The sequence below is a fragment of the Rhamphochromis longiceps genome, linkage group LG5, assembly GCF_057381845.1.
Source record: "Rhamphochromis longiceps isolate RC_006_pf linkage group LG5, R_longiceps_female_GT1.1, whole genome shotgun sequence".
NCBI lineage: Eukaryota > Metazoa > Chordata > Actinopteri > Cichliformes > Cichlidae > Rhamphochromis > Rhamphochromis longiceps.
The window spans coordinates 721,777-865,955 of record NC_140561.1 but is presented as its reverse complement, the minus strand read 5'-3'; the positions used below and the strand labels follow the sequence as shown (position 1 = coordinate 865,955).

The following is a 144,179-nucleotide window of genomic DNA, read 5'->3' as shown; positions in this document are numbered from 1 at the left end:
GAGCTCAACATGCCGAATCGTCGGAAAAAGCAACAGGTGTTTCATGTCAACATGTTGAGGGAGTGGATTGAGAAGCCAGGGCAATCACTTCAGTTGTGGGCTCGTGTTGTACTGCAGGAAGAAGAGCCTCAAGAGCAATTCTTTCCCACCAGTACTGAAGAAAAGCTATTTCCGGATTTGAGCCATCTATCACCAGAACAGCAGGAGGAGCTCGCGGCCATAATGCCACAGGAGCTTTTCAGCACAAAGCCAGGCTACACCCATCTTATTCAGCATGACATACACCTGCGTTGTTCGAATCAACCACCCATCAGGGATACCACCTCCAGAGTTCCAGCAAAGCTAATGCCAGCATTGAAACAGGAGGTGGAAGAAATGCTTGCAACAGGGATTATAGAGCCATCTAGAGGTGAGTGGTGTAGCCCTGTGGTACTCGTCCCCAAGAAAAATGATGCAAGACAGAGATTTTGTGTTGACTTCTCAAAACTTAATGCTGTCTCTGCTTTTGATGCATATCCTATGCCAAGAGTGGATGAATTGATTGAGCGCTTGGGTAATGCCAAGTACCTCACAACACTCGACCTTTGTAAAGGTTATTGGCAAGTCCCCCTAACAGAGTCCTCAAGGGATTTAACTACATTCAGGGTTCCCAGCGGACTTTATCGTTTCAGAACTATGCCTTTCGGACTACATGGAGCTCCAGCCACGTTCCAGAGGCTGGTGGACTTGGTTCTGAAAGGAGCTGATGGCTATGCAGCAGCGTATATTGACGACATTGTGGTGTTCAGCGAGACATGGGAGGACCATGTGAAACATCTGGCTGATGTCCTGCAACGCATCAGAACAGCTGGACTAGTCATCAACCCTGGGAAATGCCACATTGCACAGACCGAGGTGGAGTACCTGGGATACGTCATTGGGGGTGGGGTCATCCGCCCTCAGGTGAGTAAGGTCGAGAACCTTGCCTCTTGTCCTCCTCCGACTACAAAGAAAAAGTTGAGATCCTTCCTGGGTTTAGCTGGCTGGTATCGTCGTTTCATCCCTAATTTCTCTACCAGATCAGCTATTCTTAGTGATTTAACTCGTAAATCATGCCCCAACAAAATTAAATGGACTCCAGAGTGTGAGGCTGCATTCATGGATTTGAAAAACTGTTTGTGTAATGAGCCTGTGTTGCAGTGTCCAGACTTTACGTGCCCGTTTATTGTACAGACTGATGCTTCAGGAGTTGGGCTGGGAGCTGTGTTGCTGCAAGGTGATGGAGAGGACCAAAGACCTGTGCAGTACATAAGCCGTAAGCTCTTCCCCAGAGAAATGAAGTATTCCACAATTGAAAAAGAAGCTTTGGCAATAAAATGGGCTTTGGACACTCTGAGATACTATCTACTGGGAGGTGAATTTGTGCTTGAAACCGATCATCGAGCTTTACAGTGGATGAGCAGAATGAGAGACACCAACGCAAGGATCACGAGGTGGTATCTTTCATTGCAGCCATATTGTTTTAAGATTCGATATAGGGCAGGGAAAAAGAATGTTGTGGCAGACTTTCTTTCCCATTCCTATGAAGAGTAACGGACTTAAGGGGGGGGGAATGTGACAAAGTGGCTAGGACAGAATTCATTTGCCATTTGTCACTTGCGTATATTGTTATTCTGTGTTCTGTTATTTTACAGTCAGCCATAATGCTTTAATTTAGACAGTGCTGGTGTAACTTCTCTTAACACACAATATCCCGGGTTTTGTTTGTGGTAGCAGTAGTTACATTCTTTACATCCATGCATGTGTTTTAAAGCAAACACTACTAACCATCAGATCATCTGAATTTTCTTCTGTTTACAGGCACATGTCTAGTAAATTATGTTTCTTTATGTTGCTTTGGTTATACTTACCATGGTGTCCATGTTGTGCATTCAGGTCCTGTATGTGAGACGAGTGTATGGGAAGGGCCGCCCACTACTTCCTGTTTATATAGGGTCATGAGGTCAATGATTGGATCACTGGGTGTAACCAAATGGAGGGTTTTCATTTTGTATAGTATTGTTTGTTTTCTTTAAAGTAGCCTTTTGAGTTATATTGTATGCAGTGTTTTACTTTACAAACCATTTAGTTGAGTAAATGAGTTTGTCAGTTTCATGCATGACTTTATTCCTGTTCTTTGTTTAGAATTGTATTATTTGGTTTGACCTATTTTGTTCAATGGTAGGGACTAACGAGGTCAGGTGTGGGCAAAGTCTTGTATAAAGCCAGTGGGATTTTTGCATGCCTGATTGATTGTTTTATGGTAAAAGGGAGATGCTAGCAATAAAGTATGCTTAAAAAGAACTTCAATTGTCTGCTAATGCTATTTACTTATCACCTTCCTTGCTGCTTAAGTTATGCTACATCACAGTGCACTACTCATGATGTCAGATCAGCATCCTGATGTGGCACACCTGTGAGGTGGGATGGATTATCTCAATATGGCAGATGTGCCCACTACCACACATTTGGACTGATTTGTGACCACTGTTTGGGAGGGATGGTTATATTGTGTATCTGGAATGAATTTTAGGTCTCTACGTCCATCCCATGGGGAATGGGAGCAGTAACAAAGGTGTTGCGTTTATATTTTTGTTGAGTGTAGTAAGGTATCCTTGTCAAATAGGTCTGCAACTTTACACAGGCCTCTGTCGGCCCACATTTTAAAGCCCAAATCTTTCCAACCGGGTTTAAAGGCCCTATTGCCCCAGATAGATGAGAATTGGGATAGTGCTGGCATTTCATTTTTAAATTTGAGTGCGTCGAACCACACACGAATGGTATTTTTAACAAAGAGGTTTGATGTATCTTTCATCAGATCTTTATACTTTGCAGAGTACAAGTACATGCTGAGTGGTAAGGGGGTAAATTTACCCAGGGTAGGGTTGTTGTTGAAAACCAGCATGAGGCCGCGGAGAGCTGGGCAGCCCAGTAGTACCATTTGAGGTTTGGAACACAAAGACCTCCCCTATCATACGGAAGATATAGTAACGAAAGACGCAGTCTGGCTCGTCTGTTATTCCAAATGAATTTAATGAATATTGTTTTTGCCTTTGTGAAGAAGTCATCTGGAGGGCTGAGAGGAATGACTTGGAAGAGATATAGAAATTTTGGAAGGACGTTCATTTTGAGAATATTTACTTGTCCAATCAATGAGATTGGCAACATAGACCATCGATTGATTAAGTCAACAACAGAGTTGATAATAGGAGAGTAATTTGCTTGTACCAAATCGTTAATTTTTGGAGTGATTTTTATACCTAGATAGGTAAGACTGTCTCTGGCAATTTGGAACATTGTTTGAATAGGTGGTTTAGTTCTTTCAGAATGATTAAAGAAGAGGATGGCCGATTTGGATTCATTAATTTTATAACCGAAGATCTTGCCAAAGGAGTTAATTGTTTTAAGTAGCTGGGGAATTGAGCTCTTTAGCTTAGATAGCATTAAGATAATATCATCCGCGAATAATCCAATTTTTGACTCAATATTATTTGTTCTAATACCAGAGATATTTTGATTGTTCCTTATCACAATAGCCAATGGTTCTATTGCTAGGACGAAGAACAGAGGCGAAAGGGGACAGCCTTGACGTGTACCTCTACCTAGATAGAATGGTCTAGATATGATGTTGTTAGTTCTAACTGAGGCTATAGGTTTATTATATAATATTTTGACCCAGGTCATGAAGTAACTGCCAAAGCCGAATTGAGACAGTGCCTTATAGAGATAGTTATGTTCGATCCTATCAAAAGCTTTTTCTGCGTCTAAGGAAAGCAAAGCCATGTCTAGTTGTTCTGAGTTTGAGTATAGTACATTCAGTACTCTGCGGATACCATGCTGCGTTTGTCGGCCTTTTACAAAACCATTCTGGTCAGTATCAACGAGAAGATGAAGGTACCGTTCAAGTCTGTTTGCCAGTACTTTGCTTATTATCTTGGCATCAGAGTTTATTAATGAGATTGGTCTATAAGATTCACATTTTGTAGGCGGTTTCCCAGGCTTAGGGAATACCGTTATGAGTGCATTACGCAAGGAAGGGGAAAGCTCTTTTAGATCATAACTTTCCACCAGCATGTCGTACAAAGGGGATATTAATTTGTCTTTAAATATTTTGAAAAGGTCTAGTGGAATTCCATCTGGGCCGGGAGTTTTTCCCATTTTTAATTTATCAATTGCGATCGACAGTTCATTCATAGATAACTGAGAGTCTAATTCACATCGAGCTTCTTCAAGGAGTGAAGGGGTATTTATTGAGTCAAAGAAGGATTCTAGTGATTCTCGAGTCGTATCTCCTGTTGAGGTATATAGTTGTGAGTAATAGAGTTCAAAGAGTTCATTTATTCTATGAGGATCTGTGGTGTTTTCGTCTGCAGTTCTAATTTCATTTATTGTTTGTTCGTTCAGTAGCGTTTTTATGCACCATGCTAAAAGTTTTCCTGCCTTCTCCCCCTGATCATAGTAGGTCTGTCTCAGTCTAAATAGTCCTGCTGAGGCTTTCTCAGTAGTTAATTTATCATATTTTGCTTTTAATCTTAAAAGTTTGTTGGTTTTCTTTAGAGTCATTCAGGTTTATCTCAAGTTCCATTTCTTTTATTTGATCTTCGAGGTCCAACATCTCAGTATAATTTTTATTTGCTTTGCTTTTGGTGTAGCTTATCATCTGCCCACGAATAAACACCTTAAAGGCTTCCCATCTTACTGAGGCTGTGGTTTCGGATTTATTAAAGTAAAAATAGTCATCAATATTTTTACCTACATATTCCAAAAAATTTTGATTGTGCAGCCAGTGTGGTTTTAAACGCCAAATAGGGTTACGTCTAAAAGCTGTTGTAACTGAAAAGTTAAGCCTAGTTAATGAGTGGTCAGATATAAGCACACTTTTATATGAACAGCTGTTAATTCTGGAAATAAGAAAGTTTGAAATCAGAAAATAATCTATGCGACTGCGGCTATTATGACTGGCTGAGTAGCAAGAGTATTCTCTCCCTGTTGGATTTCTTAATCTCCATATATCTTTAAGATTCAATTCAGACATAAAGTATTGTATGGCTTGTCTAGATTTTGGGTGGGAGGAGTCTAAACCTGATGATCTATCAAGCCTAGGCTCTAGGGTACAATTAAAGTCCCCCCCAATAATTATCTCACCGTGGAGGGCTGCAATAGAGAGGAATAGATTATTATAAAAGCTGGGGTCGTCAATATTGGGGCCATATACATTAACTAATATTAAATCTTGGTTGAGTACGGAGCATTGTAGAATAATGAATCTCCCTGCAGGGTCCAAGATGGTTTTTTTAATACACATGGGCACTGATTTATGAATGAGTGTTGCCACTCCTCTAGCATATGTTGAGAAGTGGCTAGAGAAAACCTGACCTGGCCATCTCCTCCATATCCGGTCAGTTTCACTCGCGAGTAAGTGTGTTTCTTGAATAAAAACTATCTTTGGGTGATATTGTTTTATTCTATCCATTACTCTTTTCAGTTTAATATATTTCCTAAGGCCTCTTACATTCCAGGAAATTAGTTCAATATTTGAATAACTACTCATACAGTTTGTGCCCTTAGTGACCTGGGTTTGACTACATCTCGTCTCTCTTGTCGAAGCTCACAAATTCTTATTTCAAGAGCACTATACTTTAAAAACAATCTCTTATAAACAAAAAAACAACAGCAAAAAAAAGAAAAAACAACCCAGAGACCTCCCGTGGGTGTAGGTCTCAAAACGTTCCCCCCCAAAGTCATTGCGGCTTGGGTATGCATCAGATCCATGTAAAGGAGCTGATGAAGCGTCCTCATGATTGAAGCTTCAAACTTAGGTCCGACCTTATTAACTAAAGAAGTGGCCACACAATGTAAATGAATGAAAACATTTAAACATATGTGGCGAGACGAGGATGGGATATAAAGTAAATACTCTTTGCAGTTTTAAAAAGACAACGCCACCCTGGGAATTTCACCCAGACAATACTGAAAGTAACACTAAATCACCAGAAAGGCACTTAGGTTCGCTATACTCAGTCCAGAGACGAGGTTCAATGATCAACAAATTCACAATTTATTAATAATTATTTAAAACACCATATAAAAGCACAATCATAAATATTCAAGTACAAATATGCTTAAAAAGGTATTCAGAGCTGAGGCTTACCAGTGGAGGGGCAGGGATGCCACACACAAACTAAAGAAAGAAAACACACCCAAAACACAAGTGCAACACACTATCACACACACTCACACTAATAAACTAGACAAGGCAGGTGTGTACACTCAAGGGATCCCACCACCAAGGCACCCTAGTCTCCTCCACGTCGGCACTCCGCATCTGAATAAAAAGAAACAAAGAAAATTTTAATATATTACAACAAACTAATGTGTAGCACCGGGGGATAACCCAACTGCAGGACCACACTGGTGATCTACAGCTAGAAAAAGGGCCTCCCACCAGTGGTGTAACAAAAATCCAAACTACAAATCAAAAGCAATAAAACAACATACAATCTGGATAAAACTCTAAAATCTGGAGCAAACGGAATCGCCGTACTGCTCCAACTTGCCGTCACACAACGACAAGTTAACAGTCAATCAATATGCACGCCAGCTGACTCCGATAACCGGCATGCATATGGCCGTTGTCCACGCCGACGTCCACTGTAAAAGCTGACAGCAGCAGGGAAAGAAATCTCAAAACGGGAACAGACGATAAAAGCACAGCAAGGCAAAACAGCAGCACTTCAGTTCGTGTAGCTTGGCGCAAAACTACGGCCCACACTTCCTGCGAAACATAATAAATAATTACTATAAAAGAACAATAGAAGGCAGAGAGCGTGACAAAAGTTGATTACGTACCAAGTAAGCCGTGTCATAGAACGTAAGCAGAATAGCTCAGAGGAGGCTTCTATAGCTACGACCAGCCGCGATGGAGACTTCAGAGGAGTAACCCACAAACGATCTCTACCACACCGAGGAAGTCAGGTGACCAAAAAGGAGATCACAGGCAAGCGATGCAGAGACACTCAAATGGCCACTATTTATACCAGCGCCCCCTAATGGGCCAGGCTGAAAGTGGGTTGGACCGAGGGATAACATTCATCCTGCCACACATAGTATATCTAAGGCCATCTATATCATACCTGTACACCAGCAGCCATTGTATGCCCAATTTGGAATTGTTCATCAGAGTTACACGTGTTTGATATGGTAGCGTTTCTGAGTGGGCGTGAAGTTTATCCGTCGTTTTGTTGCCGGACTTTTCGTATGAAATCTTCCACCTCCGCTGGTGTGTGGAAAAGGAGCCTGTTGTCATGGTGGAAAATCCTCATTTTTGCTGGAAAGATCAGTCCGAAGTTTATGTGCATTTCACGGAGTTGTTGTTTTACCTGGTTGTATTGTTTTCGCTGTTTCTGTACCTCCGTTGACAGATCAGGGAAAAACATAACGTGATATCCGTTGTGCGTTATTTTTCCCTTCAGACGTGCCGCTCTCATCACCCTCATCTTGTCTTGATAATTCAAGAATTTCATGATGATCACACGAGGTGGGCCAGTTGGAGTGTTTCGGCCTTGTAGCCTGTGTGCTCGTTCAATGATAGGTGGGGATGGGAGCGCGTCCCGTCCCAAAACATCCATTAACCATGTTTGCAAGAATATTGTAATTTCTCCTTGTTCAGTATTCTCGGGTAGTCCGACGAGTCTCAGATTGGATCTTCGGCTTCTATTTTCGAGGTCATCCACCTTTAGCTGGAGTTCCTGAAGTTTCTTATGAAGGGAAGCCTCTTTACTTGTGAGAGAAGAGACATCGTCTTCAATTTTACTGATGCGAGTTTCTGCTGAGGTAAGCCTCTCTGAAAACACTCCAATTGCGTCTTTTATTTCTTGGTTTGATGTTATAACTTCTCGCAGTTGGGCAGTGAAGTGAATTTTCAGCGACTGAATTGCGGCCAAAACACTCGCCTCGGTCTGTTGGGAGCTAGCACTAGCTCCTTCCATTTTCTCGGTTTCAGGTTCGTTGCTAGGATCGTCGTCTGATCCATCCTTTCCGGCTGTTTTAGGCTTGGACCTATATTTAGTCGGCATCCTGGCTGTTTAGATCAAAGCAGAAGCTTAGGTCGGTGAGGCAGCCGCTAAGAGGTTGGCTTTTAACCGCTGTTTAGGCGTACTTAAAGGACGATGAGGTCGGAGCTTGAAGTCTCGCTACCGTTCAGGTGGACGCCATAACCCTGCTGACAGAAAGAGGGTTTTTTTCCCGAAAGGTCAAGGCCCGCCGCTCGCGCACTCTGTCTGCGCATGCGCATCCCAATGACTGACCCCCTCCGTCCGCTCCCGGGAGGTTATAGTATGACGTGTTCTGACGTCACTCTCTCTCTCCCTGTCATGTATTTGGCTCGAAACACATATTAACAAATTGCTCAGTTATGAACAACTACTCAGATCATTTACCTAAGCAGTGCGCTTTGTCAAAACGAAGTGTGTGTTCATTACACTGACATTCTGTTCTGCAATTGTTATTTACTTGTATCTTATAATTTGACTTTACATACTGCTGGGTGGTTTGTAAAGTTTACAATAACTAGTATTATCATTATGCTATATTTTCAAAAATACATAATAATCTCTTTTTTTTCTTTTTTTTTTCTTCTTTTTTCCTTGATTACAGCTATGAAGATAATACTAAAGGGACACTCTAATGTACTGTACTGTAATGTGATGTTATATATTGGGAAATACAGAAGGTATACTAATGATATTCAGACACATCTCACTTTCCCTTTCTCTAAAAACACATTATCTTTTGAAAGTTCTGTTTCTATTACCAGATAGGAAATTGTCACCAAATCTTCTTAAATGGAATGTGCCCCTGAATAAATGCCCTGATAAAGATTCATGCTGGTTTTTTTTTTTTTTTTGGTTTTTTTTTTTTTTTTCTCGCCTGTCCCATTTGGTTCTTTAGCCATCAGAATTGTTGTCTGAAGACCAACAAGGATACCCAATGGATTTACTTTGCCAAATGGATCATCGTGGCATTACCGTATTGGTCCATTTGGTCGATCTTTGTTTTTATTATTTATTATATTTTATTTTCAGATGTTACGAGACGGCCTACCTGAAGGAGATTAGGAATCTGGAGAACTGGTGCCAGAGGAACAACCTCCTTCTAAACGTCAGTAAGACAAAGGAGCTGATAGTGGACTTCAGCACTAAGCAGGAGAGGAACTACCAGACCCCCGTCATCAACGAGTGCCCAGTGGAGAGAGTGGACAGCTTCAAATACCTCGGAGTTCACATCACGCAGGACCTGTCATGGTCCTGTCACATCAACACCGTGGTGAAAAAGGCCCGACAGCATCTCTACCACCTCAGACGCTTGAGAGACTTCCAACTGCCCTCCAAGGTGCTCAGGAACTTTTACTCCTGCACCATAGAGAGCATCCTGGCGGGAAACATCTTAACCTGGTTCGGGAACAGCACCATGCAGGACAGACGAGCTCTACAGAGGGTTGTGCGGTCAGCTGAGCGCACCATCCGCTCCGAGCTCCCTGACCTGCACTCAATCTACAGCAGGCGGTGCCGGACCAAGGCCAGGAAGATCGTGAAGGACCTCAGCCATCCCAACAACAGACTGTTCTCTCTGTTGAGGTCAGGAAAGCGATTCTGCTTCCTGAAGACCAACACAGAGAGACTGAGGAGGAGCTTCTTCCCGCAGGCGATACGGTCTCTCAATCACACCACCACACAGTCCTGACCCACACATACAGTCTTACACACACTGGACATTCTGGACATTGTTTTTGCACACATTGTTTTTTTGCACAACACTGGTCACTATATTCTTCATTTCCGGTTAATACTTGTACAGCTGCTGTTATTGTGTATATATTTATTTATATTTATATTTCTTCATACATTCTTATATAGTTCTATATTGTGTATTTTGTTGTACAGTTATTTTATTTTCAACTTTAATTTATATATTTTATCTTATTCCTTCCCAGTTAAATTTACCCTTCATTCTAATTTGTGTTATACAGTTATTTCATTTTTAACCTTAATTTATATTTTATTCCTTCTTAGTTAAATTTACCCTTTTTAATTTTTCATATTTATTTCCTATCTTATTCATAGCCTTTTCCTTTTTTGTTTTCTTTAGGTCACGAGCAGTTGTCCAAGCATTTCACTACATATCGTACTGTGTATGACTGTGTATGTGACAAATAAAATTTGAATTTGAATTTGAATTTGAATTTGAATTTTGAATTTTACAGACGGGACAGACATGAGTGAGAGATAGGAAAGGGAGAAAGAAAGAGGAAGGAAAGGAAAAACAGAAGGGGAGAGGGACAGTGAGAAAGGGGGGGAGAAAAAAAATAAAAATCTCCTGGATCACCTGTTGAGAGAAGAATAGAAAACAAGCAAAAAAAGACAAAAAAAAAAGAAACAAAGCAACATACTAAACACAACACCATCGCATTAATCTAGCTAAGTGTAAACAGCAGTAAATACTAAATATTCAATGTTGTTGTGCAGCACGCAGGACAGATGTGCTTCAAAGTAGCAGCCAAGAAAGGTGTAATTTGGGTCTACGAGCAGTGAACACCCGTGTGCATACCTGTGTGGATCAGCGCGCTTGTATTCCAAAGGTTTCTCCATGTAACGATCTGCTAGGGAGTGTGGGGGGGCCACAGCCCCGTCCTCCAGGGTGTGAAGCAGGTATGGAGGAGATCAAAACTCCAGACATCCAGAGGCCCCCAGAACACAAGAGACCATGGAAGACCAACAGAGGGGCAGCTGCGCCACTGTTCCAGTAAGAGCTGAGGAGAGTCCCAGATGAGGGTTCACTCAGCAGCCGCGGAGCAGAAGCCAGGGGGAGTTGCAGTGACGCGCCCGTGAGCTCCGCCGGCCGCCAGCTGTGCCTGAGTGACCGAGCCCCAGGCCGAGAGGCCGGGGGCACCCCACCCCCGAAGGGGCCCGAGCGAGCCCCAGGCTCCAGGCCCCGATAAGCGGCCGCCAAGGAGTGAGCCGGTGTGTACCTGGACGCCCACCCCCAGACACAAAGAACCACCAACGCACCGACACCTGAGGGAGTCCGCCACCGGCAGGGGAAGTGGTGGTAGGTGGAGATAGGCCTCCAAACCTTGGAGGGCCTGAGGTGTCCCCAGAGAGGTGGCGTCTGATACCCAGCCTGACATACAGGCACACACAGACACAAACATCCATTCCCACCCTCATGCTCTCATATGCACTCACTCCACACTCAACCAACGTGGAGACAGACATAAAGAGACGCTGTACACACGATCACACTCCCCAAGCGTACTCTACAAACCGGGTCTAGGTACCCTTGCCCCTGGAGGAGGAACTGCACCCAGACCCAGGTGGTGTTACCCTTTTCCCTGCGGTGGGGAGAGGCAGACCACCCGACTCCGGGGTGGTCTGCCTAATAATCTCAAAAGTAATGCCTTGGAGTAGAAAATAGTAATGCTTTATTAAAATGTAAAACTAAAGTACGGTATTTGAATGTGTGTATTGTGTCTACTGTTTGTTAACTCACCATATTCATAATGGGTTTGCAGGGATGAAGAACCTTTTGTTCTTTAAAGAACCCTTTGTAATAGCTGAAGAACCATCCACAAAATCAAAAGGTTCTTTGACGTATGATGGTTCTTTAAAGAACCATGAAGACATCTGAAGAACCATTTAAGAACCATAATTTTTCTGAGTGTATACCATCAAAACAGTGTACATCACTGTCACAACAGTGTTTATTTTCATTCAAAGGCTTTATGATTTTTCCTATAATGGTGGGCCGGTCTCTAGTCAAAATGCCCGGGACGATTTTCTGTCCCAGTCCAGCCCTGTATGCAGCTCATCTGCAGTCTGGTGTTACCTACATCTTCCTATTCAGAAGGCAGAATTTCCGAGTTCTGAGTACAATCGAAAGCACCACGACTGCAGTTTTTGTGTTGGATGTAAAAGGCGCGCATGATGCTGTGACGTAGGCTAGAATCATGGCACCAGTCAATGACGGTCCAGGCGTGGGATTTCTCTCGTGGAAATGTGCACATTATCTTTTCCTTTCTATTGGTAGGTGGCACAGTGCACTTGTGGCAAGTAAGCAAGCTAGAAGACTGGCAAAGTTATGGAAGCAACACATTAACAAGAGAATTCTGAGTAAAACCAAAGTTACTTTCCCTAGTAACTAGTTACTTTGAAAGTAACGAGTAACTTGAAGTAACTGAGTTACTTTTGAGAGAACTAGTAATGTAACTAAGTTACTGATGGGTTTAGATTTTATTATTGTCATTTGTATTAGGAAACATTTAACCATATATGCTTAGAGGTGTATAATCAATTGTGTAGTGATAGGATGTGTGATCTTTCGCAGGCTACAGAGGCTTGGTGTGTATTCCACACTGGAATGCACACCTACATCCTAGGAGCACGAGAGAGGTCGTACCTTGTTTTATTGTTTTATGGTAGGATTAACGTAGCTACGTCTGTTCTAGTCTAAGTGCTTTTTGTTTAGATGAACTGCTGGACTTCTTCACCATGTTATCTAGGGTGAACCATCTAGGGTGAGGGGGAGGCTACCCTCTTCCTGACCAAGGATGTTTGCTTTTGTGCTTTCATGTTATATGACCCTTTTGATCAGCAGTACCACACACACACACACACACACACACACACACACACACACACACACACACACACACACAGTATTCTTTGTTCACATGTATACCTATGTAAGATGCTATATGTTAATGACCCTATGCATATTCATGTAACCACAATAAAAGGAGTGCTATGGGGAACCTGGCTGAGAATCTGACAGAGGTCAAGTGGTGGAACGACGCTTGGCTCCAGCCAGGTCTCCCTCATGCATGAGTAAACCAGAGAACTTTGGTGCCTTGTGTCTTGCTTTTTGCTGCGTAGCAAATTGTCCTTAACGTTCCAGCGAATAGGTTTATGCTACAAACCTATCATTAATTGGTCCTTCGAGAGCCGGATCCCTGGAGTCGACATTCACCGAGGGGAAAAGAGACACGCCGACAGACTAACGTCAGCCAGGACTTATAGAGGTCCTGCAGCAAAGTCCCGAGGCGTGAGAATTCGTCATCGGGCCGGTGGATTAGCCGTCTGTTTTTTCTCCTCGATGGATGACGATTGACGGGATTCGGGACTGATGCTACTCGCAATAAGCAACACCAAGTAAGTTTAAAGAGCCCGACTCTATAACCGTGTGGTTGTGCAGTCTCCGCCACTTTGTGAGGCGTTGAGAAGTTCGCTACTTTGTGGAGCGATAAGTGAGTTTTTCGCTGCTTTGTGGAGCGATAACTGGGTTCCTCGCTGCTTTGTGGAGCGAGAGGTGAGTTCTCCGCCACTTTGTGAGGAATTGAGAAGTTCCGCGGGGTCCAGACTGTGCTGGACGATAGGCCTATTTTGTGTTGTTGTCGTTGTCGTTGTTGTCGTCGTTGTCGTCGTTGTCGTCGTTGTTGTTGTTGTTGTGTGAGTGTGTGCGGAGCAGAACGCGTGGTCTGTGACGTCAGCAGCTGTTGTTGTTATTATGGGTTCCCAAGCAACCAAGAGTGTGTCAGAGGGTGATGAGAAGTTTATGGTGAAATTCGCTCCCGGTAGCGCAAAGTATTTAGGACATTGGCGCAAGAAATATGATTTTGAAGGTAAATTGGTTGTAGGACAATGTCAAATGTTAGTAGACCAGTTGACAGTAAAGGCAGCTTGTGCAAAAGGGAAATTGAAACAGGAGAGAGAGTTGCAACTGGCGTCCGCTAAATTGTGGTTAGAGCAGGCGCAGAAAAGACAGGAGGCAGTGAATGCGAAGACAGCAGCTTTGCAGGCATTAGCTGTGAAACCTGAAGATGAGACGGTGCGGTCTACTTCAGTGGTGCTGATGTTAAAAGACCAACAGCGTAGAGCAGCATTAGCGAGAGAGAGAGAGGCCAGAGAGGAGGTAGAAAAGCAGGAGCAGGAGAAGAGAGAGAGAGAGGAGGAGGATAGAGTACGGCAGGAGTTTGGGGATGCCGCAGCACGATATATAAGCCCTTATAACACTAGATCCAAAACTAAAAGGGATGAGGCGAGTGCAGCTGGTATGCCTGCCTACCCTTTCCATGATACCTTTCCCATGGTGGAGGTTGCAAATCCCCACTTTGGTGTTGAAGATGACCGAAGCCGTGTTATTTGTGTTTACAGGCCATGGACTGAATCTGAATGTGCAGAGGCATGTAAAAATTTAGGAAACCCGTTGACTAATGTTGATGAATTTATCGCCCGACACAAGCAACTCTGCTCCTCGTACCACTTAAACGGTCAGGAAACAGAAGCCACCTTTAAGAAGTGTCTCACATATAACTGGGCTCGGGTGCGAGGCACCTACACAGGGAGGGATGGTAATACTGTCCTACCCTATGGCCATGCAAATTTAAGAGGCCAAGTTGACGGGGTTTATGAGCGTCTTAGAAATACTTTTAAAGCTTCTGTAGATTACAACAAAATTGCCCAATGCATTCAGAAGGCAGGAGAAGATGTTCATGAGTTCAGGGCAAGATTAGAGGAAGTTTTCAAAGAACATAGCGGCCTTGAAGAGAGTGCAGAGAAGGCCAGCCCATATCAGCAGCAGTTAAAACATGCTTTGATGAATGGCTTTCATTCACCCATTGCTGATTTCATCAGAAAACAAAATGTTAGTCATAACACTGACGGGTCCGTTGAATGCATGAACTAGGCCCGCCATGCACAGGAAGTCATTAAAAATAAAAAAAAAAAGAAGTTACAAAGCTCTGAGGCCGCTGCTTTTTTAGCAGGTGAAATTTTGTTTCAGGGACAGGCTGGAAGAGAGCAAAATAGAGGCAGGAATAGGAGAAATAGAGGCTCATGGCAATTTGGGAGGAACCGTGGTAAAAGAGATAATAGATGCTATGCATGTGGGGAAATGGGCCATCACGCAAGGGAGTGTCCTGATCGCATGCCTGAAGAGTATAAACGCCCTGATCCAAGAAACCCTTATTACAATAAATGACTAGCACCTGTTGACACTGCTAACACACATACATGTACAAATGATCCCTTACTTTGTCAGAATTTACAACAGCCTGTGTTTCAAACTCTAGATTTGACTGAAGTATTGTTAAATCTGTCAGGGAAAGAAGTAAAACCAGTTCGCACGTTAACTGTGCAAGGCAAAACTGTTCAATTTCTGTGTGATTCAGGGGCAGATAAAACTGTTTTAAAAGATCATGTGTCAGGAGTCGATCCTTCAAATGGCACAATTTATGTGAAGTCTGCAAATGGTCAGTTAAATCAGCATAGAATCTCTAAACCAGTGTGGATTAGAGATCCTACCACAGGAGAGGCAGCTCAGGGTTCAGTTGTAATGTGCCCAACTTGTCCAGTGAACCTCTTGGGAAGAGATATGATGATGAAACTTGGAATTTCAATAATTCCAACATCCATTGGGATGATAGCTGCAGGAAAAGGTGAAACTGCTGAGACAATGGTTCATCAGGACAGTGGGGATTTGCATTATTACTGGACACTCGACCTGTCGGCCTCCAGACCTGATCAAATAAACTGTAAACTGTTAGCTGCAGCTGAGGAAATGTTGACAACTAGCCATGACATACAGCCACCAGAAGACTTGCATGTCACACTGAGATTTAAGACCATGCCTGGGCCTGAAGACTCACCTGTTCTCAGCTGCATTTGAATAAAGCACCAAATCCACACTTTAAGCTTAAATTTCAAAACTTACATTTAACTACTGATTTTATCTACTGTTCTGATTTTATCTGTTTTGATTTTATATACTGTTTTGTTTGTTTGTTTGTTTGTTTGTTTGTTTGTTTGTTTGTTTGTTTGTTTGTTTGTTAATTAGTTAGTTAGTTTATTTGCTTGTTTTAATCAATTTTAAATCATGCTTTTTATTTGTTCTTGTTTCTAATGTCTCTGTAAAGCACTTTGAATCACCTTGTTGTTGAATTGTGCTATACAAATAAACTTGCCTTGCCTTGCCTTGCCTTACACAGATAAAGTGCTGAAATTAGGGCCACAGAGAATCACCATAAAAGCAATATATACTGATGGTGAAAGAGCGTAAATATAAGAAATCTGGTTTAACTGTTGATTCAGAAATCTATAAATACCATGTACTTCAGTATAAAGACTCCATTAACAAGGCCAAACAAAGCTTCTACTCTGGTATTATCAGTTCTTATGAGGGTAATGCTAGGACTCTGTTTTCAGTTTTCAACAAACTAATTCAACCCCCCAACGCTTTACCACCGCACTTCTATTCCTCTGAAACATGCAACTCCTTGATGCTGTTCTGGACTACGAAAATCGATAACATCCACCAGCAACTCAGATCGAATGTTGTGTCTACGCCCTCTCCAGAACCTCTTCTCCTTTTTGAGCCGTTTTCCACTTTTCATCTTCCTGATTTATCTGATATTTCCGAGTTAATATGTAAATCAAAGCCTGCCACATGTCATCTTGACCCCATGCCCACGGGGCTTGTGAAATCCTGCCTCTCTTCTTTACTCCCACTCATCTGTGCTATCATTCACTCTTCTCTCACCACCGGTATCGTTCCCTCCTTATTGAAGACTGCTCTAGTCACTCCTATACTGAAAAAACCTTCTTTAGATCCTAACAACTTTAACAACCTCCGTCCGATTTCCAATCTACCCTTCATTTCTAAGATACTCGAAAAAGTGGTTGCAGCTCAACTTCATTTACACCTGGTTAATAATAACATCTATGAGAGATTTCAATCTGGTTTTCGCTCATGTCACAGTACCGAAACTGCTCTACTTAAAGTCACTAACGATCTCTTAATCGGAGCTGACTCTGGTCTTCTCACCATTCTCGTCCTTTTAGATCTGAGCTCTGCCTTTGACACCATTTCTCACTCTGTCCTTCTAAGCAGACTTTCCTCTCTGACACACCCCTCGCCTGGTTTCAATCATATCTCCTCGACCGTTCCCAGTTTATTCAACTAAGATCATTCCGCTCTCGTCTATTCCCTGTCACCTCTGGTGTACCCCAAGGCTCAGTTTTAGGCCCTCTTCTCTTTATAATATACATCCTCCCTCTAGGTACCATCTTCCGCAAATTTGATCTTCAGTTTCACTGTTTTGCTGATGACACCCAGTTATATCTCTCTTGCAAACCTGATTCCTCCCTCCCACCTTCTTCCCTTACAGAATGTCTATCCGAGTTAAAATCCTGGTTTACCTCTAATTTTCTAAAGCTCAATGAGGATAAAACTGAGATCCTCCTTATTGGCACCAAATCCAACCTTTTAAAGGCAAACCATTTCTCACTTACCATCGATAACTCCACAGTTTTCCCTTCTCCTCAGGTTAAGAGCCTTGGTGTCATCCTAGACAGTACACTTTCTTATAAATCACACATCAATAACCTCACCCGTTCTGCCTACTTCCATCTACGTAACATTAACAGATTGCTTCCTTCTCTTTCCACCCAGTCTACGTCCATTCTTGTACAGAGTCTTGTTACCTCCCGTATTGACTACTGCAATTCTCTTCTGCATGGTCTCCCCCAAAAATCCCTCCATAAGCTTCAACTGGTTCAGAACTCTGCTGCTCGCATTATCACCAGAACCCCCTCCTACCAGCACATCACCTGTTCTTCAGGAACTTCACTGGCTCCCTGTGAAATTCCGGATAATTTTCAAACTTCTTCTGCTCACCTTCAAGGCCATTCATAACCTCGCTCCTTCTTACCTTTCTGACCTGTTAACCACCACTTGTTCTGCCCGTTCACTTCGTTCTTCTTCTTCTGTCCAGCTTACTGTACCTTCCTTCCGCCTCACCACCATGGGAAGCAGAGCTTTCAGCTGCTCTGCTCCCAGGCTGTGGAACTCTCTGCCCCCTGAAATAAGAAATATTGGTTCTCTCCCCCAGTTTAAATCCCAACTCAAAACTCATCTGTTCAAATCTGCATATTCACTGTGAATCCACTGTTTGTTCATTTTATCTTGTGCTTTATTTTATTGTTCTTATTCTGCCATTGTTTTACTAAGTGTTTTATCCTATTGTAAAGTGTCCTTGGGTGACTTGAAAGGCGCTCATAAATAAAATTTATTATTATTATTATTATTATTAAACCATGGCTGGATGTAGTGTTATCCTTTCTAAAGCTGCACAACAACTTTTTACAGGGCAAACACCACATATTTCACTGACAAAGAGTGGCACAGCTGAGTGGACAGACTTAGCATCTTTGGTGAGACAGGGGGAGAGTGTTGGAATGTGGCAGCAAGCTGGAGGGGGTTGGGAGACAGACGTGCAGCACAACAACTTTCGTAAAAAGCTGGGATGGGTGATACATACTACACCACAAACACATTTACAGGGGAGTGAGAATGACACAGCAGAATGATATGTTGTAGATGTCAAAGATCACCCGGAGCTTAAACAGGTCCCAGAGAAGCTCTGGTCTACTGGGAAGACTGATGTGGGGTTAATAACAACAGCGAGTCCAGTAGTAATAAAGCCCAAAACGTCTTTTAGGCCAAGAGTGAAACAATATCCCTTGAAGCCTGATGCAGTAGAAGGTATTAAACCAGTAATAGAGGATATGATTAAAGCAGGGATACTAGTTGAAGCTCCACAAGCAGTATGTAACACACCCATCTTCCCAGTTAGAAAGGCTGATTCACAGTCGTGGCGCATGATTCAAGATTTAAGAGCTGTAAATCAGGCAGTGGAGAGTATAGCTCCATGCGTCCCCGACCCCCACACCTTGTTAAATCAGCTTAAGCCAGACATGACACATTTCACTGTGGTAGATTTAAGTAATGCTTTCTTTTCCATACCAGTACATGAGAATTCGCAAGGCTGGTTTGGTTTCACGTATCAAGGCAAAAAATACACATACACCAGATTGCCGCAAGGTTTTTGTGATAGTCCTACAATTTTCACACAGAATATTACAAATTGTCTGTCTGATTTTGTGATTCCACCACATTCACAGATGTTGGTATATGTCGATGACATTTTAATTGCATCCAATTCAGAGAGGAACTGCAAAGACATATCATTGGCATTGCTGACTCACTTAGCTGAGACAGGTAACAAGGCCTCACTTTCAAAGCTACAGTGGGTAAAGACAGAAGTGAAATTTTTAGGACATCTGCTTAGTGCAGCAGGGAAGAGCATACACCCGGAGAGGAAAACAGCTATCTTGGCAGCACCTAGGCCAGTGACAAAGAAACACATCAGAATCAGAATCAGAATCAGAATACTTTATTGATCCCTGGGGGAAATTATTTTTTGTTACAGTGCTCCATTTTAAACCAACATTAAGACAAGACAGACAATACGCTAACTAAGAATAGTACAATATATACATATATATACATACATACATACATAAGTCACTTATAAATGATGCATGATGCAATTCCTAGGGTTGCTAAATTTCTGTCGATCGTGGATGCCCCATTACTCTGAAATTGCGCAGCCATTATTAGATATGATGTACAGTAAACCTTTAGCTATGTCATAAAGTTTAAGTTGGACCCCTGAGGGGGAGCAAGCTCTGTGCATGCTGAAACAGATGCTGACAGGAGCATCAGTTTTAGGACTTCCAGATTATAACAAGCCTTTTGTTCAAACTGTTGACTGTAAAGGGCATTTTATGACATCCATGTTAGCACAAAAATGTGGAGGTCGAATGAAGCCAGTAGCTTATTATTCTAAGAGGCTGGATCCAGTGGCTTGTGCCTTACCTCACTGCGTGCGATCTGTGTGTGCAGCCGCTGAAGCCGTAAAGTGTTCTGGTGAAATTGTTTTGTTTCACCCTTTGACTCTGCTAGTTCCACATGAGGTTGATGTTTTATTGCTGCAGACTAAAATGACATTTTTGTCACCTGCCAGACACTTGTCTTTAATGTCACTGTTGCTCTCCCAGCCACACATAACTATTAAGCGGTGTACAACTTTGAATCCCTCTACATTGTTGCCCACAGAGGAGGAGGGTACACCACATGCGTGTAGTGAGCATGTAGAAACACAGTGTAAACCTAGAAGTGATTTAAAGGAAGCAACCTCAGCAAGGACCAATTTTCATGAGCATTGCCCCCTATTGTGTTTTTTGAAGAATAAGTATGTGGTATGGCATGACGTTGATTTGGTTTGTCACCAAATTTGTATGGAAATTTCTGGATCAAGGTGTTAAGTTTGTCAACTGTGAAGTATTTTTTGGAGATTAATAAGCTAATACAACGTGCCAGTTCCGTGGGAACAATACCTTCAAAGATATCGTGGTCAATATCTGGGGGATATCCAGTGCTGACATGAAAATGTGAGAGATTCTCTGTCAACACACATTGTTTTTTTACACCACAGAGAGCAGTTGCATTTTCTTGAGCACAGTGGACATGAATTTCATGGACCTCTCTGGTTCGAAGTTGGAAAATCCCTGACATTACATCCTGATTCTAAAATTCTGATTTGTCTCCAGTACAAAACCTACAAATGGATCCACCAGAAAAACTCTCAACAAATCCACCAATACCATGAGCTGAAAGATTGTCCGCTATTACACATTGGACAGAGCCTTTTACAAATTTACCAAGCTGAGACACAAAGACACCATGCTTTTCTAAAATGGTCTTGAGTGAGAGGCTCCAATACTATAACGAAACCAAAAGCTTTTGTGTCATCTGACTTGCAAAGTACAGCTAAATAAATTGAACTTAGTGCTGAATGGGAACCTGGTGGTAAACTACCCAAAACCCAATAGACACCACAGAGTTTGTGCTTTTTACGAGATGTCCCAAGCGGGTTACATATCTCAAAATCTGCCAACATCGGCCAACATGGCCCAGGATCATGACATCACACCCCCCCCCCCCCCCCCCCCCCATCTAGGGCTGGCTCCCGACAGCCCAAAACTCGAGAACCAAAAGACTAGAAAACGGAAAACAACCCACCCAGGGCAGGAGGCGGGGGACCAGGACGGAGGGAACGAAACCAAACAAAAGACGAGGAGCATGAACCAAAACTGAGTTCACAAAGACACAAAAACAGTTCAAAACAGGGAGGCAAATGTCCAAAGAGGTTAGACGGTCAACCCGGAGGGGCGACAGCACAAAACTACACAGTTCAGCTGTTCCTCCTGGGAACAGGAACGGGTGCTAGGCCTGGCCGAACACCAGCCATCCCCACCCGAGGAACAGACACGAGTGCGGGGACGAGCTGGGCTCTGGCAGCCTTTACCCTGGGGGCCAGTGTAGGTGCAGGAGCAAGCTGGACCTCTGCCGCTCCCACCTGAGGAACTGAGACGGGTGCAGGAGTCGGCAGGGTCACGGCTGACCTCACCTGGGGAACCGGAACAGGAGCAGGCAAAGGCTGGGTGTCCATCAACCCCACCCGAGGAGCAGATACGGGTGCCGGGATGAACATCCCGGTTACATATCTCAAAATCATCAATATAAAGATTTACAGCAATTCTTAACTCTTCAGCACAGAAAAAACTGTTCTGCTTGTAGTACTCAACATCTCTAACTGTTCTGTATTCTTTAGAAGTCAATTGCATGTTTTGACCCTTCTGGGCTAAGAGAAGTTCAAGAACATCTTACTGAGAAAGCAACTGCTGCAGAGATCGTAATAAAGGAATGTACTGATAGGTCCGATTCCTTTGAGCATCTAGTATGTACTCTATTGGCTCTATAATACCAAAATGTGAACAGTAATACTGTTTTCTTTTATATGCAGTAGCAAGAGGTGCCATCACTTCCAATGGCTACGCAAACAGGACTAGATCTGCAAACAACAGAGGAAATCTAATCAATTAAAGACTCTTCAATTTGTAGCTGATTATTTTTGAAATACACCAGAAATAACTGTTTTTGTGGCATGTAAAGATGCTGTACTCAATAAGTAATCGAGTTCAGACAGCAGTTCATCAACAACTGTTGTTGGGACATGAATGACATTTTCTAACTTCAGTAAAAGGCAAGCAATTCTTTCTTCAAATTAATCTAAAGTAAGTAATTCTTTTTTTTTTTGTGTGTGTCCCGTTTGGATCTTTAGACATCAGAATTGTTGTCTTAAGGCCAAGAAAGATGCCAAGCGGATTTATTTTACCAAGTGGATCATCATGGCCTTGCCATATTGGTCCATTTGATTGACCTTTATTATAATTATGAATTTATTTTATTTTCAGTTGCTACAAACGGGACAGACATGACTGGGGGATAGGACAGGGGGAAAGAATGAAAGAAAGAGAGGGAGAGAAAGAAAACCAGAGGGGAGAAGAGACGGTGAGAAGGGGGGAAGAAAGAAAAAAAAAGACCTGGATCACCTGTATGGAGAAAAAAAAACAGAAGAGAAAGCAAACAACAAAGAGCAACATAATAAATACAGCACCATCACTATAAACTAGCTAGCAGTAGATAACAGTAGATACTAAATATTAAACGATATTGTGCCGCACGCAAGATAGACAGCGCACAATGTGCTTTGAGGTAGCAGAAAGCTGTAGTCCGCGTCCGTGAATACCCGTGTGTACACCTGTGTGCACACCTGTGTGGATCAGCATGCTTGCATTCCAAAGGTTTCTCCACGTAACGATCTGCTAGGGAGTGTGGGGAGCGATAGCCCCGTCCACCAGGGTATGAAGCAGGTATGGAGGAGCTCCAGGCCCCAGACATCCAGAGGCCCCAGAGTACAAGGACCCAAGGAGGACCACCAAAAGGGGGCGAACCGTGCCGAGTAGAGCCCCAAACGAGAGGTCACTCCGCAGCTATGGAGCAAAGGCCAGAGGGGGTTGCAGTGGCGTGCCCGCGGGCTCTGCCGGCAGTCAGCTGTGCCAGAGAGGACCGAGCTTCAGGCCCTGAGGCCAGAGGGCACCCCACCCCCCGGAAGGAGCCCAGCCAGGCCACAGGCGCCCGGCCCTGCCAATCGGCCACCAGGAGTGAGCCGGTACATACATGAGCGCCCAGCCCCAGACGACAAGGACCACCAACACACCAACGTCTGAAGTAAGTAATTCTACTGGTTCATGACAATCTACTTTTTCTTGAAGAGTATCTGTTGTCCCAGCCTTAAACAGATCATCTTCAGAACTCCCTGACTGAATCAACTGATTACGTATACAAATATTATCTCTAAAATCATTAAGGAAGGGAGTATTTGTTGTGTTTTCTGTATTTGTGTGTCTGAAATGTACTGTATATATTAGTTTCAAATTCACAATTTTTAAACAAACATTGGACAGTTTGGTGACGGCTGAGATGTGTATTTATGTGTTGGAAAAAATTTCTCTCTGAAATATATTCTCTGTGTGAGCAAATAGGACACTGAAAAATAGATTGTTCTGATTTGTTTTGTGTTGTTTGTTCTGAATGATTTTTGTACGTGTGATTTAACAATTTAGTCCATGTAGTAAAGCTACATGGACAATCTGAGTACGGACAGGGAAAGCGATTAACACCTCTTATATGCCCGTGAGCCTGTCTAAAATGTTTCAACAACAAATACCTGCTAGATAATTCTAAACTGCAGCTTTTACATGTCCACATCCAACTACCTGAAAGGAAAAAAAGACAATATCAGTGAAAAATAAGTTTATAGAATTCCAAAACTGTTTTACACAAGGGAAATGTGCTACTTACCAACACTTAAAAGTTGCCAGATAACTTGGTGAATTAGTGATGTAAAAATGATGATCACGCTTCAAGATAGATCACATGGATAAAACATTTTAATTGGTAAAAGAATAATTTCATGCTTTTTTTTTTTTACTTGTCCCTTACAGTGTTCCTGTCATGGTCTGACCAGCCCTGCTAGGCGACCTGATCATTTATGTTTGAGTTTATTTTGATGGAGCCGCACTTTCCCGGAGGCAGGTCCGCCGACCCGGAAGTAGCTCCATTCGGAGCTTCGGCACACCGCCGATTAATCAACATTCGCCAGCTGCCACGAATTATCCACCATCAGACCCTGATGTATTTAACGCGGTGACCAGGCTTCAGTCAGCGCTGGAGCATTAGACTAAGCTCATTAGTAGTGTCTTGATCATGCGCTCTTTCCAACTCGCTTTCGGATTGCTATTTACTCATTTTTTTGTCTTTCGCACCAGGAGGTGGAGAGGAGAACATGGGAGCTGGGTGAATGGACCACGGGGGCCACGGCCAAGGGATTTCAGTGGACTGTAATTGTTTCACTCTGTAAATAAATTCACTGTCTCACTGCAAGGAGATCTGCGCTCGAGTCCGCTTCTTCCACACACTACGACAGTTCCCATAATAACATTATGAATATTTCCCTAATATAGGCAATAAAGGGCGACCGTGGCTCAGGGGGTTGGGAAGTGTATCTGTAACTGGAAGGTCGCCGGTTCAATCTCCGGGCTCTCTGTCCTGGTCGTTGTGTCCTTGGGCAAGACACTTTACCCTACTGCCTACTGGTGTTGGCCAGAGGGGCCGATGGCTCGATATGGCAGCCTCGCTTCTGTCAGTCTGCCCCAGGGCAGCTGTGGCTACAACCGTAGCTGCCTCCACCAGTGTATGAATGTGAGAGTGAATGAATAGTGGCATTGTAAAGCGCTTTGGGTGCCTTGAAAAGCGCTATATAAATCCAATCCATTATAATAATAAAAGCTCTGGACACAGATAGAAGTGGCAGAGGTTCAATACAGTCAGACAGAGTCAGACAGAGAAACATATGTATTTGAAAACAAATATATCTGCCTATGTTACTTTTTTCATAAAAGTTTACGTTTGGAATGCAACAATTTCAACAAAAAGGTGGGTAAAAAATGGTAAATGGCCTGTATTTATATAGCGCTTTACTAGTCCCTAACACTAGTCCCCAAAACACTTTACATATTCAGTCATCCACCCATTCACACACACATTCACACACTGGTGATAGCAAGCTACATTGTAGCCCAAGCCACCCTGGGGCGCACTGACAGAGGCTGCAAAAAGGCAGCAATTATCCATGAAGAGTTATCAGTTAGATTTATTTTGAAGCGGTTTGGGCCGGTTCCACATTATGAGAGCGCATGCCGCAACATATGCGCGTTCACAAGGCTGTGTTTTTCTTCAATTGGCTATAAGTTAAGTTAGGGGCTGGAAACATTTCTGACCCAAAACACTCCTTCTCTCTGCATTTGTTAGGCGGCATGTCATCGTAGTTCTACACAGAGTCGTTCAATAATACCGGCCTGCATAGCCATCTGTTACGGCTGTGGCCATAAGAACACTGTGTGGGCTGTTTTGTTCTGTGTCTCTTTACTGTGTTTAAGACTCTTTACAGGTCCCTCCCCTAATGAAGAGTAGTGAGCAGCTGATTGGACCATGGAACAGGTGACCACGTTCAAAAAGCCGCTCTGACAGCTCCCGAGAGAGAGAGAGAGAGAGAGAGAGAGAGAGAGAGTGGGGCAAGCGAGCGAGTAGCTTGACAGCCGACGTGGTCCTGACTCTGGTTTTCCCAGCCTATACTTTTAATGTGTATTTGTGTGAGCGTGATCTGTGAGAGCCGCTCTTGGTGCATTAACTTAGTGCTTAGGCACTCTTAGGCTGAAGCGGAAGGGGTGAGCCGCCTTTTTCTTTGGAACAGTTTTCTCCTGTTTTCCGGGTTAGGGAGCGAGGGTTAGTATTGCATTTGTTTGTTCTGTTTCTTTCTTAGGGTTTAGTTAGTTTTCTCTGGTGGGACTTAATTGGTTTTGTTTATTATTTTGGCCTCGGTTCACCCTGGAGCTATACTTCATTACCTTCAATAAAATCACCTTTTTTTACTCACAACTGGTTTTGGATGTCTGGCTTGGGAACCAGGGCTAGGGGCGTAACACCATCTTTTTGAGAACCAGTATAAGGAGCGGGGAAACCTCCGAGGGCAATCCGATATGGGCTCACTGTCCTGGGGAATAACTTTCCGCGATGGCCCGCCAAACTTCACTGGCTCTACAGTGCTCTCCCCTACTAACCCTAACCCTAATCCTCTCTCTTCCACAGCATGACTTTTATCCTGTCTTCCTTCTCTCACCCCAACCAATCACAACAGATGGCTCTGCCCCTCCCTGAGCCTGGTTCTGCCGGAGGTTTCTTCCTGTTAAAAGGGAGTTTTTCCTTCCCACTGTCACCAAAGTGCTTGCTCATAGGGGGTCATATTATTGTTGGGTTTTTCTCTGTATGTATTATTATAGGTTCTACCTTACAATATAAAGTCTTGAGGTGACTGTTGTTGTGATTTGCGCTGTATAAATCAAATTGAATCGAATCGAATAGAATAACGTACTTCAGACTGGGAGATTGGCAAAATGTATAAATAGGATGGAGATTAGGGGAATTGGAGACAGCTGCGTAACACAGCAGGGATACATTGGGAATAAGAAGACAGTGGAAATAAGACTCAATACAAGAAAGAGACAAGAGGCCACCAAAATAAAACCCAGACTTAGACACATGAGTTTGACACTGACAAAACCATAAACAGACATGAAGACAAGACTGGCTTTAACACTAGAGTGTTTTCACAAGCGTTCCATCCACTTGTGGAACATTGAAGAAGAACTACACTAAAAAGCAATATGGTACTGAAAACAAAACAATATGTAACCCAGTGTTAAAAACGGGATAAAAGCATAAATATTAATACTCTTTTGATTAAAATACTCATTTCACAATGGGAATAAATACTGATAAAAAGCAATTAAATATAATAAATACTAATTAAGAGCATGTAAACATAAGTTTAACTAATATGTGGATAAATGGTGTGGAGGCAGGACTTTGTCCTTTAGAGTGTGTTTGTTAGATCCACTGAGCAACCAATCATTGGCTGGTCTGACCCTCCCCCAATCTGTGTGCGCTGCTCAGACACCTGTGTGTGCCTTTGTCTACCAGATACGCCAGAGACAGAGACGGTGAAAGATCCGTTACGTGTGCGGTGAAGAAGCTAACTGGATAGTAAACATCCTTTTTTGGTGAAAATAATAAGAGTGATAGTGTGTTCCAGAGGCTGTGAGCCAACGTGAGCACTGTTAAGTCCCATGTAGCATTTGTAGCTTGGTCAGGTTTTTTTTCTTTGCTTATTTGGATTGGATTGGTTTTGAGGATCCCTTTTCCAGTACTGGATGGCGAGCCCAGCCCAAAGATCCAGATGAACTGTTAGATTGTAACCCAACTGGTTACAAACACACTGAGTGACTATTGAACATTGAAAGACTGAAATTGACTTTAAAAAAAGGACACAAAAGACAATAAATCCTTGGGTTGACTATTTGCGGGGTTTATTTTATTTTGTTTTCAAGAACCGCGCTCTACTTTTGTTAGATGTGCACAACCTGCTAAACTTTAATAATTGTCAATAAACGCAATTGTGTTTCCTACACCTACTGCGTACAAGTCCTCTGTTGTCAGAAACCCTTGGCTCCTACAAATCTAGAACCTGTCTGATCTGGCCCATATTTCCCTTCTGTCCTCGTATTGTGGTTAAAGGTAACTATACTGCCTGTACTACATGCAAAGAAGGCTGGAAGTAGCACTACCAGGTCTTACATGTCCACCACTATTGCACCACCAGTGCTACAAATACATAATGTAAACATATCATCAAATAATCCAGGACTCACAAACATTGATATGATGAACACAACTATAAAGAACAAAGCTGAGAAATGCTTGGTAAACTGACCAAGGACTATGTCATCATGTCATTTTTTTAATATCATAGTTAATGTGTCCTGATCAGTAGATAGTGCCATCTTACAAATACCAGGAAATCCAACTGGGTGATAAGCCAGAGTTGTCTGCCCACACACCCACTGACTACAAAAAGGGTCTAGACTCTTCAAGCTGGGATACAGGCATCAAAGAAAAAGATGTAAACAGACTGAAAGTCATCAGGAAGGCATAGTCTGTTGTTTATGTTATGCTTGCCACCCTAGCAATCAAGGACATTAACTCTCATCCCCTCCATAACACACTAGACAAAGTGAAGAGCATTTTCAGCAACATTCTTTCAACCCTGCTCTCTGAGGGAATGACACACTAGGATTTTCCTTCCTGCTGCTGTCAGACTTTTTAATTCATCCACTTGTGTCAGACACATATTGAACAGGAATAAACATGACTCACTGCACTCTCTCACTTTGTATGCCACAATGTTTGCTTGCACACCTGTTTCTTTATACTGTTTATTATATCCCAGAAACATTACCGTTAATACTTGTGTTCCTATGTCTATATTTAAGTTTATTTTCATATCTCTATATTAATCTATTTATAGCTCCATTCCCTCACTTCATTTTATACAATTGCTTTGTTCCTGAATGAGAGTTATTTAAAGTGGTTTCACACACAGTGCCTCCAGATGAATGCAGAGCAGCTTTGGACAGCAGAGGCTGGAGAGTGGTATTGCTCTCTGTGTAAAAAATAACTACTTATGTGAAATGAAGACGGATGTATGCTGTCAAGGCAAAAAAAAAAGTTTTTTCTATTAAACAGTACATTGCATAATGACTGAAACTGAATGTCCTGTTTATAAGATTGGGGAAACCTGCAGTCAGCTGAGACTGAAGAAGTCACCTGGATGAGTGACAAAACTTTTCTCTCATTGAAAACGTTATGTCTAGATGAACAGAGTCAACCTTTGGGGATTTAATTACCTGGATGTTTGAGCATGCATCAAAACATTCTCCGTGTTGTTTTTAAATTCTTTGTCTCCTTATGAATAATGTATATAATGTTGGATAATTTCATGTAAATTAAAGTCTTATTAATAGAAATGGAGGAAAGAATGTAATTTGTTTTTACACTTTTTGATACTTGGATATGGTGATTAATAGATAATTATTTATATATTTTCATTATGTTCTGTATTTCAAACTGTAAATTAAGCTTGTTTGGTTATATTTGTTACTGCATTCTTGTACCCTTTCATGCTTGCACTTTTAATCCATTTTTGATAACATAAAAAAATTTCCAAAACACAATTCACAGATATTTCAACATTGATTTGGCATGCAGTGTTACATTGGTAAGGGATAATATATTGCATTAGAAACTTTCACAGGATCATTACTGAACTATATCATGTTCTGTATTGCAAATGTGACTGTGGACGAAAGCATTCAGGTTTTCCTAAACCAAAAACCCTGGATGCCAGGTCTGCTCCCTCCTCAAAGCCCCCGACGCCGCCTTCAGGTTAGGTGACAGAGCTCTGTACTGGGCTGCTCGAGCTGACCTGAAAAGGGGGATTAAAAAAAGCCAAGACAGACCAAAAAAGAAACATCAAGTCCCAGCTGTCCAGCAACAGAACACGGGAGGTGTGGCAGAGTATACAAGACATCATAAACCACAGAAGCAGCACTGTGAAAACAGAAAACCTGAGTGTGCAGCTGGCAGAGGAGATAAACAGCTTCTTCGCCCACTTTGAAACACCACAACAGCAGCACTCATCTGCCTCAGCCCTGCTCCCATCCTCATCCTCATCCTCACCTGGCTCCTGCTCCGCTCCACTCACTGTAACGGAGCACGACGTCAGACGTGTGTTCCTAGCAGTGAACCCCAGGAAGGCGGCCGGTCCAGATGGAGTACCTGGAGTATAGGTGCTAAGAGCATGTGCACACCAGCTCACCCTCATCTTCACCAGACTCTTCAACCTCTCACTGGATCAGGCAGCCACCCCATCCTGTCTAAAATCAGCCACAATCATCCCAGTGCCAAAGAAGTCTCCCATCACCAGCCTGAATGATTATCGCTCTGTGGCCCTCATGAAATGCTTTGAGAGACTAGTCCTTCAGCACATCAAGGATTACCTCCCCCCAGAATTCGACCCCCACCAGTTTGCATACCGTGCTGAGTCACCTAGAGCAGCAGCAGAGCTACGTCCAAATGCTCTTTGTGGACTACAGCTCAGCCTTCAATACAGTCATCCTGGACACCCTCATCACCAAACTGGTCACTCTTGGCCTCTCCCCTCTCACATGTGTCTGGATAAAGGACTTTCTCACGAACGGGCCTCAGACTGTAAGACTCCGCCCTCATCTCTCCTCCACTTGCACACTGAGTACGGGCTCCCCACAGGGCTGTGTGCTGAGCCCCCTCCTGTATTCTCGCTACACCCACGACTGCAGTTCGACCCAAAACAACAATCTCATCGTCAAGTTTGAGATGAGTCCGACTACCGTGGTGTCATCAGCAAAGCGAGACGGGGCAGCCTACAGAGAGGAAGTCCTGAAGTTGGCAACTTCAGGAAACAAGCTGGCACTGAATACTAAGAAAACCAAAGAGGTCATTGTTGACTTCAGGAGACACAGCACTGACTTAGCCCCCCTTTACATCAACGGGGAGTGTGTGGAGAGGGTCCACACCTTCCAGTTCCTTGGTGTCCTCATCTCTGCTGACAACTCCTGGACAGACAACATCTCAGCGGTTGTCAAGGAGCGAATATTCGAAAATGGCGAATTTTTTTTTTTCAAATGACTATTTTTAGTGGATTTTAGATATAGATACAGAATGACAGAATGTTAAAAGAAGTTACTTTTAGTCGCTCTAAGCTGGGCATTGTGTTCTCTGACTGTTTAAAGCCATAGACTTTCAGTACTTTTTACTTTATGTTCATTTTCAGTTTTATGATGTTTCCGTTTTTACATAATTCATTCCACATAGCAAAATTGGTATGGCCCAGATCTGTCCATTATATATATACATATGTGTGTGTGTGTGTGTGTGTATATATATATATAAAATTATAATACCATTATAATCAAACAATGTGCTTACACATGGCCCACATACCGCAAAGAACGACGGCCCTCTGGTGGCCCAGATCTGGTTTACCAGAGGTGGCCAACACATGGGCCAGCACAAGACCAGTTGCAGACACACTGCTGGTCCTGTGCTGGCCCAGAACAGTTTCAGCTCTGGCCCCAGATGTCAGCCTAATGTGTGCCTAATAACAACATGTGCCGGAACATAACAGTGCAAAAGTAACATGACAAAACTCAGTTCAAACAGTAAATGGACTGATTGTTACATAGCCCTTTTCTACCCTCCCGGATTACTCAAAGTGCTCTATACAACATGCCACATTCACACCCTTTCTCTAAACTGACTGCTTTCTAACTACATTCACACTCTTGACATGCAGACTGGAGGAGCCAGGGATCGAACCACTAACCTTCCGACCAATAGATGACCTGCTCTACCTCCTGAGCTTCAGCCACCCAGTGGTAAACATGAGTAAACCCTCACTAGGTTTTGGATAAAGTGTACACTCACAAACCTGTCAAACCTGCATTTGAAACATTGGCTACCATAGCAGTATAGCATTGCAACATGGCATCTGGGTCTTCTAACTCAAATAGGAAAATAAGAACATAAATAGTGCGATCATTGCCAGACCTGGCCAACATCTGGTTGACATACACCCTGCCATGACACCAGTCAATCAGAAGTGCCGGCTTGATGCCGGATCTGGGCCAGACCTGTTTTCACCAGTGTATGAATGTGAGAGTGAATGAATAGTGGAATTGTAAAGCGCTTTGGGTGCCTTGAAAAGCGCTATATAAATCCAATCCATTCATTCTATGAGCCTGGGCCATATAAACCAAACCACAATCAGGCCAGATATGGCATGCCATCACATAAACGGTGGCGTCATTGGCAGACCTGGCACACATCTGGTTGACATACACTCTGCTATGACAAAGGGTCAGTCAGAAGTGCCATCTATGCCAGGCCTAGCCCATATCTGGATGACATATGTCTTATCATGCCAGAAGTCAGCCAGCAGTGCCGGCTTGATACCAGATCTGGGCCAGACTTCCTTGCTATGTGGGATGCAGGAGGCCCGAATGATGCCGCGCTTGTGGAAGATGTCCTGTAGCCGAGGGAGAGATGTTCCAATGATCTTAGCCGGTGTTTTGATGATCCGATGTAGCCGGCTGAACTCGCTGACTTTGCAGTTTCCAAACCACCCGGAGATGCAGCTGGTCGGAACGCTCTCTATGGTTCCCCTGTAGAACATGGTGAGGGTGGAAGGTTGGCCCTCTTCAGGCGTCTCAGGAAGTGGAGGCGCTTCTGGGTCTTTTTTCAATTCAATTCAATTCAATTCAATTCAATTTTATTTATATAGCGCCAAATCACAACAAAAGTCGCCTCAAGGCGCTTCATAGATACAGAGAAAAACCCAACAATCATATGACCCCCTATGAGCAGCACTTTGGCGACAGTGGGAAGGAAAAACTCCCTTTTAACAGGAAGAAACCTCCAGCAGAACCAGGCTCAGGGAGGGGCGGCCATCTGCTGCGACCGGTTGGGGTGAGAGAAGGAAGACAGGATAAAGACATGCTGTGGAAGAGAGACAGAGGTTAATAACAGATATGATTCAATGCAGAGAGGTCTATTACTACATAGTGAGTGAGAAAGGTGACTGGAAAGGAAAAACTCAATGCATCATGGGAATGCCCCGGCAGCCTACATCTATTGCAGCATAACTAAGGGAGGATTCAGGGTCCCCTGGTCCAGCCCTAACTATATGCTTTAGCAAAAAGGAAAGTTTGAAGCCTAATCTTGAAAGTAGAGATAGTGTCTGTCTCCTGAATCCAAACTGGAAGCTGGTTCCACAGAAGAGGGGCCTGAAAACTGAAGGCTCTGCCTCCCATTCTACTTTTAAATACTCTAGGAACAACAAGTAGGCCTGCAGAGCGAGAGTGAAGTGTTCTAATAGGGTGATATGGTACTACAAGGTCATTAAGATAAGATGGGGCCTGATTATTTAAGACCTTGTATGTGAGGAGCAGGATTTTGAATTCAATTCTGGATTTAACAGGAAGCCAAAACAGGAGAAATCTGCTCTCTCTTTCTAGTCCCTGTCAGGACTCTTGCTGCAGCATTTTGGATTAGCTGAAGGCTTTTCAGGGAGTTTTTAGGACATCCTGACAATAATGAATTACAGTAGTCCAGCCTGGAAGTAATAAATGCATGAACTACTTTTTCAGCGTCACTCTGAGACAGGATATTTCTAATTTTAGAGATGTTGCGCAAATGGAAGAAAGCAGTCTTACATATTTGTTTAATATGGGCGTTGAAGGACATGTCCTGGTCAAAAATGACTCCAAGGTTCCTCACCGCATTACTGGAGGCCAAGGTAATGCCATCCAGAGTAAGAATCTGCTTAGATACCATATTTCTAAGATTTTCAGGGCCGAGTACAATAACCTCAGTTTGATCTGAATGAAGAAGCAGAAAGTTAGCGGCCATCCAGGTCTTTATGTCTTTAAGACATTCCTGCAGTTTAACTAATTGGTGTGTGTTATCTGGCTTCATGGACAGATAGAGCTGGGTGTCATCAGCATAGCAGTGAAAATGTATGCTATGTCTTCTAATGATGCTGCCTAAGGGAAGCATGTATAATGTAAACAGAATTGGTCCTAGCACTGAACCCTGTGGAACTCCATAATTAACCTCAGTGTGTGAAGAGGACTCTCCATTTACATGCACAAACTGGAGTCTATTAGATAGATATGATACAAACCACTGCAGTGCAGTACCTGTAATACCTACAGCATGTTCTAATCGCTCTAATAGGATATTATGGTCGACAGTATCGAATGCTGCACTAAGGTCTAGCAGGACAAGCACAGAGATGAGTCCACTGTCAGAGGCCATTAGAAGATCATTTGTAACCTTCACTAAAGCTGTTTCTGTGCTGTGCTGAGCTCTGAAACCTGACTGAAACTCTTCAAATAAACCATTCCTCTGCAGATGATCTGTTAGCTGTTTGACAACTACTCTTTCAAGGATGTTTGATATGAAAGGAAGGTTGGAGATTGGCCTATAATTAGCTAAGACTGCTGGGTCTAGAGATGGCTTTTTGAGTAAAGGTTTAACTACAGCCAGCTTGAAGGCCTGTGGTACATAGCCGATCATTAGAGATAGGTTGATCATATTTAAGATTGAAGAATTAATTAATGGCAGGACTTCTTTGAGCAGTTTTGTAGGAATGGGATCTAAAAGACACGTTGATGGTTTGGAGGAAGTAATTATTGAAGTTAACTCAGAAAGATCAATTTGAGAAAAAGAGTCTAACTTAACATCAATGGTACTAAGAGTAGCTGTAGATAATATTACATCTGTGGGATGATTATTGGTAATTTTTTCTCTAATGATAAAAATTTTATTTGTGAAGAAGTTCATGAAGTCATTACTAGTTAACGTTAAAGGGATGGTTGGCTCAAAAGAGCTCTGACTGTTTGTCAGCCTGGCTACAGTGCTGAAGAGAAACCTGGGGTTGTTCTTATTTTCTTCAATCAGTGATGAATAGTAAGATGTTCTGGCTTTGCGGAGGGCTTTCTTATAAAGCAGCAAACTATTTCTCCAGGCTAAATGATGATCCTCTAGATTTGTGACACGCCATTTCCTCTCCAGATTACGAGTCATCTGCTTTAGGGTACATGTTTGAGAATTATACCACGGAGTCAGGTACTTCTGATTAGAGACCTTAGTTTTCACAGGAGCTACAGTATCCAGAGTCGTATGTAGTGAGGAGGTGAAATTATTAACAAGATAATCGACCTCTGTTGGAGTAGCGTTCAGATAGCTGCTCTGCTCTGTGTTGGTACAGGGCATTGGAGATGATAACAGTGGGTGGATTATATTCTTAAACTTAGTTACAGCGCTTTCAGAAAGACATCTACTGTGATAAAGTCTACTCTTCACCGCTGTGTAATCAATTATTGTAAAAGTAAATGTTATCAGGAAATGATCAGACAGGAGAGGGTTTTCAGGAAACACTGTTAAATGTTCAGTTTCTATGCATATGTTAAAACAAGATCTAGAGTGTGATTAAAGTGGTGGGTGGGTTCTTTTACATTTTGAGAGAAACCAATTGAGTCTAAGTTTTGGTGATGGAGGTGGTGTTGGTGGCCCAGGTGAGGTCGTCTGAGGAGTGAACTCCCAGGAACTTGATGCTGTTAACAGTTTCTACCGTGGAACTGTGGATGCTGAGTGGTGTGTGAGTGGAGCGAGTCTTCCTGAAGTCAACGATCATCTGCTTGGTTTTGTCCACATTCAGTGACAGGTTGCTCTCGCTGCACCAGAACGCCAGCTGCTGAACCTCATCTCTGTACGCTGACTCGTCGTTGCAGCTGATGAGTACAACCACAGTTGTGTCGTCAGCAAACTTGATGATGTGGTTAGAGCTAGGGCGGTGGAGTCGTGTGTCAGGAGGGCGAACAACAGAGGGCTGAGAACACAGCCCTGAGGAGCTCCTGTCCTCAGCCTGGAGATGTTGTCGCCAATCCGGACGGACTGACACCTCTCTGATAGGAAATCTCCCTCCCCACAACATTACTGGCCTTGTGGATCAGTTTAATAAGTCTGTTAGCATCAACAACCCTCAACCTGCTCCCCCAGCATGCAACAGCACAGAGCACTGGCCACAACAGACTCATAGAAAATCCTGAGTATTGTCTGACAGAGCTCATCCGCCTCAGAAAATAGAGATGACACTGGCCCTTCCTGTAAAGTGCAGTGGTGTTTTTAACCCAGTCCAGTTTATTGTCTGTGTATACTCCAAGGTATTTATAATCATCCACAATGGCCATGTTGACTGTCCTTGATTGAAACAGGGGCCAAGTCTTTCCTGGTTTTCCTAAAGTCCACAATCAGTTCTCTGGTCTTTGCCACGTTGAGCTGCAGATGATTCTGCTTGCACCACATGACAAAGGAGTCGACCACAGTCTGGTACAATGTTTGATCACCCCGCTGATGCATCCAACCACTGAAGAGTCATCAGAGAACTTCTGGAGATGGCAGGTGTTACGAAATCAGTTTCACCCCGGTTCTTTTTTATTCCTCGAGGCATCCAGAGACGGCGCCAGACTCAGTAGTCATTTTCACAAAACCTTTATTCATCTTCATTTAAGCATACATCTTCTAGAAGGGGAGATGTGCAAGGCCGGTGTCCCTCTGCAAATCTTCACTGCTTTGTCTGTGAAACACAGTTTTGTAGAAGCGACCCTATCATAAAACCCCCATGGTGTGCTGCAAACTCTGTGTCTGTGTGTGTATGCACAAGCATGTGAGTGCCTGTGCGTGCGCGTACCTGTGTGTCTATGTGAGTGCACGTGAGTGACTGTGCATGTAGGTGTGTGTGTGTCGTAACAGTCAAAGCACTGTGTGTGTGTCTCTGTGTATGTAACTTCCTGCCGGTCATAAAAGTAATCTCCTCACCCAAGCTACACCAAATTCCTTTAGGCAACATACAAAAAACAGTTAACATATTACAAACACTGAGACCCCCACTCTGCATCCACTGGGCCATTGGCCTCTTGTTGTCTTATATTTACAGATAAGCATATGGAGAGTCTCCTGCAAACCTACTTCTAAGTTTATAACAATTATGAGTTTTTATTAAAGGTAAAAGCATCAGCATCAGCAACCCCCCACTGTAGCTTCCTGTCTCCTTTTATGACAGGCAGACCCCCAGTGTCCATAACTTCCTTTCCCTCTAAACAATTACACACACTCTCAGGCTACAGCTAAGCCACACTGAAACACACAAACAAATCCTTCCCTATTCCTCTGATCTATTGCTGGACCCTCTCATCTAAGCAAATCAAACACATTATATTCTAATAATTATTTTCTTGTACTCACACAGGTCTCTGTGCAGTGGTTGAAGTCTGTGGTGTAGAGGGTGAAGAGGAAGGGAGAGAGGACAGTCGCTTGTGGTGCCCCTGTGTTGCTGATCACCTTGTCAGGCACACAATGTGGAAGACGCACATATTGTGGTCTTCCTGTCAGGTAATCCACAATCCAGGACACCAGAGAAGCATCCACCTGCATCGCTGTTAACTTATCACCCAGGAGGGTTGGCCTGATGGTGTTGAAAGCACAGGAAAATAAAAAAAAACATGACCCTCACAGTGCTCGCTGGCTGGTCCAGGTGGGTGTAGATAGATAGAGCAGATAGATGATGACGTCCTCAGCTCCAAGACAGGGCTGGTAAGGAAACTGAAGGGGATCCTGATGTAGTCTGACAATGGGTCTGAACTAGTCCAGGATGAACCTTTCCAGGGTCTTCATGATGTGGGAGGTCAGTGCCACAGGCCAGTAATCCTGGGGGCCACTGAGGCGTGGCGTCTTTGGTATAGGGACGCCCTGCAGACTCAGACTCAGTATGAACAGTTTATGGAAAACTCCACAAAGCTGGCGGGCACAGGACTTGAGGACGAGGGGACTCATTCTGTCTGGTCCAGCAGACTTGCCTGAGTGGAGTCTCCTCATTTGCCTCTGAACCTGGTTGTGAGTGAAAGTGATGGATGGGCGAGGCAACAGCGCCATGTGCAGAGAGAGGCTGGCACAGTGGTGTGGCTCTGGATTCCACGCTGACTACAGGTGAGGTTGCGGGGGGTGAGCAGACACTGTGGTGTCGAATCTATTGAAAAACAAATTCAATTTTTTTTCTTTCTCTTTTTAACTGCCCTTTCTCACTGTCCCCCTTCCCCTCTGTTTTTCTTTTCCTTCATCTTTCTTTCTCCCTTTCCTATCCCTCAGTCATGTCTGTCCCGTCTGTAACAACTGAAAATAAAATAAAATAAAAAATAACAACAAAGGTCGATCAAATGGACCAATACGACAAGGCCGTGATGATCCATTTGGCAAAGTAAATCCATTGGGTATCTTTGTTCGTCTTCAGACAACAGTTCTGATGGCTAACAAACCAAATAGGACAGGAAATAAAATAAAAACAAATTCAACTCGTTAGCTCTATCCTCACCTCCCTCAGCTCCCCTGCTGTTGGTTGGCCTGAATCGAGTGATGGACTTCATGCCACTCCACACCTCTCTCACCTATCTCACTCTGCTGGAGTTTCCACTCCAGCTTCCTCCTGTAATTGTCCTTAGCCTCTCTGATCTTGTCCTTTATTAACACCTGGACCCTTCTCATCTATCTCCTTTTTATTGCCCCTCTGAAAGCCCTCTTCTTGTCAATGAGGAGGGCCTCGATGTCCTTAGTCACCCACTTGTTATTTGGGTAACAATGAACAGTCTGAGCTGGAACAATGGAGTCAGTGCAGAAAGTTATGTAGTCTGTGATACACTCAGTAAGCCCATTGATGTCCTCAGCGTGAGGCTCAGAGAGTGTCTCCCAGTCAGTCACCTCGAAACAGCCCTGTAGTTCCGCTATGGCCTCCTCTGACCACCTCGTCCTTGACATTAGCATGCAATACATCTAAGATTCTCTCCCCCCTGATGGGACAGGCCACATACTATGTGAATGTTGGTAGTGTATTGTCCAAGGTGACATGGTTGAAGTCACCCGAGATCACAATGAAGGCACTCGGGTGCTGAGTCTGTAACCAGGCTATGGCAGAGTGGATAGTGTCACATGCAGCTGTGGGGTTAGCGTCGATTTTATTTGATAATGACCGAACATTTCCTGTTACGATAGGTGGCAGACACGGTCTGTACCTCCTCCTCATTTTCAGCCTCCGCTGACTCACCATCTTCTTCCTTCTCCTTTTCTGACCTCCACCCCTGCATCCCCGATGTGTTTTCCTTCAGATTTCACCTGGTACATCTGTGGGTCTGACCGATGAGCCAGCGAGCAACAGGGCAATCAGCCGATCTCTGAAGTAAACAGCCCATGTAGTATGTAGGAGTTGTGCCGTGGTCCGTTCCTCGATAAAAGTAACAGTTCCGTGGCCACCAGCAGAACAAAAGCTCTCTCAAGCCACATGATTGAATGAAAGATAATAAAACAAATGAAAGTACAAGAAAAAAGAGTAAGTAAGGAAAAAACTAAACTAAAGAGAAAAAGCAGGAGCAGCTGTAACAGGCTGCACACTGGTTGGCTCACCAGCATGCAGCACTACTACACTACACTCAGAAAAATAAAGGTGCCAACTGGAATTAAAAGTGGTTCTTTAGACTGATGCCATAGAAGAACCTTTTTTGGTGCCACAAAGAACCTTTCAAACAAAAGTTCTTTGAAGAACCATTTCTTTCAGTGGTTCATTGAAGAACCTTCAAAGGTGCCCCAAAGAACCATCAAGAAATGGTTCTTTGGGGCACCTTTAAAGGTTCTTCAATGAACCACTGAAAGAAATGGTTCTTCAAAGAACCATTTTTAAAAAGATCCTTCAAATGGTTCTTTAAAAGAACCATTTTAAAGAACCATTTTTGAGTGGTTCTTTAAAGAACCATTTTAAATCTTTCAAAATAAAATGTATCATAAATTGAATTTGAGTAGGGTAAAATAAATACAAGCACATAGACATATATTAATGGTTTATTGGCACTTTGTATTACAGAAAAAGACATTTTAATGCTAAGCACAACACCACTACTAATAATAGCATATAAGTCATTTAAACAGTAATAATTAAATATCTTTACTATAAATACATATAAATATTATACTATAGATAAAACAACAATTTTTACATTAGAAATAGCAATACTTTCATAACAGACAATTAAACAACACATTTTCATCAGCATGTTTGCATTTTCAGTAAAACTATTTCAAGAACAATCTTTTTATTTAAATTATCAATGAACTGCAGCCTTAAGTTATGTAAGTTAAGTTTAATGTGAGACTCATGGTCCTTTGTTAGTCCACACTGGGATAATTTCAGTCTCTCACCTGCACTATGCTGGCAATCTATGAGATATTTAATGCATTTGCCACTCTTTGCACAGCTACTGGTACAGGTGTAGTCAGAGTTCCCAAGTTGAGAACAAATGCCTCCAAAAAGCAAAATGTCTTTTTTAGTTCACTTGGATAGGCAACATTGTAGACATGGTACAGGGAGAAGACAATACCCATCGCCAATGAAATGTCCATTTCCCCACTGTCCAGAATCCTTTTTTGTCCATCCATCTGGACATTGACCTCAGTTGAATCACTCAAGGGCTTGCCGTCACTGCTGCTGAGTACGATTGTAGGTATCGGGCTGTGTGGATCCTGAAACAGAAATTAAATTCTTGAAATGAGGAGTATAGTTTAAATAAGTATAAACAACAGCTGTCCCAATGAAAGTATAAAACTCCTGTAAAATACTGGATTTGTTCAAGACCCCCCCCCCCTCTCACCATACCAAAAAATATATAAATTTACCTTATTTATGACGAAGAGATGAGAGGCATTTTCTTTGAAAATAGATGGCAGGAGAAGAACAGCTGTGTTTACCATCTGACCTGAAAAATAAAGAGAAATATGTAAGTATTTTCTGGCCAATTTTGTTAATACAAAGGTGTAAAGGCCATATGAGTGCCTTTATCAGGAGTTGAATGTCTTGCAGAACATAAGCATTAGTGCAGTAAATGTATACCTAATTAACTTTTCAGTGTAATTCAGTGTAAATGTTAAGCATTTATACAAAACCCCCAGAATGTTGTTCAGTTCTGTAAGTTGCTAGCTTTAAATAATTTGAGTCCTAAAGAACTTGCAAAGCAAGTCTAGCTGCCACTGAACATTTTTTGGGATAAACATTGTGTGAATGACTGAAAATCTTCATAGAGTATTTCCTTGACTTATTCGAATAATGGTGTAATTAATCGTTTTTTTGATGAAATCCACACCTACTCTCCTTCAAAGAACTGGTGGAACTGTATAGTAACGACTCTACATATGTAACGATGCTACATATAGCATCGAGGGTATATCAGTTAAATCTTAAAGTACATCATTGCAGAGACGAGACAGGAGAAATGTCAGTCTGTGGATATTGTAAAGCAGCGGTCCCCAACCTTTTTTGCGCCACGGACCGGTTTATGCCTGACAATATTTTCATGGACTGGCCTTTAAGGTGTCGCGGATAAATACAACAAAATAAAACTAGTACCGGTACCGAAAAAAAGAAAATTTATTCATAACACACGTGAAAAGACCCAGGAAAACCGAGTAAACGATAAAAACGATAACAAAATAACGCTGAAAACCGATAAAAACCCTGAAAAACTATACATTTCACACCTGAGCCTCAACTCTCGCGGCCCGGTACCAAACGACTCACGGACCGGTACCAGTCCGAGGCCCGGGGGTTGGGGACCGCTGTTGTAAGGGACACTGTGTTTACTAATGTGCTGTATGTGAAACCTTAAAAAGTGGTATCTGAGATAGGAGTTAAAAATGTTTTTGCTCATTATTGCCAAGTGCCCTCACCTTTTCTTTCAGTGTCTGTCTGGCTCTCATCAACAGATTTTAAGCAGAGGCTTTTAAGGTTGCTGTTTGGGGCTATTGACACAAGCTTCGCTGCCAACTTACTGAATCCTCGGATTACTTTTTTGTCCACATCAGTTTTAAGTAACATGGAAGCCTCTTCAAGAAGCTAAAATAAAGGATAAACATATACATATTAGCTTTGTACCATAATATATACCATTATATAGCAAACCAGAACAATCATTATTTCACACATCAATTATCATTAGAGAAGAAATTATAATTTTGCATTTGTTTACTTTAATTCTCAAGTACACATTGCTGTGCAAAAGGGATGTTTAGACTATTCTTCCCAAAAAACTATCATTGGCATCAGATTAGTCCAAAATTATCCTGTAGCATGAAAATAAAACCAAAGAGAAAGACATAGTCAATGTGGCAATTTCTGTTAGTGTTCTGTTAGTGTACTTTTATTACTCATGAAATCTGCTGAGTCAGTCACTTTGCCTGTCCTGTAGGTACATGATTATTAGAAGTCTGTATAAATGTGCAGCACATCAGTACATATTCGTGTTTTTGCTGTGCACTATTGTTATTGTTGTTTTTTGCTGCAGTTTTTGATAAAACACTCACCACAACAGGGATAGTGAGACATGGGAATTCTCGTAGAACCTCTTCAGTAGTATGCTGAAGAATGTAGTGTGTTCTGTACTTCTGTATTTTCCTGAGGTGCGTTTGAATGACATCCACATTTGGCCTAGTTTTTTGGCACTCTTGCTTAATCACTGATACATGTTGGTCGGTGCTCCTTTCATCCTCCCCATCGTCAAGAGGATTGATATCCTGGTTATTAAAAAGTTTAGCAAATATTGAGAGAAAAAACAAACAAACAATACTTTTAACTTTTATGTACAATTTAAAATGGCAAACAAACATTGAGCATATTTAACTTGCCTTGGTTTTTTTCAAAAGGATACAGGGCTGGATATCTGATGATCTTTTTCTTCCTGAATTTGGAACTGAGTATTTCTGTCTCATTTTTTCAATTTCCTCTACGTCTACTAGTGGTCTTCTTTCCTTTTTAAACTTGTTCCTGAGAGACTCATGCAGAGCATCCTACAAATGATAAAAATGTAACTAATTATTCATAAATAGGTGCAACTAGGTCCTCCCTTTATGCAAGACATTTACCAGAAAACTTTGAGTGACATAAAGCTGGTAGGTTTGCTGTAATCATGTCATAACCTAATTAGTTCCTATTTACAGATCTCTTCTTTAACTCTTAGGAGTTGATCGAACACATGATATAAATGTTTGGAGCACTTTAGATTGGCTAAATACACTATAAAAGGTAGATAAAGTATTAATGGCAATATGTCCTACAAGCATACTCGTCATGATCTTTCAGTCTATATGTTAATACCTCTACCTTTTAATAATAATGTATACTTTATTGATCCCCACAGGGAAATTTCTCTCTTTGCATTTAACCCATTCACTCAGTGAAGCAGTGGGCAGCCACTAATCAGGCGCCTGGGGAGCAGTGTGTAGGGACGGTACCTTGCTCAAGGGTACCTCAGGGTAGCCGTTCAGTTGATTCAAACCCCCGACCTTCCGATCATGGGATAACCACACTACCTACTGAGCTATCCCTGCCCTATTTTCAAATTTAATTTTTTAAATACAAAAACTACACTATCCTGATACAAAGGCAAACAGAGCTAATATAATGCTGAATTTCACACCATTCACTTGAGAATTCACAGAGAAATGAAACAATTAATTTAAAAGAGCAATTGATATTTTATTTATTGTTTGACCATACTGCACGACATCTGCCTCAAAAATCACAATACTAATACTTGTATTGTAGTGGCCACAAGGGAACAGATAACCTCTGAATATGTAGCAATGAAAATGTTAGCATGTTACACTCATTAGCCAATAATTGGGCAATTCAAAGACAATTTGTTGGACAATTGTATCAATGTTTGCTTTTCAGGAATACTTACATATCCAGAGCCATAACTCTCCTTCAAAAAAGGAAAACTCAGAAGGACAGTCCTCAGAAGGTCTACATACTGCACAAGAGAGGGATACCTGCAAATTTTGAATGATGAACTTAAATTCTGATGTACATACTGTATTTTAAATGGATCAAATCTTAATTATATATAGACTTACATTGTCTCATTACTCAAGTGGTCAAACAGTGCTTGAATAAGCATGTTTTTGAGTCTGTTCTTGGTGGGTGACTTTAGTGCTGCATCTTTATTGGTCAACGCAGTGAGCACAGCTGGAGGAAACTGCACTTTGCAGTTAAACATAGGTTGGAGTGCTGACACAGTATGCTTTTCTTTGTGTTGCCTTCCACTGCAAGAAGAAGTAAGAAGTATGTTTAGAGTTTGTTACAAGACATGAATATACGTGTCCTTGTGTCCTGCATCAGGAATATCCGCATATTTAAAACGTACAATAACAGCTGCTGAACTACAGAAACAGAATCATAACAGAGAGTAAGAGTGGCTGTGACATTTCAATTTGAAAGTAAATGGGTGTGTGATGCACATCAACGCTGGAGAAACAGAACAGGGCTTGCGTCAACCCCTTGCCCCCCACCCTCCAACACCATAAACCTAGGGGAGGGGAAACACTGGATTGTATGAATGTACAATTCAGTGAATCAACCAGTCAACTTAAGACTCACTCTTTCAGCTTCTCTACAGCAGACAAAAATTTCACTTGGTCTTTCACTTTTGGAAAAAGACGCTCACTCATTCTTTCAGTCATCTGCAGAAGTGTCGATCCATCGATTTCATTGTCTGTGGCACAGAAAAACAATAAGACACGATCAAAACAGAAATGAGCATGTCGAAGATAAAGAATAAAAATATTATAAAACATTACTAAAAAAAACAGCTATGAGTTCATTAGTGACTATAGATGATGACAGACCTGTGGAATAGCCAAAAAGTGGTTAAAATCATTTTAACAGTGGTTGACAACTCCTAACTAAAAAGTCATGGTTTAGGATGTATCTTACCTAACTTTGGTATGGACTGCCTTAAAAGGTCGGTGGATCAGTGTAATGAAGTCTTGACCATCACATCTGTATGCGTCCAAAGCATGAAAGTCTACCTCATCCCCAGGCTTGAATATCAACAGATCATCAGTCTCTCTGATGTGGTATGATTGAAGGTGTCTTATAAACTCCAGTGTTGTGAAAAGTCTTCCAACAAGAAACCAGTTGGCCCTGATATACACAATCAGGACTATTTTCACAAACAGTGGAATTTGCTCTGCATGCACAAGTTCCAAAATGAAGAAATCTCCAACTGCATATTTTACAGAGTTTAAAATGATGCATTTACTTGTCCAGAGTTTCTCATCCACAGTAACGGCTGTCTCCAAGTTTTGCAAACAAATCTGCAAGTTCACTGGAAGTTCTTGAAGTGATAAGTTATTAACTGCTGCTTGTGTATGATCGCTCCTGATGATCCGTTCAGGCTGCCACTCCCAGCATTGACGAAGCTGATTCCTCTTTGCCAAAGTCTGACAAATATTAATATAGTTATTGGTGATTCTTGCTACTGTCTTGAAATATTGATGTCTGGCTTCAAACCTCATGCACCAATGAGAGCGGAGTGACCCATAATCAAGGATGAGCTGAGGATAATGTAGCAGAAAATGCAGCTTGGGTGTAAACACACCAGGAAACAGATTGATGAAATCTGTCAAAAAGTAAGTGATCAGTTCATGTAGATTACTAATCCAGTCAGTGCTGATGGTTGGAGCAAGAATAATCTCTCCTATTTCTCGAACCAAAAGATAAAGCTGCCAAAACTTGTTACCCTTTTCAATCCTGGAGCCTATGACGAAAGGCAGAGTCCTAAATAATGTCCATTTCTCAACAGCAGTTCCAGAGATATTTCTATCCAGTGCTACCTTCTCAGATATTAGAGCAGGTTTGGAGGTGCAGTCATTCTGTCCAAAACTAAAAGTCCTTATGCTGTCATTCACCTCTTGGATAGTAACGGTTTTGTCCTCGTGCAAGGCTTTTACAACAGACTTCAAAACAAGAGGAATGACCCCCTCAAGAAAATCATGCATTACATCAGGTGGGAATGCATTTGTGGTATCAAAATATGACAGCTTGTTGAAGGCACATGGGCCAGTTACACCATACACTGACCTACAGTGGGGGTCATCTTCAACACATTGCAGATGGTATGCATGAACAGTCTTTGTTCTAAGAACACAATCTCCCTCACTAATGATCCTAGACAGGTCCTTGTAATGACACATACAAAACCTGCATATTCTACCATTACTGAATGAGCAGCTAAAACCTGCAAGTGTGTGAGAGGTTAGGTTGTCTGCAGATATTGTGGCCAGACCACCTTTGATGCAGTACTGTCTGTCTTCAAATTTTAATCGTAATCCACGTTCTTGCAAAACCTGTAGGTCACAAATTAATGGTTCTAATATTTTCTCAAATCCATATGTTTTCACCAATCTATGTTTGACAAGTATCAACAGATGAATATGTCTTAAAACAGATCTGTCTTTTGGTGGAATATTTCCCAAAGTAAAATAAAATGCAGACACTTTATGTAGACGTTTCTTTGATCCTAATGGATTAGCAACTTCAAATTCATCACTGTACAACTGAATTCTCAAATGTGGGTTGTCTGTGTTAAAAAAATCACTTTCTTTGTAAATTTTCCCATCACTAAAATCTGTTAAGGTTTCAGGAGCACGGGATTCTGGCCTAAAAATTTGTCTTAAAATGTTAGGATCATTACATATTAATTCTAAGACTTTTAGAAGTGGCATATACTGAAAAGTGTCCTGTTTCCCAGTAAAAGGATCTATCCCCAGGATACATTCAACAGGTTCAATCAGGTTTAATTTCTCAACACAGTATCTGTCTAGTTGATATGTGTTGCTGACTGCACTGAAGCAATGTTCTACCAAACTATTGTCATCAATATAATGAAAACTTGATATATCAAAATTAAGAGTCTGCAAACATTTAGAAAATATCTCCCTATAGTTTTCAATAAAATACTTGAAAAGTGACTCTACTTCAATAAGAACAAATGTTTGAACTTTTCTATTTACAATACTTTTCTCTTGAAGATTCAAGGAAAACAATGCCAGTTGTTTTCTCACAGTCTCTGTAAAGTTCTCTACAAGTTCACTCAGAGTTCGTTCAGATGATTGGGGAAATTCAACAGTTTCCTGGATGACAGGGTCACAGTCTGGGGCAGACTCTAATCCTTGTTTCTGATATTTATGTTTCTTCCTTGTGTGATTTTTCAAAGATTTCACAGACAAAAACTTTCTGGGACAGTCTTCTAGTCTGCAGACAATGAAGAATCCACATTCACTTTCATGGTATATCTGTTGATGTTTCAGCAGTTTTTCATATGTTGGTTTTCTTGTGGAGCACTGTGGACACTGATATGGCACATCCATAGAAATGCTCACCTACAAAGACCTGTTGATAATCTGCCAATTCATTTTCCCCAAGCCAAAGAGATACTTCTCCAACAGTCCACTGCTGAGCCATGATCTGTTAAAACAAAACAAAATGCCATTACAGTGTTTTATTCTGTGACATCAAAAACTTATTTATTTTTTATTCATTCATTTTCCAAGCCGCTTTATCATCATAAGGATCGGAGGGGTGCTGGAGCCTATCCCAGCTGTTTTTTTTAGGCAGGGTAGACCCTGGACAGGTTGCCAGTCCATGGCAGGGTTGTCATTCAGATATGTATGTTTGGATTGTGGGTGGAAACCCACACAGAAACAGGGAGAACATGCAAACTCCACACAAAAAGGCACCCGGTTGACCCCGGGAATTGAACAGAGTCTTTCTAGCTGTGAGGCAGCAGCGCTAACCACTATACCACTGTTTATTCTAACTTTTAAGCCTTCTTCAGATAAATATTGATTATTTTATGCTTTCGATTATCTGGTCTTGTTAGTATAATGACCTCTTTTTTGCCTAATATATGATGTTGGATAAATGAAATGTACATAAAAAAAAATTTAACTATAATAAAAACGGACATTATCTTGGTAACATCAAATGACTGGAGCATAATTTGTCAACTACTCTGAAAATAAGTTATACAGTAACAGTCAAAGACAACTTCTCATGTGTCACATTTCTGTTTATTCAAAACACTTATGCATTGCTGTATTTTATACAGCTACTCCACAATTCAAAGTACAGGCTACTGAATTTCTGAGTTTCTAGACCAGACACAGAGCTCACACAACAGGCTTCAGGCGCCATTTTGGTGACTTTAACCATATTATTAATTTTAATATCTGTCTACCTGACATTAGTTTATGTACGCAGCACGCAATATAGCCACATATTTTACAGGCCAAATTAATTGGGAGCACCTTCACTTAACCCCTGGAGAGTCTTGGGTCGATTTGTGGCTCTAAGACCGATAGTGTATGCATTTTTCTAAGACCCTCCAGGGGTTAATTGTAACAGTGGTTTTGTTAGGAAAACAGTTCTTTATACCAGATACTAAACTGCGTTAACGTCAAAGGCTAACGTATCTAACCATTACTGTTAGCACAACATTAACAGCAAGCTACAATGACGAGTAACAAAAACAAAACAATAAAAAGGTTTTATGAAAATGTTTTACCTTTTCCAACAGTCCAGGAATCCAGAATCCTTTAAAGACCAGCAGGTACTGAAGACTGTTATCCACTGGCAACGTCCGAGAGAAAGTTTTCTTTCCGTTAGAAAGTTCAAGGCTCGCGCGATCTGTGTGCGCATGCGCATCCCTACAGTTGCCCCCCCCCCCTTTGGTTGTACTACGTGTTCTAACGTCTCTCTCTCTCCCTGTCATTTATTTGGCTTGACACATATAATAATAAATTGCGCAGTGATAAACAAGTACTCAGATCACATGTGCAATTATTATTTACTGCTGGGTGGTTTGTAAAGTTCACAGTAACTAGTATTATCATTATGATATATATATATATATATATATATATATATATATATATATATATATATATATATAGAGAGAGAGAGAGAGAGAGAGAGAGAGAGAGAGAGCGAGAGAGAGAGAGAGCAAGAGCGAGAGAGAGCAAGAGAGAGAGAGAGAGAGAGCAAGAGAGAGAGATCTGATATAGATCAGTATCTGAATCTGTCTAATATCCCCCGAATGGATTGTTAATTTATAAATTCACCATATTCATAAACGGCTTAATAATAAATTCTATATTCTGTTACCACATTATTTGTGATCAGTGGGTTTGCAGGGTGGGTGCTGGGGGTCTTCAGGCTTTGGCACCCACCCCTGCCATCAGAATATTTTTAAGCAAGTGTTTCTAACTTTAATTTGAATATTCAGTATCCCACCATCTGCCCCCCCCCCCCCCCCCCCCCGCACACAAACAAAACACACAGTATAATTTAAACCCTCATTAAAGTGAATATTATTTATGCCATTTTACACCAACAAACTCAGATAGCTAAGGATGAAGAACCTTTTGTTCTTTAAAGAACCATTTGTAATAGCTGAAGAACCATCCACAAAATAAAAAGGTTCTTTGACGTATGATGGTTCTTTAAAGAACCATGAAGACATCTGAAGAACCATTTAAGAACCATAATTTTTCTGAGTGTACTTCGCACAACTTTGCTTAAATTTGGGCTTCGCTTTTCCTCATTTCTATTATGAATCTAGTGATCTAGTGAGTGAGATGATATAAGGAGGAAAAGAATACATATTATTTTTTATCCATCAGATGAGTGCAGCTGGCCAACCTTTGAGAGCCAAAGAGCCAGAAAACATAAACACAAGCAGGGTCGTCCGGAAAGAACCGTCCGACCGTGACAATACCCCCCCCTGTAACGGGAGCCCCCGGGCGACCTGGCAAACTTGTCCGGATGCCGGCGGCGGAATTCTCTCACCATGCGATGATCAAGAACGGCAGACCGCGGCACCCAAGAACGTTCTTCCGGACCGTACCCCTCCCAATCCACCAAAAACTGAAAGCCCCTACTGCGGCGCCGGGCATCCATTATGCGAGTAATGGAATACGCTGGGGCACCGTCGATAACCCGGGAGGGTGGCGGGGGCCCAGAGGGCGGGCACAAAGGGCTGGTCCGGACGGGCCTAACCTGAGAAACATGGAAGACGTTATGTACCTTCATAGTAGGCGGAAGGGCCAGCCAGACCGTCACCGGGTTCAGGACCTCCTGGATGGCAAAGGGGCCAAGAGACCGAGGGGCCAGTTTCTTGGACTCAGGGTCTGTGCTGACGGACGTGGGTTACTGACCTGGAAGCCTGGCTGCCCCTGGGTGGGTCCGGGATGGGCGTGAGGTTCTGGGGGCGCTCCGTCTCTGGGCTGGGGCCCAGGCCGGGCCTCGGGGGCTTGGATCCTGGTTGGTGTGTTGCCGGGGTTGTGAGCGGGTGGGTGCATGGGGGCCCAGCCCTGGAGCAGGGCACATGCACATGCATCAACACTACAATGACTGGGTGGAGGGAGGTTTGGAGTCTTCTCTCACCCCCATTCTCTGCGGCCTGCTGGAGCGGGGGGGCTAGGAGGAGGAGTTGGCCGTCCGACTGCGGTCTGGAGTGTGGGGCCTCCCTGCTGCTGCGGAGTCGGGGCGGTCTGCCTCCCCCTACCGCAGGGAAAAGGGTAACACCACCTGGGTCTGGGTGCAGTTCCCCCCTCCAGGGGCAAGGGTACCTAGACCCGGTTCGTAGAGTACGCTTGGGGAGTGTGATCGTGTGTACAGCGTCTCTTTATGTCTGTCTCCACGTTGGTTGAGTGTGGAGTAAGTGCATATGAGAGCATGAGGGTGGGAATGGATGTTTGTATCTGTGTGTGCCTGTATGTCTGTGTCTATATGTCAGGTTGGGTGTCAGACGCCACCTCTCTGGGGACATCTCAGGCCCTCCAAGGTTTGGAGGCCTATCTCCCCCCACCACCACTTCCCCTGCCAGTGGCGGACTCCCTCAGACATCGGTGCGTTGGTGGTTCTTTGTGTCCAGGGATGGGCGTCCAGGTACACACCGGCTCACTCCTTGGCGACCGCTTATCGGGGCCTGGAGCCTGGGGCTCGCTCGGGCCCCTTCGGAGGTGGGGTGCCCCCAGCCTCTCGGCCTGGGGCTCGGTCACTCAGGCATGGCTGGCTGCCGACGGAGCTCACAGGCGAGTCACTGCAACTCCCCCTGGCTTCTGCTCCGCGGCTGCTGAGTGAACCCTCATCTGGGACTCTCCTCAGCTCTTTCTGGGACAGTGGTGCGGCTGCCCCTCTGTTGGTCTTCCTTGGTCTCTTGTGTTCTGGGGGCCTCTGGATGTCTGGAGTTTTGATCTCCTCCATACCTGCTTCATGCCCTGGAGGACGGGGCTGTGGCCCCCCCACACCCTCCAGCAGATCATTACATGAAGGAACCTTTTAAAAAAAACAAGCGCGTCCATGCTCACAGGTGTACACACGGGTGATCACACACACAAACTACACCCTTTTTGGCTCCTACCTCAAAGCACACTGTGTTCTGTTGATCTTATGTGCTGCACAGTAATGTTTAATATTTAGTATTTACTGTCATATTCCCATATATCATTGTGATGTTGTTTATTCTATTACTCTTGTTCTCTTCTGCTTGTTTTCTTTTTTCTTTCTCAGCAGGTGATCAAGGTGATTGATATATGCTTTTTTTTTTCTTTTTCTTTTTTTTTCTGCCCGTTCTGTTGGTTTTTGTCTTTTGCCCTTCTCCCCCGTCCCTCTTCTCAGCTGTTTCTCTTTCCCTCTTTCTTTCTCCCCTTCTTTCCCCCAGTCAAGTCTGTCCCGTATTCAGTAAGTGAAAATAAAATAAACAATAAAAGGTGAATCAAATGGACCATTACGGCAAGGCTGGGATGGTCAATTTGGTAAAGTAAATCCGTTGGGCTACTTTCTTTGCCTTTAGACAACAATTCTGATGGCAAAAGAGCCAAACGGGACCTCCTTCCAAACCCGCGAGGTGAACTGAGGGCCACGATCGGAAACGATGTCCTGGGGTATGCCATGGAGCCGAAACACATGCTGCGTCAGTAACTGGGCCGTCTCCAGGGCAGAAGGGAGCTTGGGCAGAGCAATGAAGTGGTCGGCCTTGGAAAAACGGTCAACAATGGTTAGAATGGAGGTGTTACCTGAAGAGGGAGGCAAGCCGGTGACGAAGTCCAGGGCGATGTGCGACCACGGGCGTTTTGGAGTGGGCAACGGTCGCAGGAGGCCAGAAGCAGGTGAGTTGGAGGTTTTGTTCTGTGCGCACACCGAGCATGCCGCAACATAGTTCTGGACATTGAGAATAAGAGAGGGCCACCAAAACAAACGTCGTAGAAAGGAGACAGTGCGATTTTTACCTGGGTGGCACGAAAACTTGGCAGTATGTGCCCAGTGAATGACCTGACTACGCGCCGTGGCCGGAACATACAGTTTCCCTTTTGGGCCCGTGCCAGGGTCGGGCTCCTGTCGCTGGGCGTCCCTGACCACCCATGTCAGTGCACCCACAATGCAGGTGGGGGGCAGGATGGGTTTTTCCTTCTCGTCCTCATCGGTCACAGGTGCGAACTGGCGCGACAACGTGTCTGGCTTAGTGTTCCTAGAACCGGGCCTGTAAGTAATGGAGAAGTGAAAACGAGTAAAAAATAAGGCCCACCTGGCTTGTCGGGCATTGAGTCGCTTGGCTGCCTGGAGATACGCCAGATTTTTGTGGTCCGTCCACACCACGAAAGGCTGCTCAGTGCCCTCCAGCCAATGTTGCCATTCCTCGAGGGCCCACTTGATGGCGAGCAACTCCCGGTCGCCCACATCATAATTTCTCTCGGCCTGAGACAACCTGCGGGAGAAGAACGCACAGGGATGCAGCTTGCCGTCGATCCGTTGGGAGAGAACCGCCCCCACGCCCGAATCGGACGTGTCCACCTCCACGATGAAAGGCCGGCCGAGGTCTGCCTGGACGAGGACCGGAGCAGAGGAAAACAGGTGCTTGAGCCGATCAAACGCTTGCTGGGCTGCGGAGGACCACTGGAAAGACAACATAGGAGAAGTTAGGTTGGTTAGAGGAAGGGCTACCTTGCTGAAATCCCTGATAAAGTGGCGGTAGAAATTGGCGAAGCCCAGGAACCTCTACACCTCCTTGCGGGTCTTGGGAATAGGCCATTCCACTACGGCTTTGACTTTGGCCGGGTCAGCTCGCAAACGCCCCTGTTCCACAATGAAACCCAGAAAAGAAACAGTTTGCACATGGAACTCACATTTTTCCGCTTTCACAAAAAGGCGGTTCACCAATAGGCGCCGTAGAACCAGACGTACATGGTTGATGTGCTCAGTCTGCGACCTGGAAAAAATCAGAATGTCATCCAGATACACGAAGACAAAATGGTTAATAAAGTCCCTGAGCACATCATTAATCAGGGCCTGGAAGACTGCAGGGGCGTTACCAAGACCGAAAAGCATCACTAAGTATTCGAAGTGCCCCAGGTGGGTGTTGAAAGCCATCTTCCACTCGTCACCCTTGCGGATGCGAACCAGATGATAGGCGTTCTGAAGATCCAGTTTGGTGAACAGGACCCCACCCCCGTAGTAGTTCGAATGCTGAGGCCAGCAGGGGGAGTGGATATTTATTCCTAATAGTGATCTTGTTCAGCCCTCGAAAGTCAATGCAGGGACGCAGGCTCTTACCTCTCTTTTTTACAAAAAAGAATCCTGCTGCTAAAGGCGAAGTAGATGGGCGAATAATACCTGCGGCCAGAGACTCCGTTATGTAGCGTTCCATGGTCTCGCGTTCCGGTTTAGACAGACTGTAGAGCCGACTTGTTGGCAGGGGAGCGCCTGGGAGTAGGTCAATTCCACAGTCGTAAGGCCGATGTGGAGGCAAAGACAACGCCTTTAATATAATATATTTAATATATTTAATATATTATATTTAATATAATATAATACTAAGTGCAATAATCCTTTCTGTCATCGTTGTATTTTTACTCAGTTGTATAAATCAAATCAAATCAAATCAAAATCAAATCACTTTTATTGTCACATCACATGTGCAGGCACACTGGCACAGCACATGCGAGTGAAATTCTTGTGTGCGAGCCCCACAAGCAACAGAGATGTGCAAACACAACAACACAAACGAGCAAAATACAAGAATGGCCAACCTGAAACTAATAAATATATGTACAATATATAATAGTGTATGCATTTCTGGATGTGTATACTAAATATTTTCCTACGTGTGTGTGTGTGTGTATACACATTTTTACAAATTAAATAGTAAAAAAAAAATAATAATAATAATAATAATAATAATAAAATATATAAAATATACAGAGTTGAATATGTACAAAACAAGTGGCATTTATATACAGTGTGGAGTGCATAATGTTGAAGTTCCAGTAGTGAAGGTGAGGTGTCTATGACGTGTTCAGCAGTCTGATGGCCTGATGGAAAAAGCTGTCTCTCAGTCTGCTGGTACGGGACCGGATGCTGCAGAACCTCCTTCCTGATGGAAGCAGTCTGAACAGTTTATGGCTGGGGTGACTGGAGTCCTAGTATATAGTATTTGTATTTGTATTCTATTTTTATCTTATTGTATATTTATTTTATTTTATTCTACTGTATATAGTATTTTATTTTATTCTATTCTGTACAGCTGTGTACTGTATTTATTCTTATTGTATTCTAATTTTTGCCTCATAACTTTTGCACTGTCCACTTCCTGCTGTGACAAAACAAATTTCCCAAGTGTGGGACTAATAAAGGTTATCTTATCTTATCTTATCTTATCTTACTTTTGCTGAATACCTGGCCGAGGTTGTGGTATTCGGCGGGCACCAAGGAAAGTTCAGGGGGGTGAGGAGCTTTTCGCAGAGGCGGTCCCGGGATTGTCCGGGACAGCGGCAAGTAAACATTGTTCATGACACCGCGTGCTCCAGCCAGTTACACACCCTTTGGCCCAGTCGATTTGGGGGTTGTGATGTTGGAGCCAAGGAAATCCCAGTACCAGTGGGGTGTGGGGGGCTTTGAATACCAATAAACTGATTTTCTCAGAGTGATTTCCTGAAATAATGAGTGTAACCTCCTGAGTGCGATGTGTGACGGAGGCTAGATGGCCGCCATTTAAGGCTGAGACCTTCAGGACCTCTGGAAGGGGAAGTAGGGGCAGGCCTGAGATCTTGGCTAACTCTTCGTCTAGGAAATTTTGTTCAGAACCAGAGTCAATGAGTGTGCAGTAGGAGTGAGTGAGGGAGTGAGACATTAATTTAGCAGGGCAGCTGAGGTGAGGGAACACTTTTGTTGTGGCGCCCGCCAGTATCCCCACAATTACTGATGGGCCGACTCTTTTACTCGGTCTGGGCAGGAGTCAACAAAATGTCCTCTTTTTCCACAAAGAAAGCACTCACCAGTCCGTTGTTTGCTCCCCAGTCTAGAGGAGGAAAGCTTGGCTCCGCCAAGCTGCATGGGTTGCTCTTCATCCCCGTGTTGCTCCTCCTCCTCACTTCTCCACATCAGAGTAGGAAGGTCCCTAGATGTACCCGTGCCCCCAGCACGCCGCCGACCATCCCCGCCTCTTTTGCCGAACTCCCGCATGTGGTCGTCTAAGTTAATACACATATTGATTAGAGCAGACAAAGCTTTAGGCAGTTCCTTGGTTGCTAACTCACGCTTAATATTCTCGTTAAAGCTGTTGAGGAAGGCTCCACGCAGTGCTTTCTCCTCCCAGCCCGACTCCTCCGCCAGGATCCAGAACTCCACGGAAAAGTCAGCAACACTCCTCCTACCTTGCTTCAGAGAAAACATGCGATGACCTGCGACATCCGAGCTAGCGCCTTTATCAATTACACAGCGAAACTTGCTGAGAAAGACGTCATATGACACAGAGGGCTGGGTATTTAAAACTGCCTGAGCCCATTGAAGCGCCCGGCCAGTCATTAGTTGCACCAAATAAGCGATTTTAGCAGAATCAGAGGCAAAGGCACATGTCCATAAAACAGGCTAGTTGAACAGATGCAGGCTCAGCACCCCCACCACAATTGTTTAACAAGTTGCTTTTTCAACACTTTAATTTTTATTCATATTTTAACTCTCCCTGTGGATATTGACAGTTAATCATGTCATACACTGATCAAGCTTTTTAAATCAGCTGATTTTTGCTACAATACACTTTGTGAAAAATCAAAAAACTGCATTAAGCCTTTCTGCAAAAGGCAGAAATAACCAATTGTCTGTCCTGAATCAGTCTTATTAGGTAATGTTCAAATAATTGTATCATCCCAGTGTTTTCAGTGTGGGAGAAAGTACTCAGGGCTTTCAAGTTACACACTATGAAAGGCAGCAACAAGTTTAATGTTCAGAAACCTAAAGTCTGTATCAGCAGCAGAATGGAGCTAAAATAAATGTTGGTTTCAGTTCTATGAAGCTTTGAGTATTTTGGATCAGTAGCTGCTGTGTTTGTTGCATCATATTGCTGTAACTGTTTATATGCTTTATATATTCTGAGCTAAGTTGATCTATAGTGTTACATCATATTCTATAAGGATGTTATGTGTTTCTGCCCAGTTTGACCCATTTAGCAGACGTCAGCCTGTCTAAGGCTCTGATATCTATTCTGTATGACTTAAAGCAGTTATGACATGGTCTGATTTTCTCACCCAATAAAGGAATATTTCGTATATCAGTCTACTCTTCATTCTATCAGACACAGTTATCACAGCTCCTACATTTGCTTTTTACACATATATGTAAGCATTGAGCCAAATTTAGTAACAACATATTAAAAGAACAATATTTGTCTCTTACATATATATAATACATCAATATATACACTGTCAAAGATACTTGTCTTTGAGTGAAGATTTAAGGTGATAGGAAATATAAATAACTGCAACTTGAATCTGTACTGAAGCTCAGTATTTGACACAGAGTTCATGTTCACTGCTCTAATAACTAATAATGATTAATATAATAACTTTGCTGTTGACCATATTATATTTACATTACCAGAGTGAGATGATTTTAGTCTCATGAACAACATTAGCTAATTGTTATTTACTAGCTAACCTTGAAATGACTGTTCAGTACAGAAATGAAGCCCAACAATCATGTTTTACAGTCCTGTGGTCTCAGCCTCAGATACTCAACTAATCAAACAAAGCACATGTAAAAACAAATTTCTCCTTCATTTCTGTCAAACAGCTGCGCTGCTCAGGTTGCTTGGCAAACTGAGCAGTGCGATGGAGGCTAGACTGTCCCATTTCACAAGCCTCGCACTTCAGGCCTTCTTGGTCTTCCAAAGACCCGGCCCATGTAGACCACAAAGGCCGGGTCCTCCGAATGATGCAGCCCCTGAATTGGAAAACAGCCCATATCTCTTGGCTGGCCTGGGAACGCCTTGGAGCAGGAGGAGGTGGCTAGGGAGAGGGAGATGTAGGCTTCTCTGGTTAGCCTGGTGCCCCCGTGACCTGGGTCCAGATTAGCAGAAGAAAGTGGAAAGATGGATAAAATATTTAACTTGATATATATATATATATATATATATATATATATATATGTATATATATATATATATATATATATATATATATCGTATTATTTAAATATATGGTGTCACCCACTGTAAACCTTTATTTTAATAAAGGGAATGTTCAAATCGTCATTCAGCCTATTCCACTTTCAACTCAGCAGCATCCATAAACAGTAGGGGATATAATTATTTGTTCCACTGCTGAATTTTATGCCTGCTTATTTACAACCCCCCCCCCCAAAAAAAAAAAAAAACAAAACAAAACAAAAACAAAAAACAACAAGTCTCTAATTTTTATGGTAACATGGTCATTTTATTCTTACAGAGAGAGATGGAATATTTCCCACCCCCCAAAAGACAAAAGAAGTCCATGATTTGCATTACATTAAATGAATAAGTATTTAAGCCCTAAGTAAAACATGACTTACTGCTTGGTGAAGGAATGAAGTCAGGGGTTTAATATAAGTAAATTGACGCTGTAATAGAGAATGTTTTACTGTCTTTGCAGGTCCTCGCTTCTGAATGGCTGACAGATGAAACGTCATTAAAAAACAAACAGTTATTGAGACTGTCAGCACTCACTTAATAACGCTCTGGTTCTGAACTTTCTACAGCTACTGGAACAAATCAATTCATTCTATATTTGTTGCGTTTTTCTTTAAAATGATGTAACACGCTTTCGAACTTCCTCCTGGGAAACGAAGTTTTATATCTAAAACACCGTCACCTAACGTAATGTGGTAGAATCCATATGTACTTCATTTCCCATAATTCATACAGTGGCACTTCCTAGATACGTGACACGTAGAAACAGCATTGTGTTCAGACTATCATAGTAGAAGTGTGCTTTTAAACGACGGCTTTCCGACTTGTTTTATGAGTGCATACATGTTATTCTACCCCTACTCGCACACAGGCATGTTTAGTGGGAGTATTATGAAGCCACAGTGGCGCGTGTTGCTTGTTTAGCCTCATAGCTAAGCTAAGCTACCTAGCCAACATTAGGACTAGCGAACACGGACGCGTTTTTGTTTATGTTTACTTTTTTCAAGATGTACACTTTATTATCTGGATTATATAAGTACATGTTCCAGAAGGATGAATACTGCGTTTTGATCCTGGGACTGGATAACGCCGGAAAAACGGTATCAAAGTGATGTTGTGTTATATAATTGGTTAACTGGGTTATGCACATAGCATTGGCTATGTGCATACCGTGGCTCAAGGGGTTGGGAATCGCATCTGTAACCGGAAGGTCGCCGGTTCGATCCCTGGGCTCTCTGTCCTGGTCGTTGTGTCCTTGGGCAAGACACTTTACCCTACTTGCCTACTGGTGTTGGCCAGAGGGGCCGATGGCGCGATATGGCAGCCTCGCTTCTGTCAGTCTGCCCCAGGGCAGCTGTGGCTACAACCGTAGCTGCCTCCACCAGTGTGTGAATGTGAGAGTGAATGAATAGTGGCATTGTAAAGCGCTTTGGGTGCCTTGAAAAGCGCTATATAAATCCAATCCATTATTATTATTATTATTGAAAGCGGTGTTATGTTCTCTTGTTTACGTTAGCTTTGTGGTCTATCGCTCTCTTTGTCTCAAGAAATCATGAACAGTAAATAGGACAAAACCCAAGTTACAGAACGGATTAACTTACCTGGATGATTGAGCTAAATAAGTGGGTGAAAAAATTAAAGTAAATGACGGTTATCAATCTGGCCATTAATGGAGCATAAACAATAAGAAATCACTTATGAATGTGCCACTCTAAAGGGGTTAGACTGCCTGAATGAACTGTCCCACTTGATCCTGTCAAAGACAAGGACACTAGCAAAAGTGAAAAAATCAGGCAGGAGAAAGAGAGAGCGTGATGGTCTGTGGCCACCACCTGCAAATGAGCTGCCTGAAGTTTAGCTAATTTTGTTTTACACATGCACAGATACTTACACAGTGCTCATCACCTGAGTAATTCACCAGTCTAATGGTTACTCTTATTTTCTGTCTGTAGACTTTCCTGGAACAGACCAAAACAAAGTTTAGTAAGAATTACAAGGGGATGACTTTATCCAAGATCACCACTACAGTTGGCCTGAACAGTAAGTGAATGTAACAGTGTTGGGCTTGCTTCAGCATGACCTCCTTCACAGTTTTCTCCTGCCTTGTCAAAGTAGCAGGAATCGCTTGCTTTTTGAGTGTGTAATTACTGCTTAACAATGAAAAATGATTATTAGTTCTTTTTTGATGAGTAACTGCAGGAATTAATTGTAATTTCATATTTTAACCGTTATGGTATAGAAAAGGACAAATCAATGCAATTATGTAATCTTTCATGTTCTAATGCTACCTTTCTTTCTAGCTCACAGAACGTTCTTGATTTAAACTGCTGATCTATAACATTTTTGGGAATCTCTTGCTTTCCTTTACAGTTGGCACAATTGATGTTGGCAAGGCTCGTCTAATGTTCTGGGATTTGGGAGGTCAGGAGGAGCTGCAGTCTCTGTGGGATAAAGTGAGTTAAAAAAGAGGAATTTTTCACATCCTCTACACTAACATAGATAGTATTTCTATTTTTGAAGATGTAATATTTTCACTGTGTTTAGCATACATAGACTGCACCTGGACAGGCCACACAGATATATTTGGCAACACCTTTTACCACCTGCAGAGGGCAGAAGTTTTTGTCAACATTTTCCAAGTTGTTCAAGGGATTTTCAACATAGCCTTTTTACACATGCTAATACTTTCGAAAGCATATTGTTTTTCTGTTTACACACAATAACAGAATAACAGATTTCTTAGAAAAATATTACCAGGTTTGATATTATTAGCACCCTAAAATCTGACTTTTTGATTGAGCCAAAACACGAATCACTAGTGTCCAATGTTGTGTTTTAACTTTGTTATCTTTAAAGTTTGTAAAATCCAGCTAAAACAGAGGGTTATGTTCTAATTTATTCTGAGTATTAAAATATCAGGAAAGGGTTGAAGCTGTCACTTGAGAAAGCATCATGCCAGAAACAAAAGAAATCAGTTTAGACTTGAGAAGAAAAGTTGTTGTGCTCACAAAGCAGGAGATGGGTATACACAATGACCATAGCATATCCACGTTTCAAGAACTGGAGCCAGAAGTATCACAGAAAAATTCAAAGAGAGCTTAACAGTACAGAACAAGCCTTGCAGAAGTAGGAAGCAAAAGATTTCAAACTCTGGAAAGAAAATGAATGAGAGATGTGCCAAAGACCCTTGAACAACTGTTAAGACACTAAATGACTTAGCAAAGTCACGAATTGCAGTCTCAAATAAGACAATCACTGAGACCCTGCGCAGGAATGGAGTGTGAAGTTGCACACCAAGAAAAAGTCCACTTCTGCAGAAGAGACACCTTGAAGCCAGACAGTATGCTAAGGATAACTTGGAGAAACATTATGCATACTGAAAGTATCACCTGTGGTCAGGTGAGACGAAACTACTACTCTTAGGCCTTAGAGATGCTGCTTATGTTTGGAGGAAGAAGGTAGAGGTATACAATCCACAGAACACCACATTTAAACACAGTGGTGGGAGTATTAAGGTGTGGGGATGCTTCAGAGTGTCTAGAACTGGAAATCTCATCAAGGTGAAAGGGATCATGAAGAAAGGAGGAAGATTTTGAAAGTAAACTTAACCTCCTAAGACCCAAACTCTTCCACGGCATGCATTTTTAATTTCTCTTTGATAGTTGGGCATATTGGGGCCCGATGAACATAAATACAAAGGATTACCAGATCTTTAGAAAAATAAGAGCTACATATGAGGATATTCGTTTAAAAATTGATAGAACAGTAGCAGGATAATGTCCTCGTGAGTGGACATCAGGCCCTTGTAGAGCATAATTGAGTATTTTGATCTAAATAACCCAAAATGTGATGTCCACATATGTGGACGCCAGGTCCTAGGAGGTTAAAGCAGTCAGCAGCAACATTCGGTTGTTGATTTATCTTCCAACACGACAATTAGCCGAAACATACATTGAAGAACTACAAAGTCCCAAACACAGAGCTGGAAGTGTACAAACTTGTTACATTTTGATGAAATTCTTAATTTTAGAATTTGACATGTTGTTTTTGTCCTGTTGTGTAAAATAAATATGGGTCTTTAAATTACTTGCCAATTACTGCAGTGAATTGCTCTTCTGAAATGGGCTTTTGCTAACTGCAGTATAGCAGTACTTTCAGGAATACAACCACCAACCCAAATAAACATATATTAGGGGTGCAACGATACTCGTATCGATATTGAACCGTTCGATACAGTGCTTTCGGTTCGGTACGCATATGTATCGAACAATACAAAATTTTTAATTTATTTTTATCAACTTTTCTTCTGAAGATGCTGTCTGTGTTGAGAGCTCAGTGGATCTGCGTTCGACTACTCCGCCTAGGCTGCACTGTCGAGCGCAGATCCACTGAGCGCAGCGCAAGCTAGCAGACAGAAGCTAAGCTCGTTGCAACATGGCAAATTGAACCTCCCCCACCCTCATTCAGATCTGGCCTTTGGAACTATTTTGGTCTTCATGTGACGTATGACCCTGAAGGTAAACGCGTCATGGACAAAAGTAAAACAGTATGTCGGATGTGCCACGTAATGCTCAATTACATGGGTGGGAACTAGTGCGTTAGCGCAGTTTGCTCGTTAACGTGTTGACACCGTCCAGCCCCACACACGTGGCGATCCGCGGTAGCTCGTTAACTTTGCCGTGTTGTGGCGTTAACGTCATTTCAGATTAACGCTGACAGCACTAGTGGGAACACAACGAATACGACTGCACATTTACGCCGACATCATCCTAGTGCAAAGACAGGTGGAAGCAGACAAAAACAACAAGCATGCATTCTACAAACTTTACCCGAGTCATTTAGGCTACGTTCACACTGCAGGTCTTGATGCTCAATTCCGATTTTTTGATCAAATCCGATTTTTTTGTCTGCTCGTTCACACTACAAATAAAATGCGACAGCAAACGCGCTCTAGTGTGAACGCTCAAAGCGGCCCGCATGCGCAAAAGAAGACGTCACACACAACGCGCTCTGTTTAGACCCAGACCAACAGCATTGTTTGACTGATGGCCTTAATATAAAGACTTCGGACTTTACGTTTCCCAATTTTTGCTTTAAGTTATTTTGTTATTTACATAATAATGTAAATAACCTAATAATGATCCTTATTGCTGTTTTAGAGGAGCGCTGCTTCAAAGGATAGCTGCAGAGTTCTGTCAGAATCTGCAGATTATACAGGACAAATAAAATGTTCACGTTGTCTTCCCAACAGTTTCACTAACATCTACACTGGATGGCCAGGAAGCGCTTGCGATGTCTTCTCCGGCGCTGATAATTGGAGTCTGTCTTGGGTCAGTGACGTAAAAGATGGATTTAATGCGACATGACCATCAAACAGCAGTCGCTTTCTAAAACATCAGATATGTATCGGATTCAGCACCACATACGAAAGTGACCCAGATCGGATTTGAAAATATCGGATTTGTGCCGTTCACACTGTCACACCATGATCGGATATAGGTCGCATAGGGTCAAAAAAATCGGATTTGATGCACTTTCGCCTGCAGTGTGAACGTAGCCTACGACAGCCGTTAGCACATGATTCTCCTTATGGGGACCTGATATGTTTAATATGCTGCTGAGAATATAGCCCAGAAGAAGCATATAGTATAGCTTTTATTTTGGAAAGAGCCATTTCTCTGTAATGAACTCTTTTCCAAAGATGAGTGAACCGAACCGAACCGTGAATTTATATAAGATAAGATAACTCTTTATTGTCATTGCACAGTCATACATAGTACAGTAGTACAATGAAATTGGAAAAACTGTCCTACGTCGGCACTACATATAACACAACACGACACAATATGACACATCACAACGCAACAAACAACACAGTATATTAACTTAGTATAAAAAAGAAGAATAGGTGTATGTGTATTGCACACTGTTATTATTGCACATTAATTATTATTGCACCTTGTTATAAATATAAATATTATTGTTATTGTTTTAAACATTGTTACCTCCCCCCTAAAAAAGTCCAGGGAGGTATCCAGTCAGGTCAGCTATTTACATTGATTAGGGCTATTGCCCTGTTGTAACCGCACACCGATGCAATATGTCAGCACACTTTCAATGGAGCAGCAGTAGAAGACGGTCAGCAGCTCCTTCTTCAGGTCCATTTTTCTGAGGATTCTCAGAAAGTGGAGACGCTGTTGGGCCTTCTTTAAGACCGCAGATATATATATATATATATATATATATATATATTAGGGGCGCAACGATACACAAAACTCACGGTTCGGTTCGATACTTTGGTGTCACGGTTCGATATCTTTTCGATACAAAAAAAAATGTTCATGCCTTTTTAATTTGTCATTTATTAAAATTATAAATATATGTTTTAACTCAAAAGTACAGTTTTTAAATTTAACCCTAACCCTTGTGCTTGTTTTTTATTTTGACAGCGAATGCGCACCTGCGGACCACTTATGTGCAGCCCTGGTTATTTAGCTCGTCATATTGCAGCCACAGAAATTATTTTGTCCCTGAAACCATAAAGCTGCACTTTCTTTTTGCCTTATAGTCTGATTTGTCATAACTTCTCCGTTTTGTGGTAAGCTTTTCTTTGGCTGTCACTTCTTCACCCTGACCTGTCTTATTTGGCTCAGCAGAACTAAAATATATATCCTGCTGCTTTTACACACACACTCACATGACGGTCAGCGATTCTCTGCGCGATCAACCTCTCACATGTTTAAGCTGCGGGAGATTTCACTTGTCATGTTTGCATAGTAAGCTAACGATTAATAAGACGATGTCAGAGGAATTGGTGCACAAATTATCATCACTCACCAATCAGTGCTGTCGCTCTCTATACACAGTTCGCACGATTGCAAAGTGAAAGCAAAAAACAAGCGCAAATTCAAACGCGATTTCAATATGTCACATATTGACAGTGGCTCACCGATGCCAATGACATAATTACCCAGCTACATTTCTGAAAGAATGCAAAAGCATTGACATATATTTTTCCTTCCTACAATAGCCCGACGGGCAGGGCAGAGATAGATTTTGGTAGCCCGACTGAAAAAAATCGCTAGCTCCAGTATCTGATTGAGGAATCACTCATCTTTGGAAAAGAGAGTTTATTACAGAGAAATGTCTCTTTCCAAAATAAAAGCTATACTATCCGCTTCTTCTGGGCTATAGTCTCAGCAGCATAAGGAGAATCATGTGCTAACGATTAATAAGACGATGTCAGAGGAATTGGTGCACAAATTATCATCACTCACAGATCAGTGCTGTCGCTCTCTATACACAGTTCGCACGATTGCAAAGTGAAAGCAAAAAAACAAGCGCAAATTCAAACACGATTTCAATAAATTTCAAATTTCAAATTTTTTATTTGTCACGTACACAGTCATACACAGTACGATATGTAGTGAAATGCTTGGACAACTGCTCGTGACCTAAAGAAAACAAAAAAGGAAAAGGCTATGAATAAGAAAGGAAATAAATATGAAAAATTAAAAAGGGTAAATTTAACTAGGAAGGAATAAAATATAAATTAAGGTTAAAAATGAAATAACTGTACAACACAAATTAGAATGAAGGGTAAATTTAACTGGGAAGAATAAGATACAGATAAATATATAAATTAAAGTTGAAAATAAAATAACTGTACAACAAAATACACAATACACAATATAGAACTATATAAGAATGTATGAAGAAATCTAAATATAAATAAATATATACACAATAACAGCAGCTGTACAAGTATTAACCGGAAATGAAGAATATAGTGACCAGTGTTGTGCAAAACCAAAGTCCAGAAAGTCCAGTGTGTGTGTAAGAACCATATGTGTGGGTCAGTACTGTGTGGTGGTGTGATTGAGAGACCGTATCGCCTGCGGGAAGAAGCTCCTCCTCAGTCTCTCTGTGTTGGTCTTCAGGGAGCGGAATCGCTTTCCTGACCAATATGTCACATATTGACAGTGGCTCACCGATGCCAATGACATAATTACCCAGCTACATTTCCGAAAGAATGCAAAAGCATTGACATATATTTTTCCTTCCTACAATAGCCCTACGGGCAGGGAAGAGATAGATTTTGGTAGCCCGACTGAAAAAAATCGCTATCCCCAGGACGTCGGGCTAGCGATATTGCGAGCTCTGTATCTGATTGAGGAATCACTCATCTTTGGAAAAGAGAGTTTATTACAGAGAAATGTCTCTTTCCAAAATAAAAGCTATACTATCCGCTTCTTCTGGGCTATATTCTCAGCAGCATATTAAACATATCAGGTCTCCATAAGGAGAATCATGTGCTAACAGCTGTCTAAATGACTCGGCTAAAGTTAGTAGCATGCTTGTTGTTTTTGTCTTTGCACTAGGATGATGTCGGCGTAAATGTGCAGTCATATTCGTCGTGTTCCCACTAGTGCTTTCAGGTTAATCTCGTTGAAATGACCTTAACGCCACAACACGGCAAATCTCCGTTAACGAGCTACCGCCGATCGCCCCGTGCGTGGGGCTAGACGGCCAACACGTTAACGAGCTAACTGCGCTAACACGCTAGCTCCCACCCATGTAATTGAGCATTGCATGGCACATCCAACATACTGTTTTACTTTAGTCCATGAGCTTACCTTCAGGGTCATACGTCACATGAAAACCAAAATAATTCCAAACGCCAGATCTGAATGAGGGTGGGGGAGCTTAACTTCTGTCTCGCTAGCTTGCCCTGCGCTCTTCCTTCTGACTATGCTGTCTGTGTTGAGCGCTCAGTGGATCTGCGCTCGACAGTGCAGCCTAGGCGGAGTAGTCGAACGCAGATTCACTGAGCGCTCAACACAGACAGCATCTTCAGAAGGAAAGTTGATAAAATAAATTACAAATGTTGTATTGTTCGATACATATGCGAACCGAACCGAAAGCACTGTATCGAACGGTTCAATATCAATACGAATATCGTTGCACCCCTAGTATATATATATATATATATATATATATATATATATATATATATATATATATATATATATATATATATATATATATATATATATATATATATATGTATGTATATATGTATGTATATATATATATATATATATATATATGTGTATGTATATATGTATGTATATATATATATATATATATATGTATATATGTGTGCGCGTGTGTGTGTGTGTGTGTATATAGAATAGAATAGAATAGAATTCAACTTTATTGTCATTGCACATGCACAGGTACAGGGCAACGAAATGCAGTTTGCATCCATCCAGAAGTGCTTTAGTGATATAGATATATTACAATATATATTAGCAATAATATAGATATGTGAGTATATTACAGAAATGGGTCTATTATGGTATGTTATAATGTACACGGTATGAAGTATGTTGTGAATATTCTATAACTATAAGTATGTACAGGCTGTAGTGAGTACAAGCTATGTACAGGATATGAACAGGATATAAATATGAAAAACTATACAGAATATGAAATAAATAACTTTACAGAATCTGAGATATACAGCTATACAGAAATGGGAACTGTGCAAGTTGTAAACAGTTGTAGGATTAAAGATTATCGAATGTACAGAATGATTATTTACACAGAGCTATACAGTAGTGCAGTTAAGATAAGTGAGGGTGTAGATAGTTTCTACAGAGGCTATATAAAGTGCTAGTGGTTGTGAGTGGTGGTTCAGTCCATGTTATTATTGTGTGTTTGAGGGTACAGTTGTCCATTGTGGGTGTGTGTATGTTCAGTCCATATGTTAACGTGGGTCAGATGTCAGGAGGCAGAGTTCAGGAGTCTGACAGCTGTGGGGAAGAAGCTGTTCCGGTACCTGGTGGTCTTAGTCCGGAGGCTCCTGTGGCGCCTCCCAGAGGGCAGGAGGGTGAAGAGTCCATGTGATGGGTGACTGGGGTCTTTGATGATTTTCCCAGCCCTTTTCAGACACCGCTTCCTGTAGATGTCTTTTATGGCAGGAAGTGGTGCTCCGGCGATGCGCTGGGCAGTTTTCACGACCCTCTGCAACGCCTTCCGGTCCGAGGCAGAGCAGTTCCCGTACCAGACTGTTATACAGTTGGTCAGGATGCTCTCGATGGTGCAGCGATAGAAGTTCACCAGGATGTCTGAGGACAGGTGGTTCTTCCTCAGAGTCCTCAAGAAGAAGAGGCGCTGGTGAGCCTTCTTGACCAGCTTGGAGCAGTTGGTCGTCCAGGTGAGATCCTCGGAGATGTGGACTCCCAGGAACTTGAAGCTGCTCACACGCTCCACAGCCGTCCCCTTAATGTGGATGGGTGGATGTGGGTCAGCATTCCTCCTGTAGTCCACGATGAGCTCCTTGGTCTTCTCGGTGTTAAGCAGCAGGTTGTTTCTGTCGCACCACTCAGCCAGACGATCCACCTCCTCCCTGTAGGCGGCCTCATCGTTGTCACTGATGAGGCCAATCACCGTGGTGTCATCTGCAAACTTAATGATGGTGTTGGAACCATCAGCAGGTCTGCAGTCGTGGGTGAAGAGGGAGTAGAGGAAAGGGCTCATCACACAGCCTTGTGGTACACCGGTGTTCATTGTGATGGTAGATGAGCGGCGGTTATCCAGCCGGACATGTTGGGGGCGGTTGGTCAGGAAGTCCAGTAACCATTTGCAGATGAGGGAACTGATACCCAGGTCTGTCAGTTTCCTGATGAGTTGTGAGGGGTGGATTGTATTGAATGCTGAACTGAAGTCTATAAACAGCATTCTGGCGTAGGTGTTGTTGTTGTCCAGGTGTGAGAGGACAGAGTGCAGTGCGATGGAGACTGCATCCTCTGTGCTCCTGTTCCGGCGGTATGCGAATTGGTGGGGGTCCAGGGTGGGGGGGAGACAGGATTTGAAGTGTGCTAGGACCAGTCGCTCTAAGCACTTAGTGATGATGGGGGTGAGTGCTACTGGGCGGTAATCATTGAGGCAAGATGGGTTGGAGTTTTTGGGTATCGGGACGATGGAGGTGGATTTGAAGCAGGCCGGTACCACAGCGTGGGCCAAGGACAGATTGAATATGTCTGTGAGCACTCCTGCAAGCTCCCCAGAACACGCTCTGAGAACACGCCCGGGGATGCCATCAGGGCCTGCAGCCTTGTGGACATTGATCCTGCTCAGCACCGCTCCTACATCGGTGGGGGAGAGAGTCATAGGTTGGTGGTCTGGCGTCATGTCTGCTTTGGTTGTGGTTGTGGGGTTCCCTCGCTCAAAACGAGCATAAAAGTTGTTGAGCTCGTTGTGGAAGGAGACATCAGAGGATGCGGGGGAGGGTTTGGTGGTCCTGTAGTCTGTGATGGTCTGGAGTCCTTGCCACATGCGTCGGGGGTTGGAGTTGGAGAAGTGTTCTTCTACCTTCTTTTTGTAATGGTGTTTGGCTTTTTTGATGCCCTTCTTTAGATTAGCCCTGGCTGTACTGTAGGCGTGTGCATCTCCTGACCTAAAGGCAGTGTTGCGGGCCTTCAGGAGGAGACGAACATCCCGGTTCATCCAAGGCTTCTGGTTGGGGTACATGGTGATCCGTTTCTGGGTGGTGACACTGTCTGTGGTTTTGGAGATGTAATCCAGTACAGATGAGGCGTACTGGTCCAGGTCTGTGTGGGTGAACATATTCCAGTCTGTGTTTTTAAATCTGTCCTGGAGCACTGCGTCTGTCCCCTCTGGCCACACTTTAATTGTCCTCACAGCAGGTTTCACACGTTGGATGAGTGGTGAATACCTAGGTGTAAGGAACAGGGAGAGATGGTCCGATTGTCCAATGTGGGGGAGGGGTGTGGCTTTGTAGGCTCCAGCCAGGTTGGAATACACATGGTCTAAAGTCTTGTCTCCTCTGGTGTGGCAGGAGACATGTTGGTGGAATCTGGGGAGGACTGTCTTTAAGTTGGTGTGGTTGAAGTCGCCAGCAACAATAAAAGCAGCCTCGGGGTGTTTATTCTGGTGTTTGTTAATGGCTGCAGAAAGTTCTTTCATGGCCAACCTAGCATTAGCGTCGGGGGGGATATACACGGCAGTGAGTATGATTGAAGTGAGTTCTCTGGGGAGATAATAAGGTCTGCATTTGACCATTAAAAACTCCGCATTAGGTGAGCAGTGACTCTCAGTAGTAGTGGAGTTCATGCACCAAGCATTGTTAATATAAATGCACAAACCTCCACCTCTGGTCTTGCCGGAGTCATCTGCTAGCCTGTCGGCTCGGTGTGTGTGGCGTCCTGCTAACTCGATAGCATTGTCCGGGCAGCTGTTGTTCAGCCATGTTTCGGTGAAAAACATGACATTTGAGTCCATAATCCGTCTGTTGTTAGTGATGGAGAGCCGTATCTCATCCATTTTGTTTGCCAGAGAACGGACATTGGCGAGAAAAATACTGGGTATATATACATGTATGTATATATATATATATATATATATATATATATATATATATATATATATATGTATATGTGTGTGTGCGCGTGTGTGTATATGTGTGTCTGTGTATGTATGTGTATATATATATATATATATATTTATATATATATATATTAGAGCTGGGCGATAGAACGATAACGATATGTATCGCGATATAACTTTTACTCGATAGAGAAATTACGCTATCGCGATAGACCTCGCCGCTCTTGTCCTCAAAAAAAAAAAAAAAAAAAAGGTCAGCCAATCCAAATTAAGTAGCGCAGAGCTGAACCAATCACAGCCGCTGCGTCACGTCGCGTGACTTGCTACATACAGCACAAGTGCCAAGCCGCACGTGTGTTTGTTTGGGAAGCAGCCAGCGGGTAATGGAGGAAATGAGTGTGCCGACTAGAAAAATCAACCGAGCGTGACCGAAGAGAAAACAGATGATGGTTCCAACGCCGGAGAGATTGTCGAACGGAAGAGCCATAGAAGTTCCGTAGTGTGAAGGTATTTCGGCTATTTCAAGTCTGACAAAAAACAGAGTAGCGTGCACTGTAAATTGTGCCGAAAACAAGTCTGGAAATACAATAAACTGGTGCATGCGTCACACTGTGCGCCACGTTATTGTTTCGGTGAAATGAATTTCTACAATACTGTTAATTCTACTCTCTGCAGTGTTTAAATGCTTACATATACACACAGTTACTGTCCCTCCACACATACGACTCGGTTCTGCTTCTATGCCCCAGCTTTGTTTACTTTTTCCCACCGAGGCTTCTAGACTTCTGATTGGCCAACATTTCTGCACGGTTAGGAATCTAGCGCCACCTGCTGCTTTGGCATGTTCATAGCAGCGTTTTCCTTCATTTCTGCCTTTATGTGTGGACGGGATTATTTTTTAAAACGAAAACGGAAAATCTCCGTTTTCAAAAATACCCGTGTACGTGTGGACGTAGCCTCAGTCTCTGACTGGAAGCGCTAATTCGTCATTCGGCTTTTGTCAGACTAAAGTAACTGTTAAAACTGTTTGAAAAGCTCAGCTATACAACAAGGAGAGATTGAGAATTTCCTTTTAGTTCTCAGTTTATTTGATATTGACAAAAGTTAGTCAGTTTTGTCTGTTCTTCTGTAAAACAAACTAAGATTTATTTTTAGAATTAATATTTTGTTTCTAAGTGGAATTGACAATTTAGTCTGTTTCATTTGTTCTATTTTGAAACTTAAACGCTTTAGCGGCTGCCTTTTGTGTAGTTTGCAATATTTGCCTTTATTTATCTGAAAAAGTCTCATGTTCCTTAAGTACATCTACCCTGTTGAACTTATTATGGGAAATAAATATTTAAATAAAAACAAGCTGCTGATTATTTCACATTTTACTTGTGAGCAACGGCACATTTAAATCTTACAAATATAGTTATTTGGCTCATATCGTGATAGATATCGTTATCGCCTGAAATGAAAAAAACATATCGTGATATGAAAAAATCTCATATCGCCCAGCTCTAATATATATATATATATATACACACACATATATATATATATGTATATACACACACATATATATATATATATATATATATATATATATATATATATATATATATATATATATATATATATGTGTGTATATATATATACATATATGTTGTGACGTGTTTTCCTCTTCATGGTTGTATCTAGTACTACGCTGAATCCCATGGAGTCATCTATGTGATAGATTCAACTGATGAAGAGCGTCTGTCAGAATCAAAGGAGGCCTTTGGTGAGTAACCTTCTTGTCTCTGTGTTATTTACTGAACAAATGGAAAAATGGAAACATTGATATTTCTTCTGACATTCATAGTGCTGTGACAAAGCACTTGCCCCTTAATCCCTCCGCCAAGGAGGTTTTGTTTTTGCTAGTGTTTGTGCGCGCCTTCGACCTTCTGTCTGTCTTCATGATAGTTTGAAAATGTTTGTGTGAATTCTGATAAAAACTGTGGGGTCATGTTAACGATCCATAAAAATTTGGCTTGCATGCACCGATATCTTTTAAGGTAAACTTCATGATTTATTGTTCAAAAAGTGACAAAAATCCTTAGAACATATAAACTGTGATTCTCACAAGTAGAAAATATAACACATAGAAAGTCCTGCATAAATATTAAAAATATTGATCTCTGACCTCGCCTTCAAGATCAGTAGATTAATCTGAAAGTCAAAATGACAAAACTATGCTGTTTGCTACAGTTGTTTGTATTGCCACATATAGGTTATTATATTTGAGGTTTTTGGATCTCAGAACTCTTCTTCAGGGCCAAATAAGGTCAAATAAACAAAGATTTTGTTTATTAAGGTTAAAAAGGTATTCAGATCGACCTGTCCCTGTGTGAAGAGATCATTTCCACCCAAACCTTATAACTAGAAATGCAGTCATAACGGTTACTATAAACATCACAGTATATATAAGCCCTATTATGGAAGTCTGTAATATATGGCCTTACACACTAGGGCTGCCACAAACGATTATTCTGATAGTCGACTAGTCACCGATTATTTTTGCGATTAGTCGACTAATCAGAGCATGCATCCATTGAACGTAAAACGTACAGCTTATTGCACCAGCAGCATCTGCTCTTATATAACTATCATTAGCTTACAGCTTTAAGTGTGTAAGGTCTGTGCTAACTAAAAATAAAGACAAGATGATAGTTTATTAAATTTTAATGAAATTTGCAGATTGTTTCGGTGAAGTTTAATAAACTCCTTGCTATCTAAAATATAACAGGACACCGGAGTAAATTCTCGAGCATCTCACACTTCTGATGATCAGCTGTCTGCTTGACGTTTATTCAGTGTAAAAACTTTAATCTCAGCCAAACCGATTTACTCAGGAACAAATAAAATACTGAAAAACAATAACAAACAATAACATTTTTAAGTTATCTAAGTGACTTATATATCATGTTTAACCTGAGTAGCGAAAGACGGCGGGGGGTTTGAAAACGATTTGCCGGAAGTCCGGTGTTCTCACGGCTCTAGTGACCTTGCCCCCGGCTAGCTATCGAGCTAGTGGGTAACAGACGTCTGCGAAAACGTCGGAGCGCTTTTGAAAATATGCGGTGTCTTGATAAACTGAGCAGATATTTGAGGTTTGCACAGCTACATTCTTGCCTGAAAATATGTTAAATGTTTATTTTGTGACCCAGAAAGAATAATAAGAGTAATATTAAAACTAACTAGCTGCCGCCATTGTTGGAAACTGAGCTGGGCTGCGCTATGAATTCTGGGACAGAGCTACTTCTTCTTCTTCTTCGGGGTTTAACGGCAGCTGGCATCCTTGTACATGCAGTGCTGCCATCTTCTGTTTCAGTCCGTTATTACACTCGTAAATCCTGCTGCTTATTCCTGCGTCTTTTGTGATCTTACAAAGCTTCAAACGACGCGTCGACTATTAAATTAGTTGTCCACGATTTTAATAGTTGACGTAATCTATTACACACACACACACTCAGGTTGTCTTTGTTAGGCCTTAATTGTACTTTGCAGGGGCGTAAACAACAAAGCAGAGTGCAACAGCAGTCTGCATGTCTTTTAGCAAAGAAGAATAACAAGCATAAAATCATTTTAGGTTATTTCCCCACCATCCATCCATCCATTCGCTTCCGCTTATCCTTTTCAGGGTCGCGGGGGGCGCTGGAGCCTATCCCAGCTGTCATAGGGCGAGAGGCGGCGTACACCCTGGACAGGTCGCCAGTCTGTCGCAGGGCTAACACATAGGGACAGACAACCATTCACACTCACATTCACTCGCACATTCACACCTAGTGGCAATTTAGATTAATCAATTAACCTATCCCCACAAGGTTATTTCCCCACCATTGTCACAAAATACCATCAGAGCATTCTGTGCAAAGGATAAACTGTTTAATTATTTGGAGACAAAACATGTTACGGAGCCTTCCATTCGTCCAGACCAGCTTGGCACAGAGAAGGGCAGTCTGAACTTCAAGCCTATCCAAGCTACTATAGGGCGAAACACTATGGACAGAGTGCCAGCAGCAGAGACAAACAACCGTTCACACTCATATTTACACCTATGGACAATTTAGACTCACCAGTTAACCTAACTCCACTAAGTGAATGTCTCTGGACTGTGGGAGGAAGCCACACAGACGCAGGGACAATCTGTCTGATATTACGATCAGTTTGAAGATCTGAAATGTGTGACGAATATGAGATGAGAAATGAAGGAATCAGAAAAGGTGCAGGTACTTTCTCAGAGTGCTGTATTATTGAATCAGTGATTGATCTCTCTTCTCTTCCAGAGAAAATGATCAGCAGTGAGGCACTGGAAGGCGTTCCGCTCCTCGTGCTGGCTAATAAGCAAGATGTACCGGTACCTGGACTTTTTATTCACACCAAGCATTCATTCATTACACATGCACTGGTATTCAATACCTACTGCACAATCCACTTCGTATTGTCTCTGTCCTATCTTTGTGTATTGGACATAGATATAGTTAGTAATAGAACCTTCTTATCTCTTAATTTTACCCAAATTTAGCGAGTTATTATTTATTTGTAATTTCTAGTTTTATATCTCTTGGAGATGTATTTTTTATATTCTCATAAATACACCATTGAGGTGGTTGGGGTGAAACAGCATTTCGGGATGCTGTACACTGTGTGTGTGTTGACAATAATGACCTAGAATCTTGAACTTGGTCACTGCCTTCAGTCTTGTGTATGTTCTTTTTCTCAGAACTGTTTGTCGGTGCCCGACATTAAAACAACCTTCAGTGACTGTGCTCCAAAGATTGGCAAGAGAGACTGTTTAGTCCAGCCTTGCACTGCTCTCACAGGGTAAGACTACAACAGTTTTAAATGATGACTTTGTTTGCAACAGCTTGCTCTCACACATGATGCAATGTAGCATTGTGTTTTTATTTGATTCAATTACAGTGAATGCAAATTTGCATCAATTTAAGTTTATGATCACATCTGTTAATAGACAAGGACTGCCTTCAACAATTCAAATAATAACATTGCATCAAACGTTTTCTCACATTTAATTACAGTCCCTTCACTTAAAATGCAAAAACAACCACAAAGTGGTGATTTCCAAATATTAAAATCCTAAATTTAATTGGAAATAGTCAAAAGACCTTTTTGTAATGTTTTCATTTCATTTTCAAAGTGTGCCAGAGGTTTTTAATGGTTGACAGGTTTGCACTTCCAGCAGCATTAATGGGGTCAAAGTTCCTCGTGCCACGATCAATAGAAAACTGCACCATCACAGATTCTTCTGAACTGTAAGATGGATGGTCATCCTTTTTTAACAAGGGTGGATGTTTCAGAATGTGATTGCACAGCCCTCCTTTTCCTCAACCCAACTTAAATGAGCTTGAGCCTCAGAGAAGACATTAGCATTTGTTTTTGTTTGTCTAAAGTCACATTAGTGGATGCAGTGGATTTCACAAGTAATTCTCAGCAGATGCAGTGATTTCCACTCTGTCTGTTTTTAAAGTAACATCCCAGCTGTTGAGCTTTCAGCCTTGTCCTTTCTGTGAAGAAATATTTTGCACCGTTTTGAGTTCAGTCCTCGTTGTTTACTGTTGTCTGCTTGCAGACTGGTGAACTGGCCCATCTTCATTTTTCAAAGACTCACCTTTTTCTAGCCAGATCATTGCTAAGTAGCTGCTGTTGGTCCGGGCAGCAGCTACAGCAGTATTAAATTCAAAATGAGCGTATATTAGGAAATGCCTTAGTTTTAACGTTTCATGTGTTTTTGTATTGCTTTCAATGAAATGTTAGTCTTAAATAATTTCACACTCTGTAGATGTTAAAAGAAATATGAAACAATCTGCTTGTTCCGTACAGGGACGGCGTGAATGAAGGCATTGAGTGGATGGTGAAGTGTGTGGTCAGAAACATTCACCGGCCACCGAGACAGAAGGACATCACATAAGATGTTTGTCATCTTTCCACTGTGATTTTGGACGAGTTTCTCCTTGAGGACATTCCATATGTTAAGCCCTGGAGCTGATAACTCTCACCTTGTGTTTCCTGTGACTCTTTGGATTTCTGCTTTTTGGACTTCATCATAATGTTTTTATCAACAAACATAGATTCAGATGTACTGTGAGCAGACGTCTGCCTGTTTGTGCCTACACTTTTTGAAGGTGTGTCGTTTACTTTTGCTGGGATCAGTGCTGCAGCGTCTATATGGAGCACTTTGAGTGCACAGGAACACTGACGCATTAAATATACAAGCATTGATGGGCGCTATTTTTTCACACTATCAGATTCAATAAACAATGATCCGTGTTTTTTTGATGAACTTAACGATACTGCAGTATTCCATCATTAGAACCTTTAACATATAAACAGTTTACATTTAGCTAGGTTGGTCTCTCTTTTTTGTCATTAGGCATAAGACAGGAATTATTAGTTATTGATCCGTGCTGTCCTTACACAATTTTCAGCATTTGGAAAGAGTCACTGTAAAGTTAGCATCCACTTCTGACATTAGGAATTTAGGAATTGGCTTTTTATGAACAATTCCTAATCCTCCGCTGGTGATGTGCCTGTATCACAGTTAAAAACAGAGCTGTACTATACTAGTATTGCCCAGTTGGTTCCCACAGGTAAACTTTGAAATATCATTAGCTGTAACCTTAGTCTTTCATCCTGTGGTTCAATTCCAGCTGTTTCAATTTCAGAGTTATTTGTTGCAACTAACTTGACCAATAGAGATAATAATGAGTCAAATAAGTGCACAAACCAATCCTACACAACCACAAATATGAATCTTTTGCAAACACTATTGCTCTTCCAGTACAAATGTGTATCGATGTAGTCAGTTTGATAAAGAGAATTACATGAATGATAAACTCTTCACAGTTACCACATCATGGCCCAGTTGTCAAATGACGGAAGAGTTTGGACAGACATTTCTTTGGGAATAATGTTCCTGCTGAAGACTTTCAAAGACTTCGAGAAGCTGACCACGCACTTCTCTGTGCTGTTTGTTCTTCTGGTCCCTGCTTTATGTGTTGATTTCATACCATAACTATCATTTATTTAAGTTAGACAAACATGTTCAAATTGTTCAGGTGCCACTTTAACTGTGATCATGGGATTTTTAAATCTTTGCATGCATTATTTTTTTTTATCACTATGCATTTAGATTCCCATGACTATTAAAAAGAAGAATTCTTGATGAATAAATGGGGACAAAGAACTTTTGATTTTTCCAGTCTGTAAATTTAAAATCCCAGTAATGTGAGCATAAAATTAATTTGGTCTAACTCTTGAAAGAAGAAAAAAGTACTTTTCTAATAGTTTCTTATACATGGATGTGGTTTAGCTCTAGCACCAAAGGATCAAACATCAGTTTGCAGGAATACTGTAAATGATTTAATAAATCGATATGAGGTTTATAAAGTGAGGACACTGAAGTCTTACTAATCTCTGCCAAATCAATGTCAAAGCAGATATTTGTCATTCACTTTTTCTGCCAGTCACTTATACTTTATGATAGATGATTCTACTAAATTTCTCATTTTAATAAAAAATAATGTGTCATTTGGGATAGTTTAACATTCAGCTTCCTATCAGTCCTCATACTGACCTTCACAGCTGTGAAGGTAAATTTGTTTGTCACTAGCTCAAGAACCACAGCTATTCCTGTCATAATTGTTGATTCTCATTGCTGATGATCGCAAGGTTCAACACCATCAGAATCAATATCATCTATCTCAATATCACCTTTCTTTGCTTTTTGTTTTACAGGGTTTTTACATTACAGCTTAAAAAAATCAAAATACTTCTATCAACCTGATTCTTTTAGTCCTCACGCTGGACAGAGAAGATGCTGACTCAGTGTATTCAAAATATATTCAATCACTTTATTCAAAAAAACCCTCTGGAAAGGAGATGTGCACAGCGCGAAACCTCCTGCAAATCTAAAGCTTCACCGACAAGATATGCGATATAATCTACACCCACACTCCTGTCTGGCTTTCATGACCCGAAGGTCATCTCCTGTTGTTATCATCTAGCAGCAGAAACATGAGTTACAATCTCTGAAAGGTCTGCATTAAAGACCCTGTTTATCACAGTCTCATGTCGCCAAGCAGTCTAATAGAATAGAATAGAATTCAACTTCACTGTCATTGTGTTAATAGACCTGTTATTAAGGTGCACGGGCCATTGATGGGGCTGGGTGGTGGTATCCCTGCCCTGGTTCAAAGAATTGCCCTTATCTAGGGTTTTAGTGCACTCCAGCATCACTGGGCCGTTCGCAACGTTTCGGCATGTTTTTGCCGCCTTCAGGCCGACCCAGTGTGTCTTGTCTTTGTCTTTCTGTTTACCTCCCTTGGCTTTCTATACTTGTGTTAGCTCCACCCATTTGTGTTTTCATTTGAAAAATTCTTTCTTAGTTTTTGTGAAACATTCTATTTTTCTTACTGTTTTTCTCTTTGTTTTTCACTTGTTTTCTCTTTGTTTTCTTTCATCTCTTTGTTTGTCTTTGTCTTTTAATGGCACCCCCTGTCTTTTTTGACATCCCGTCCTTTCTGTGCTTGTCTTTCTATATATATGTGACTTCTTGTCTTTTTGTGTTAGGGACCCCACCCCATGGTTAAGGTTAGGAATAAAGTTATAGTTAGGGATAAGGTTAGGTTTAGGGCTGCAACACATGGCTGGAACGTCTATTATGGTGGGACGTCATTCCACTGGAATTCAGCCATAACCCGGCACGGACCATGAGAAAGCACGTCCGGCGATTTAGCTGAAAACATCAGAAGATCCGTTTTGTCGGCCATCCAAAGGTTCAGCAGTAATGCACTCTTAGCAGCTGCAGTCTCCACTTCACAATCGCTGCAGCACATGTCCAGCAAAATCGCTGGACATGCTCGTAGGCAAGAAGTGAAGCAGAACATGGCGGGGAGAAGTGAGGAGAACAGACACAATTTTGCACCGGAGGTTTTCGGGAAGCTTTTATTTTGGTATTTCCATTGATCCGTGCAATAAATTTGCATATTAGCCTAAACATTTAGATTTAACATTTAGCATTTAGATTTAACATTTAGATTTAGATTTAACATTTAACATTTAGATTTAAATATAATATTTAGATTTAGATTTAACATTTAATATTTAGATTTAATATTTAACATTTAGATTTAAATATAACATTTAGATTTAATATTTAACATTTAGATTTAGATTTAACATTTAACATTTAGATTTAAATATAATATTTAGATTTAACATTTAATATTTAGATTTAATATTTAACATTTAGCATTTAGATTTAACATTTAGATTTAATATTTAACATTTAGATTTAAATATAACATTTAGATTTAATATTTAACATTTAGATTTAAATATAACATTTAGATTTAACATTTAACATTTAGATTTAACATTTAGCATTTAGATTTAACATTTAGCATTTAGATTTAACATTTAACATTTAGATTTAACATTTAGATTTAAATATAATATTTAGATTTAATATTTAACATTTAGATTTAATATTTAACATTTGATGAAAAGTTACAAATATTTTACTAAATGTTGTAAAAAATTACTCGAAAAAACATGTTTTTGTAAGGTTTTGAGCTAAATGTGGAACAATGTTGTCATTAATTTCAGCATGTTTCACTTTACAAACGGCGCCCCATAGAGAGCTGGACACTTTTATCTGCACTAACAAGAAGAGGGGCCACGTCCTTCAGAACCACACACACACTCCCTACACACTAACATCCCTCTGCCTATGAATAGATGTATTCACTGTTGTATTACTTTTGTATATAAATAAAGACAAGTGCAAGAACAGAGCGCACATCACAGGGCCCCACTCTGGTGGGAGCGTTCTGTGATCATGCCCTTGCAAGTAAAAGCTGCAGTGTCTGTGTGTTTCTACCTTTAGATTCTCAGCTGAAGAAGTGTCTTTAGAATAAATCTCTTGACACAATTAAATCTCAATCACAAAATGTGGATCACTCTTCATTGCACAAGCATGTGTGTGTGTGTGTGTGTGTGTGTGTGTGTGTGTGTGTGTGTGTGTGTGTGTGTGTGTGTGTGTGTGTGTGGATCACTTCTCAGTGAATTGAATCAGCATTTCGACTTGTGCGTGTGTGTGTGTCATTTCTCACTCAATCAACGAGTGCAGATGTGTTCATATGTGTGTTTCTCTTCATTCTGAGTCGGTGTGTGTAGATGTGTGTGTTGGTTTACTTAACAGTAAATTACCATGGTAACATATAGCATGAATTTAACCTGCTCTGGCTTCAATTAGGGAATTATAAATGGGTAGTGTTGGCAACTTGTGACGCACCAGAAAAGAGCTGCTATGTTAGTAAATTGTAGCCTAAATGGAAGCAGGGAGACAAAACAGCAAACATGTCAGTGGTGTGAGTTCACAGATAGACCATTATCAAAACTCTAAGATTAGGACACAGCAGAACCTGACTGATGAAAACTGAGTGTTTCTTTGAGTTTGTCATGATGTGCTGTGTGACATGCAGGAAGGACCCAAATGAAGGGCTCACAGATGGAAACTTAAAGCGTAGCTTCATTCGCTAGAAATACTTTCATAGGAAATTAACAGAAAAACTAGAAACTAAACTAAACTCAAGAAACGAAGGAAAAACAAAAGCAGGAGCACAGAAGCACGGACTAGATACAGGACACAGTGACAAGAGTTACTAGAGAAATGACTGGAACAAGAAAAAACATGAAGACAGAACTAAAGCTACACTTGACTTGAGAGGCTCAGGAACCAAAACCTAAGAACAAGAAATCACAAACCAAGAAGAAAAAATACTAAACACAGACTAAAACACTAGTAGTCAAAAAGCCATGATAACATCTAAAACAAACACCAACCCAGGACTGTGACAGAGTAATGTTCAGCCATCTTAGCCATCCTCCCCTGGCACTGCCCCCTGCACCCACAGCACCCCACAGGGTTGTGGGGCGAGCAGCCTAAGCAGAGAAGTCCGGACTTCCCTCTCCCTGACCACCTCCTCCAGCATTTCCAGGTTAACACCAAGGCGTTCCCGGGCCAGCCGAGACATATAATCACTCCAGCAAATCCTGCTTCCTCCCTGGGGCCTCCTCATGCCCCTAAACCCTCTGGACACCCAGGAGGCATCATAGTCAGATACCCAAAGCACCGTAAAAGGGGTCAATCAGCATTCTCCAGAGGTTGGCTGGCCTCTGCCTTAGATATAAGGGGAGGAGCAGGTGGTCAGAGTAGAGCAGCTACTCCTCTGCATGGAAAGGAGCCATTTATTGCCTCAGTTTCAGCTTCAGTGGTGTTAATTGTCTGAGAGTAAGGCTTAAATCTAAAAATATATTTAGAAAACACATCAAATATAGCATGCTCAATCGTAGCTAAGTCCATGTGCAAAACATATTTAAAGTCACCAAGTACAGTGCAGGTGTCGTGTGTGTCTCCTCTGCAGGGAGAGTTCAGGTCCAGGATCAAACAGGGACATCAGGAACAGAAGCAGCTCCATTGATCCGACTCCTCTGATGGCTGATCGATCAGTTCATAGATCCTCTGAACTGTGACAGAGGTCTCACTCTGGAGGAAGCTCTCAGCACTTTCCAGCAGCTCCTCCATCATGGAGGACGTTCCCTCACTGTAACAGGTGGAGGAGAGCGGAGAGGAAGCACAGGTGGATCCTCTGAGGAAGAGGAGCGTTCCTACAAACCACGTGATCACATGAGCAGAGGGGCGTGGCCTTCAGTGGTAGTAATAAAAGAACAGTCCACATGTTCCACTTTGAAGGCTCCAACAAAGCAGACCTGTGATCACTTTGACTCAGTATGATGGATTCTTTGGATTTGTCTTTGTTTCTCTGGCTTTTCTTGTGTGTCTGTAGCTGTGTCCCAAAACGTCGGCCGCATCCTTCGGAGGACCCGGCCTTCCTGGCCTACGTGGGCCGGGTCCTGCAAAGACCGAGAAGGCCAGAAGTGCGAGGCTGTGAAATGGGACGGTCCAGCCTTCAGATCTGTGTCACCGCTGTGTGGGTGGAGTTTAATAAACTCGCCGTCTGCTCCTTGCTATCTAAAATATTACAGGACACTGGAGCAAACTCTCGACCGTCTCACACTTCTGTTTAATCAATTTTCTGTTTGACGTTTATTCAGCTGTGTGAAAACCCCGGAGGAACCCACCCGATGGATTAATAAAGTTGCATTTAATCTAATAATCTAATAACTTTGATCTCAGCCAAACCGATTTACTCCGGAACAAATAAAACACAGAAAAAAGGCAAACAATTACATTTTTAAGTTATCCGAGTGACTTATGGTAAATGGCCTGTACAGCGCTTTACTTGGTCCTAAGGACCCCAAAGCGCTTCACACATCCAGTCATCCACCCATCCACACACACATCCACACACTGGTGATGGCAGCTACAGTGTAGCCACAGCCGCCCTGGGGCGCACTGACAGAGGCTGCCGGACACTGGCGCCACTGGGCCCTCTGACTTATATATCATGTTTAACCTGAGTAGCCAAAGAGTGGGGTCTGAAAACGATGAAGCCGGGAGTCCGCTGCTCTCGCCGGCTGTGTGACCATTGAACCCCCCGGCTTGCTATCGAGTGGGTGGATCCTCATTGCTGTGCACACAGGCCTGTGGCTTATAACCAACTCCAAGTTCAGACTCAGAGGCTGCTGAAGCTGTTTTCTGGAACAGAGACGTGTTGGATATAAAACCAACTCTTCTTTATGTGTCAGCACTGAGGAAAGGAGCAGCTTCGTTTCTAAGTGTATGAAGGACTGTAGCAGTGTGTGTGTGAGGTTTATTTCACAGACAGAACCATGTCAAAAACACAACTTCAGGTCAAAACAATACAAAATCAAAGAGTCTGATCAGAAGGATTAAACAGAGGAGTGTGGGACTGTTTTTAACAGACAGCAGGTTAAGCCAGGCTGGAGGAGTAAACTGAGCCTCGGTGTGAGCAGCAGTGTGTTTGACAGGAAGCTGAGATAAACAGTCTGGAGCCCATTTAGTGCTTCATATGAAAGTGTGAGGATTTTTAAGCAAATCTAAAATCAAGCAGGAGTCAGTGTGAGAATGATTTGTGCTTTTCCTCAGTCAGATGCTGGGAGTTTCAGTTCATCCATGTTCAGCGTGCTGTGCTTTGTGTAACAGGAGAATATGACAGTATAAATCAAGTCTTCATGTCACTGAAAGCCTCCACAGTCTGCTATGGAGGTGCATCAGTTTGGATTTACAAGAAGAACATTTCTTAAACCTGCCACAAGATGGCGCTCCAACAGAAGGGATGTCCACAGTGTAACACAGACACACACATACTAGGGATGGGTATCGAAAACCGGTTCTTGTTGAGAACCGGTTCCCACTGTTTCAATTACTTGGAATCGTTTGCCACTTTTAAAAACGATTCCCTTATCGATTCCAGTCGCCCCGAATGACGTCATCACGTTGAGTAGCGTCTTTTACCCAGTAGGAAACACGGCGCCTGAGCGGCACAGACGCTCAAAAGTTTGGTTACACTTGATGAGAAAGGATGACAACAGGGCAACGTGCAATACTTGCAAAGTAGAGATTTCATCAAAGGGAGGAAACACTACGAATATGCAAAAGCATTTGCTCACAAAACACGCGATTGCTTTCAACGAATGTCGTGTTTTTGATCCGCTCCGGACTAGCGAAGCTCAACCCAGCAGCAGCGGTAGCGTTTCCACGTCCTCTCCCGTTAATACTGCAGGTAACTAATCAATTAGCATTGCATATTATGTTAGCGCGATTTACCTTATTACAAAACCTGCTATTACTGTGCGTTGCATTTAGATAACCATGATGAGAGAGACAGAGTCTGGCTCAGATGCTGGCAGTTCTCGCTGCAGTCTACCGGTAGCGTCTCCTTTCAGGCCAGGATAGACGAATGTCACCCAGCAGTGTCTAAGTTTGTGGTCAAAGGCTTGCACCCATTTGCCACAGCAGATGCCCCCGATTTCACTTTGGTAAGTGAATGTGCTTAATTGTAGGCAGGACATTACTGGATATTCTTGTGTAATTGTTACAGAATAATTTATGTTAAACTTTGTTATTGCTACAGGAGAATATTTATTTTATTATTTTACATATACATTTTTTTTCCTGGGGACCCTGTGACACCCCATTGAAGAGCCGTAGGCTGGATCTCTTAAGATCTCACTGTTGGGTTTGTAAGGCCATGTTACTCTTCTCTTTGAACAAGATAGAATATCTTGTTCAAAGAGAAGATATAAAACACAGTTCTAAGCTAATCGACTTTAGTGTTCTCCTTTTTAAAAAAAAAGAATCGATAAGGAATCGAATCGTTAAACAGAATCGAAAATGGAATCGGAATCGTTAAAATCTTATCAATACCCATCCCTAACACATACTGTGTGAATGTGTGAGTGAATGGGCTTTCAACACAAGGCTCCTGCTGCTACCTTTAATTACATAATTAGCTAACAAGAACAAACTGTTAATTACCACCAAAGAACGGCTCCAGATTTTAGCTGCTGACCATTTTGTGAAACGTTGATTACATCAGCTTATTGTTTATTTTTCAACCTTAATATCACCTGCTTTAAAGGAGCCTCGTTCTCTCGCAGTGATAGTTTTCTTCACTAGATGCAGTGCAGGCACAGTCTGTGTTTCTAAACTACACACTAATATTCACTGTTGTGCAGCTAAATCCTCCCTCTGGATGGGAAGAATCCCTGTCAGGCTTCAAACACCTGGCTTGGTGTTCTGGAGCTAATGTGTCACCTGTGAGGACTCTGAGATGAACACACAGCAGACACTTAATAATAATAATAATGGACTGGATTTATACAGCACTTCTCAAGGCACCCAAAGCGCTTTACAATGCCACTATTCATTCACTCTCGCATTCACACACTGGTGGAGGCAGCTACAGTTGTAGCCACAGCTGCCCTGGGGCAGACTGACAGAAGCGAGGCTGCCATATCGCGCCATCGGCCCCTCTGGCCAACACCAGTAGGGTAAAGTGTCTTGCCCAAGGACACAACGACCAGGACAGAGAGCCCGGGGATCGAACCGGCGACCTTCCGGTTACAGATACGCTGCTGTGATGCAGCACAGCGCCACCCTGTGGTCATCACTGCATTGGTGACACTACAAACAACAAGTATACAGGATGGACGGTGGCCCTGAGAGCTCACACACACTGCTGCTTCTAAAACACCATGAAACAGGAAAATGCTGTGAAAGCACAAAATAATCACAGTTCAAAGAGACAATAGTGACAGAAACAGAGGCTTCACTGGTGCTGAGGGAGAAATCCCAGAGAAGCTTCCTTCCTGCCAGTATACGAGCCCACCAACAGAGACAGGACCAGTTCATCCTCCATCACTTACTGTGGCTCACGTTGCTCTTCTGTTGCTTTGCATCACAGACGTGTCTTTACTGGCTTCTTGTTCTAATTGCACTTAGAAACATGTTGTCTTTAACCTGTCACAGCTGCCCAGATGTTGCTGCTGAGAACATGTGGAGCTGATTCATGTAGTCATGTGTCTGTGAACAGCCAATCACAGGAAGACTTTCAGAAGCAACAGAAACTCAGAGGAACAGCTGAGATGTGCTGAGTGACACAAGAACTGACAACAAATGTTAAAGTTCAAATGGTGGTTTTGTTTGCAGGGACTGTGAGTGGATGGAGATCCTGGTCCTCCTCAGCTGTGAGTTCTTCCTCTGTCATGAGAACCTCAGGGGGAGAACATGTGCTCACTCTCAGCTGCTTTAACAGGAAAGAAGCTCTTTTAGATCAAAGCTGAGAAACTGTTTGTAACAGCGAACTCTGTCACCTTTCTCTCCTCAGTCTGCTGCTGGACAGGCCCATGAAGCTCTGCTGTAAAGGCTTCCATGTCCCAGGCTTCACCTTTACCTGCTGACCAATGGGAGGCATGGCCAAAACAGCGATGGGGAGTGGAGCAGCAGGTAGCAGAGGTGAGTCTCTTGTATGCAGCCTGTTATCTGTGGGACCAGGGAGGACGTGACAGCAGATGTTGCTGATTCAACATCTGTGTGACAGCTGGAGCAGCACAGTCTGCAGGAAACATCTGTATATGTAGGAGACACCAAGGTTTACATGGTGGAAGCAGACGACTGACTCAAGCAGCCTCACATCACAGGCTGCTGGCTACAAGCACATGACCACAGTGACTGGTTTCACTGGTGTCTGTCCCAGTCTGTGGCAGAGACACAGGAAGTCACAGACAGCCTGCACACAGCGTTTCCTCTGGAGTGTGTTTCACACCCTGTTTGTGTTTCTCACTAACATGTTGTAGTTCTTCCTGCACACAGCAGCACTTTGATCATTTCTCCTGCTTTTCTTCCTTTTCTAGCTTTTATACACTGACAGTAACACAAAACTCCAAAGTCATCATTTGAGGATCTTATTAAGAGTTTCTGTGAGTTTAGTGAAGTCAGCCTCTCAACAATAAGTGTGTGTGTGTTGATTATCTAATGTTCAGAGAGGACTGCACTGATGTAGCATCCAGGTGAGCAGCTTATGAGCCAACAGGGGAAATTTAGCTGTATTATTGTTGTTTAAATGTAATAATTTATGATTTCATGTTCCAATATTTCACTTTTCCCAACGTTTTGTTATCATTTGGTCTGAAAACCATGACAAACAGCAGTGTTACAGTTGTTAGCATTAGCTGCTATAGAGCACTCAGTCACTGTATTGGTGTTAGTGACATGAACATATCTGAGCTAACTGTGTGTTCCAGATGTGCAGCAAACCCAACTGTCCCTGTGTTTTCCTGCTGTAGACATTATCCCCATGATGCTGACATCCTCTGGTGGGACGAGCTCACACGTTTATGGATTCAGATGCTAACTGGACCAGACTGGTGTCAACCTTTGTGCTATAGAAGCAAATCAAAGAAGAACCAGTTGAACCTGAGCTGTCTGTAGTGGTGACACCAACACCATGTCACCTGCACATGCTGACCCAGGGTCAGTGTTGAACCTATAAGCTGTGTCCTCACAGTTCAATATGTCCTCACTGCACAGGTCAATGACATCAGAGCTGTAATGTTGTTCCCGTCTCACTAAAACTTCTGGCATAAGGTGACTTTTCTGGGTGATTCCTACTCCAGGGTCACCAGTTTGAATCCCTGTGTTACTGCTGGGAACATGCTGCTAAAGTGCCCTTGAGCAAGGCCACGTCCAGCTTATGAAGCCAACCCTGGGCTCTGCTTGCTGGCAGTGACAGAGTAGATGAAACAGCTCAGTGGATGCTAACTCACAGCTAACAGCGCTCTGTCATGGATAAGTGAAATAAAGCTGACTGACCCACAGCTGCACACAAACACCTGCAACACCTACAGGTCAGCAGATCCACTGCTGTCTCTGATGGGCCCAAACTTTGCTTGTTCAGCGTTTGCTGCTGCTGACTTTGAAAATCACACCAAACATGGAATCAAATATATCGACTCAGCTTAGACTACAGAGAAGCTCGGCTCACAAAACTCAAACACAAAAGGCTTTTTAAAGACAACAATCACTTTGACAGACACACAAACATGACTGAGTACAGAGGAGCTGCTGGTTTGAAGCCACAGAAATGTTCAAATGTTCAAACACACTGCAGCGTTGCAGCCGTGATGCATTTGTGCTGCTAAGGCCACACACATCAGCTGCCTTACATTTTAGTACCAGTTCATCTCTGACCATGGCAGCACAGTCTTTCCAGTACAGTGATGTTGGTGGGGACATTGGGGACTGATTGTTCATTGGCTGTAAGCCGGTCACATGGACGTTTAACTGGTGCTTTGATTGCTCTGTAGTCTGTTGTGCCTGTGAGCTGCTCCTAAAATGAGACAGATTATAATTGTCACCATTCTGTTAATGACTCTTATTATGTGCGCTCTCCTCCACTGTCACACTAAACACATTAAACCTTTATTTTTGTGTAAAGTCAGGATTTATTGGCTCTTCTTAAAAGCGTCATGAAGTGCAAAACTCAGCAAACATTATACAAAAGTAGATTTAGAAGCTGAACTGAAAACATTTAAAGTGACAGTCAGCACAAATCCAGCTGACATCTCCATCCAACCCAAGTCTTCATTTAAAGTCATTATAACTGTGACACACGTTTGTTACAGTATTAATCCTGCCTGATGCTGCAGGGCCAACATCATGAAACAGGCTCAGCATTTATTTCCATTATGAAACTTTATCATTAAAAACAAACCATTGTTCTGCAGTCGTCCCAGGACTGTCGGTCAAACGTTCTCTCCACATGTTTAAGGCTGAGCTCACTTTATCGTCTGCCTGAAGGAGGAAAGCAGATGTTACTAAACATCACAATAAAACATATGAAATGGGTGCACATGAGGAACGTCTGCACTGTTAAAGCCATGCAAACATCTTCACACATGAAGCAGCAACTCCTCTCAGTTTAGCAGCAGCTGGTAAAACCCACAGTGATCCTGGAGCCTCCCTGAAGGACTCGTTCATCAGTAACTGTCAGGAGGACGATTAAACCTTCTGCACACGTCCTGTAGTTACACACTCGGGAGGAAAGACGACGTCCTCGCTCTGCAACATGACCTGTGTTTCATCCAGGACGCTCAAACACAGACTGGTTTCCAAATATTAGACGCACTGGTTCTTCATGCGTTTCTACCTGAGCACTCAGAGTCATTTCTACAACAGGCCTCCTTCACCTGCTGGTGCCTCTGTTTCTGTGTTTGGCTGTTTCCATCAGTGCCTGATGTTTGTGATCTTTGATCTGTTCTGAAGTCTCTCTTTGTAACACAAATGTTGTTTGGCTTCTTTTGCAAACAAGGCAAAAGAACTTTAATGGATTCATTTGCTGATCTTACTTTTCTGATGCAAAGCCGTCCTTTCAGCGCTTTAGAAAGAAAATCAAACAATGTTTTTAAAACTTTCCCAAAATGTAAAAGCTATTAAAACCATAAACTTCTGCTCCTTGATCATGTGATTCTTCTTCTAGACTGTCTGTAATTGTTATTGCTGATTGTCAATAAAGTTGTTTTTTATAAGTTATGTTGTAAAGGAAGCTTGTGGCGAGGGAGGAGGGGCGACTAAAAGCAGGTTCATATAGTGGGAAAGTCCTCAGGTCATGTGAGGATATTTACTGATGCGTCAACACTGTCAGATAAAAGAACGGCTGCTGCATTTGTTCTCCCAGAAATAAGTTTGGTGATGAGTAAAAGAATTACAGATGATGTGGCAGTTTATACTGGGAGCTGGTAGTGATGTTACTGGCTTGAACTGGGTGGAGGACGCACTAATATGGAGGTATGTGGTTTGCTGGGACTCTAGCAGCGTGCTAGTGAGTACAGGTGATGTGTCTTCAGACTCTAGGCAACATATTGTTTTTGATATACTTCATTTACTGTATAGAATCAAACACAGAGGGATAGAAGTGGATTTCTTATGGCTTCCTGTGAATATTGGTGTTGATGCAATGAACAGGACGATACGTTTAAAAAGGTGCAGCAAGAAGAAGTCGTGCAGGTTTGACTATAAAATACAGTGAAAGTGAGGTGAAGAGTATAATCAAGGTAAAGATGAAGGACGAGTGGCAGGCACACTGGGACAGAGACGGGAAAGGCAGATATTATTATACAGAAAACAGTCCTGTAGAAGAAGCTGCAGCAGAGACCAGGATGTAATCTGGAGAGTCAGAGTTGGTCACACAGGCTTGAATAGCACACTTAAAAAGATAAACATGACACAGGAAGTGTGACTTCTGTGGACCAGAGGAGACGTTTGACGGATTGTTAGCGTAGTCAGGATGCTGGATGGAAACGCTGTGCCTGATAGGATGATTACAGGCTGGACTTTGTCTTCCTGTTACAGATGGATCCAGGCCCTGGATGACTGCTGGACACAAATGACCCACACTAGGCTGCCTTCATCCATCCTTTCCTCCTTCATTGAGACTCTGAGTCAGCATGTATGTAACAGGGTGGGTACCTACAACTACCTGGATGGTGGCAGTAACAGCAGCAGTAACAGCTACAGTATGTTCAACCCTGATTCTTTTGTCCCCAAACAGAGAAACCCGACTCATAGTGTGTTAAAATATTGATATTTCTTTTTATTCAATCATCTTCCAGAAGAGAGAGACCTCTGCACAGCTCAAACGCCAGCTGCAAGAGCTAAGTATTGTAGACCTGCACCAGACTGGGAAGATAAGATAAGATAACCTTTATTAGTCCCACACGTGGGAAATTTGTTTTGTCACAGCAGGAAGTGGACAGTGCAAAAGTTATGACGCAAAAATTAGAATACAATAAGAATAAATACAGTACACAGCTGTACAGAATAGAATAAAAGTGAATCTACAATAGGCAAGCAGCTTGGTGTGAAAAAATCAACTGTGGGAGCAATCATCAGAAAATGGAAGACATACAAGACCACTGATAATCTCCCTCGATCTGGGGCTCCACGCAAGATCTCATCCCGTGGGGTCAAAATGATCATGAGAACGGTGAGCAAAGATCCCAGAACCACACGGGGGGACCTGGTGAATGACCTGCAGAGAGCTGGGACCAAAGTAACAAAGGTCACCATCAGTAACACACTACAACAGCAGGGAATCAAGGGGGTGGAAACATCATGCTATGGGGCTGTTTTTCTGCCAAGGGGACAGGACGACTGATCCGTGTTAAGGACAGAATGAATGGGGCCATGTATCGTGAGATTTTGAGCCAAAACCTCCTTCCATCAGTGAGAACTTTGAAGATGAAACGAGGCTGGGTCTTCCAACATGACAATGATCCAAAACACACCGCCCGGACAACAAAGGAGTGGCTCCGTAAGAAGCATTTGAAAGTCCTGGAGTGGCCTAGCCAGTCTCCAGACCTCAACCCCATAGAAAATCTGTGGCGGGAGTTGAAAGTCCGTGTTGCTCGGCGACAGCCCCAAAACATCACTGCTCTCGAGAAGATCTGCATGGAGGAATGGGCCAAAATACCAGCTACTGTGTGTGCAAACCTGGTAAAGACCTATAGTAAACGTTTGACCTCTGTTATTGCCAACAAAGGTTATGTTACAAAGTATTGAGTTGTATTTTTGTTATTGACCGAATACTTATTTTCCACCCTGATTTACCAATAAATTCTTTACAAATCCTACCATGTGGATTCATGGATTTTTTTTTCACATTCTGTCTCTCACAGTTGAAGTGTACCTCTGGTGCAAATTACTGACCTCTGTCATCATTTTAAGTGGGGGAACTTGCACAATCGGTGGCTGACTAAATACTTTTTTGCCCCACTGTATTGTGTATATTGTGCTATTTCTTACTTAGTGTATTGTGTCTTTGTTCCTGTTTGTGCTGCAGCACTGTAACCTAAATAATTTCCCCTGGGGATCAAAAAAGTATTCTGATTGTGATTAAATGACGTGAAACCAGTCAGAGCAGAGGACGGTGATGTAAGGAATGGGATTTTAATCAGCCAGTCTCCTTTAACTCTCAGCATCACAAAGTAATGTGGTAACATCTGGACTGATGTGTTTACTGTCAGCTAGTTTAAATGCTGTAGGTTGCAGTCGTTGCTCTAACACTATAACTGTAACAGGGCTCAGTGCTGGTTCTAACAGTCTGAGCTGCTTCAGGCTTTATTTGTGAGGAGCACAGCAGCTTACAAACACGTGGCTGGGCCTGGACCCAAAGGAGTGTTTGTTAAAGCCTGCAGTGAATACAGCAGCAGAATGATGGAAATGCAACACAGAAATGATGAAGAGGAGCAGCATTAAAGCCAAAGTCCAGTTCATACAGTTAGGTCCATAAATCAAATAAGGGAAAATAAAATGTTGGTTGGATGCACCTGTCGGCACCCTTAATGGTCGCTATGGTAACGCGTAAACATTTCTTTCAAAATAAGACACACGACTACAACACAGGAAAAGACCCAGGGAAACGAAGTTATCGATAAAAACCCTGAAAACCATTGTTGGATTTATATTTTATCATTGTCATTTTTATTGGGGAATATCTAACCATATATGCTTAGAGGTGTATAAGCAATTGTGTAATGATAGTAGTCTTTAAAGACTTTGTGTGACTCCAGAGTGTTCTGGCATTCACACCCACGTCCTGGGATCATGGGAGAGGTGCTACCTTCTCTTATTGTTTTGTGGTAGGATGTCTGTTTTAGTCTAAGTGCCTTTTGTTTAGATGAACTGCTGGACTTCCAGACCAGCAGCTTTAGGGAAGTCGTTTATGGGGTCACACTCTGACTCCACACACACACACACCTACACACACACCTACATAACATACAGTGTTATGGTACATGTTTGATTTTGTATAATATATTGTTAGAGAACAAATGCTGCGCGTTTAATTTGTGTCGGGCAAGAAAACATTACAGCGCATGTGTGGTAGCAGGTTAGAGTGAGCCAGGACAGCAATGGAAATGTGCGTTGTAGCAGCAAATAGTGCTTTGACCGTGACATCTTTTGTTTGTATGTACGAGTCAGAAATAAATCTGAACAGCTCACAGTAAGAAGTGGAAGAATTATTTTTTCGAAGCTTGGGACAGAAATTTGCCACTACATACAGACTAGTACCTTTGTTCACGTGTATGTTAATGAACCTATGTACAGTGGGGCGAAAAAGTATTTAGTCAGCCACCGATTGTGCAAGTTCCCCCACTCAAAATGATGACAGAGGTCAGTAATTTGCACCAGAGGTACACTTCAACTGTGAGAGACAGAATGTGAAAAAAAAATCCATGAATCCACATGGTAGGATTTGTAAAGAATTTATTCGTAAATCAGGCTGGAAAATAAGTATTTGGTCACCTCAAACAAGGAAAATCTCTGGCTCTCACAGACCTGTAACGTCTTCTGTAAGAAGCTTTTCTGTCCCCCACTCGTTACCTGTATGAATGGCACCTGTTTGAACTCATCATCTGTATAAAAGACACCTGTCCACAGCCTCAAACAGTCAGACTCCAAACTCCGCCATGGCCAAGACCAAAGAGCTTTCGAAGGACACCAGGAAAAGTATTGTAGACCTGCACCAGACTGGGAAGAGTGAATCTACAATAGGCAAGCAGCTTAGTGTGAAAAAATCAACTGTGGGAGCAATCATCAGAAAATGGAAGACGTACAAGACCACTGATAATCTCCCTCGATCTGGGGCTCCACGCAAGATCTCATCCCGTGGGGTCAAAATGATCATGAGAACGGTGAGCAAAGATCCCAGAACCACACGGGGGGACCTGGTGAATGACCTGCAGAGAGCTGGGACCAAAGTAACAAAGGTCACCATCAGTAACACACTACAACGGCAGGGAATCAAATCCCGCAGTGCCAGACGTGTTCCGCTGCTGAAGCCAGTGCATGTCCAGGCCCGTCTGAAGTTTGCCAGAGAGCACATGGATGATACAGCAGAGGATTGGGAGAATGTCATGTGGTCAGATGAAACCAAAGTAGAACTTTTTGGTATAAACTCAACTCGTCGTGTTTGGAGGAAGAAGAATACTGAGTTGCATCCCAAGAACACCATACCTACTGTGAAGCATGGGGGTGGAAACATCATGCTATGGGGCTGTTTTTCTGCCAAGGGGACAGGACGACTGATCCGTGTTAAGGACAGAATGAATGGGGCCATGTATCGTGAGATTTTGAGCCAAAACCTCCTTCCATCAGTGAGAACTTTGAAGATGAAACGAGGCTGGGTCTTCCAACATGACAATGATCCAAAACACACCGCCCGGGCAACAAAGGAGTAGCTCTGTAAGAAGCATTTGAAAGTCCTGGAGTGGCCTAGCCAGTCTCCAGACCTCAACCCCATAGAAAATCTGTGGCGGGAGTTGAAAGTCCGTGTTGCTCGGCGACAGCCCCAAAACATCACTGCTCTCGAGAAGATCTGCATGGAGGAATGGGCCAAAATACCAGCTACTGTGTGTGCAAACCTGGTAAAGACCTATAGTAAACGTTTGACCTCTGTTATTGCCAACAAAGGTTATGTTACAAAGTATTGAGTTGTATTTTTGTTATTGACCAAATACTTATTTTCCACCCTGATTTACCAATAAATTCTTTACAAATCCTACCATGTGGATTCATGGATTTTTTTTTCACATTCTGTCTCTCACAGTTGAAGTGTACCTCTGGTGCAAATTACTGACCTCTGTCATCATTTTAGGTGGGGGAACTTGCACAATCGGTGGCTGACTAAATACTTTTTTGCCCCTCTGTATATTCATGTAACCTCAATAAAAGAACAGTGTTACGGGGGAACGGACGAGAGCAACTGTGGTCAAGCGAAGGAACGGCATTGGTCCAGTTCTCTCCCGTGCACGAGAAACATAAAGAACTACTCGTGTCTTGCTTTGCTGTGTAGCTGATTGTATTGAACGATCCAGCGAATAGGTTTATGCTACAAAGCTATCAACCATAAATTTCACACCGAGCCTCGACTCTCACGGCCCGGTACCAAACGACTCACGGACCGGTCCGTGACCCGGGGGTTGGGAACCGCTGAGTTAACACATGAGTAGTTCAGGGCTGCACGTCATTTTCATTGTTAATATCTTTGTGAAAAGCACATTGATGTGAAAATCTTCATGAGAGTCAGAGGCCCTACAACAGGATTAAAGATTCATTTAAAAGAAAATCACAAGTTATTATCATGTGATCATGTGATTTCCTGTGATCAAATGTCCCAGGATGTGAGTGGGCGTTAAGACGTCCAAGTCCCTCTTCAAGCAACTTAAAGAAGTCCAGACGCTTTTCTTTCCAAGCTCCTTCAACAACATCATTCATAGAACAACTTCCAGCTTCTTTTGCTCGGCTACAGATTGGATGGATTTGCATTTAAAGATGCAACAAGACTAAAATGGTTAGGGTCAGGAGGTCAAAGGTCAGAGCTCCTGTGGGTCTGAGGGTGGCCTCACGCTGGAGAAGGATGAAGGAGTCTGACCTGAGCCAGTGTTTGACATGAACACATCAGCACTGCTGTCAGTGAGCCTAACGACAGCCGTTAGCATCACTTCAGTGTTTCAGTCATAAAAACACTTCCTGTCACTGTGGTGGTTACAGTGACATCATGCAGTTTGTGCTTTGACCTCCAGAGGGCGACAAATCAGCACAGACAGAGAGCTCCATTCAAACTTTGCTGCCATCAGTAATAATTCTTCAAATATAATCATCAGTGTTTGAGCAGTTATGATATCAGGGACAATCTAGACATGTGTGACAATACTGAACATGTCACATGACACACCTTAAACATCATGTGATCCACTCTCAGTCTGCACTTTCATTCATGACTTCAACAGGTTGAAATGAGCTTTGAAGAAACATTCAGTGAAATAAATCTTTCATGGATTCATGTGAGCAGCAGATGAACTTTGTACCAACAACATCTTCAATAACAGAGTCTGAATGAAGCTCAGGTGTTGATGCTGCTCACTGATTGGACGCTTGGTTTCAGCTCTGCTCTCAGTCTTTACTGCACAGGTGAAGGTAGAAAGTGTGACTGGATCTATAGACTGGAAACAGAGAAACATGCTGAACATTTGAAGCTTTGCAGCAGAAATGTTCATGTTACAAATACAGCAGAGCTGATCTGGGATCAGTGTGTTCACACCTGCAGCTACAACAAGGTTTCATGTCTCCACACGTCAGCATGTGAACTTTACTCTGACTCAGTCTGAGCAGTCAGACGGCATATTTTTAAAGTTAACACATCAGCACACACAGAGCTGAGCCCCTCCCACCTGTGCTGAGTTTCAGGTGGAGTCCCGCCTCCTTCCAGGAAGCAGCTCACCTGTGTGTCCGTGTTTAGTGTCCAGGGCCCTATTTCAGGAAGCCAGTTTAGTGCAAACTCTGAGTAAGTATACCCTGAGTTAACGAAAACTCTGGGTTTTCGGTTTCACAAAGCGAGTTCAGATGAAGCCTGAGTGAGTTACTATGACGACACACTCCGTGAAGCTAACCTGCCCCCTAGCAGGTTTACTTCAACTAACCCTGACCTTCTCCGCCTCTTTGTCAGAAACCTGACTGTAGGAAGTGTCAGACATGGCGTGTCCCTTGCTTGAAGAGCCAGTAGATGTTGAAGCCCAAATTCTCCGCAGAGCTCTCCGCCGGGAGAGAGTGATTAGAGCGCGTTCGGACATTTTATCATTTCCTGATGATTTCCTGTGTGAACGTTACCGTTTCTCAGCACAATCTATAAGTTATTTGAATAACATCCTCAGGCCTAATATTGCTCATGTGACACATCGCGGACATTCTCTCAGTTCTGTACATATTATTTGTATTGCACTTCGGTTTTTTGCAAACGGGAGCTTTCTGTATAATATTGGTGACGCTGAGCACGTTTCCAAGGCTACCGTCTGTCGGGCAGTCAGGAATGTTACAGTTGCACTGAAACGTCTCCTGTACTCGTTTGTGGTGTTCCCCGGTCATAGACCCACAAGATTTATCAAAGAGGGATGCCACAAAATTGCAGGTATCAGGATGAACGAAACTTAATTCATGATGTGGTGATACTTGAACTACTACTTAAATTTTACATTTATTTTCACGGTTCCCAGGCGTGATTGGCTGTATAGATGGCACTCACATTCCAATCATTGCTCCTTCAGTAAATGAAGGAGACTATGTGAACAGGAAGTCTTTCCACAGCATTAATGTACAGGTACATAGTTCCCTGTAGCATTTCAAACTAACAAATTATTTCACTATAATAATGGATGCTAATTTGTGTTCTCTGCACTGTGAAGATCATATGTGATGCTGCCAACATTATCACAAATGTGGAAGCCAAGTGGCCAGGCTCTGTGAGTGGTGGTGGTGGAGGACCCCCACCTGTTTTTCGGGCCTCCGCTTTTTTTCTGTTGGCTATAACGGGTCACATTTGAGCATACAGAGTAAGCAAATATGTACTTGTAATGTGCTCAGATAATTTCAATAAGTGCTTACAGAAAGAAAATTAATGTAGCCTCTAACTGCAATTGATTTACATCGGACAAACTGACCAAGCACTATGGCTCATAATACAATTACACCTTACCTGTTTGGACTATATTTTTATATTTCATTTTTACTTGCTGCCAGGAACATTTGGGGCCTGTTGGGTTGCACCTGCGCTCACATCACGTCACAAAATAAAATGTATAAAATAAAAAATAAAATAAAATATAATAAAATAACGTGTTGAATGGGTGGAAATCCCTAGATCAATGTTTAAATTAACACTCACGCATTGACTCTGTCGGCTATGTTTTGCCATGCATGCACCCTTTCTTTTGCAGCTGAGGCTGTGTTACTTTTTTTCCGCGGAATTTGCATGTTATCGGCATATGCTGCCATCAGAATTTCGGCCTCAAGCGCTGTAAAATACATTGACCGCGCCTTCTTTCCCTCCGTCTCCATGGTGACTCGCTTACTCTGTGCTCCACTAATCAGGGCTTTATGTATCCTCGTGCGCGCGCTTAACTTGGGGTTAAAGCAACTCCGCGTTGACTGAACTAATTGTTATCAGCCTTTCTGAAACCGAATATTCCGAGTTGGACAGTTCGGGGTTACTCAACCCTGAGTATCGTTTTTCACTCTGAGTTTTCTAAACCGGCTTCCTGAAATAGGGCCCAGGTGTGGAGTGGAGCTTGTTGTTGGTGTGTGAAGAAACTGTAAGTTTGCTTTGTTTCCTCCTTTAACAGTTTGTCTTTAGGAACTTTACTGTTTGTTCAGCTCGTGTTTGATTTCTTCACACAACAAACTGTGTGTGTTTGTATTTCCGGTCTCTCCATTAAAGTCAGTGTGTAATTGTTACGGCTGTGGCCATGTGTGGCCTGTTTTCTGTCTGTGTTTTCTGTACTGTGCTTAAGACTTTTCCAGGTCCCTCCCCTAATGAGGAGTCGTGAGCGACTGATTGGACCATGGAGCGGTTGACTACCTTCAAAAGGCCGCTCTGACAGCTCCGAGAGGGGGAGAGAGAGAAAACCTCGCCGAGTGGGTCTGGGAGTTTGCAGACGGCAGTGGGGGCGGAAGCTGCTGGGGCCGTCCCGAAGCCTTCCAAGGGGCGGATGCCGTCGGGGGCGGAAGCTCCTTCTCCGTTCAGTCTCCTGAATTTGACCCGGCTGGCCAGGTTGGGGCGGGTCTGGTGACGGAGGATCTCAGGCTTGCCCTTCGCTTGAAGGAGGTGGAGCTGGCGGCTAAGGCTAAGGAAGTCGAGCTCATGCATCTCCGTATTCGAGCTATGGAGCTTGATCATTCCCGAGCGAGAGACGCTGCTCCCGTTCCTGTAAGTACATTCCCCGACCCTCCCACCATAGACCAGTTTAACGCTAGCAAGCAGATTGTTTTGGTGCCTCCTTTTAGGGAGGGAGAGGTTGACTCATATTTCACTGCTTTTGAGCGCATCGCAACCACTTTAAAATGGCCAAAGGATGTCTGGAGCCTGTTGCTGCAATGCAAATTAATAGGAAGAGCGCAGGAGGTCTGTGCGAGTCTTTCTATTGCTGACAGCTTGGATTATGAGGTTGTCAAATCCACTATTTTGCGGGCTTATGAACTAGTCCCGGAGGCGTATCGACAGAAGTTCCGTGCCTGTCGCAAGTTTGACAGTCAAACGTTTGTGGAATTTGCACGTGAGAAAACTGTCTTATTTGACAGCTAAAGGAGTTGATCCTGTTGGAAGAGTTCAAGACATGTCTCCCTGAAAACATTGTGGTGTACCTGAATGAGCAGAAGGTGGGGTTACTGTCTAAAGCCGCGGTCCTTGCCGACGAGTTTGTGTTAACTCATCGTGCTGCACTTTCGACAGAGCGCCGTGAGTACACTTCCTCACCTCGTCCTGTCAGAAGTTATAGGGTTTCCCCTAAGCGCCAGATACGTTCTGCTGCTATTCCTGTGTCAGATCGCAAATGTTTTTACTGTCATGAAATCGGGCACCTTGTTGCTGCTTGCCCATCACTACAGCGCAGGGAGCAGACCAACACGGTGAGGAAGCCGAAAAGTGTGGGTTTCGTTCGTTCTATGTCAGCTTCCACTTCACCTAGCAATGGAGTGGGAAGTGAAGGCTTTGATGAGAGCTACCGCCCTTTTGTGTCGGAGGGGTTTGTTTCGTTGAATGAAAAAGAGGAGGATCGGGTGCCGATCATGATTCTGCGTGACACTGGGGCCGCGCAGACTCTTATTTTGAAGGGTATTCTACCTTTTTCTGATGACTCTTTTTGTGGTTCGGATGCTCTTGTCTGGGGTGTAAAAATGGATGTACTGCGTGTGCCACTGCACAATGTGTTTCTTCAATCACCGCTCGTTTCGGGTTCGGTACCGGTTGGCGTGCGCGACCAGTTGCCAGTGCCCGGAGTTGCGATGATTCTGGGGAATGATTTGGCTAACGGAAAAGTGTTTTCTACTCCGAGAGTGGTTGAGATACCGGTGCCTGATATTTCATTATCTAACCCTGTCGCTGAGGAGCGTTCCTCCTCTGTTTTTCCTGCTTGCGCGGTAACTCGTGCGCATAGGCGCAAGTACGGTGACATGGATTTATCTGATTCTTTTCTCTGTGCTGGTGGTGGGCCGGAGTCTGAATCTGAATCCCGTGTTCCACTGACGGGCGACTCTGAGGCGATGCTGTCTGTTAGCCCATCAGTGACACCTCAACTGTCTTTGGAAATCAACAAAAAGGATTTGGTTTTGGCACAGCAGAGTGACCCGACTCTTGTGAGTTGTTTTTCCGCTGCCAACTCTAGCGACCAGTACCCTCGTGTTTATAGTGTCGAGGATGATGTGTTGATGCGTACTTGGTATCCGACTACAGCTGGTGATTTGGGTTGGAATGTGTTTAAACAGGTTCTGGTGCCTCAACAGTACCGACCCAAAGTTCTTAGTCTTGCCCATGACAGTTTTTCTGGACATTTAGGTATTAGGAAAACCTATCACCGCATTCTGCATCATTTCTTTTGGCCAGGATTGAAGAATGACGTTGCTAAGTATTGTCGTTCTTGTCACACCTGTCAGATTAGTGGTAAGCCTAACCAAGTCATTCCACCCGCTCCCTTACACCCTATTCCAGTTTTGGGGGAACCTTTTGAACACATCCTCATCGACTGCGTTGGTCCACTCCCTAAAACAAAATCGGGTCACCAGTAACTCTTGACTCTAATGTGTGTTGCTACCCGTTTTCCCGAGGCAATTCCATTGCGCACCCTTAAGGTGAAACCAGTTGTTAAGGCATTGGTGAACTTCTTCTCTATTTTTGGTTTACCAAAAGCTGTTCAAACTGACCAAGGCTCTAATTTCATGTCTTTTTTTTTTTTTTTTTCTCCTGCCTGTCCCATTTGGTTCTTTAGCCATCAGAATTGTTGTCTGAAGACCAACAAGGATACCCAATGGATTTACTTTGCCAAATGGATCATCGTGGCATTGCCGTATTGGTCCATTTGGTCGATCTTTGTTTTTATTATTTATTATATTTTATTTTCAGATGTTACAGACGGGACAGACATGAGTGAGGGATAGGAAAGGGAGAAAGAAAGAGGAAGGAAAGGAAAAACAGAAGGGGAGAGGGACAGTGAGAAAGGGGGGGAGAAAAAAAATAAAAATCTCCTGGATCACCTGTTGAGAGAGGAATAGAAAACAAGCAAAAAAGACAAAAACAAAACAAAACAAAGCAACATACTAAACACAACACCATCGCATTAATCTAGCTAAGTGTAAACAGCAGTAAATACAAAATATTCAATGTTGTTGTGCAGCACGCAGGACAGATGTGCTTCGAAGTAGCAGCCAAGAAAGGTGTAATTTGGGTCTACGAGCAGTGAACACCCGTGTGCATACCTGTGTGGATCAGCGCGCTTGTATTCCAAAGGTTTCTCCATGTAACGATCTGCTAGGGAGTGTGGGGGGGCCACAGCCCCGTCCTCCAGGGTGTGAAGCAGGTATGGAGGAGATCAAAACTCCAGACCTCCAGAGGCCCCCAGAACACAAGAGACCATGGAAGACCAACAGAGGGGCAGCCGCGCCACTGTTCCAGTAAGAGCTGAGGAGAGTCCCAGATGAGGGCTCACCCAGCAGCCGCGGAGCAGAAGCCAGGGGGAGTTGCAGTGACGCGCCCATGAGCTCCGCTGGCCGCCAGCTGTGCCTGAGTGACCGAGCCCCAGGCCGAGAGGCCGAGGGCACCCCACCTCCGAAGGGGCCCGAGCGAGCCCCAGGCTCCAGGCCCCGATAAGCGGCCGCCAAGGAGTGAGCCGGTGTGTACCTGGACGCCCACCCCCAGACACAAAGAACCACCAACGCACCGACACCTGAGGGAGTCCGCCACCGGCAGGGGAAGTGGTGGTGGGGGGAGATAGGCCTCCAAACCTTGGAGGGCCTGAGGTGTCCCCAGAGAGGTGGTGTCTGATACCCAACCTGACATATAGACACAGACATACAGGCACACACAGACACAAACTTCCATTCCCCCCCTCATGCTCTCATATGCACTCACTCCACACTCAACCAACGTGGAGACAGACATAAAGAGACGCTGTACACACGATCACACTCCCCAAACGTACTCTACAAACCGGGTCTAGGTACCCTTGCCCCTGGAGGGGGGAACTGCACCCAGACCCAGGTGGTGTTACCCTTTTCCCTGCGGTGGGGAGAGGCAGACCACCCCAACTCCGTAGCAGCAGGGAGGCCCCACACTCCAGACCGCAGTCGGACGGCCAACTCCTCCTAGCCCTCCCGCTCCAGCAGGCCGCAGAGAATGGGGGTGGGAGAAGACTCCAAACCTCCCTCCACCCGCTCATTGTAGTGTTGATGCATGTGTGTTCTAAGGTGCAATTAAAACCCAGGAGGGCATGGAGCTACCTGCCAAGGAGCAGCAGGTAAGCGCATAGTCCCTCCTGATAGCCCTCAATGTCTAAGTGTGTTTAAAATTGAGAGGTGGGCAACGACGCCAGGGGTGAGGTGTACACCCTGATGGTAATTTGGACTCCGTGATTGTGCCCACCCCCAAGATCCTATATGTATGTGTAATGAGAGTGTGAATGTGAATGTCTAAGTTGTGGGATAAAATTGAGGCAGAGGCAGCCAGAAGGGGACAGAGGGGGGGTAGCCTCCTCTGCACCCTGGTGACATACCCCTACTCCAAGGCCCTGCATGTGTGGGTGGTTGTGGTGGAGCGGGAAGAGGGAAGCAGCTGGAGATGGGGAGGGAAGGAAGGGAGGGGCAAGTGACCCCTCCCTGGGGCCAGGTCCCCCGCTGACCCCAGTAGGCACTCCCATACTCCGTGACCCGCCAGGGAAAGGGGGCCCAGGCCCATCCAGACCGGGGCCCAGCGCAGCAGCTCCCCCCGGCCCCACAGAGCCCGGGACAGTCCACCCAACCCCACTACAGAGAAAACTGCACCCACCCCACCATCCATTCATCTTCCAGACTACATGAGACAATAGACGCCCAGGCTGAGATCTTCCTCCACCTCTCCTGTCTCTCCCCCTCTTGCAGAGAGTTCCTGAGGAGAGGAAAGCTCCTGCAAGGTGTGACAATCTCCCCCACCAGTTGAAGAGCCCCCCAGGCGGCTCGACGCACCGGCGGCACCCTGCGCCAGGGATGGGCCCCCATACACCCACCCGCCCACATCCCCGACAACACACAAACCAGGACCCAAGCCCCCGAGGCCCGGTCCGGGTCCCAGCCCAGAGACAGAGCGCCCCCAGAACCTCACGCCCATCCCGGACCCACCCAGGGGCAGACAGGCTACCAGGTCAGTAACCCACGTCCGTCAGCACAGACCCTCCCCTAGCCCCGCTGCACGCAGCCACGAGGAAACAGTCACCCGAGAGCCAAAAGAGCCCCCACCCGGACATGACCGCTACCCCGGGTTGAGCCCCCCAAGGAAGATGCCTCCGGGGAACCCCCCGACGCCCTAAGCCTGTCCCTACCCCCACACCAATCACAACAGTGAAGGCGGGACCAAACTATGACCCCCCCCCCCCCACCCCCACTAGGTAATGGAGCTGATCAAAGGAGCCCAGAGCAATTGATCTGATGTGGTGGCAGAGGCTGTATCAAGACAAATGTAATCTAATAGATAATTTCTATATTGGTTAGAATTAAGATTGTTTTTATTTTTCCAGTTCATGAGGACAGTTTTCTTGGCTATGCATAGGGCAGTGAAAACCATATGGGCTATATTCTTTTCTGAAGTGACATTATCTAAGCTGCCCAACAAACACACTAAGGGGGAAGTTGGAATGTTACATTTCAGACACTTTGATAAGTCTTCACATATCTCGCGCCAAAACTTCTGCACTGGTGGACAGAACCAAAGAGTGTGAATGTAATTGTCTGGTGTATTGCCTTGACAGTGTGAGCAGTTGTTGGAAGATGTAAAGCCCATCTTGAACATCCGATGACCTGTATAGTGCACTCTATGTAGTATTTTGTATTGTATTAATTGCAGACTGGGATTTTTAATCAATTTAAAGGTTCTTAAGCATACCTGAGAGCAGAAGTTTTGGTCTAAGCTGACTGATAAATCTGCTTCCCACTTTGCAATAGGAAGGGATATTGATTCATCTAATTTAGAAAATGTTCTGTATATTTTAGATAATAATTTGGGGAATTTAAGAGTAAGGAAATGTGCCGCACTTGGTGGTGTTTGTAATTCAACTTGACTGAGGTTAAATTTCTTTTTTACTATGGATTTAATTTGTTGATATTCTAAAAATCTTTTCTTGTTGATTCCATATTGTGCAACTAGTCTGTCAAATGGAATAAATTCTGTTCCCTCTAATATATGTTCTAAGTATTTAATTCCTTTACAACTCCATTCTGGGAAATTAATCATATTATTGTTTTGTAATATGTCAGGGTTATTCCAGATAGGTGTACGTTTGCATGGGATTAATGAAGACTCCGTTATTTTTAGAAACTCCCACCATGCTGTCAGAGAGAAGCTGATGTTGATACTTTTAAAGCATTCATGTCTTTTGATGTTTGAGCTAATAAATGGTAGGTCTGAAATCTCTAGATCCTTGCATAGTGCCTGTTCAACATCTACAGGGCTCTAGAGTGCGACCAATTTGGTCGCAAATGCGACCAAATTTTTCAGTGGTGCGACTAAAAATAAATATTTGGTCGCACAGGTGCGACCAACTGTTCCGGTAACAAAAAAAAAATCTCTGTAACTCTCCTTGTGGTCAACAACAGACACACATTATGCCCCTATCGTGGACTAAATCAATCAGAGATAGTCAGGGGCGGGACCTCTCTGATTGGCCGTGGTCCAGTTGAAAGTGCAGGTGGAAGAGAGAGGTGAGTAGCTTGAATAAAGCGATATCAATTCATTAACGGATTCCACACAAAGACCTAAACACGGAGCGGACCCAACACATCAGAATCAGCTTCGTCTTTCTCGGCTTTCTCACCCGACGGCCTGAACACGGACACGCTGTCGGAGCTTAGCGATTCTTCGGGTCCGCGCTGTGTTTACGTCTTTTTGCGCTGATTCTGAGCTGCAGGTTTTGCCTCTCTCCAACCAAAATTCACCGAGCCAGCAGCAAAAGAAGCAGCAAACTGCGCTTCACATTTGATCAATGTCGTCATGAATTCCCTCTGACTTTTGCTGTTTTGCTTCCACCACGATAAAAATCACACTTCCTGCACAGCTCTCTCTCTCTCTGTACTTCAGGAACAGTTTCCCGTCTCAAATCTGTTTTCTGCATTATTCATTCGCTTATTACCCACCAGTCTAGCGTTGTTTACAGCGCTTTTTCTTTTTTCACTTAAATGACCTCGGACAAGAAAGCCTAATTTCTGCTGTTCAATACTGAAGAAATTTAAATTTCTTAAAATTATGCAAAATTGCAGAATATTTTTAAGGTTATCTGCTATAAAAAGCCAGACCAGGAAAATCTCCTTCATGTTTTCCTGTGTTTTATTCTCAGTTACTTTCACACAAAGGCATCTGCGGTGATTTTCACAATTCTGATGAAGTCTCATGTGTATCAGTACTGATAAATGATCAGAATTATAATATTTCTGACTGTCTGAGGCTAAATTGAATCAAATCAGGACTTTGAGAACCGGAATTGAATGGATTATAGAAATCAGTGATGATACTCAGCCCTAGTGAGCAGCCTAGGCCTGAGAGAAGTGGATGTACTGTAGCTGTGGGTAATAAGAAAAGATGAAAAGAACTATTGATAACTTTTTTGTTAAGTTAAGGCCTGATCTGTCTGAAATTCATAGCCAGTGCTCTGACACGGTGCCATCAATATTTGAATGCTGAAAAAGCACAGTGTATCCAGAAAACACATTATATGCTGCAGTAAATGCACTGCCCAAGTGTCCCCACGGCCTTTCAGCAGCAGACAGCAGCAAACAGGTTGTCAGAGGAGGCCAAGATGATGATTACGTTTTTAACATTTTCTACAATATTGACAAAGCACTTTAAGCACAAGTTTGTTAGTTAATAATTTAGAAATTAATATTGTCTGTATGGACTTCCCCCCCCAAAGAAAGTGCACATGTAAAACTGCGGTGTTAAGCGATGCGGTTGAAAAATTTGAGTGCGCCTAACTTTTGTGCCGGTACGCCTAAATTTTTAAAGTTAGGCGTACCGGTGCGCCCATGTCAAAAAGTTAGTCTAGAGCCCTGATCTAGCCAGGGCTCATCTAAGAAGGTATGTTTTGACCATTCTGAGATGAACTGAAGCCTGTTGGCTAAGAAGTATTGGTGAACATTAGGCAGATCTAATCCTCCTCTATCCTTGGTTCTTTGTAGCGTTTTTAAGCTGATACGGGGGGGTTTATCTTTCCAAAGGAATTTGGAAATATATGAATCCAGAGATCTGAACCAATCTTGTGATGTTAGGGATCTTGTTAGGGATCATCAAAAATAAGTAATTTATTTTTGGCAAGATCATCATTTTTATAGTGGCGACCCTTCCCATGAGTGATATGGGTAAAGATTTCCATCTAGTCAGATCGCCTTCTACTTTCTTTAGAAGTGGGATGTGGTTTAATTTAGTTAAGTCTGAAAGCTTAGGAGAAACATTAATACCTAAATATTTAATATTTCTGGATTGCAGTGGGGCAGAGGAAGAATTATGGAAGGAGCAGTTAATGGGGAGAACTGTAGATTTTGGCCAGTTAATTGAATAATCTGAAACTCTTGAAAACCAGTTTATTAGAGTAATTACCTCAGAGAGGTTGGTTTGTGTGTTTTGCAGAAAAAGCAACACATCATCCGCATAGAGACTGATTTTATGTTCTGTTCTTACATTTTATGCCCTTAATTGTTGTAGCCTGTCTAAATGCTGCTGCTAGAGGTTCGATAAAAATTGCAAACAGTGAAGGGGAGAGTGGGCATCCCTGTCTGGTGCCCCTCAGGAGACAGAAGCTGGAGGATGTCTGGTCATTTGTTCCGATACGAGCTGTTGGGGAATTGTATAATAAAATTGTCCAGAATTCTTTGTAGAATTCTGCAGGGAAGCCATCTGGACCTGGAGCCTTATTATTGGGCATACTTATCAGGGCCTCCTGGAGTTCACCTGGCGTCAGTGGCGAATCCAGTTCCATTGCTTGACTGTCTAGTAATTTTGGAAGAGTTACGTTGTCAAGGAACAGATCAATTTCATTTTTAGATGGGTTTATTTGTGGTGAGTATAAAGTTTCATAGAAATCCCTAAAAATGTTCAAGTCAAGTCAAGTATTTATTTATTGTCATTGTCAAGAACAATGAAATTGCGTTTGGGGCTTCCGTACAACCCGTAAAAAAACAAAACAAATACCCCTTAAAACCCAAGTGTAAATATTTAACCCAGTGTGACTTCAGTGCAATGAGACAATCCTTAGCAACAACATGAGAACAAGACAGGTAATGTTCATAGGACATTCAGACAAAGACCTGAGAAACATGACAAAATGCAACAATGCAACCCGTTCAATATTATTGTACTGTGAGATATGATGGTTGTCTATTTAAGAAAGAGGGGGGGGGGGGGGAGAGAGAATAAAGATATAATGCACCAATGCAAACCAGTTCAGTGCTATTAAGAAGTTGGATATGGTTATTGTCCGTGAGAGGGGGGCAGAGAGGGGAGGGGGGCAGAATTCAGGAGCCTCACAGCCTGTGGATACAGGCTGTTGGCCAGTCTGGATGTTCTGGCCTGTATAGACCTGTACCTTCTCCCTGAGGGCAGCAGGTGGAAAAGGTGGCGCGCAGGGTGATGTTGGTCCCGCAGGATACTGTGCACCCTCCTCAGACAGCGAGTGGGGAATGTTGTTTATTCTTCCAGGGTCATATATTGTGTTCCCCGATAAATCTTTATCAGCACATATAATTGTTTTTTCTTTATTTATTTTTAACTGGTTTGCTAGAAATCGACCTGATTTGTTACTGTGTTCAAAATTCTGCAAGCGAAGTCTTTGTATAAGGAATTGTGTTTTTTTATTAATAGTTTCATTTAATTCTAGTTTTGTCTTGCGTATTTTGTTCAATGTTTCCTGATCTTGGTCGCACGCGTAGGCTTCTTCTAGTGATTTGATGGTTTTTTCTAATTCCTGAATATTTTTGTTTTCTTCTTTCTTTTTGTGTGATGAGAAAGAAATTATTTTACCTCTCATCACAGCTTTCCCTGCTTCCCATAGAACAGAAGCAGATATTCTGGAAGTGTCATTAAAGTCTAAATATGAAGTCCATTCCTTTTTAAAATATTTAATAAAGTCTTCATCTTTAAGCAATGATGTATTAAATCTCCAGTTTTTACTTGGCGTAGTATTATTCTTGTGCATTAGTGTTAAAGATACAGGAGCATGATCGCTGACAGCTATAGGATGAATCTCAGTGTCTGAAATGTCGTTCAGCAGTGAGCTGCTGACCAGAAAATAATCCAGACGAGAGTAGGAGTGATGAATATGTGAGAAAAAAGTATATTCCTTACTGGTGGGGTGAAGGGAGCGCCATGCATCGCAAAGACCAAAGTCGCTCATATACTGTTTGATTATATTTGTGGACTTCCAATTGCGCTGAGTTCCTGTTGTGTTGAGCCTATCCATGTCTTCATTTAGTCCAAGGTTGAGGTCACCGCCAAGAATGAGTGTGCAATCGAGGTGTTTTTTTGTATTGTATTGTATTGTATTGTATTGTATCTTTATTTGTTTCAGACATATAAAACAAAAAACAATATATACACACTACATATATTTTCATTTACAGATACGAATATATATGTAGATATACACACACACACGTATGTGTTCAGATAAACAAAAAATATATAATGAAATAAAACAAAATCGTCTGACATAATGTAACAATGTTTGGTCTGAAAAGGAGTAGGAAGAAGTATGAACATACTTATTAATTCCTACCCCTGCTCAACATCTTATTGATCCCACATAATTCACCTAATTCCCATCATCACATACTCCACACGATACACGAGGAGAACCTATATAAACTTGGCTACCGTGATTGATATAATTTGGATATAATTTGATATTTTTATACATACAATGGGTGATCATCTTTATCGGTATCATATTCTTCCAAAATCAGTTTTCGAAGTATTTTCATGAACTTACTAATTCCTGAGCATTGCTGTAGATCTATAGTAAAACTATTCCACAGTTTTACCCCATAAATAGTGACACAAAAGGTTTTAACCTTTGACCGTGCTTTAAGAATCCTTAGATTCAATTTCCCCCTCAATTCATAGTCTCCTTCTCTGTCATAGAACATCCTCTGTATATTTCCTGGTAACATATTGTATCTGGCCTTGTACATAATTTTTGCAGTTTTATATTTTATAAGATCCATAAACTTCAGTATTTTTAATTTCAAAAACATGATGTTAGTATGGTCTCTAAATCCTGCTTTATTAATCATCCTGATTGCTTTTTTTTTAATTTTACATATTGGTTGAAGTGCAGTTTTATATGTGTTTCCCCAAATTTCCACACAGTATTCCAAATATGGCAATATAAGTGAACAATAAAGTACCCGGAGTGATTTGGAAGGCAAAAAATATTTAACTTTACTTAGTACGGAGATGCTTCTTGACAGTTTGGCTTGTATATGCTTTATGTGAGGTTTCCAGCAGATTTTGTTATCTATTATCACACCCAGAAATTTTGTATCCGAAACTTGCTCTATTTCAACATTGTTTACTAATAATTTTGCTCCTGCATCTTTTTTACAATTTCCGAATAACATAAATGTAGTTTTTTCCAAATTTAATGATAGCTTATTTCTATCAAACCATGTTTTCAGTTTAATCATTTCTTGTGTGACAATTTCCAAAAGCTGCTGTAAGTTCTCTCCAGCACAAAAAATATTTGTATCATCTGCAAATAGAATAAACTGTAGTATATCTGATGTTCTGCATATATCATTGATATAGAGGATAAACAGCTTTGGTCCCAATACTGACCCCTGCGGAACTCCACAAACAATGTCCATACACTCTGATTGATATTCCCCAATTTTCACAAATTGCTGCCTGTCTCTCAAATAACTCTTTACCCATTCTAACACCACTCCTCTAATGCCGTAGTACTCCAGTTTATCAAGTAATATGTCATGATTAATTGTGTCAAAAGCTTTTTTTAGGTCAATGAATACACTAACTATACATTGTCTTTTATCTATATTGTTGGTGATATTTTCGATCAGTTCCATTAATGCCAATGATGTTGATCTATTTGATCTGAAACCATACTGACTATCCATTATTATTTTGTGTTTATCTATAAATTTGTCAAGTCTATTACTAAAGACTTTTTCCAGTATTTTTGAAAATTGAGAAAGTAGAGAGACAGGCCTATAATTTGTGAATTGGTGTCTGTCACCATTTTTAAACAGTGGTGTTACTTTAGCTGTTCTCATTTGTTTTGGGAATGTACCAGTTTGTAAGGACAAATTGCAAATGTGTGTTAAGGGTTTGGAAATGCCCTCTATCACTCTCTTAACGATTTCCATATCAATGTCGTCAGAGTCTATAGAGTTTTTTGTTTGTGATTTCCCAACAATATCAATGATTTCCATTTCTTCCACCACCGTTAAGAACATTGAATGAGGATTGCGGTCAATGAGTCTAGTTTCTTTCTCTACAGAATCTGTTATATCAGGAATTGTTTCAGCCAAGTCTGGCCCAACACTTACAAAGAATTTATTGAACTCATTTACCACATCTCTCATATTAGTAATATTTCTATCATTATTTGCGAAATACGAAGGATAGTCTGCCTGCCCCGAGCCCTTTTTGATGATGGTATTTAATGTTTTCCAGATCCCTTTAATATTATTTTTATTCATAATCAGTAATTTTTCATAGTATTCCTTTTTACATGACCTTAAAATACTCGTTAATTTATTTTTATATTTCTTGTATTTATTTTCAGCTTCTGTACTTCTGTTCATTATAAATTCTCTGTATAAGGTATTTTTCTTCTTACATGCATTTTGCAATCCTTTTGTAATCCATGGGCACTCTGCATATTTTTGTTTTTTACTATATTTCTTTACTGGGCAATGACTATTATATAACAGTTTAAATTTTCCTAAAAAAATCTCATAAGCTTTATCAATATTTTTTTCCTTATACAGCATCTCCCATTCTTGCTTGAGTAAATCACTTTTGAATGCGTTTATTGACTCTTCTGTTCTCACTCGTTTGTATTTTATTGTGTTTTGCTGTTTAACATTCCTGTAATTGCTGTTATACACTATAAAAACAGGTAGATGATCACTGATGTCATTAATTAGGAGACCACTTATGGTTCTATTTTCTATTTCATTAGTAAATATATTGTCTATTAGGGTTGCCGACTGTGCTGTAATCCTGCTGGGCTTAGTGATCACTGGAAAAAGTCCCAAGCTATACATTGTATTAATAAATTCCTCTGTCGCTCTCTGCTTGTTTGGATTTAGTAGATCTATGTTAAAATCCCCACAAATGAACATGACTTTTTGATTTGTCCTAATGAATGTTTTATCTACCCACTCCTTAAAAATTTCAATATTAGAACCTGGTGTTCTATATATACAGCTTACAATGACATTTTTCTCTTTTCCCATACTAATTTCTATTGTTACATACTCTAATATATTATCTACCGCCATCGTCATTTTTTCTACCATCTTGTATTTTAAATTTTTATCCACAAACAAGGCCACACCACCGCCATTCTTATTCTTTCTATTTGTAAGATTTAATTCATATCCATCTATTACAAAGTCCTCTCCTTTCTGTTTATTAATCCATGTTTCAGATACTGCAATCACACTGAATGGATGTGTAAATTTGCTTAAATATTCCCTTATTTTGTGAAAATTTGCATATAAACTTCTACTATTAAAGTGGATTATAGATATTTTGCCGTCGACCTTGACAGTTTTGTTGAATTGTTCTTCAGTATGATAGTAGCAGGTATTTTTGATGTTAAAAAAGTTCAGTTCTGGATCAATGTCCTGCTCTGTGAAGTGTGTTTTGTATTCCGTGTTTACTGGTGAATTTATCTCCTGATTAGCAATCCTTTGTGGTAGCAATGTATAATTCCCAGATAATGAATTAATTGATTGTTTCATCCTTGAATACGTTACGCTTTAGCTTCCGTTGTTGTCTTCTATTACCTGCTTTCATGACTGTAGATTGTTTGTCCCGCTCCTTGCCTTTGTAGTCAAGTGACCTGTTAATATTTTTCCAGATCCTGGATGCATTTGATGACCAGCACCTTGGCTTCCTCCGGTGTACCGTTGAGCTTTATAAATATTTTACAGTTTGCAGTCCAGGTGTTCTGAATTTTACCCAGTTTCTTTAGGTATCGTGCTTTCTTCGCTATGTCAGCATTGGATTTGGTTAGATGGTCATTCATGTAGACGTTCAGAGAGTGCACTAAAAAATCCGTGGAAGAATGAGGGTTCATCAACATTTGGACCATATATACTTACAATACATAGTTTTTTGTTCAATATTGATAGTTTAATAATTAGAAATCTACCCTCTGGATCTATAACTGTATCGAGTACTGTAAAATTAACATTTTTATGTATTAAAATTGCTACTCCCCTTTGTCTAGAATTATAACAGGCTGCAAACACGTTAGGAAACTCAGGTGTTTTAAGTTCGTTTAAACCTGTGACAGGTTTATGAGTTTCTTGTAATAAAACAACATCTGCCTGTAGTTTTTTAAGCTGGTTAAATATCTTTAACCTCTTTCCTCTGGTGCCAGCTCCATTTACATTCCATGTGACAAACCTCAGCATGCCCATAATTGTGTGTGTATGTCTAATGATGTACGCTGGGTGTTTCGTTTAGACAGGTGGAGAAAATGTGGAAACATCCCTTGTTTGTAAATAGAAAGAGAAAAAGAAGTGTGGTGAGAGGCTCCATAAGTCTGACTATGTGTGTGAATATTCACTAATATGAACAAGCGTGGCTTGCTTATGTGTCCTGCAAGTCTGTGCGTGCTGTGAGGCTGTTGTGAATATGCTGCCGTTGAGCTGATGTGTTTGCGTGATCGTGGTGTGAAAATATGGAGAAATAGAGGGTGTTGTTTGTAGGTGAGTGGGGAAGTGGGTGATCACAGCAGTGAAAGACAAGAGAAAGAAAGAAACCACATGAACTGTGAGCAACAACAACAAAAAAGAAACGAAACGGAAACATTCCAATTAAAGCAATGAGGGAGGGTGACGGTGTTATATCTGCTATGACATCATACTGATATTACTAGGTTAAACCCATGTTAAAGGAGAAAGTGTGAATGAATAAGAAAAGAGTGTAGCGGGTTCTTATCTGGAGTGCAGTCAGTATAACCACGGTGTGGTGCCGGGGTCGCGGTAGAGCTGTCCGTCCACGTAGAGCCGGTCCACGGCGATGACAGCACGGGAGCCTTTCTGGATGAAGCTACGTCGAACTGGGAACAGGACCTTGCGTCGTTCCAGGATCTCTTTGAGGAACTGGTCGTTCATGCTGAAGTCCGTTCCTTTCAGCTCTCTGCCGCGACTCTTCACCTGTTTCTTCTGTTTGAATTGACCGAATTTGGCCACAATAGGCCGTGGTCTCCCGGTCCGCGACCTCACGCCCCCCAAGCGATGTGTGTAATGTTTTCCAACAAGGCCGAGTGTCTCCGCCATTTTCCTGGCTTGTGTGATCAGAGTCCGGGAATCAGACTAAACATACTGAATGTGGCCTGAGCTCAACCGGAGAGCCGCTGAGCTCCAGATGTTTTTATTTACACGGACAGCAGGAGACAGAGAGCGGACTTTGTAAATGAATACTTCGTATAGATGTGTGTTAGATACAGGTTCAACATATCGGTCTTAAAAATACTACGTCACAAACTGTTGGCTCCTCTCCAACAGGAAGAAGTGTTACAAAACACACGAAACTGAAACTCAACTTAGAACTACAGCTAGATCTGAAAAAAGTTAAAGTAGAAATAAAAACTGCACACACAAACTAAAACTAAATTATTGAGAATGATCAATGAAATGATTTTGGAAAACTGATTAACATTTTACAGGAAATGGCCTGTTAGTGTTGTTAGTTTGGCTAAAAAAAAAAAGACTGAGTCACTGCTTTCAAAAAGTTCCGTTTTTATCATAAAATCTGCATTAATCTACGTCAGTCCAGCCTCTGACACCGTAAATATATAATAAATAAAAAATCAGATATAAACTGAAACAAGCAAACTCACCGTGGAAATGAACTGAAACTAAACAGAATTAAAACAAAGTGAAAAAGAAATGCAAATAAAAACTAATTAAAAATTACAAAATTACAACAATCTTGCTGTCTGTGGATATGTTTTGGGTGGAGGTTTCAGCCACCACAGATGTCTTCCTTCATTTGTCTGTAAGTCAGTGAGATCATTTAAAGATGGTTACATATCTGTAGAGCTGAGCGATATGAGATTTTTTCATATCACGATATGTTTTTTTCATTTCAGGCGATAACGATATCTATCACGATATAAGCCAAATAACTATATTTGTAAGATTAAAATGTGCCGTTGCTCACAAGTAAAATGTGAAATAATCAGCAGCTTGTTTTTATTTAAATATTTATTTCCCATAATAAGTTCAACAGGGTAGATGTACTTAAGGAACATGAGACTTTTTCAGATAAATAAAGGCAAATATTGCAAACTACACTAAAGGCAGCCGCTAAAGCGTTTAAGTTTCAAAATAGAACAAACAAAACAGACTAAATTGTCAATTCCACTTAGAAACAAAATATTAATTCTAAAAATAAATCTTAGTTTGTTTTACAGAAGAACAGACAAAACTGACTAACTTTTGTCAATATCAAATAAACTGAGAACTAAAAGGAAATTCTCAATCTCTCCTTGTTGTATAGCTGAGCTTTTCAAACAGTTTTAACAGTTACTTTAGTCTGACAAAAGCCGAATGACGAATTAGCGCTTCCAGTCAGAGACTGAGGCTACGTCCACACGTACACGGGTATTTTTGAAAACGGAGATTTTCCGTTTTCGTTTTAAAAAATAATCCCGTCCACACATAAAGGCAGAAATGAAGGAAAACGCTGCTATGAACATGCCAAAGCAGCAGGTGGCGCTAGATTCCTAACCGTGCAGAAATGTTGGCCAATCAGAAGTCTAGAAGCCTCGGTGGGAAAAAGTAAACAAAGCTGGGGCATAGAAGCAGAACCGAGTCGTATGTGTGGAGGGACAGTAACTGTGTGTATATGTAAGCATTTAAACACTGCAGAGAGTACAATTAACAGTAACAGTATTGTAGAAATTCATTTCACCGAAACAATAACGTGGCACACAGTGTGACGCATGCACCAGTTTATTGTATTTCCAGACTTGTTTTCGGCACAATTTACAGTGCACGCTACTCTGTTTTTTGTCAGACTTGAAATAGCCGAAATACCTTCACACTACGGAACTTCTATGGCTCTTCCGTTCGACAATCTCTCCGGCATTGGAACCATCATCTGTTTTCTCTTCGGTCACGCTCGGTTGATTTTTCTAGTCGGCACACTCATTTCCTCCATTATGCGCTTGTTCCAGGGCAGCACGGTGGCGCGGTGGTTAGCACTGTTGCCGCACAGCAAGAAGGTCCTGAGTTCAATTCCATCATCAGGCCGGGGTCTTTCTGTGTGGAGTTTGCATGTTCTCCCCGTGTTTGCGTGGGTTCCCTCTGGGTACTCCGGCTTCCTCCCACCGTCCAAAGACATGCAGCTTGTGGGGATAGGTTAATTGGATAATCCAAATTGCCACTAGTAGTGAATGAGAGTGCGAATGGTTGTCTGTCCCTGTGTGTTGGCCCTGCGACAGACTGACGACCTGTCCAGGGTGTACCCTGCCACTCGCCCTACGACAGCTGGGATAGGCTCCAGCGCCCCCCGCGACCCTGAAAAGGATAAGCGGAAGCAAATGGATGGATGGATGGATGCGCTGGCTCCATTACCCGCTGGCTGCTTCCCAAACAAACACACGTGCGGCTTGGCACTTGTGCTGTACGTAACAAGTCACGCGACGTGACGCTGCGGCTGTGATTGGTTCGGCTCTGCGCTACTTAATTTGGATTGGCTCACCTTTTTTTTTTTTCTTTCTTTTTTTTTTTTAAGAGGACAAGAGCGGCGAGGTCTATCGCGATAGCTTAATTTCTCTATCGAGTAAAAGTTATATCGCGATACATATCGTTATCGTTCTATCGCCCAGCTCTACATATCTGTCACAGTGTTAATTTAAAGTTCTCACCCTTTGTATTCAGAGGCAGCAGGTGGAGGGACAGCAGAGGACTTTGTTTTTTAAAACAAATTTGATTCAGCAGGTCGGCCTCTGTTAACAATATCACGAACTGTCCGCTCAGACTGTTCACACTGAAACAAAGATGGAGGATAAAACATGCTTTACATTTCTCAGACTGAACAAAAGTTACTGTATTAAATTGAAAACACTGTTAATAAATCGGAACATTTAAAGATGCTTCAGTCACGGTTTTTATATTATTAGTAAGTCAGATGTTGAGCTTTAGTGATGGGCAGATGAAGCTTCATGAAGCACTGAAGCTTTTCATCCAATTGGTTCATCCCAGTGCAAAGCTTCTTGAAGCCTCATTTGCTCTAGTAGGACACCTACTGGACATAAAAATATTAGTTGGCATGAATTTAAAGAGTGTGGCCTTTTGCACACAGCCTGTAAATGTCAACAACAAAAGGAGTGTGTAAAACATGTATATTGTAGTGATGCAGTATACTGTGTATATTTATACTGGCAGTATGGAAAATGATCATTTGGAAATGCTTAAAATGGAAATGATCCTTTACTGTGAGGTGAGGTGTGGTTGGGGTGTGGACAGTAGTTGTGCTTTTGTAACGTTGAGGTATGGACAGCTACACACTGAGGCTTTGAGCCTCAGTCCTGCCTGTTCACATTTTATTCTGTAAAAACTACATTTTCACTGCTTTTATGACCTTTTTAGTGGGGAGAACATAGCTAGGATTTAATGATTTAACAAATCTTTTAAATCCTTTGTCCTCCACAATGCTAAATGGCTGGGAGTCCTCAATCACCATGCTAACCAGGTCTTCATCTATTTGAGATTGTTCTCCTGAGGAAAGACAATAAAGACAAAGCACAGATATAAATATCACACACGTAACTTATTACAGCTGTATAATATTGTTATATCATTTAGTAACATTACTGCATGCTATATTATCATGGCATTTGATGGCTCACCTGGTCTTGCTCCACAATCGGTGTTCCCCCTATTCACATGCAAAGCTCTGTAGTGCCTAAGCATGGATGAGGTGTTGTTGTTATATCCCAGCTCCCTGGCACATAGCAAACACTTCACCTTGTACAAAAGTCAAGACAGCTTAACATAAATTGTATTGCACCATCAGTATTATGAAAATACATCTTCTGTAGAAATTTGCATACCTTGTTGGGAGGAATAAGATCAAAATGTTCCCACACAGGGGAGGACATCCTCCTCTTCTTAGCTGGCTCCATTCTCTCCTGACTTTCTCTCCTCACTCTCATAAACCTCCAAACTGTCTCCAAACTCTCACTAACAACTCTCCATCAAACACCCACATTTTGATTGAAGTCTGAGGGGTTTATATCGCTGTCATAGCTCGCGGCAAAGTTCGAACAACTTCATGAACCAGTCACGTGGTACAGCCGGGCAGCGAGGCTTCGGACGTCATCATTTTCAGCTCCTCCCATAAATGAAGCAAGCCTCGAAGCATCGCGGAAATGCCCCCTCAATTACTCGACACAAGCTTCGAAGCCTCGATACAGAACATCACATCACTATTGAGCTTTGACGTGAAAAAAGTTTTGCTTTTTTCCTGGTGAGGAAAAAAGTTTGAAAAAAATCAGTTTTAAGTTTTATATATTTGATTTGTACGGGACTCGTATTTTAATACTAAAGTAAACCTTTTGTCTTCTGTCTGTACAAAATACCAGATATCAAAGTGCGGATGTTACAGATGTTTATATCTATATTTTATTATGAAACAGAACAAATGAACAGTTTAGCACAAACAAACGTTAACATGTAGATATTGTACTAAACTGCAGTGAATATGAACTCAAACTTTGACTTTTAGAAGATTAAACTTCATAGTGACGTGTAGGAGAGGAACAGATGAACACTAACTTTGACATTTGAATACAAACGAGTGATTCTGAGGATTTTTTTTCTCACCTCTCATCATCTTATAATATATTTGCTTATTCTTCATAAACAGTAAAAATCCGATCAGTGGATCTATTTTACTGTTTTAATGGCAGAATGGACAGAAGTTTTATATCTCTGTGTTTATTTTTGAGGGGATCACTGTGTATCAGTACTGTTATAGTTTAATATTATTTCTGTACAACTGCTTGAGCAAAAAAGCTTAAAGTTTGAAACCAGGACTTTAACTTTGATCAGAGTTCCCATAGTGAGTTAAAAATATTTGCACAGCAGCTCCAAGAACTTTTATCAATATTTCTTTGAATCCTCTAAATTTCATTCATAGGTGTTGGACTGTTCATAGGTCTTAATAAAGTTTGTTTCAAAAGAAAAAGACTGACACAGGCTGTATCCCAATTCAGGATCTGCAGCCTTAAATTACGCAGCCTCAACAATCCTCAAGGGCCGCGTACTTATAGACCACTAAGGCCGGAAGTGCGAGGCTTGTGAAATGGGACGGTCTAGCCTCCGTTGCGCTGCCCTAGCAACCATGATACTAACAGCTGGAAACGTGTCATACAGCTTTGTTTGACAGAAATGAAGGAGAAAATCTTTTGTTCGAATACGAAACGAATACTGCAGTTCGTGGTGATTCGCTCTGAGTACCCGTGCAGCACGGTAATTATCTCGAGTGTCTCAGTGTTGATTATTCACCTGACTGTTTGTTAACTGTAAATCTCTGACAGTGAGGCATATGGTAGCAAGTCCTTTTTAAAAGTCGTGTTTGACTTTATGCCTTTCTGTATAGTTCCTGGGATGTTTAGAACTCAAATTGCACTGCTGGAAAGAGTTTATTTTAATGCACATGCTGTTTTTTTTTGGCAAATTTGCATTATATTTATTGGGCGACCGTGGTTCAGGGGTTTGGGAAGCTCATCTGTAACCGGAAGATCGCCGGTTCGATCCCCAGCTCTCTCTGTGCTGGTCGTTGTGTCCTTGGGTAAGACACTTTACCCTACCTACCGCCTACTGGTGTTGGCCAGAGGGGCCGATGGCGCGATATGGCAGCCTCGCTTCTGTCAGTCTGCCTCAGGGCAGCTGTGGCTACAACTGTAGCTGCTTCCACCAGTGTGTGAATGTGAGAGTGAATGAATAGCGGAATTGTAAAGCGCTTTGGGTACCTAGAAAAGCGCTATATAAATGCAGTCCAATCCATTATTATTTACGTTTTCCTGCAGTATATAAAAATTGGTGTATTTCAAAAATAAAACTATGAAGACACTCAAAATAAATTTCCTATGGTGGGAAACTATCTTGTGCAACGTTTTTGTATTTAGAGTTTAGAGGGATAAGCCTCTCAAATTTCTCTAACTAGAAATGTATGTAAAAACAACAAAAACGAATTTCAATTTTTTTGTACTATATTGCACTTTTTTGCAATTTATGTAATTACTATGCACTTAATGCATACATATTAATAAAATTTGGACTATAATGGTTGTATTGATGTATAACAACTCAAAATGTTCCCAAAAATGGCTCCACAGCATGTAAAAATATAAAGATAAGCTCTGGCGGACTTGGTTCTATGGTAGGTCTTAAAGGGTTAAACTGCTGTATGGTCTTGGCCACTGTGCTGCAGCTCCGTTTTAGGGTGTTGGCAGTTGTTAGTGGAATTCTTCATTCATGTGATTTCAGGATTCAGTAAATGTGACACGTGTCAGCTCCATGTCATCAAACTCAGGACTGATCTGTTCATCATTAGAATCCAGAGTGATTTTCCTGCCTCCATCAGTCTGTGGAGGAGGTGGAGAGGAGCTGCTGCTCTCACTGACACACTGACTGCAGAATGAGCTCAGCTGCTGTTCCACAGTAACTGCTGCGAGGTGGACACATCTGTTTGACCATAACCAGTTACTGTGTCAACAGCTGTTGGAGGTCAGGGGTCTTTATAATTACAGTGCAGGTGGATATGCATCCATATGCATGCATATCTATGAAGTGCCTTGAGGCGACTTTTGTTGTGATTTGGCGCTATATAAATAAAATTGAATTGAATTGAATGTAGTGTAGAACTGAATTAAACATGCTGACGTTATCTGTTTAAAAATCCTTCATTACAAATATTGGATTTGCTTCAACAGGAAGTAATTATGACAACAATACAAAGGTTGTTGGGTTTGATATTTAGACTGACTTAATTACATAATGGTAAATGGCCTGTATTTGTATAGTGCTTTACTCATCCCTAAGGACCCCAAAGCGCTTGTCACATCCAGTCATCCACCCATTCACACACTGGTGTGATGGCAGCTACGTTGTAGCCACAGCCACCCTGGGGCGCACTGACAGAGGAAACATTCCACAACATCCACATCAACACAAGTACAGAAACAAACTGTCACTTCTAATTTTTCTTATTAATAGTGAATCGGTGTGTGTCAGTGAATGCATCGTGTGCGCTTCAGGCTCGATCTAGTGGACTGATAGCAGAGCAGCTGATGGCAGCTTCCTCTGCCTCACACTGCTGTCTGACTATATTCAGCTGACACTGAGATGAAGCAGGAAAGAAGCAGCTGATATTTGGACAGCACACATGATGGAAAGGAGGATTTCAGTTGATGTGCACATAAATGATTTGTGTTTCCTCTGCAGGTGAAGGTAGAAAGTGTGTGTGAGCTGATGTGAATCATGTGACCTGGTTTCTAGGTCACATGACAGGTCAGAGGTCAGCGACTGTAACTCACTGAGTGTTAATGTGAACTCACTGAGTGTTTGTGGTTTACCTCTCAGACTGACTGAAGATGATGATGGAGGAAGAGGAGGACAGAGCAGAGTCTGCAGGGTCCAGCTGTCCATCTGTGAGGAGTGACCGGTCCAAAGATCAAAATCCAGCCTTCAGTGCTGAACCTGGAGCAACGAGGTCAGAGAGCTGAACTCACTGAGTTACAGAAATAATTCTGCACTGACATTATAATCAGTGTTGACTCTGGTTGATTGTCTGACTGTGTTTGTGAGCTGAGAGGAAATGAAAATGAGTTTGTAACAAAAATCAGTTTTGTCCAGTTTTCCTGTAAAAAGCTGAACTCTAATCTAAGAGGATGTTACTGACAGGAAACAGCTGCATTATCTGCAGTCTGTGTGATCACAGCTGCTTCAATCATGTTTGTGTCTGCAGAGGTCAGAGGTCACAGTCTGCAGGGTCCAGCTGTCCGTCTGTGAGGAGTGACCGGTCCAAAGTTCGACCTCCAGCCTTCAGTGGTGAACCTGGAGCAACGAGGTCAGAGAGCTGTGATGACTCCTTTACATGTTTGTGTTTCCTGGATAAATATGACCTGAAACATCCTCAGATTGTTACAAAGATTCATTAAAAAGAAAACAATGAAAGAGAAAATATCCAAATGTTCGACTTGGTCATTTGCTGTTTGAGGACAGTGATGCTCATATCTGTGGGGAAAGTGTGACCTGAGTGGGTTCATGTTTGTCTTTAAAGAACAGAGCTGCTCTGATTCTCTTTGTGTCTGATCTGTTAAACAGTCTGAGAGGTCACACAGAGACCCAGCAGCTAAAGCTGGATCATACTGGCTGCTGTTAATGAGACTCCATCAGGACAACACTGAACCACAGTGGTGTGGATGTAGTGGATAAATCCCACCATACTGATGCTCAGAGTTAATCACAGGGAACAAAACCAGATGTTACCTTCAGATTGTGACCTTTGGAGTGGACGATGCAGATTTCAATACAGAATAAATGTTGTTTTTCAGCTGTGAAGAAAGAATCTAATTTTCTGAACTTAAGAATTTATGATGATGGAAACAACATGGAGACTATAACACAACATTTCCACTGTATTCATAGAATGAATGTAAAACTGTCAGACATTCATTAAATATGCAAAATGTCTACAGAAGCATCAGAGGGTCAGACGTGAAGCACTCAGTGATTTTGATCAAATGACTCATCAGTTATTGATCTGTACTACACTGATCTACCACGTTAGTAAAGCTGGTGTTCTGGTGGTGGAGGGAGACCTCGGATCATGTTCTGGTTTTGGAGCAGTGATCTGCTGATGGTTCAGTTTGATGAGCTTCTTCAAAATCATCCCTGACATCACCACTGAGAGACTGAAAATTACTGATATGTTCACAATCTGAGAGTTTAAAGCTTGACAAACTTTTTTCAGATAAAGTTATTTGAGCAGAAACTCGTGGATCTTTATCCTGTGTTGATCTAATCCTTCATGGTTCCTCCACAGAGTGGACCAGCAGAGCTCAGAGGTTCCCAGTGGTCAGTCTGCCCAGCAGCATCAAACACAGCTGGACTCCATATTTATGGTCTGTACATGTACAACAACAACTGCTGTTACATCTGTTCTGTTCACAGTCGTCTCCATGCTGCTCTTTGTAGACCAGTGGATCGTCAGTGTGTCCAACATGGATCTGATGTTTGGCTCCATGATTTCAGCCTGATTGGCTCATTCATAAATATTCTGTTCCAGCTGCTGGAGGACAACATCATCACTTTTGTGAAGAACGAGCTGAAGAAGATCCAGAAGGTTCTGAGTCCAGATTACCCAGAATGCTTAGAGAGTCAGAGGAGCAGCAGCAGAGAGGCATTTGTGAAGATCACAGTGGACTTCCTGAGGAGAATGAAGCAGGAGGAGCTGGCTGACCGTCTGCAGAGCAGTAAGAGGATTTCTGTAAAGATTTAAAGTTTTGGATAAATGAAAATTTTCCAGAGATGGAAGATGGAGCAACATGTTTTAAAGATTAGTTCTTTTTGGAATTGAGTGTTGTTGAGAAATCAGTTTTACCCTGGTTCTTTTTATTCCTCAAGCATCCAGAGATGGCACCGGACTCAGTAGTCCATCCATCCATCTTCATCCGCTTTATCCGAGGCCGGGTCGCGGGGGCAGCAGCCTAAGCAAAGAGGCCCAGACCTCCCTCTCCCCAGCCACCTCCTCCAGCTTATCCGGGGGAATACCAAGGCGTTCCCAGGCCAGCCGAGAGATATAATCTCTCCAGCGTGTCCTGGGTCTGCCCCGGGGCCTCCTCCCGGTAGATTGACCGGTAAATTGAGAGCTTCGCTTTTACACTCAGCTCCCTCTTCACCACGACGGACCGGTGCAGCGTCTGCATTACTGCAGCTGCAGCCCCAATCCGTCTGTCGATCTCCGGCTCCCTTCTCCCATCACTCGCGAACAAGACCCCGAGATACTTGAACTCCTCCACTTGGGGCAGGAACTCATCCCCGACCCGGAGTGGGCACTCCACCCTTTTCCGGCTGAGAACCATGGCCTCAGATTTGGAGGTGCTGATCCTCATTCCCGCTGCTTCACACTCGGCTGCGAACCATTCCAGTGCGAGCTGGAGGCCCTCACCCAATGAAGCCAACAGAACCACATCATCCGCAAAAATCAGAGATGAGATTCTGAGGCCACCAAAGCGAAAGCCCTCCGCCACTTGGCTGCGCCTAGAAATCCTGTCCATAAAAATTATGAACAGAACCGGAGACAAAGGGCAGCCCTGGCGGAGCCCGTCACCCACCGGGAACGAGTCCGACTTATTGCCGGCAATGCGAACCAAGCTCTTGCAACGGTTGTATAGGGATCGAATGGCCCGTAGCAATGGGCCAGACACCCCATACTCCCGCAACACCTCCCAAAGGACACCCCGAGGGACACGGTCGAATGCCTTCTCCAAGTCCACAAAACACATGTAGACTGGTTGGGCAAACTCCCATGCACCCTCAAGTATCCTCGAGAGGGTAAAGAGCTAGTCCAGTGTTCCGCGACCAGGACGAAAACCGCATTGTTCCTCCTGTATCCGAGGTTCGACTAGCGGACGAACTCTCCTTTCTAGCACCCTGGCATAGACTTTCCCAGGGAGGCTGAGGAGTGTGATCCCCCTGTAGTTGGAACACACCCTCCGGTCCCCTTCTTAAAGATGGGGACCACCACCCCGGTCTGCCAGTCCACAGGTACTGCCCCTGATCTCCACGCAACATTGCAGAGGCGTGTCAACCAGGACAGCCCTACAACGTCCAGAGCCTTCAGGAACTCGGGGCGGACCTCATCAACACCAGGGGCTCTGCCACCAAGGAGTTGTTTAACTGCCTCAGTGACCTCGCCCCCGGAAATTGGCGGGTCATTCCCCTCATCCCCAGACTCTGCTTCCTCCTCGGAAGACGTGTCAGTGGGATTAAGGAGGTCCTCGAAGTATTCCTTCCACCGCCTGACAATTTTCTCAGTCGACGTCAGCAGCACTCCGCCAGCACTATACACAGTGCAGGTAGAGCACCGCTTTCCCCTCCTGAGACGCCTGACGGTTTGCCAGAATCTCTTCGAGGCAGTCCGAAAGTCTTTTTCCATGGCCTCTCCGAACTCCTCCCACACCCGAGTTTTTGCTTCAGCCACTGCCCGAGCCGCACTCCGCTTGGCCTGTCGATACCTGTCGGCTGCCTCCGGAGTCCCACAGGCTAACCAAGCCCGATAGGACTCCTTCTTCAGCCTGGTGGCTCCCTTCACCTCTGGTGTCCACCATTTGGTTCGGGGATTACCACCACGGCAGGCACCAACCACCTTGCGGCCGCAGCTCAATGCAGCAGCTTCGGCAATGGAGACTGTGAACATGGTCCATTCGGACTCAATGTCCCAAGTCTCCCTGGGAATGCTGTTGAAGCTCTGCCGGAGGTGTGCGTTGAAGATCTCGCGGACTGGGGCCTCTGCTAGACGTTCCCAGCACACCCTCACTACGCGTTTAGGTGCACCAGGTCTGTCCAGCGTCCTCCCCCGCCACCTGATCCAACTCACCACCAGGTGGTGATCAGTTGACAGCTCAGCCCCTCTCTTTACCCGAGTGTCCAGAACATATGGTCGCAGGTCTGGTGATACGATTACGAAATCGATCATCGTGCACTTATGGACACTCTTATGTTCGAACAGGGTGTTCGTTATGGCCAAACTGTGATTAGCACAGAAGTCCAATAACAAAGCACCGCTCGGGTTCAGATCAGGGAGGCCGTTCCTCCCAATCACGCCCCTCCAGGTCCCGCTGTCGTTACCCACGTGAGCATTGAAGTCTCCCAGCAGGACAACAGAGTCTCCAGGTGGAGCACCTTCCAGCACCCCCCCACCCCCACCCCAGGGACTCTAAGAAGGCTGGGTACTCTGAACTGCCACTCGGCGCATAAGCGCAGATGACAGTCAGGACCCGTTTCCCAACCCTAAGGCGCAGGGAACAAACCCTCTCGTCCACCGGGAAAAACCCCAACGTACCGGCAGCAAGCCAAGGGGATATTAGAATACCCACCCCAGCCCGCCGCCTCTCACCAGGGGCAACTCCAGACTGAGACAGAGTCCAGCCCCTCTCCAGGAGACTGGTTCCAGAGCCCAAGCCATGCGTAGAGGCGAGCCCGACTATATCTAGCCGGTACCTCTCAACCTCACGCACTAACTCAGGCTCCTTCCCCACCATAGAGGTGACATTCCATGTCCCTATTGCCAGTCTTGGCAGCCGGGGGTCAGTCCGCCAGGGCCTCCGCTCCTGGCTGCCACCTGGCACACAATGCACCCGACCCCTATGGCGCCTCCTGCGGGTGGTGGGCCTGCGGGAGGATGGGCCCATGTCTCCTCTTCGGGCTGTGCCCGGCCGGGCCCCACAGACTAAGGCCCGGCCACCAGACGCTCGCCCTCGGGCACCCTCCCCAGGCCTGGCTCCAGGGCGGGGCCCCGGTAACCCTATCCCGGGCAGGGTAAACTGTTCCTTCGATGTCCTTTTCATAAGGGTCTTCTGAATCGCTCTTTGTCTGGTCCCTCACCCAGGACCAATTTGCCATGGGAGACCCTACCAGGGGGCAAAAGCCCCCAGACAACATAGCCCCTGGGATCCCTGGGACACACAAACCCCTCCACCACAATAAGGTAGCGATTCAAGGAGGAGGACTCAATTGATTGGTTGTATCTTCCTTTAAATGCCAATTTTTTTTGGCATTTTTTTTTGACTCAGTAGTCATTTTTACAAAATCTTTATTCATCTTTACTCATCTTCATTTACTCATCTTTTACTCATCTTCATTTACTCATCTTTTACTCATCTTCATTTAAGCATGCACTTCTAGAAGGGAAGACAAGGCCGGTGTCCCTCTGCAAAAGTCTTCACCCCTTTGTTAGTTACAGCCAGCTTTATAGAAGTGACCCCATCATAAAACCCCCTACGGTGTGCTGCAAACTCTGTCTGTGTCTATGTGCACGAGCACATGAATGCCTACATGTGCACGTTCCCATGTGTCTATGTAAGTGCTCGTGTGTGACTGTGTGCGCGTGACAGTTAAAACACTGTGGGTGTAGGTAACTCCCTAGAGGTCATAAAACCCCTCTCACTTCCAGACCACAGTTACAAATGTTGAGACCCCCACCCAAAACATCCTCTGGGGAATTTCCACTCAGGTGGGGGAGGTCTACAATCTACTCCTACAATCAGCCTTTATTATAGTGAGGGCAGTGTCAGTGTCTCTACAACAGTTCTACATTATATTTTAACACATTTCTAAACTCTAAATCAGCTAAATATTCTACAAATCCCCCTTTTTATCTGCCCTATGGCAGATAAAACTAAACTAAATCCCTCACCATAATGTTTTCATACGGTGACTCCCCATTTCCCAAAAGTGGCATCATGGTGTCTGCCTTTGTATCAGACTCTCCCACAGCACGATTGATGAGTCTTACGAACAAGGCTCTGATACAAGGCACACAACAACACCCACATGTCACTGATACTGCAATGAAAACAAACAAAAAAACCATAATTGACATAATGAAACCTTTCCATTGCCCAAAGACAGAGGTCATCCATGCTTCCAACGGGTTATCCACTCCCGAATGCTCATGCATTGTAATGGACAACGTTCTCAGACCTTCCAGCGCTCGGGTCCCAGAGCCATCGGGAGCTGTATTATTTGGAATAAAAGTACAACACATAGCCCCAAACATCGCGCAAACGCCCCCTTTTTTCTCCCAACAACATATCTAACGCCATCCGATTTTGTACTGCCATTAAAGATGTTGGACCCAACTGCTCAGCAAGCCCTTGCATTTAATGACAGAACAAAGATTAAATGTATACGAGGTTGTGGACCCTTTAATGTAGTCCAGCTCTATACCGCCATAATAATCAAAACACTCATCTGATTTACCTGTTTCACTACGTTTGGTTCGCTTCACCGTGGCCTGTGATGGTGGAGTCGCTGGAATGGATTCAGGTCTGTCTCTGGGCAATTCACTTGTAAGAAAAATCACAGTTACAATAACCACAGTCACACCTAACACTACCGTTTCTCTCCAATTCCCCCTCAACCAGCCTAGAGAAGTTGACATGATTTAAATGTAGATAAAAGGCTTGTCTATTTACATCTCTCCCTCACATAAGGCTTCTCTGCAGAGCATCAAATCTGCATGGCAAAGTGACACACTTTAGGTGATCTTCATCCTTGGGAAAAGTGGTGTCAACTATTTCCCAGTCTCTTAGTATTTGTGCCTCACACAGAAACACAATTCCATCGCTGGACTTCCTCTGCGCTGTCACGTTTAGAGCTTGGCACGCTCTCTCCATCCCTCAGGTTCTCATGTTCCAACGCTGCTGAAGGTTTAAGGCAGAGCACGTCGTACACCTTAGTTGTCTTCCTCAGCGTCAACATTGACTCTCTCATTTTATTTAAGATTTTGCTGTGGGAAGTCTCCTCTTGATCTCCTGGAAGCTCAGTAGCACAGCTCTCTGTGTGATGTCTGCTGTGCTGAAGATGATCTCTGATCCTCCTGAAGCCTCTCTCCTGGCCTCAGCTCCCATCTTGTGGACGATCCTCTCAGCCACTCCCTCTCCTCATGGCACCTCACGACATCTACAATTTCAAAAATAACACACCTCTCGCCACACGGCTTTCGCCACGTGTCAACTCCCCAATGAGACATGCACAAGAATGTTGCACATTCTCTCTAAAACAATCTCCAGGGTTTCCCACTTGGAGCAGCCATACTCCAACCTGTAACCCTGTGTAAAAACATTAATCAGAATCAGAATCAGAATCAGAATGGGTTTATTGCCAGATGTTGAGGTTTACAACATTAGGAATTTGCTGTCACATGTTAAGCTTGTTTAACTCCCAGCTCCACCTGGAGCCTGTAACCTGGAAGACAAATCTGTTAAATCAAACTTCACATTTGCAACCAACTATAGATCATGAGAGTGATAAAGTACTCAGCATAACAGACAAGTATCATGTGCAGGTTTTCTCCAATCATTAAATCACTATTATTACCATAATTTGTCCCAAATCATGAATCATCCCAATTTATTCCACAATTTAATCTGTGACTTTCCTTAAACAATGTCACTCCACCCATTTTATCACTATGAGCTCAATAGCCCATCTTCAACTATTCCATAAACACTGCATCCCTTATTTGTTTTTCTCATGTCACTTGTCCACTTCTGCTGAATCCTCCACAATGCACTCTTAGAAAAAACAAACATTAGCAGCACACATGGATCGTGTGGTTGGCAGGCGTCGGCCATCCACATTCCAGAGGTGCCGTAAAAAGACCATAAAGTTAGCCATCCATAGCTGTGGAAAGAATGTTATTCACATCATCAAAATAACCTTCACATTTTCCCAAAAACACAGTGTAACAGCATCACCAACTCATAACCTGTAGTAGAGAAACAAACATCCACCAATTGTTCTGTTAGAAATCACATCATCAAATCACATGAAGAACTGTAATGCTGTAGAAAAGAGAATGCAAATGTTAGCGCTGCGCAGGTGTGTACACACTTTCTCACATTAACTTCTGTGAGGAACACAAGCCCATGAATAACACACCCCTGGTAGATTCCCAAACACAGAAAGTGGCATTTAAAAGGTTAAACCATCACGCAACCTCGGATGTTGCTGTCATCTTTCTGCTCCTGTAAAAGGAAACACATAAATTCATCCACCCTTTTGTCCTGTCTAGGTGGAGGTTAACCTTGAGTCGTGGTCAAGTCTTGTCAGCTTTTACCAGTCAGTCAGTTTATTTTTATTTCCATTCATTCATCCATTCTTTCTTTCTTTGCTGATAGTGGAACCTATCGTCGCATTTAGTTTCCACTCTCAGCAAAATGACGTCATTTCAAAAGAAAAAGAAAAACTTTAGATCGGATTACATCGCTGAATCCTTTTTAGGCAGGGACTCTCATTTTCTAATTGTCCCAAATAAGTTTCTCCTGAGCCCATTTTAATGTGGAGAAACTCACTTGTAACAATTTTCTTGACGACGTGTAGCACTTTTAATTCCCGACGTGCAGATCACCTTAAAGAGAAGAAATTCACAAACAAAAATCAGTGCACTGTTTAAAAAATAAAATAAAAATAAAAAATGACAAATAAAACTGAAAAACAAAAGAAAAAAGAAAAAATACAGAAGCCCGGTCTTAAGACTTGTCACAGAATATTCTTTCTCTTATAGGTGAGAAAACACCCATAGTTCAGTAACAAAAAAAACAAAAAACAAAACAAAACAAAAATCTGTTAGTTTCACTCATTTAAACTCTGGCTGCAGGATTCTGTTCACCCCTGCTATCATGTTCCCCAAAATAATACTAATTCAGTCGTCTATGTATCAGTTCTCAACCCACTCAATAAACCAGACAGGATGATGGTAACAGTATTACCTACTTAAAATTGTGTTTGATCTTCATTACATGTGTGTGTGTGTTAGTCGGGTTAATACATTTTCTGTTTTTATGTAACCTTTTATGTACCTTCCCCCTTTTTTCTGAAACAAAACTCCGTTCACTCCAAATTTTGTTTCAGAAACATCTAAATGAAAAACTCTGTCATAGTCAGGCACAGCTAAACCCCAAATGCTTGCAGGTTACCATCGGCAACCACACTGTGTGTTGTCAACCCCTTCTACAAATACCCTCTTTTAATGTGTAACACTTTGTGTATGATTTTGTGTTATCTCTGGTGCATATTATCTGCATGTGTGGTGTCACCTTTCCATTGTTCTAACAGTACTCTTGCATACCTCAGTGCTTGTCTTCCTCCCCCTTTTGTGGTGGTCTGGACACTGTGTCAATCCTCCACTTCCAGGCAGTCGCTTGTCTCCCTGGATTCCTTAACCCAATTTGATTCCCCACACTAAAACAGCAGCCTCAGCCCTCTTCTGCTCCTTTCTCTCCCACTTTACAGTCCAATGGCAGTCAGTTTTCTTCAGCTTTGTCCCGTGTATCTCTTTGTCCCACTGTCTCTTTCATTGCCATCTCGCTCCAAACATGGCAAGTGTCAAACTCAGACAGTCTTCTCAAAAGTCCTTCACACACAGTGAGGTTGCAGCTTGCTGGAAACGCATCTCCATCCATCCAATCTAGATGGTGGATCTTCTCTTTCTGATGCCGTTTGCCCACAGCGCTGCTGGACCTCTCTGCTCAGAACTCTGGTATTGTCTCTTGGACTCCTGTCCACTGTTGATGTTCATGCTCGTGCTTCTGAAACTGCACTTGGTGTCTTCAGGGAGAGATCAGCTTCCTTGGAGCTCGCTTGTTCAGGACGAGGATGAGAAGCTGCAAAACAATTCAGCCAAAAAATTCTGGCTGGGTGTTTCTATTTTTTCTAATGATTTTAACCTATAATTTTCTTCCGACTGCTGCCCGTGGAGAATTGATCCAGGTCCGTTCCCCACCTGTAATCAACAGACTGAGAGACTTTCATTAGTCACTGTGACTGCATATGTTTTCATCACTCCTAAAGCAACACATCTCTACTTATTTTGTTTTGAACTCTACTGACTTTAAACCCCAAAAATAAAATTTTATTTGGTCTTAACCGCAAACACAAAAATCTTCTTGATGTTGTTGTTAATTATTTTCATCCACCACACTCCAAATTATGTTTTATTTTGTGTCCAGCAGGGGAAGAAGGTTGCCTGTAGCGTCACTGCTTCCCCCAGTTGGAGACAATTTCCCACTCACACTTCCACACTTTTTATTTTCTTTGTTTTCATCATTTTCTTTCTCTTTTTTTTATTACCCCATTGTTTTACACCCACACATTAACCTGTTAACTCACTCCTCCAACCTCATTTTCCTTTCACCCCAACAGCTCTCATACAGTCAGCAATCAAATTCTCCATTCATCCTTGAGTACTTGGTCACCTTTAAATGTCACTGTTAATTTTATCAATTTATTTATCATTACTCTAACACTAATCCACTTTTTAATTTGCTTTATTTACTTTAGTTCACTTTCTCCTCTTTGATCACTACGATTTCTTAACTATTTATTATTTCACAGAAAATCAACTAATCTACTTTGTCTCCCTCTTTGTCATCAAGGAATTCACACACACTCACAGGCTGGTCACTCGCCCCCACCTTTTCTTTCTCTCTCACACACACGCACATTTTACTCTTCGTTCGTTCCACCTGTGAACCCGCCCCTCGAGGCTGGCTCACACACACTTCATGCTTCTCGCAGTCCCATTCAAACTTTCTGCGAGACACTTCTTCCTCTGCTTATTCCGGACAACGCCCTAAGCGGCACACAGAGCTGGTGCCGTCCGCTCGTGCGCCTCACAAATTATTCAAACTGCGCCACGGACTCGATACCGCGGTTTATCTTCCCCTAAAAAAATGTAAAACCAAATTAAACCCCCAATTGACTTCACAGTTTGCAAAAATTCGTGACACGGCCTCCTGCCGCGATTTCTACACACCACAAACACTTCAATCGACTCCCGTACTTCAGACGAGACGCCGACTCTAACGGCGCTTTCACACACACACGCAATCTACACACACTGCAGTCAGTGGGCTGAGCCAAGCAGTCGTACTCTCACTAAGAAGCAACTTGCCCCCACTCTCATGCATGTTATCAACCGCGACTAGGATCCAACACCTAGCTTTAGTTATTTAAGGCATTCCCAATATCCCAGGTTACCAACCTAGCTCCTGTCCCACAGGACCCAACGACGCGTCCGAAGATGGGTTGAGTTGCCAAACTCAGAACATAAACACGGCCCTCAGCCGCCACAAAACCTTAAACCCCGCTTTCTAACTAATAGTAAGACACATTTCTTGCTTTAACACACGGGGACGGATCACACACCGCCACTTTTTCTAATAACTAAGACGGATCACACACCGCCACTTTTTCTAATAACTAAGACGGATCACACACCGCCACTTTTCCTAATAACTAAGACGGATCACACACCGCCACTTTTCCTAATAACTAAGACGGATCACACACCGCCACTTTTTCTAATAACTAAGACGGATCACACACCGCCACTTTTCCTAATAACTAAGACGGATCACACACCGCCACTTTTCCTAATAACTAAGACGGATCATACTCCGCCACTTTTCCTAATAACTAAGACGGATCACACACCGCCACGGATGAAACACCGATTCTATTAATCCGTAACAAACGTCTGCTGCTTTAACGCACCGAGATGTCCTTACGGGGCGCTAAACATCAACCTGAGTTCTTATCAAAAGTCTCTTGCTTTAGTCGCTCACAGTACGCTAAACATCAACCTGAGTTCTTAGCAAAAGTATCTTGCTTTAACGCACTGAGACGGACGCTAGCAGCCTTTTTTTTCTACTGAGTGAATTTACACTGGGATACGTTCAACTTAGCAAACAGATAATTTAGGCTTTAAACAATATGCACGGTTCGAAAATAAACAGGTCGTGCTTACCTTTTAATCATGTGAGCTAGCTCTCTGTTCGCCTCGTTTCACGATCTCAGCTCTGCCAATTCATCTCTGCACCTCGAGCGAATCCAAGGGTTTCGGCACCAAAACTGTTGAGAAATCAGTTTTACCCCGGTTCTTTTTATTCCTCAAGCATCCAGAGATGGCACCGGACTCAGTAGTCATTTTTACAAAATCTTTATTCATCTTTACTCATCTTCATTTACTCATCTTTTACTCATCTTCATTTACTCATCTTTTACTCATCTTCATTTAAGCATGCACTTCTAGAAAGGAAGACAAGGCCGGTGTCCCTCTGCAAAAGTCTTCACCCCTTTGTTAGTTACAGCCAGCTTTATAGAAGTGACCCCATCATAAAACCCCCTACGGTGTGCTGCAAACTCTGTGTCTATGTGTACGAGCACATGAATGCCTACATGTGCACGTTCCCATGTGTCTATGTAAGTGCTCGTGTGTGACTGTGTGCGCGTGACAGTTAAAACACTGTGGGTGTAGGTAACTCCCTAGAGGTCATAAAACCCCTCTCACTTCCAGACCACAGTTACAAATGTTGAGACCCCCACCCTAAAACATCCTCTGGGGAATTTCCACTCAGTGGGGGAGAGGTCTCCTACAATCTACTCCTACAATCAGCCTTTATTATAGTGAGGGCAGTGTCAGTGTCTCTACAACAGTTCTACATTATATTTTAACACATTTCTAAACTCTAAATCAGCTAAATATTCTACAGTGTTTATTTTTCTTCTCATTCAGAACTTCAAGCTGCAGTTTGTCATCGTAACCTTAAATCCACCCTGAAGAAGAAGTTCCAGTGTGTGTTTGAGGGCATCGCTAAAGCAGGAAACCCAACCCTTCTGAATCAGATCTACACAGAGCTCTACATCACAGAGGGAGGGACTGCAGAGGTCAATGATGAACATGAGGTCAGACAGATTGAAACAGCATCCAGGAAACCAGACAGACCAGAAACAACCATCAGACAAGAAGACATCTTTAAAGCCTCACCTGGAAGAGATGAACCAATCAGAACAGTGCTGACAAAGGGAGTGGCTGGCATTGGGAAAACAGTCTTAACACAGAAATACAGCCTGGACTGGGCTGAAGACAAAGCCAACCAGGACATCCAGTTCATATTTCCATTCACTTTCAGAGAGCTGAATGTGCTGAAAGAGGAAAAGTTCAGCTTGGTGGGACTTGTTCATCACTTCTTTATTGAAACTAAAAAAGCAGGACTCCGCAGCTTTGAGGACTTCCGGGTTGTGTTCATCTTTGATGGTCTGGATGAGTGTCGACTTCCTCTGGACTTCCACAAAACTACAATCCTAACTGACCCTAGAAAGTCCACCTCAGTGGATGTGCTGCTGATAAACCTCATCAGGGGGAAACTGCTTCCCTCTGCTCGCCTCTGGATAACCACACGACCAGCAGCAGCCAATCAGATCCCTCCTGACTGTGTTGGCATGGTGACAGAGGTAAGAGGGTTCACTGACCCACAGAAGGAAGAGTACTTCAGGAAGAGATTCAGAGATGAGGAGCAGGCTAGCAGGATCATCTCCCACATCAAGACATCACGAAGCCTCCACATCATGTGCCACATCCCAGTCTTCTGCTGGATCACTGCTACAGTTCTGGAGGATGTGCTGGAAACCAGAGAGGGAGGACAGCTGCCCAAGACCCTGACTGAGATGTACATCCACTTCCTGGTGGTTCAGGCCAAAGTGAAGAAGGTCAAGTATGATGGAGGAGCTGAGACAGATCCACACTGGAGTCCAGAGAGCAGGAAGATGATGGAGTCTCTGGGAAAACTGGCTTTTGATCAGCTGCAGAAAGGAAACCTGATCTTCTATGAATCAGACCTGACAGAGTGTGGCATCGATATCAGAGCAGCCTCAGTGTACTCAGGAGTGTTCACACAGATCTTTAAAGAGGAGAGAGGACTGTACCAGGACAAGGTGTTCTGCTTCATCCATCTGAGTGTTCAGGAGATTCTGGCTGCTCTTCATGTCCATCGGACCTTCATCAACTCTGGACTCAATCTGCTGGAACAACAACAAACAACCTCCAAGAAATCTAAATTATTTAACAAACCAAAACTTCAATCTCTCCACAAGAGTGCTGTGAACAAGGCCTTGCAGAGTCCAAATGGACACCTGGACTTGTTCCTCCGCTTCCTCCTGGGTCTTTCACTGCAGACCAATCAGACTCTCCTACGAGGTCTGCTGACACAGACAGGAAGTAGCTCACAGACCAATAAGAAAACAGTTCAGCACATCAAGAAGAAGCTCAGTGAGAATCTGTCTGCAGAGAAAAGCATCAATCTGCTCCACTGTCTGAATGAACTGAATGATCGTTCTCTAGTGGAGGAGATCCAACAGTCCCTGAGATCAGGACGTCTTTCTACAGGTAAACTGTCTCCTGCTCAGTGGTCAGCTCTGACCTTCATCTTACTGTCATCAGAAGAAGATCTGGATGTGTTTGACCTGACGAAATACTCTGCTTCAGAGGAGGCTCTTCTGAGGCTGCTGCCAGTGGTCAAAGCCTCCACCAAAGCTCTGTGAGTACATTTGTACTCATGTTTATTTTTAAAATTTAAACGTGGTCATAGATTTCTTCCATGACAGATCCATGTCCTAAAACCATGAGCCAGCGTAGTTGTATAGTATAAAAGAAAAAAGGAGAACTTTTGACCACAATATTGTAACTTGAATGAACTTTTGATACAGCCTTTAAACATAAAAATTAAGAACAGAATCGGTGACAAAGGGCAGCCCTGGTGGAGCCCATCACCCACCGGACTTATTACTATCCAACTTATTGCCGGCTATGCCAACCAAGCTCTTGCAATGGTTGTAAAAGGATCAAATGGCCCGTAGCAATGGCCATAAAATGTTTCTCAGTTTTATTATTTTCAGTCACATGTTTTTGATTATTAACTGAATATTTTAAAATTCAGGCTTTTTATGTTATACAAAACACCATATTTTCTTATGATGTCTTGTATTGATTCTGAGGGAATAGTTTTCATCAGTATCGCAGATACCAGCCTGAATTTTACTTTGTATTGGATCAGAGAGGAAATCAGTGGCATCACACATCACTTACAGCAACTTCAGTACCACTTCATTTTAATAAACTGGGGGGAGGTGCACCAAGATTCAGTATGAGATAAAGAATTATTTTTAACTGTAAGGTTGGAGAAATCTGTTGTTGGAAATTGGAAGAACAGGTCATCTTAAAAATCACTGCCTTGTAGTTTTATTCAGGCCCCTTCAATCTGTGATCGCTGTTGATTTGCATTGTAAATGCTGCTATTACAAACGTCACAAATATTAGTGTATGTGTGTGTTATTGGGTAATAAACCAAAGGAACAGAATCTACCAGCACCTCACTGATTTCTGCTTAAAAACAACAAAAAAAGTAATAAAGCTCTGATTTGTTTGGTTGATCTTCTCTCCCTTCCCGCTTGATTTCAGACTGAGTGGTTGTAACTTGTCAGACAGAAGCTGTGAAGCTTTGTCCTCAGTCCTGAGCTCCCAGTCCTCCCGTCTGACAGAGCTGGATCTGGGTAACAACAACCTGCAGGATTCAGGAGTGAAGCTTCTGTCTGCTGGGATGAAGAGTCAATACTGCAAACTGGAAACGCTGAGGTCAGATCAAGCAATATCAATTTTTTTTTTCATCAACATCATTTAATCAATTTCATTTGGAAAAAATTAACATTGCGTGTATGTTTTTTTTTTTTTTTTTTAATGAATCCATGCAAGTCACAGTAAACTGCCACATTTGTCTTTGTAACATGAGGCAATAAGGATTCCAGCATGTCCTGGAAACATACATGCCAACACTCCCGATATTTCCAGGAGAATCCTGAATTTCAGTGCCCCTCCCGAAAATCTCCCGGAGCCAACATTCTCCCGTATTTCTCCTGATTTTCCACCCGGAAAACAAAATAGAAAAACCATATCCCAGAATTCATAGCGTGGCCCAGCCAATTCCAGTTTCCAACAATGGCTGCAGCTACTTAGTTTTAATATTGCTCTTATTACTCTTTCTGGGTCACAAAATAAACTTTTAACATATTTTCAGGCAAGAATGTCGCTGGGTAAACTTCAAATATCTGAGCCGGTGAGAACAGCAAACCCCCGCGGACTTTTGCTACTCAGGTTAAACATGATGTATAAGTCACTTAGATAACTTAAAAATGTTATTGTTTGGCTTTTTTCACTGTTTTATGTGTTTGAGTAAATTGGTTTAGCTGAGATTAAAGTTATTAGATTAGATTAAATAAAACTTTATTAATCCCTCAGGAGAATTCCTCTGGGGTTTTCACACACCTGAATAAATGTCAAATAGAAAACTGACAGAAGTGTGAGATGGTCGAGAATTTACGCCAACGTCCGGTTATATTTTAGATAGCAAGGAGCAGACGGCTGAGTGCCAGTCCACCGAGAGAGCTCGTGACGTAATTCTGCCCGTCCAATTTCACAGTCACTCACTTCCAGCCTACCCGGCTTTCCGAGAACACGGCCCACTTAGACCGCGAAGGCTGGGTCCTCAGGTGGATGCAGCCTGTGAATTTGGACACCCCCGCTGTTTCCGGCCAGACAATATTAACAGTGACATTTAGCTTTTTTTTTTTTTCTTTTCGATAAATAAACACTGTAAAATTCAAGTTTTTTGTATTGTGTAGTGTTGTAGTGTTGAAATATTGTAAATGTAGTAGCTCCTCATGGCACCATGAATATACTTTAACACAAGTGTTTCATATCTTCTTGTCATCATTTTTTCAGACTGAGGGGTTGTAACCTGTCAGACAGAAGCTGTGAAGCTCTGTCCTCAGTCCTGAGCTCCCAGTCCTCCCTTCTGACAGAGCTGGATCTGGGTAACAACAACCTGCAGGATTCAGGAGTGAAGCTTCTGTCTGCTGGGATGCAGAGTCAATACTGCAAACTGGAAACACTGAGGTCAGATCAAGCAATATCGATTATTTTTTTCATCAATTAACATCATTTAATCAATTTCATTTGGAAAAAATTAACATTGTGTATATGTTTTTTTTTTAAATGAATCCATGCAAGTCACAGTAAACTACCACATTTGTCTTTTGTAACATGAGGCAACAAGGATTCCACCGTGTCATGAAACAGTGTTGAAATATTGTAAATTTAGTAGCTCCTCATGGCACCATGAATATACTTTAACACAAGTGTTTCATATCTTCTTGTCATCATTTTTTCAGACTGAGTGGTTGTAACCTGTCAGACAGAAGCTGTGAAACACTGTCCTCAGTGGTGAGCTCCCAGTCCTCCCGTCTGACAGAGTTGGACCTGGTTAACAACAACTTGCAGGATTCAGGACTAAAGCTTCTGTCTGCTGGAATGAAGAGTCAATGCTGCAAATTGGAAACGCTGAGGTCAGATCAAGCAATATCAATTTTTTTTTTCATCAATTAACATCATTTAATCAATTTCATTTGGAAAAAATTAACATTGTGTGTATGTTTTTTTTTTTTTTTAATGAATCCATGCAAGTCACAGTAAACTCCCACATTTGACTTTTGTAACGTGAGGCAATAAGGATTCCAGCATGTTCTGAAACAGTGTTGAAATATTGTAAATGTAGTAGCTCCTCATGGCACCATGAATATACTGTAACACAAGTGTTTCATGTCTTCTTGTCATCCTTTCTTCAGACTGAGTGGCTGTAACCTGTCAGACAGAAGCTGTGAAGCTCTGTCCTCAGTCCTGAGCTCCTAGTCCTCCAGTCTGACAGAGTTGGACCTGGGTAACAACAACCTGCAGGATTCAGGAGTGAAGCTTCTGTTTTCTGCAGTGGAAAGTCCAAAGTGTACACTTGGAATTCTCAGGTCAGGATTCAGTCTTTTCTGATGATGATTTTAAAACCTGAGTCAGGTCGATAAATGGCTTACTCATTTACAACAGACATGATTTGTTAAATCACCTTATATATGTGTGCTTAAGTTCTGTGCTGCTCTGATTTATTGCCCGTGCTGTCTTTCAGTTCAGCTTTGTCGAGTCTCTGGTAGGATTTCTTTTACATGACCTGTGTAAAAACAAAACAGTAAACACATTAAGCTGAAGTAAGATGCACAATTTGAAAAATGGGGCACAAAAAATGTTGCTGCTTTCTGGAAAGTGAGTCTAAGAAGACCCAATGGAGAAAGTGAAGAGAAAACTCAATGATTAAGAAGAAGAAAAATGGCAGAGGCAGTTTCTCTTGGACTACCTGCAGATGGGACGAGACTCTAGAAACAGGGATGATTGGAGAAAATGCAAAGAGGCCATATGATAAACCAGGAGATGAATACGCTGGTATTCTGGGGATAGTGGGAGTGAGAGGGAGAGATGCCAGTAAATGATTTCCAGGATAAATTTCAGAGAATCAGAGCTAAGAAACCAAAGCAAGTGGGGAACTACAAACATGTGGACAGACTCATAATTAGCCCAAAGACACATTAAAGCAATCATTATAGGTTTAGAAACAGGGATGGATATGGAGGAGCTTAGCATGAATTTGCATTGAGGGAAAAATAGCAACGAGCATCAGAGGAAACAGTTAGGAAAACTAAAAGGATGTCTTGGCAGGAATACTGCAGTACTTTAGGAAGAACTACACCAGTTCAGAATGTGTGGAGTACAGTTAAGAACATGAATGCAGACAGGAAACAACAGCAGCTGTTGTAAAGTAAATTCAAACTCCTTCATTAAATGCAGCTGGTTGAGTTGAAAACAATGGAGAATGATTGTGTTAAACTGTTTATTCTCTATAGAAACGGAGCAGAAGGAGTGCATGCAGAGCTGGACGTGGGCTGTATATACATGCATGTATCTGTGTTGTCTGTGAGCAGAGGAAACAAAGCGCTTTTGATTCTCCCACAATGAAATATAAATGTAGTTTACATAACACCTGTTACACAGTTACAACAATAATGATGCTGTTAGCTTCAACAACTCCTCTCGACACACATTAACAGGCCATGCAATAAACTAATATCCACAAAGGTCCTGACAGGTAATAAACCTGTTATTACTTACAGTGGCTTCATAAACGCACTGATGGAAATGTCCAGTGTATCATAAGCCAGCCAGTCCTGTTACTGCAATTCACTTCTTCACCAGAAAGTGTCACCATCAGCCTTCAACAGCAGTTTCCAGTATTAATAGTGTTAATGAGCTACAGGTAGTATGGATGGGAAAATGTAGAGTTGCTGGGCAAACAACCTGATCAAATCCACAGTGGGAATAATTGAAGTGATGACGGCAGATGTGAGAGAACAAAAATGAATCATATTGAAATGTTAAATCAGGAAAATCCTGGAGAAGAGGATAGTTCTAATGTAATGTTTGAATTCAAAGCAGCTCTTAAATGCGTGAAATGACTTCACCTGGGGAGGATCAGGTGTGTTACATCATGATGAAGCAGTTAGAGGAGGCTCTGCTGCTCTTCTATAATAGAATATATCAGGAAGCTGGAAAGAACTGTGAAAGCAGGGAAAGACCCCACTAAGACCACAGGTTACAGGCCTACAGCTCTAACACCTCATCCAGGGAAAGTCATGGAAAGATTGACAGTGGACAGACTGATGTATGTGACGCAAAGAAGGCAGCTGTTTGCAGCTTCTCAGCAGGGGGAGGAACACCATGGACCCAGCAGTCAGTTAGAGTCAGAGATGAGGAAAGCTCAGTGCATTAAGAGATGAGGTGTGGTTTGTATCAGCCAACTTAAATGATGGAAATGAACGAGCTGTTCCTGGTTAATATTCTGTTTGCTAACAGTACCACAGACCCAGGCCTAATCTGTCATATGTTAACACGTCCAACATCTCCTCATTTATTGGTGGATAATCCACTAACATGTTTTAATGCACAAGTTCATGTGATTTCTGTGTGCTGATAACATCCAGTCTGTTCTGTGTGGAAATAAAATAATGAAACCAGACGAGGTCGTTTCTGAAGAAGTTGTGGTGGGATTGTTGCTCCTGCCGGACTCGGTCTGTGGCTCGCTGCTGCTGATACAAAGTTGGAGGTAAACAGGTCGGCTAAAAAAGCTGAAGGGAGATGGCTCATAACAAGTGACCGCCACTTTATTAGGTCACAGGTGAACTGTACCTGAGACAGTGGGCACCGTGTACCTAATAAAGTGTCAGCCATGGTAAATGTGTTTCCAAGAGGAGAAAACCAGCTGGCAGCAAAGGCAGGCAGGTGTCCTTTCCACCTAAACAGGAGATATAAAGATGATGAAGGCCACAGTTTGTATTTCATTCAGTACAGTGATGTAGTGATCTAGGATCAGTCCAATCATCAGCAGTTTGAGCCATGTATGGATTAAAGTGTATTTGTGAAAATGTTGGACGGTTCCTTTATCAGTGTGTAACAGTGTGTGTGTGAGAGCCATGTAATGTCCATGTGTGCATGCTGACTGTGCTGCTCTGACCCCCCTCCTCCTTTCAGGGTGGAGCCTGCTGGAGTCCGATGGTTGAGACCAGGTCTAAGGAAGTGTAAGTGTGTTTTTAATGGGATTCATGAAAACAAAGCAGCACACATTCAACCATCTTCATCATGTCAGGAGTCATCATCAAAGTGTCAATCAATGAACAGATGATGGATCAATAACTGCAGCTGGATTGTGTTTGTTCTCTCCATCAGATTCCTGTCAACTCACAATCGACACAAACACAGTGAACACAAAGCTCCAACTGTCTGACAACAACAGGAAGGTGATACATGTGAAGGAGGTTCAGTCATATCCTGATCATCCAGACAGATTTGATGTTCATCCTCAGCTGCTGTGTAGAGATGGTCTGACTGGTCGCTGTTACTGGGAGGTCGAGTGGAGAGGAGACGTTTATATATCAGTGAGTTACAGAAGCATCAGAAGGAAAGGAGGCAGTTATGACTGTGTGTTTGGATTCAATGATCAGTCCTGGAGTCTGTACTGTGATTATGATGGTCCTCAGTCTGTCAGGCACAATGAGAGATCAACATCCATCTCCTCCTCCTCCTCCTCCTCCTCCTCTGTCTCTAACAGAGCAGCAGTGTATGTGGACTGTCCTGCTGGCACTCTGTCCTTCTACAGAGTCTCCTCTGACACTCTGATCCACCTCCACACCTTCAACACCACATTCACTCAAACTCTTTATCCTGGGTTTAGAGTCTGGACTCCTGGTGCCTCAGTGTCCCTGTGCTGAGTGGAGTGTAAAGAGTGTCTCCTGTTACAGAAACACTCTGACTGTTGAACAGATAGTTCAGTCTGTACATGTCTGTCTCTTTCACTCACAAACACGTTTTCAGATTCATGGATTCAATCAGTTGATGTTTGAAACTCTTCTAAATGATTCCTTGTAAACTTCTTCCTCTTCAGTCACAAACAAACAGGAAGTGATGTCACATGTGTTCCTGTCCACACAGCAGAATGAGTCTATTGCTGACAGTGATGTACAAACAGAGTGAGCATTTCTGAGGCCCAAAATAAACTGAGTAGTTCACTGAATGAACAATGGACTGTGAGCTCAGTTCCTTCATCATTAGTATGGATTATATATGTATCTGTATTATATTAGTATCATATATATCAGGTGCTGCTGCTTTCAGTCATTGTGCAAATGTGCTGTTTGTAAGGTTGTAAAGCTGCAGTCAGCTGAGACTGAAGAAGTCACCTGATCAGCGAGCAAACGTTTCTGAAAACGTCCAGATGAACAGAATCAACCTTTTGGGATCAGCCAGCAATGCAGCATCATTGTTGTTCAGCTTCAGAGGTTTGCAGGAATGAACTGATGACCAGAAACAGCTGCAAAGTCCAAGAAAATACCAGCTGGAGTTCAGCTGCATTTGAAGAAGTCAAAGAAAACTATGTTAGAGGATCTATCACAGCAGCTGAAGCCAAAGTCCAACACTGGATACCAGCTGAGCCTGTGCTGAGTGTAGTGTTACAGGAAAAGGGCAGAAACACTGGTAGCTCCCAGTGATGCTGACTGGGGCACAGAGCTGAATGATGCAGCATCAGGACACTGTTTCAGTCTGACTGACAGAGAAACCTGTAGCTGTATCTACATGTGAGGCAGAGGCCACACAAGCAGCTTTCTATGTTTCACAGTGACTGAGATCTTCAGTGGGGGTGGACATGCTGTCACCACGGTAACAGCACCGTCCATCCACAGGTGAGGGGAGGAGCAAAAAGAGGGACTTTGACCATTTTATACTAAAAACACTCAACTAATGTTTCTAATATGAAACAAATAAGCCCACATTAATGTGAGCGTTTATTAAATAATAATAATGATGATTTCCTCCTGATCTCATTTCCACAGCAGAGAAAACTGTTGTGTATATTGAGGTGGAGGGTGTGGTCTGTGGCTCAGGTGTAGAGTGAGGGTGGGGTGCACCACAGCAGCATGCTGGGACTGCTGAGGGTGGAGGAGGGAGTGATGATGACATCAGAGCTGCAGCACAGAGACCAGTGAACACACAGTCTGTTCATCTTTGCATAGATACAATATACAGCACAATATTGAATGACAGACACGCTGTGGGAGCTTCCACAGATACACTGACGTCAGCATCCAGAGTCCTCCTGCTGCTCCCCCCTCAGAGCCCCGTGATCAGCACCAACACATTCAGTTAGATGACAGAGTCCAGCTGCAGCTAGAATCAGCTCCCCTCTGTGAACAACAGCACAGCGTCAGTGTTTCACACTCAGTGAAAGGAGGAAACAGCAGAAGAACACCATGTGTGCTACGTTTCCCAGGACACACTACAAACTGCACAAATACAGAGCAGCACGTGGAAGGACCTGGAGCTGCATTTACAGAGCTGCAGACAGCGTGATGTCCTGTATGGACAGGTGGAAGGAACCAAGTCCTCAGCTGGAACACTCGTGTTTGTCCACAGACAGGAAACACAGCAGGAAACTTCCTCACAGAAGTGCAGCTCATGGATAACACACTTCCTGTCAGTCAGAATGAGGCTGCAGCCAAACACAGAAAGGTGTTTTTGTCCAGATGAGCCCAGAGAAGAAACACGAGTGTTCACAGACATCAGAAGCTCAGAGAGGTGAAACATGAGGTTGGAGTCCTCGTCAGCATCCAGAAGAGCTGCTGTGAAACCCTGAGTACTCATGACAGACTCTGATGGCACAAACACATCATGATTCAAACAGAAAGACAAACATGGAGCTCCTGATCCTCCTGCATGAGAACAAGCTGACATGAGCGCTGTGTCTGAGAGTGTCTCCCTGTCACAGTGACAATAACACAGCTGCTGCTCACAGTCATTAAACTGACCTGAGGTCAGCTGTGCTCCTTACATATGAACCATGTGACCTCACATCAGTGCTGTGGATGACTGTAGTCATAGAAGAGTAGAGCTGTAGCAGGTGGTGTGAGGAGGAGGAGGAGGTGGTTTATTCTAGTTAGCGCAGTACTGAAACACTCCAGCAGAGGGCGCTGTTAAGTCCTTATTGTAACACAGTTACTGTGTGCAGTTAGACTTCATACATAATCTGCACTTATTTCCATCAGACATGCTGTCAGTAAATGATTGGTTTCTATACATTTCTAAACACAAAACCTCTTCACACTTCTAACATGCACATTTACACAACTAAATGGCAGTACTGATGAAAAGAAACACATTCAACAAATCCATTTAAACCTTAAAACAAACAAAAGGAAGCATCTCTATGGACTAAGTGTGAGAGCCTGTATGACACACAGGACAGACTGTAAGCTCTGCTGGCTGCACAGCACTTTGTAGCAGTTTTCCAACATGTCCTCCACCCGTGATGTCAGTGGTGGGACCCCAGTCACAGCACTCGGCACCACCTCCTTTAAATGGATTTTATAGCAGTTACTCCCGTTACTCGGTGCAACGCTTCTTAAATGTGTTTTTGCAGGATAAAACACAGCAGGTGGTGTAGAGAGGACGTCAGCTGACGGAGCAGAGGGAGGCAGACTGTGGATAAATGACAGAGTGAGAGGAGAGCAACCATGACAGAAGCACAGGTGTGGCAGATAGAAGTGGCTTTATAGACACTTATTGTCAGTCCTCGTGCATGCTGTGGAAATAAGTGTCTGTGTCATGAGGTGACATGTGAGCTTATCTTTGGTCAATAAAGCTGAACGACCAGTTTTCACTTTGCTTGTTACGCTTGTTTAGTGACGTCTGGGTTTCTGTGGAGCCCGAATTTTGATGAGTTCTGGTGAAATCATCTGAGATCATCTGAGCATCGGTGAAGAGTCAGCAGAGAAAGTGTGGGACAGAAGTTTGCTTTGGACACATGGACTGAAATCAAAAAGTAACAAACAGGATTTCCAATGGACAGTATGGAGAAGTGAAAGTACACAAAGGCTGTGCTGGAACACGTGTGTTACACTTTTTGACAGCTGAGAACAAAACACAATATTTTGCATCATCTCTGCAGTGTCTCTTCTTTCCTCTGCTGTTGTGCTTTTAGCTCCAAACTGTTTCAAATGGTTTGTCAGCAAGCTGACCTCTGACCTCTGCAGTACTAACTCCTGACCCGTAC

The 144,179-nt window shown here is 42.7% G+C and overlaps 3 protein-coding genes and 2 long non-coding RNA genes across 7 annotated transcripts; 3 read left to right on the top strand and 2 right to left on the bottom strand.

The window, feature by feature from the left end:
* Positions 1-6,052: 6,052 nt before the first annotated feature.
* Positions 6,053-7,106, bottom strand: LOC146669004 (uncharacterized). Its single transcript, XR_014911841.1, has 2 exons — positions 6,868-7,106; positions 6,053-6,793 (listed from the first exon to the last, which is right to left on the bottom strand). It is a non-coding gene; the product is annotated as an uncharacterized LOC146669004 (long non-coding RNA).
* Positions 7,107-39,362: 32,256 nt separating this feature from the next.
* Positions 39,363-47,972, bottom strand: LOC146669003 (sterile alpha motif domain-containing protein 3-like). Of its 2 annotated transcripts, XM_085405391.1 has the most exons (10): positions 47,871-47,972; positions 46,687-46,771; positions 43,901-44,015; positions 43,378-43,566; positions 43,206-43,293; positions 42,148-42,309; positions 41,827-42,036; positions 41,194-41,359; positions 40,147-40,226; positions 39,363-39,993 (listed from the first exon to the last, which is right to left on the bottom strand). In XM_085405391.1, the coding sequence occupies exons 2-10, from the start codon at positions 46,766-46,768 to the stop codon at positions 39,691-39,693; spliced, it is 1,395 nt and encodes a 464-aa protein (XP_085261517.1). In that variant the 5' UTR covers positions 46,769-46,771; positions 47,871-47,972; the 3' UTR covers positions 39,363-39,690. The 2 variants fall into 2 exon arrangements, with proteins under 2 accessions (XP_085261517.1, XP_085261516.1); XM_085405390.1 differs by lacking the exons at positions 41,827-42,036; positions 42,148-42,309.
* Positions 47,973-57,553: 9,581 nt separating this feature from the next.
* arfrp1 (ADP-ribosylation factor related protein 1) lies at positions 57,554-75,497 on the top strand. Its single transcript, XM_085405389.1, has 7 exons — positions 57,554-57,904; positions 58,757-58,844; positions 59,175-59,257; positions 70,902-70,983; positions 73,529-73,599; positions 73,966-74,066; positions 75,084-75,497. Exons 1-7 carry the CDS (start codon positions 57,794-57,796, stop codon positions 75,169-75,171), a joined length of 624 nt encoding a protein of 207 aa, XP_085261515.1. The 5' UTR covers positions 57,554-57,793; the 3' UTR covers positions 75,172-75,497.
* An 11,904-nt stretch (positions 75,498-87,401) lies between these two features.
* On the top strand, positions 87,402-92,394 carry LOC146669001 (uncharacterized). Its single transcript, XR_014911651.1, has 3 exons — positions 87,402-88,536; positions 89,101-89,264; positions 89,361-92,394. It is a non-coding gene; the product is annotated as an uncharacterized LOC146669001 (long non-coding RNA).
* Positions 92,395-94,347: 1,953 nt separating this feature from the next.
* LOC146669000 (protein NLRC3-like) lies at positions 94,348-141,774 on the top strand. 2 transcript variants are annotated; one of them, XM_085405392.1, is made up of 12 exons: positions 94,348-96,896; positions 119,665-119,794; positions 120,050-120,151; positions 121,130-121,208; positions 121,373-121,559; positions 132,389-134,189; positions 135,110-135,283; positions 136,427-136,600; positions 136,876-137,049; positions 137,329-137,502; positions 140,108-140,154; positions 140,303-141,774. In XM_085405392.1, the coding sequence occupies exons 2-10, from the start codon at positions 119,676-119,678 to the stop codon at positions 137,390-137,392; spliced, it is 2,874 nt and encodes a 957-aa protein (XP_085261518.1). In that variant the 5' UTR covers positions 94,348-96,896; positions 119,665-119,675; the 3' UTR covers positions 137,393-137,502; positions 140,108-140,154; positions 140,303-141,774. The 2 variants fall into 2 exon arrangements, with proteins under 2 accessions (XP_085261518.1, XP_085261519.1); XM_085405393.1 differs by lacking the exons at positions 135,110-135,283; positions 136,427-136,600; positions 136,876-137,049; ... (1 more) ...; positions 140,108-140,154; positions 140,303-141,774 and having other exon boundaries at positions 132,389-134,193.
* The last annotated feature ends 2,405 nt before the right edge of the window (positions 141,775-144,179 follow it).

What these genes read in the sequence shown, in the direction of transcription:
- LOC146669003 (XM_085405391.1), bottom strand. Translation starts at nt 46,768, where the DNA reads ATGGCTCAGCAGTGGACTGTTGGAGAAGTATCTCTTTGGCTTGGGGAA. An exon ending in TTATCAACAGGTCTTTGTAG is followed by an intron (nt 44,016 to 46,686) that starts GTGAGCATTTCT and finishes TCTGTGCCACAG; the next exon opens with ACAATGAAATCGATGGATCG. An exon ending in GTCTCACTATCCCTGTTGTG is followed by an intron (nt 41,360 to 41,826) that starts GTGAGTGTTTTA and finishes CCTTTATTTTAG; the next exon opens with CTTCTTGAAGAGGCTTCCAT.
- arfrp1 (XM_085405389.1), top strand. Translation starts at nt 57,794, where the DNA reads ATGTTTACTTTTTTCAAGATGTACACTTTATTATCTGGATTATATAAG. An exon ending in CACTACAGTTGGCCTGAACA is followed by an intron (nt 58,845 to 59,174) that starts GTAAGTGAATGT and finishes TTTCCTTTACAG; the next exon opens with TTGGCACAATTGATGTTGGC. An exon ending in TGCAGTCTCTGTGGGATAAA is followed by an intron (nt 59,258 to 70,901) that starts GTGAGTTAAAAA and finishes GGTTGTATCTAG; the next exon opens with TACTACGCTGAATCCCATGG.
- LOC146669000 (XM_085405392.1), top strand. Translation starts at nt 119,676, where the DNA reads ATGATGATGGAGGAAGAGGAGGACAGAGCAGAGTCTGCAGGGTCCAGC. An exon ending in AGCTGGACTCCATATTTATG is followed by an intron (nt 121,209 to 121,372) that starts GTCTGTACATGT and finishes ATTCTGTTCCAG; the next exon opens with CTGCTGGAGGACAACATCAT. An exon ending in AAAGCCTCCACCAAAGCTCT is followed by an intron (nt 134,190 to 135,109) that starts GTGAGTACATTT and finishes GCTTGATTTCAG; the next exon opens with ACTGAGTGGTTGTAACTTGT.